We start from the raw sequence: 144,179 nt of genomic DNA, 5'->3' as shown, positions 1-144,179 counted from the left end.
TAAGTATCTCATAGTAAAATATGTTACAGTAATATTATAGTTACATCAGTCACAAAGACATGTTTGTGGGGGGTCTAAAACCAACAATCCTATGCTCCATGCTCCAAGGTGCTTCTGCCTGCTCCTCGGTATCTTCCTGGCAGCAGCAGCAGCCAGGAAGATACCGGGGAGCGTGCAGAAGCACCAGGGAGTGTGGACCGGTATGTATATTTGGCTGCATGGACATGACGATCTAGCAGGTCGGCGCTCATTTATATTGCTGATCGGTCCGTGTAACATGGCCCTTTGTCAACTAAGCCCATCTATCATCATGACTGATGCCTTTAAGACACTTACTCCGGTACACAGTAGGGATACTTTCCAACATCACCTTGAATATGTTAAAAAAATGTCCATTGGTTTAATATAAGAAAAGTAAAAAGACTTTTTTTAAAGGTGCACTCACATATTGTAGGTTAAACATTGTTTAACCAAGATTTTACGCAAATTTTTCAAATATTCCAACCCAAATGCCCAGTGCTAAGAGTGCATTTATAGTCAGATCATCTGGTTTAATAAATCTGGGCAGTGGATTTCCAATTTACCAGTTTCTATAAAACCTCCCCCAATATGCAGCACTAACATTTCCTTCATAAAATATGCAATTTTTTTTTTATCATGAAATAGGTGGAAGATGAAGATCATCGATGCCCCATGGATGTTCAGGTAATAACACTACATCAAAAAATAGCAATGATATAAATTAAATCATTATTATCATGTTTTTTTTTTTTACTTGCTTCACCCCATATGTGGCCTAGAATGCACCGGAAAAAAAAAAAAAACATCAGCTTTTCACACTAAAATATTTTAGCACCCCAAGTCCTCTGCAAATTGATATGAGGCCTACATAATATCCTAAATAAAAGGGGGGCCCCTAAATCCACTAGGTGCTCCTTGGTGTCTAAGACTTATGTGTGAGACATGTGGATCTGTAGGGCCGCTATTAACAGGTTTCTCAAACTTCAGAATCAGGGAATTAATATGGAGTTGCAGTTCTCTGCCAACACCGGCTGCTATGTGACAGACAGAAAGAAAAAGCAATTAAAATAGAAAATGAGAAAAAAAAAATGAAAATTTTAAATTCTAACTTAAAGATTGATTATAAAATTTTTGCCAACATAAGGTAACTATCTAGTAAATTATAAATAATAATTAATTTATCAGGCAAATAGAGAATTTCAATTAAAATCCTATATGTCCAAGAAACTTTAGAACTTTTATTTAGAAAAAAAAAAAATTCTCTTGATGTGTAATGGAACACAATGTCAGAATCACTTAGAGTCATAAAAAAGTTACTGCCATAAAAAGTTATTCATGTCAAATTTGAAAAATAGGGCAATGGTATTAAGGAGACAACTGGCAGTGACGATAAGGGGTTAATAAATATCAGTGATAGAATTCATGTTCTTATTGAGACGTCACAATAAATAACATTTTCTGAAAGTTTCAAATGGGACAAAGTAACAATCATCCTAACCAAACATATGTTCTCTGTTACAGGAAGGGCCGGTTTCCGCTACGGACTTGGCACCCTAACCTGCAGACCATCATGTAAGTATGAAGAAGAGATAAAATCATCTACATTATATGGGTTGACAGTATGAGTCCATGGAAATCAGAGTTCCCCATCCAATACTCTGTGTAGTCAAATATCCCCAAAAACTATGGGGCAGATTTACTAATGTGCGCCCTTCGGCATACACCGGTCTTAATAGATATATATGTATAAATATAAGCTGGTTTATCTTCTATATTCAGTGAAGTTGATGAAGACGTGGACGAGGCGACGGACATCCCCAGGTGAGGGCTCAAAGCTTATAGTAATATGAATACATGTTTATTTTTTCGCCATTCAGGTTAGAAAGAGGAGCTGCGGGAGGACAGGATAGGGGGCGCTCTAGTTAGACATAGCATCATATTTTTCCATTTGTTTTAACAGCATTTATTTACATTCCAAACTGCTGACACTGTGAGATAGCCATTTCATACTTTAGTTGGCCGTACCATACATATATAGTACCACTGTGGTCAATACATAGAGCAATGTACAATCCATGACCTTTGCAGTCACTTTCTTTACAATAAACTATATAATCTGTAATAGAATAATATATTTATATATATGAGATGGTTTACATTCTATACACAGAGAAGAAGAGGAAGAAGAGGAGGACGAGGCAACCACCAAGGAGATCCCAAGGTAATAAAACAAAGCTTATAATATTGTGAATACATTTTTTTTAGCCCGTAGCGACATTACCTTTGCAATCACTTTCTTTACAATAAATTATATAATATGTAATATAATAATACATTCTATACACAGAGAAGTAGAGGAAGAAGAGGAGGACAAGGCGACGACGGAGGAGATCCCCAGGTAATGAAACAAAACTGATAACATTGTGAATATAAGAAACTGTTATTTACCATCCTGTATAGAGAGAGGACAGGGGGAGCTCTATTTGAAAGTGGAATCTAATTTCTATTGTGGGTAATGGTGAATATTATATTACTGCAGGAGTGAATAGAGCTCGTAATAAATGCTGGAAGGATAGAACTAGACCTGACTATATAATACATGTAGCTGCAGGAGCTGGTGGCCCAGCTATAAGAATACATTTCCTTTATATTGTTTCTATATAATGTGCTCAGCAATTCTGGTTTCCTTACACTAACCATTGATTTTCCTCCATTTCTTGGTCATTTCTTCTTGGCAGAAGCAGCAGCAGAAGGAGATCCATCTTATCCAGGTAAATATATGGGATGATACACTTACATGATAACACACCTCTATAGCTGCACTGTATATCCTCATGTCATCACTATATATTATATTATCAGTCACATATAATAACCACAAAAGGCCTCATGTACATAATACAGACATACAAGTTACATGGTGCCGCCTCTATCTCACCCACTAGGATAGCACTGAGTCCCTTCTCTCCATTGTAATGTCTATTCCCCATCACTGCTGTGTCCCAAGAAGACGGGGCTGATCTCAGGAAAGTCATGCAGGTTTTTCTCTTTCCCTTATAGACTGCGGGCGCTGTTCTGCTGCTGCTGCGCCACCAAGGAGGAGTAAAGGTGAGTAACCAAAATCTCATTACACTTCAGATCACTTTTATCCTGACTGTATTTTCATATGGAGCCTATATATATATATATATATATATATATATATAAAATATATAATATATATATATATGTAACCTATGATGATTAATAATGTTCATCATGTTTTTATTCTGTTAACACATTGCTTGTTATATATCCTATCTAGGTAACACCGCGCCGCCAGTGTGAGGAGAAGACACCCGACCATCTGGAGCTGTCTGGAGGAGGAGGCGTCCGGAACATCAAGGGGTAAATGAGGCGCCAATAACAACAGGAGGAAACATTTACCTCACATGGGGGAAGGAGGAGCCCCCATTTTCCATCAGAAATAGGAGGAATACACTCTGTTAACACCTAGAGGGTCTGGAGGAGGTGCCCTTAAAGGGGTTATCCAGGTAACTAAAAAGGCATATCCTTCCGTTTCCAGCATCTCACTTCTGGTTTGGTCTCCTCTCACAACAGCACCTTCTTACCTGGCAAAACGGAGGCGGCCTGAGACAGTGGGGCAGGTACTTTGTTGTGACTGTCGCATGCGGGTGAAAGCAGTGGGGGTCAATGTACAAACAATGTTGCCGCTGTCATCACAGCATTGTGTGTACACTGACCACTGCTGGCGGTGAGTTTCACCCACATGTGATGATCACACCATAGTACCTGATCTACTGTCTCAGACCTTTGCCAGGTCAGAAGATGTTGGAATGAGATGAGTCCGAACTGGAAGTGAGATGCTGGTGATGATGGAAAGGAGATGTCTTTTCAGCTTCCTAGATAACCCCTTTTTAACATCAAAAGGCAAATTAGGGGCCAATAACATCAGGGGGATTTATTTGCCTCATATGGGGGAAGGAGGAGCCCCCATTACCATCAGAAATAGGAGGAATACACTCTGTTAACACCTAGAGAGTCTGGAGGAGGTGCCCTTAAAGGGGTTATCCAGGTAACTAAAAAGGCATTTCCTCCCTAGCCGCCATCTCACTTCTGGTTTGGTCTCCTCTCACACCAGCACCTTCTTACCTGGCAAAACGGAGGCGGCCTGAGACAGTGGGCCAGGTACTTTGTTGTGACTGTCCCATGCGGGTGAAACCAGTGGCGATCAATGTACAAACAATTTTGCCGATGTCATCACCACATTGTGTGTACACTGACCACTGCTGGCGGTGAGTTTCACCCACATGTGGTGATCACACCATAGCACCTGATCTACTGTCTCAGACCTTTGTTAGGTCAGAAGTTGTTGGGATGAGATGTGATCGAACTGGAAGTGAGATGCTGGTAATAGTGGAAAGGAAATGTCTTTTCAGCTCCCTAGATAACCCCTTTTAATATTTAGAGGCAAATTAGGGCCCATAACATCAGGAGGATTAATTTGCCTCATATGGGGGAAGGAGGAGCCCCCATTACCATCAACAATAGGAGGAATACACTCTCTTAACACCTAGAGAGTCTGGAGGAGGTGCCCTTACAGGGGTTATCCAGGTAACTAAAAAGGCATTGCCTCCCTTACCGATGTCTCATTTCTGGTTTGGTCTCCTCTCACACCAGCACCTTCTTACCTGGCAAAACGGAGGCGGCCTGAGACAGTGGGGCAGTTACTTTGTTGTGACTGTCGCATGCGGGTGAAACCAGTGGCGGCCAATGTACAAACAATGTTGCCGCTGTCATCACAGCATTGTGTGTACACTGACCACTGCTGGCGGTGAGTTTCACCCACATGTGATGATCACACCATAGTACCTGATCTACTGTCTCAGACCTTTGCCAGGTCAGAAGATGTTGGAATGAGATGAGTCCGAACTGGAAGTGAGATGCTGGTGATGATGGAAAGGAGATGTCTTTTCAGCTCCCTAGATGACCCTTTTTAACATCAAAAGGCAAATTAGGGGCCAATAACATCAGGGGGATTTATTTGCCTCATATGGGTGAAGGAGGAGCCCCCATTACCATCAGAAATAGGAGGAATACACTCTGTTAACACCTAGAGAGTCTGGAGGAGGTGCCCTTAAAGGGGTTATCCAGGTAACTAAAAAGGCATTTCCTCCCTAGCCGCCATCTCACTTCTGGTTTGGTCTCCTCTCACACCAGCACCTTCTTACCTGGCAAAACGGAGGCGGCCTGAGACAGTGGGCCAGGTACTTTGTTGTGACTGTCCCATGCGGGTGAAACCAGTGGCGGTCAATGTACACACAATATTGCTGATGTCATCACAGCATTGTGAGTACACTGACCACTGCTGGCGGTGAGTTTCACCCACATGTGATGATCACACCATTGTACCTGATCTACTGTCTCAGACCTTTGCCAGGTCAGAAGATGTTGAAATGAGATGAGTCCGAACTGGAAGTGAGATGCTGGTAATGGTGGAAAGGAAATGTCTTTTCAGCTTCCCAGATAACCCCTTTTAATATCTATAGGCAACTTAGGGGCCCATAACAGCAGGAGGATTTATTTGCCTCATATGTGGGGGAGAAAAGCCCCCCTTTAAGATCAGTAACTAGAGGAAGAGACTCCCTTAACACCTAGAGAGAGAGACAAGAGTCTGCAGGAGGCAGCAATAACATCTAGAAGCAAGTGAGGTGAATTTATCATCAAGATTCATTTGTGTCAGATGGGACAAGAGTGATAGAGCTACTCACCCATCTATGCTGTCAGTGGTAGAGTTGGTATTAGCACCTGATCAACCTGAACCAGTGGTGAGGCCCTCTTCTCCAGGTTATGCTGTCCTTATCAGATTCTGAAACTATGTTTAATTAGTGTTACCCTCTAAGCCCAGAGGAGGGGCAACTCTCCAGCCATGGCTCCCTCGAGGTTTCCCCCACAGGGGGTTTTTCCTCGCCTGAGTGCTGGAGGGTGACTCATTATGAGTCGGGGGTCTTTTTTGGTGTCATATAATTTAAAATAAAATTATGATCATTTGACACCTAATTACAATGTGTCATGTCTTTATTTTGCTGCTTTGGTGTCACTTATTTTGCTCTGGACTTATATGTTTATCACATATTGCAAAGTCATAATACCACACATCTGCCCGCCAAAGAAACACCATCATTTTATTTCATCAGGATCAATACTTAGAGACCATTCACTTTAATACCCTTGTGGACAATGCCCCATGGAGGAGACTGCTTAGCACACATGATACCTTTATCTATATGTGTGTATGTACGTTATATAGTATTAATTCAACTATTAGTTTACACTAATTATAGCAGCCAATGCAGGACTACAGGAAGTCTAACCCTACTTTCCCAGGTGACTGAAAATCCAAAATTGCCTATGTGGCCAGGAGGGATATTTAATAGACAATCTAGTCAAATAGGACATAGATAATGGGTTCCAAGTCTTACGGAGCTATACACACTATAGATAGATAGATAGATTCACTGAATCTACAGTACAGGGAAAGTCGAACTGGAGTGAACTTAAAAGGAAAGTCACATGAAAATAAAAAAGCAAGGCGGGCAGGGGTGCGGGAACTTAATAAACGGTGTATACTTACCAGTTTCCGTGCTCTGTCTCACTGACGACCACCGGCTGTTATTTTCTCCTGGAATCCAAGCAAGTCAAGTACCTGGAACTTCCAGCTGCAGCCTGACGGTTAGGCTGAGTGGTGTTTTACCCCAGTCACTGACTTGCTGAGGGGAAATCGCACAGCCGGGAACGCGACATTGTAACTGGAAGAGCTGAAAGAGCCCAGTGGCTGTTAGATGGTCCCAGGGACCCTATGGGGGACTAGGGTAAGTATAGTTGGTTTATTATGTTTCCGCAACCCCCCACCCCTCTGTTTTTTTTTTTAATGTCCTTGGACTTCACCTTTAATGAATGGGTCTGGATGACAACCTTCAGTGCTGTCTGCGGGCGGGAGATAGCCCGGGACCTGTCTGCGAGTAGGAAGAGGAAAGGTTCTTTATGTGGACAAGTGTAATGGAGGCAGAGCCAGCGCTGTGGTAGGGCTGCCGGATTCACCGTATAAGAATTGTGGGCTAAAACAGGGCAAAGTGTGTTAATGCAGAAGCTCTGTGTGCCATCACACACAACACAGTGTCAGCGCATCATGTGCGATGGTGCCTGTAGCTGAGAGAGACATTAGTGGATGATATCGGCTGGACTATTAAACCAATAGGCATCGGCTAAATACAAAGTAATATTTCCGGGCAGTGGTGCAGCATGGGTTGTCAGCACCCAGGGCAAAGCAATGTATTGTGCTCCCCAACCTGGGCCTGTGAATATAAGAGAGTAACAATGCAGACAGTGTGAGCATTGAGCGTTTTTGCAAAAAAATGATAAAAAATGGATGAAAACAACGGATGCAATTGTGTGCATTCGGTTTGATCCGTTTTTCATTGACTTCCATTATATATATATATAAAAAAAAAATTTGTTTTTTTAATGGACACAAAAATGAGGTTAACGGATCAGTTTTTTTTTTTAGAATAGAAGTTAAAGGGGTATTCCCCCCCAAATTATTTTTGCATTAATACGTTGCCCATCCATAGCTTTCCAATATTAAGATATTATGGATTTTGCATAGTTTTGCTGTTATCTAGATGCATTCATCCCCACCAAATGCATAGAATCATCAACTCTCAATCCAACCCGACACGCTCCCTGCTCCTGGCCCCCACCCTCGGAGTCGGCATCACATGTCCTCCCTCTCTTCAATGGGCCGGGTTAGCGCTTCTAACCCGTCTCACTGAAGTGAAGGAGGACACAGAGACAGTGACAGCTGCTGCTGCTGTTCACTGTCTCCCTCTCTGAAAGCAGCCCCCCCCCCCCACACACACACATCACCTGCTGGACGATGGCGGCATCACCCGCGGCATCCACCCCCCGCACATCACCTGCTGGACGGCGGTGGCATCACCCGCAGCATCCATCACCTGCTGGATGGCGGCGGCATCACCCTTGGCATACCACCCCCCGCACATCCCCTGCTGGACGGCAGCGTCATCACACGCGGCATCCACCCCCGAATCCGGCACTCCCCCGCGGCCCGCAGCCCCCCCCCTTGACTCACTGAATGGCCCGCGGCTATCACCCGCCCTGCAGGGAGCAGGTATATAGGTGAGGAGATAGATTGGGCAGGGAGCAGGTATATAGGTGAGGAAATGTATTGGGAAGGCAGGGAGCAGGTATATAGGTGAGATGTATTGGGCAGACAGGGAGCAGGTATATAGGTGAGGGGGAGGTATATGGCAGGCAGGGAGCGGGTATATAGGTTAGAAGGAGGTATATGGCAGGCAGGGAGTAGGTATATAGGTTCGGGGGGTATATGGCAGGCAGGGAGCAGGTATATAGGTTAGGGGGAGGTATATGGCAGACAGAGAGCAGGTATATAGGTTAGGGGGAGGTATATGGCAGGCAGGAAGCGGGTATATAGGTTAAGAGGAGGTATATGGCAGGCAGGGAGCAGGTATATAGGTTCGGGGGGGTATATGGCAGGCAGGGAGCAGGTATAAAGGTTAGGGGGAGGTATATGGCAGGCAGGGAGCAGGTATATAGGTTAGGGGGAGGTATATGGCAGGCAGGGAGCAGGTATATAGGTTAGGGGGAGGTATATGGCAGGCAGGGAGCAGGTATATAGGTTAGGGGGAGGTAAATGGAAGGCAGGGAGCTGCACTATATCTGCAGACATTACCGTCCTCCCTTACTGTTCTGTTCCAACAGGAAGCAGGAGGTCTGTCAGAGCGGGAGGGGGGAGGGGAGAGAAAAGTGTCGGGGAGGGGGGATTCCTTAAGGAGGACCGTCATTTAAGGTGGACCAGGTACGGGGAACAATCGGCCCTGGTCCCCCCCCCCCCCTTCAGCTCAGCCATAAGGAGATAGCAGGACTTACATAGACGCTGTCTTCTATCCAGCCGGATCGGGGGGGAGACGCTGTCACTCCTGCTGCTGGATGTGTGTGCAGGGCAGGAGAAAGTTATCAGAGCAGCCGTGGCGCATCCGGAAGCCTCTGTTGCTCTGCTAACAGCTCAGCTACAGAACTGCAGCTTAACGGAGCCTGAGTCTGAGGGGCCCCCAGCTACCCAGGGCCCCTGTGCAGTGGAACTGGCTGCACAAGCGATAGGTCCGCCACTGGGTGCGTGTGTGTGCAGTGAACTACCCGCTCACCCAGTCAGTGACTACAGCTGTGTCCCGCCTCACTCACTGATTGGCTGAGTGGGCATTTCTGAGTAGGGCCGTGACATCAAGTTCGGGAGCCCGGACTTCTTTATTATAATTCCATCATGTATGTGAGAAAGGGTTTTTCTGGTTTTAATAAATAAGGGGCTTAGATTGATAGAACATAACATATATTAATGAGGAACATTTAAAAAATTAATATGAAAATTCAATTATAACATTTTTAAAGATTTTTTTTAAAGCTGGAGTTGGAGACGGTACATTTAACAACAATGGACGTAAATGTACGCTATGAAAGTCATGGCGCAGATGGCACGCGGCATACATTTACATCATGGTCTGTAGGGGTAATATAAAGCGAGCTCAGCAGCTGGGTCCTCACTGTAAATATTGGGCCGCCGCGAACCCGCGCCGCCCGCCATTAACCCTTACAATGCCACAATCACAGCATTTAAATCTCAGTGACAGATCCTACGGTCCTGGAAAGCAGGAGGAGGTTCCAACAGCACCAGATAGACCCAAGTCTTACGCGTAGGGGATGCACGCTGGTAGCCGGTAGCCGGTAAACAGAGTTCAAAAAAGGCAAAGTCCGGCAACATCCACACAGGTTCAGTAAGCTTCACAAATTTATTGAAGCATCCAGGCAAGATACAACGTTTTGACTCCCTGTGGAGTCTTTGTCAAGTATACAAAACCAGTGACACGGTGCTAGTATATATATCTGTGCAGACATAATACAATCACCAATCAAACACTAGGGGGGGAGGGGAAAGGGGCCCAGTGTCATGAGAGTAAAAAGTAAAACACGGTAAACCTATGTAGGCAGGGCCGATTTAACCTGGGTGCATATGGTGCACGTGCACCGGGACCCCTGGTTCAGATCACGTGACAGGGGCCCCCCGGCTGAGTGGCCACAAATTTTCACCCCCGCTGAGGAGAGCAGTGAAGGGGAAGGAGCTGAAGACACAAGTGTCGGCGCTCTGTGACACCTGTGGCAGTGCGGGGCTGGTGGTGGTCGGGAAGGAGGAGGACTGTAGCTGATTCCTGTGAGACCCTGTGAGTGACGGGGTCTTAAAGGAAACAGCTACAGCTACAGGCTGAACTACATGCTCTGCTGGCCCTGTCTGCGGGGGAGCCCAGGAGGCAGTGCGACTTCACAAGCATCCAGCCTCTCCCCAGGCAGAGTGTGTGGAGGCTGGGGAGCAGCACCTGCACAATGGATGTAAGTAGTAGCGAGGTGGGGGTGTGTGGAGGGGGGGAAGCTGAGGGCCCACTGAGACAGGATTTGCCCACCGGACCTGTCCGGAGTATGTCCCGATAAGCCCCGCCCCCCTGGTCTCAAACCCCGCCCCTGGTCTCAAGCCCCACCCCTGGCACAGACCGCGGGTGGTATTTTAACACTCTTACTGCCATTCAGAAGTCACCCAGCTTTCCTGCATCTTATATTGTTGTATGACTGAGGTCACCCAGCTTTCCCAGGATCTTAGTCTTAGTATGATGGGGGTCACAAGATCTTACAGACTAGGAGGACTGAGTCTGTAAGCTTCTATGTCCCCCAGTCCTCCTCCTAGTCTGTAAGCTCCTGTGCGCCAATCCTCCTCCTAGTCTGTAAGATCCTGTGTCCCCCCCAGTCCTCCTCCTAGTCTGTAAGCTCCTGTGTCCCCCCCAGTCCTCCTCCTAGTCTGCAAGCTCCTGTGCCCCCCCAGTCCTCCTCCTAGTCTGTAAGCTCCTGTGTCCTCCTCCTAGTCTGTAAGCTCCTATGTCCCCCAGTCTACCTATTAGTCTGTAAGCTCCTGTGCCCTCAGTCCTCCTAGTCTGTAAGCTCCTGTGTCCCCAGTCCTCCTAGTCTGTAAACTCCTTTGTCCCCCCCCAGTCCTCCTAGTCTGTAAGCTCCTATGTCCCCTCAGTCCTCCTAGTCTGTAAGTTCCTGTGTCCCCCAGTCCTCCTCCTAGTCTGTAAGCTCCTGTGTCCCCCCAGTCCTCCTCCTAGTCTGTAAGCTCCTATGTCCCCCCAGTCCTCCTAGTCTGTAAGCTCCTATGTCCCCCCAGTCCTCCTAGTCTGTAAGTTCCTGTGTCCCCCAGTCCTCCTCCTAGTCTGTAAGCTCCCATGTCCCCCAGTCCTCCTCCTAGTCTGTAAACTCCTGTGTCCCCCAGTCCTCCTCCTAGTCTGTAAGCTCCTGTGTCCCCCCAGTCCTCCTCCTAGTCTGTAAGCTCCTGTGTCCCCCAGTCCTCCTCCTAGTCTGTAAGCGCCTATGCCCCCCTCAGTCCTCCTCCTAGTCTGTAAGCTCCTATGTCCCCCAGTTCTCCTCCTAGTCTGTAAACTCCTATGTCCCCCAGTCCTCCTATTAGTCTGTAAGCTCCTGTGCCCTCAGTCCTCCTAGTCTGTAAGCTCCTATGTCCCCCAGTCCTCCTAGTCTGTAAGCTCCTATGTCCCCTCAGTCCTCCTAGTCTGTAAGTTCCTGTGTCCCCCAGTCCTCCTCCTAGTCTGTAAGCTCCTGTGTCCCCCCAGTCCTCCTCCTAGTCTGTAAGCTCCTGTGTCCCCCCAGTCCTCCTAGTCTGTAAGCTCCTGTGTCCCCCCAGTCCTCCTAGTCTGTAAGCTCCTGTGCCCTCAGTCCTCCTAGTCTGTAAACTCCTGTGTCCCCCAGTCCTCCTCCTAGTCTGTAAGCTCCTGTGTCCCCCAGTCCTCCTCCTAGTCTGTAAGCACCTATGCCCCCCTCAGTCCTCCTCCTAGTCTGTAAGCTCCTATGTCCCCCAGTCCTCCTAGTCTGTAAGCTCCTGTGCCCTCAGTCCTCCTAGTCTGTAAGCTCCTATGTCCCCCAGTCCTCCTAGTCTGTAAGCTCCTATGTCCCCCCAGTCCTCCTAGTCTGTAAGCTCCTATGTCCCCCAGTCCTCCTATTAGTCTGTAAGCTCCTGTGCCCTCAGTCCTCCTAGTCTGTAAGCTCCTATGTCCCCCAGTCCTCCTCCTAGTCTGTAAGCTCCTGTGTCCCCCCAGTCCTCCTCCTAGTCTGTAAGCTCCTTTGTCCCCCCCCAGTCCTCCTAGTCTGTAAGCTCCTATGTCCCCCCAGTCCTCCTAGTCTGTAAATTCCTGTGTCCCCCAGTCCTCCTCCTAGTCTGTAAGCTCCCATGTCCCCCAGTCCTCCTCCTAGTCTGTAAACTCCTGTGTCCCCCAGTCCTCCTCCTAGTCTGTAAGCTCCTGTGTCCCCCCAGTCCTCCTAGTCTGTAAGCTCCTGTGTCCCCCCAGTCCTCCTAGTCTGTAAGCTCCTGTGCCCTCAGTCCTCCTAGTCTGTAAACTCCTGTGTCCCCCAGTCCTCCTCCTAGTCTGTAAGCTCCTGTGTCCCCCAGTCCTCCTCCTAGTCTGTAAGCGCCTATGCCCCCCTCAGTCCTCCTCCTAGTCTGTAAGCTCCTATGTCCCCCAGTTCTCCTCCTAGTCTGTAAACTCCTATGTCCCCCAGTCCTCCTATTAGTCTGCAAGCTCCTGTGCCCTCAGTCCTCCTAGTCTGTAAGCTCCTATGTCCCCCAGTCCTCCTAGTCTGTAAGCTCCTGTGTCCCCCCAGTCCTCCTAGTCTGTAAGCTCCTATGTCCCCCCAGTCCTCCTAGTCTGTAAGTTCCTGTGTCCCCCAGTCCTCCTCCTAGTCTGTAAGCTCCTATGTCCCCCCAGTCCTCCTCCTAGTCTGTAAGCTCCTGTGTCCCCCAGTCCTCCTGCTAGTCTGTAAGCTCCTGTTTCCCCCCAGTCCTCCTAGTCTGTAAGCTCCTATGTCCCCCAGTCCTCCTCCTAGTCTGTAAACTCCTGTGTCCCCCAGTCCTCCTAGTCTGTAAGCTCCTGTGTCCCCCCAGTCCTCCTAGTCTTTAAGCTCCTATGTCCCCCCCAGTCCTCCTCCTAGTCTGTAAACTCCTGTGTCCCCAGTCCTCATAGTCTGTAAGCTCCTATGTCCCCCAGCTTTCCTAGTCTGTAAGCTCCTGTTTCCCCCAGTCCTCCTAGTCTGTAAGCTCCTATGTACCCCCAGTACTCCTCCTAGTCTGTAAGTTCCTGCGTCCCCCCAGTCTTCCTCGTCTGTAAACTCCTGTGTCCCCCCAGTCCTCCTCCTAGTCTGTAAGCTCCTGTGTCCCCCCCCCAGTCCTCCTCCTAGTCTGTAAGCTCCTATGTCCCCCCAGTCCTCCTAGTCTGTATGCTCCTGCCCCCCCCCAGTCTTCCTAGTCTGTAAGCTCATGTTCCCCCCCCCCCCCCAGTCCTCCTAGTCTGTAAAATCCTGTGTCCACCCAGTCCTCCTCCTAGTCTGTAAGTTCCTGTGTCCCCCCCAGTCCTTCTAGTCTGTAAGCTCCTGTGTCCCTCAGTCCTCCTCCTAGTCTGAAAGCTCCTGTGTCCCCCCAGTCCTCCTCTTAGTCTGTAAGTTCCTGTGTCCCCCAGTCCTCCTCCTAGTCTGTAAACTCCTGTGCCCCCCCCAGTCCTCCTCCTAGTCTGTAAGCTCCTGTGTCCCCCCAGTCCTCCTAGTCTGTAAACTCCTGTGTCCCCCCAGTCCTCCTAGTCTGTAAGCTCCTATGTCCCCCAGCTCTCCTAGTCTGTAAGGTCCTGTGTCCCCCAGTCCTCCAAGTCTGTAAGCTCCTATGTACCCCCAGTCCTCCTCCTAGTCAATAAGCTCCTGTGTCCCCCCCAGTCCTCCTCCTAGTCTGTAAGCTCCTGTGTCCCCCCAGTCCTCCTAGTCTGTAAGCTCCTGTGTTCCCCCAGTCCTCCTCCTAGTCTGTAAGCTCCTGTGTCCCCCCAGTCCTCCTCCTAGTCTGTAAGCTCCTATGTCCCCCCCAGTCCTCCTCCTAGTCTGTAAGCTCCTGTGTCCCCCCAGTCCTTCTAGTCTGTAAACTCCTGCCCCCCTCCAGTCTTCCTAGTCTGTAAACTCATGTTTCCCCCCCCAGTCCTCCTAGTCTATAAAATCCTGTGTCCCCCCAGTCCTCCTCCTAGTCTGTAAACTCCTGTGTCCCCCCACTCCTCCTCCTAGTCTGTAAGCTCCTGTGCCCCCCCCAGTCCTCCTCCTAGTCTGTAAGCTCTTGTGTCCCCCCAGTCCTCCTCCTAGTCTGTAAGCTCCTGTGCCCCCCAGTCCTCCTAGTCTGTAAGCTCCTGTGTCCCCCAGTCCTCCTCCTAGTCTGAAAGCTCCTTTGTCCCCCCAGTCCTTCTCTTAGTCTGTAAGCTCCTGTGTCCCCCCAGTCCTCCTAGTTTTTAAGATCCTGTGTCCCCCAGTCCTCCTCCTAGCCTGTAAGCTCCTATGCCCCCCCCAGTCCTCCTCCTAGTCTGTAAGCAACTATGTCCCCCCCAGTCCTCCTCCTAGTCTGTAAACTCCTGTGACCTCAGTACTCCTAGTCTGTAAACTCCTATGTCCCCCAGTCCTCCTCCTAGTCTGTAAGCTCCTTTGTCCCCAGTCCTCCTAGTCTGTAAGCTCCTGTGCCCTCAGTCCTCCTAGTCTGTAAACTCCTGTGCCCCCCAGTCCTCCTAGTCTGTAAGCTCCTGTGTCCCCCAGTCCTCTTAGTCTGTAAGATCCTATGTCCCTCAGTACTCCTAGTCTGTAAGCTCCTGTGTCCCCCAGTCCTCCTCCTAGTCTGTAAGCTCCTATGTCCCCCCAGTCCTCCTCCTAGTCTGTAAGCTCCTGTGTCCCCTAGTCCTCCTAGTCTGTAAGCTCCTGTGTCCCGCCAGTCCTCCTAGTCTGTAAGCTCCTATGTCCCCCCAGTCCTCCTAGTCTGTAAGCTCCTGTGTCCCCCAGTCCTCCTCCTAGTCTGTAAGCTCCTATGTCCCCCAGTCTTCCTAGTCTGTAAGCTCCTATGTCCCCCCAGTCCTCCTAGTCTGTTAGCTCCTGTGTCCCCCAGTCCTCCTAGTCTGTAAGCTCCTGTGTCCCCCCAGTCCTCCTCCTAGTCTGTAAGCTCCTGTGTCCCCCAGTCCTCCTAGTCTGTAAGCTCCTATGTACCCCAGTCCTTCTCCTAGTCTGTAAGCTCCTGTGTCCCCCAGTCCTCCTCCTAGTCTGTAAGATCCTGTGCCCCCCCAGTCCTCCTCCTAGTCTGTAAGCTCCTGTGTCCCCCAGTCCTCCTCCTAGTCTGTAAGCTCCTATGTACCCCCAGTCCTCCTAGTCTGTAAGATCCTGTGTCCCCCCCCAGTCCTCCTAGTCTGTAAGCTCCTATACCCCCCAGTCCTCCTAGTCTGTAAACTCCTATGTCCCCCAGTTCTCCTCCTAGTCTGTAAGCTCCTGGGCCCCCAGTCCTCCTAGTCTGGAAGCTCCTGTGTCCCCCAGTCCTCCTCCTAGTCTGTAAGCTCCTATGTCCCCCCAGTCCTCCTAGTCTGTAAGCTCCTGTGTCCCCCAGTCCTCCTAGTCTGTAAGCTCCTATGTCCCCCCAGTCCTCCTAGTCTGTAAACTCCTGTGCCCCCCAGTCCTCCTAGTCTGTAAGCTCCTATGTCCCCCCAGTCCTCCTCCTAGTCTGTTAGCTCCTGTGTCCCCCCAGTCCTCATTATAGTCTGTAAGCTCCTGTGTCCCCCCAGTCCTCCTAGTCTGTAAGCTCCTATGTCCCCCCCCCAGTCGTCCTAGTCTGTAAACTCCTATGTCCCCCCCCAGTCCTCCTAGTCTGTAAACTCCTATACCCCCCCCAGTCCTCCTAGTCTGTAAGCTCCTATGTCCCCCCAGTCCTCCTCCTAGTCTGTAAAATCCTATGTCCCCCCCCCCCGTCCTCCTCCTAGTCTGTAAACTCCTATGTACCACAGTCCTCCTCCTAGTCTGTAAGCTCCTATGTCCCCCCAGTCTTCCTAGTCTATAAGCTCCTATGTCCCCCCAGTCCTCCTAGTCTGTAAGCTCCTGTGTCCCCCCAGTCCTCCTCCTAGTCTGTAAGCTCCTGTGTCCCCCAGTCCTCCTAGTCTGTAAACTCCTGTGCCCCCCAGTCCACCTAGTCTGTAAGCTCCTATGTGCCCCCCAGTCCTCCTAGTCTGTAAGCTCCTATACCCCCCAGACCTCCTAGTCTGTAAGCTCCTATGTCCCCCCCAGTCCTCCTAGTCTGTAAACTCCTATACCCCCCCCCAGTCCTCCTAGTCTGTAAACTCCTATGCCCTCCCAGTCCTCCTAGTCTGTAAGCTCCTGTGTCCCCCAGTCCTCCTCCTAGTCTGTAAGCTCCTATGTCCCCCAGTCCTCCTCCTAGTCTGTAAACTCCTGTGTCCCCCCAGTCCTCCTAGTCTGTAAGATCCTATGTCCCCCCCCAGTCCTCCTCCTGGTCTGTAAGCTCCTGTGTCCCCCAGTCCTCCTCCTAGTCTGTAAGCTCCTGTGTCCCCCCAGTCCTCCTCCTAGTCTGTAAGCTCCTGTGCCCCAAGTCCTCCTAGTCTGTAAGCTCCTGTGCCCCACAGTCCTCCTAGTCTATAAGCTCCTGTGCCCCCCAGTCCTTCTAGTCTGTAAGCTCCTGTGCCCCCCAGTCCTCCTCCTAGTCTGTAAACTCTTGTGTCCCCCAGTCCTCCTCCTAGTCTGGAAGCTTCTGTGTACCCCAGTCCTCCTCCTAGTCTTTCAGCTAGTTTGTCCCCCCAGTCCTCCTTCTATTCTGTAAGCTCCTGTGCCCCCAGTCCTCCTAGTCTGTAAGCTCCTGTGTCCCCCAGTCCTCCTCCTAGTCTGTAAACTCCTATGTCCCCCCCAGTCCTCCTCCTAGTCTGTAAACTCCTATGTCCCCCCCAGTCCTCCTCCTAGTCTGTAAGCTCCTGTGCCCCCAGTCCTCCTTCTAGCCTGTAAGCTCCTATGCCCCCCCCCAGTCCTCCTCCTAGTCTGTAAGCAACTATGTCCCCCCAGTCCTCCTCCTAGTCTGTAAGCTCCTGTGTCCCCCAGTCCTCCTCCTAGTCTGTAAGCTCCTATACCCCCCCAGTCCTTCTAGTATGTAAGCTCCTATGTCTTCCCCAGTCCTCCTCCTAGTCTGTAAGCGCCTATGCCCCCCCCAGTCCTCCTCCTAGTCTGTAAGCTCCTGTGCCCCCCCAGTCCTCCTCCTAGTCTGTGAGCTCCTGTGTCCTCTAGTCCTCCTTCTAGTCTGTAAGCTCCTGTGTCCCCCAGTCCTCCTAGTCTGTAAGCTCCTGTGCCCCCCCAGTCCTCCTCCTAGTCTGTAAGCTCCTGTGCCCCCCCAGTCCTCCTCCTAGTCTGTGAGCTCCTGTGTCCTCTAGTCCTCCTTCTAGTCTGTAAGCTCCTATGTCCCCCCGTCCTCCTAGTCTGTAAGCTCCTATACCCCCCCCCCCCAGTCCTCCTAATCTGTAAACTCCTATGTCCCCCCCCAGTCCTCCTCCTAGTCTGTAAATTCTTATGTCCCCCAGTCCTCCTCCTAGTCTGTAAGCTCTTGTGTCCCCCAGTCCTCCTAATAGTCTGTAAACTCTTGTGTCCTCCAGTCCTCCTCCTAGTCTGTAAGCTCCTATGTCCCCCCAGTCCTCCTAGTCTTTCAGATCCTTTGTCCTCCCAGTCCTCCTTCTAGTCTGTAAGGTCCTGTGCCCCCAGGGCCGCCATCAGGGCAGTATTGGCGGTACAGTTGTCAGGGGCCCGGGCTCAGACTAAGCTCAGAGGGGCCCGGCCACCTGACAGCTGTACCGCACACAGTTTCCTCCTGCCTGTCTGTGTCTATACACTATAGACAGACAGGAAGGTTTCTACACAGACAGGGCCCCCTCCTCCCTATCCCGGGGCCCTCCCCCGCCCTCCATTACCTTTACTGGCTACTTCCTCCTCTCTTCTAAAGTCCCGACAAAGAGGAGGGGGAGGGGCCAGAGCCGCCTGTGAGGAGGAGAAGACAGGAAGCTGAGGACTCCAGAGCATGGCCCCCTGTGCTTCCCTGCACACAGAGTAAGAGAGAGAGAGAGAGAGAGTGTGTGTGTGTGTACAAGTATATATGTGTGTGTGTGTACACAAGTATATATCCTGTGTGTGTGTGTACAAGTATATATCCTGTGTGTGTACAAGTATATATCCTGTGTGTGTGTGTGTGTGTGTACACAAGTATATATCGTGTGTGTGTGTGTACAAGTATATATCCTGTGTGTGTACAAGTATATATCCTGTGTGTGTGTACAAGTATATAGTGTGTGTGTGTGTGTGTACAAGTATATATCCTGTGTGTGTACAAGTATATATCCTGTGTGTGTACAAGTATATATCCTGTGTGTGTACAAGTATATATCCTGTGTGTGTGTGTACAAGTATATAGTGTGTGTGTGTGTGTGTGTGTGTGTGTGTGTGTACAAGTATATATCCTGTGTGTGTACAAGTATATATCCTGTGTGTGTACAAGTATATATCCTGTGTGTGTGACCGTATGTAATGTATACAAGTATGTCTGGTTTGCATATGATGTATGGTGTGTAAAGTGCACATGTGTGTATGTGTGTGTACAAGTATATATCATGTGTGTGTGACTGGCAATATGTTTAGGATTCTGTAGATTAGCTACTGCAGCCTGACTATGAAATATGTCTCCTGGATTATTAAACATTGGGGCTTACATACTTACCTAGGACTTCTTGTATGCCAGTATTAGGAAGCTTTATTCTCTTATACCTCGTGTTCTGCTCCTGCTCTGTTATTCCTCCTGGACTAAATTTAAAGTGTGACCGTATGTAATGTATATAGGTATGTCTGTTATGTGTATCTGATAGATATATACGGTATATACGGTATGTAAAGAGCCCATGTTCATGTGTGTGTGTACAAGTATATAACCTGTGTGTATGACTGTAGGATTTGGTATATGTAGGATTCTGTAGTGTAGATGAAGCTCAGCAAGTTCCATATGACCGTCCTGCTGATCTATCACTGTAGCCGCCTCGCTCCTCGCTTATTTTTCTAGGTTCTGCTGTTTTGAAGCCAAAATAAATCCAAAATAAAAATGCAAATGAGTTCCTTTAATGCACTGGGGAAGTTCCTCGGCCCCTCAGTACACTGTCCCACCTGCATGCTGGTTGTAAAGTGCACACTTACTTAGGCCCTCTTCATATGTCCGGAAAATCTCGATTTTTGGACCCATCGACAGATTTTTCCGGAACCGGTCCTATTTTTGTCTGGAATTCCGTCCCAAATGCCCCCATAGGTGTCTATGGGAGCCTTGAAGTCCTGGGCGCTTTCCTGATGCACATCAGGAAAGCATCCGGAGTTCCACTCACCCGAACCTCACGAGTCGGCTCCCCCAGGCCTCCTTCTGCCGCTGCTCCCGGTGTGTCCCGGACTCCTGCTGCCTCCTCCCCTCCCTGGACCTGAGCAGCGCCACCCGATCTGCAAATCCAGCGCTGGAACAACTGATATACTGTCCTGCTGACAGGTCATGATGGGAGTTGTGCTTCTGCAGCCTGTGGCCATCCAGGCTGCAGAAGTACAACTCCCATCATGACCTGTCATCCAAGCATGATGAGAGTTGTAGTTCTGCAAGCTGTGACCATACAGTTTGCAGAACTACATCTCACATCGTGTCCTATTTTTTCTTATGATCAGGAAATCCTGAAGGTAAAAACTGATTATTGTCAGGAAATCCTGATACTTTCCTGATGCCATTTGAGGCCTCCTGATCAGGATTTCCTGACAGTACAAACTGACACGGACGTGTGAATGGGGCCTTATACATACTCAGTTATCCATAAGCAGACACGTCTTGTCCCTGCGCCATCCAGAGTACGCAGTTTGAACAGCTCATGTGTGAGAATGAGACGTGTCTGCTTTTGCATAATTGCGTATGTGTAAGTAAGTGTGCACTTCACAACCAGCGTGCAGGTGGGACGGTGCACTGAGGGGCCGAGAAACTTCCCCAGTGCATTAAAGGAACTCATTTGCATTTAAAAAAAATTTATTTTGGCTTCAAAACAGCAGAACCTAGAAAAATAAGGAGACTGCGCCGGAATGAGGAGCGAGGCGGCTACAGTGATAGATCAGCAGGACGGTCATATGGATGAACCTGCTGATAGTTTTCCTTTAAAAGTCACAGTTTTATTGTAGATCTATAATACAAGACATTATTGCGGTCACGTTGAGGCTGGTGACACACCGTAGTTTTTGTTCCAAAGCGAAATGTGGATTAGAGAGGAATGAGGAATATAAAGGAAGGACGTGTACTTCTGCTTCTTGCTGGATCCACTTCTGGCCGTGGCTCAAAAACTGCCATGTAGTCTAATGGTTTTCTGCTTTATGGATTTACAATAAGAGTACGGTCACACAGGCGAATCCTGTTTACAAGCGCATATACTAGCAGAGATGGCTAGGACAGTGGGGAAGTACGTTCACAAAGTGCTGAAAGTTCACAGTTTTTAACAAACACAATGTGGGAACGCAGCCGCTTCCCACTCCTCTTTGTATGGCATCTTCCTCTGCACCGCAATCTCAAGTGATCATGTGACGGTTACTAAAGACTGCAGTATAGCCAAAGACAAAGCTAGGAGCAGTAAGGAATAGGTGCAGTAAGTTATTTTGACAGGTGTTCTGCTCTGTTATAGTAAGCAGTGATCTGTCACTGCGTCCACTCCCACAGCAAATCCATACTTTGTGTGGCTCTCTGATTCCCAAGCAACCAGTCCAGGCGACATCAGGGTTGAGCATCAGGGCAAGAGGGAAACAATCCGCCAATGAAAAGGCAGGAATACTGGGCCAATCAGGCTGTTTTGGATGCTCTATTTAAACAGACAGCTGCTGACCATAGCCGCCTGTGATTGGTCCCTCTTTAGCCATCACTAGTGTTTTTAAGTACTCAGCTTTTCCTTGATTCTGACTGTTTGCCCTGTTCCCTTTGCCTGCTGTTGTGGACGTCACTTTACTCTCCTGGCTTGACCTTGGCTTGTTGTGTGTACTTCTCTCTGGTTCTGACTCGGCTTGTACCTCAGACTATTGTGCGGTTTCTGATTTTGTCCCTGTCCTGCCTTTTCTGTTCCCGGTCTGTGTGATGTTTCGTAAAGCGTAAGCCTAATGCACTAAGCCCCTATTAAAAGGCCCGATCTTCACAGCAAGCGAGCGCCGACCTGCATGTCTGCATGCCACTTCAATTTATGGGATTATTGCTTTTGCTTATGGGGGGCCCTGACATTTTGGCTGTATGGGGCCCCGGAATTTCTGATGGCGGCCCTGTGTGCCCCCAGTCCACCTCCTAGTCTGTAAACTCCTATGTCCCCCCAGTCCTCCTAGTCTGTAAGCTCCTATACCCCCCCCAGTCCTCCTAGTCTGTAAACTCCTATGTCCCCCTCAGTCCTCCTCCTAGTCTGTAAGCTCCTATGTCCCCCAGTCCTCCTCATAGTCTGTAAGCTCCTGTGTCCCCCCAGTCCTCCTAGTCTGTAAGCTCCTGTTTCCCCCCAGTCCTCCTAGTCTGTAAGCTCCTGTGCCCCCAGTCATCCTCCTAGTCTGTAAGCTCCTATGTCCCCCCAGTCCTCCTCCTAGTCTGTAAGCTCCTTTGTCCCCCCAGTCCTCCTAGTCTGTAAGCTCCTATACCCCCCCCAGTCCTCCTAGTCTGTAAGCTCCTATGCCCCCCCCAGACCTCCTAGTCGGTAAGCTCCTATATCCCCCCCCCCAGTCCTCCTCCTAGTCTGTAAGCTTCTGTGTCCCCCAGTCCTCCTCCTAGTCTGTAAGCTCCTGTGTCCCCCAGTCCTCCTCCTAGTCTGTAAACTCCTATGTCCCCCCAGTCCTCCTAGTCTTTAAGCACCTGTGTCCCCCCCAGTCCTCCTCCTAGTCTGTAAACTCCTATGTCCCCCAGTCCTCCTCCTAGTCTGTAAGCTCCTGTGCCCCCAGTCCTCCTAGTCTGTTAGCTCCTGTGTCCCCCCAGTCCTCCTCCTAGTCTGTAAGCTCCTATGTCCCCCCAGTCCTCCTAGTCTGTAAGCTCCTATGTCCCCCAGTCTTCCTAGTCTGTAAGCTCCTATGTCCCCCCAGTCCTCCTCCTAGTCTGTAAGCTCCTGTGCCCTCCAGTCCTCCTAGTCAGTAAGCTCTTATGTGCCCCCCAGTCCTCCTAGTCTGTAAGCTCCTATACCCCCCAGTCCTCCTAGTCTGTAAACTCCTATGTCCCCCAGTCCCCCTCCTAGTCTGTAAGCTCCTATGTCCCCCAGTCCTCCTCCTAGTCTGTAAACTCCTATGTCCCCCTCAGTCCTCCTCCTAGTCTGTAAGCTCCTATGCCCCCCCAGTCCTCCTAGTCTGTAAGCTCCTATGTCCCCCAGTCCTCCTCCTAGTCTGTAAGCTCCTATGTCCCCCCAGTCCTCATCCTAGTCTGTTAACTCCTGTGTCCCCCCAGTCCTCCTAGTCTGTAAACTCCTATGTCCCTCCCAGTCCTCCTCCTGGTCTGTAAGATCCTGTGTCCCCCAGTCCTCCTCCTAGTCTGTAAGCTCCTGTGTCCCCCCAGTCCTTCTCCTAGTCTGTAAACTCCTGTGCCCCCAGTCCTCCTAGTCTGTAAGCTCCTGTGCCCCCCAGTCCTCCTAGTCTATAAGCTCCTGTGCCCCCCAATCCTCCTCATAGTCTGTAAGCTCCTGTGCTCCCCAGTCCTCCTCCTAGTCTGTAAACTCCTGTGCCCCCAGTCCTCCTCCTAGTCTGTAATCTCCTGTGTCCCCCAGTCCTCCTCCTAGTCTGTAAGCTTCTGTGTCCCCCAGTCCTCCTCCTAATCTTTCAGCTAGTTTGTCCCCCCAGTCCTCCTCCTAGTCTGTAAGCTCTTGTGTCCCCCAGTCCTCCTCCTAGTCTGTAAGCTTCTGTGTCCCCCAGTCCTCCTCCTAGTCTGTAAGCTAGTTTGTCCCCCCAGTCCTCCTCCTAGTCTGTAAGCTCCTGTGCCCCCAGTCCTCCTAGTCTGTAAGCTCCTGTGGCCCCCAGTCCTTCTAGTCTGTAAGCTCCTGTGCCCCCCAGTCCTCCTCCTAGTCTGTAAACTCCTGTGTCCCCCCAGTCCTCCTCCTAGTCTGTAAGCTTCCGTGCCCCCAGTCCTCCTAGTCTGTAAGCTTCTGTGCCCCCCAGTCCTCCTAGTCTATAAGCTCCTGTGCCCCCCAGTCCTCCTAGTCTGTAAGCTCCTGTGCCCCCCAGTCCTCCTCCTAGTCTGTAATCTCCTGTGTCCACCAGTCCTCCTAGTCTGTAAGCTCCTATGTCCCCCCCAGTCCTCCTCCTAGTCTGTAAGCTCCTGTGCCCCCAGTCCTCCTCCTAGTCTGTAAGCTCCTGTGCCCCCCAGTCCTCCTCCTAGTCTGTGAGCTCCTGTGTCCCCTAGTCCTCCTTCTAGTCTGTAAGCTCCTATGTCCCCCCGTCCTCCTAGTCTGTAAACTCCTATACCCCCCCAGTCCTCCTAATCTGTAAACTCCTATGTCCCCCCCAGTCCTCCTCCTAGTCTGTAAGCTCCTGTGTCCCCCAGTCCTCCTCCTAGTCTGTAAGCTCCTGTGTCCTCCAGTCCTCCTCCTAGTCTGTAAGCTCCTGTGCCCCCAGTCCTCCTAGTCTGTAAGCTCCTGTGCCCCCAGTCATCCTCCTAGTCTGTAAACTGCTGTGCCCCCCGGTCCTCCTAGTCTGTAAGCTCCTGTGTCCCCCAGTCCTCCTCCTAGTCTGTAAGCTCCTATGTCCCCCCAGTTCTCCTAGTCTTTAAGCTCCTATACCCCCCCCCCCATTCCTCCTAGTCTGTAAACTCCTTTGTCCCCCCCAGTCCTCCTCCTAGTCTGTAAGCTCCTATGTCCCCCCCAGTCCTGCTCCTAGTCTGTAAGCTTCTATGTCCCCCAGTCCTCCTCCTAGTCTGTAAGCTCCTGTGTCCCCCAGTCCTCCTAGTCTGTAAGCTCCTAAGTCCCCCCAGTCCTCCTCCTTGTCTGTAAGCTCCTGTGTCCCCAGTCCTCCTCCTAGTCTGTAAACTCCTGTGCCCCCTGTCCTCCTCCTAGTCTGTAAGCTCCTGTGTCCCCCAGTCCTCCTAGTCTGTAAGCTCCTATGTCTCCCAGTCCTCCTCCTAGTCTGTAAGCTCCTGTGCCCCCAGTCCTCCTAGTCTGTAAACTCCTAAATCCCCCCAGTCCTCCTCCTAGTCTGTAAGCTCCTGTGTCCCCCAGTCCTCCTCCTAGTCTGTAAGCTCCTGTGCCCCCAGTCCTCCTAGTCTGTAAGCTCCTGTCTCCCCCAGTCCTCCTAGTCTGTAAGCTCCTCTCCCCCCCAGTCCTCCTCCTAGTCTGTAAGCTCCTGTGCCCCCCAGTCCTCCTCCTAGTCTGTAAGCTCCTGTCCCCCCAGTCCTCCTAGTCTGTAAGCTCCTGTGCCCCCAGTCCTCCTAGTCTGTAAGCTCCTGTGCCCCCAGTCCTCCTCCTAGTCTGTAACCTCCTGTGCCCCCCGGTCCTCCTAGTCTGTAAACTCCTGTGTCCCCCAGTCCTCCTAGTCTGTAAGATCCTGTGTCCCCCAGTCCTCCTCCTAGTCTGTAAGCTCCTATGTCCCCCCAGTCCTCCTATTCTGTAAGCTCCTATACCCCCCAGTCCTCCTAGTCTGTAAACTCCTATGTCCCCCCCAGTCCTCCTCCTAGTCTGTAAGCTCCTAAGTCCCCCCCAGTCCTCCTCCTAGTCTGTAAGCTCCAGTGCCCCCTGTCCTCCTCCTAGTCTGTAAGCTCCTGTGTGCCTCAGTCCTCCTAGTCTGTAAACTCCTATTTTCCCCCCAGTCCTCCTCCTAGTCTATAAGCTCCTATGTCCCCCCCAGTCCTCCTCCTAGTCTGTAAATTCTTATGTCCCCCAGTCCTCCTCCTAGTCTGTAAGCTCCTGTGTCCCCCCCAGTCCTCCTCCTAGTCTGTAAATTCTTATGTCCCCCAGTCCTCCTCCTAGTCTATAAGCTCTTGTGTCCCCCAGTCCTCCTAATAGTCTGTAAACTCTTGTGTCCTCCAGTCCTCCTCCTAGTCTGTAAGCTCCTATGTCCCCCCAGTCCTCCTAGTCTTTCAGATCCTTTGTCCCCCCAGTCCTCCTTCTAGTCTGTAAGCTCCTGTGCCCCCAGTCTTCCTCCTAGTCTGTAAACTGCTATGTCCCCCCAGTCCTCCTAGTCTGTAAGCTCCTGTGTCCCCCCAGTCTTCCTAGTCTGTAAGCTCCTATGTCCCCCCAGTCCTCCTAGTCTGTAAGCTCCTGTGTCCCACAGTCCTCCTAGTCTGTAAGCTCCTGTGTCCCCCAGTCCTCCTCCTAGTCTGTAAGCTCCTTTGTCCCCCCAGTCCTCCTAGTCTGTAAGCTCCTATACCCCCCCAGTCCTCCTAGTCTGTAAACTCCTATGTCCCCCTCAGTCCTCCTCCTAGTCTGTAAGCTCCTATGTCCCCCAGTCCTCCTCCTAGTCTGTAAGCTCCTATGTCCCCCAGTCCTCCTCCTAGTTTTTAAGCTCCTTTGCCCCCAGTCCTCCTAGTCTGTAAGCTCCTATGTCCCCCCAGTCCTCCTCCTAGTCTGTAAGCTCCTGTGCCCCCAGTCCTCCTAGTCTGTAAGCTCCTGTCTCCCCCAGTCCTCCAAGTCTGTAAGCTCCTGTCCTCCTCAGTCCTCCTCCTAGTCTGTAAGCTCCTGTGCCCCCCAGTCCTCCTCCTAGTCTGTAAGCTCCTGTGCCCCCAGTCCTCCTCCTAGTCTGTAAACTCCTGTGCCCCCCAGTCCTCCTAGTCTGTAAGCTCCTGTGCCCCCCAGTCCTCCTAGTCTGTAAGCTCCTGTGTCCCCCAGTCCACCTCCTAGTCTGTAAGCTCCTATGTCCCCCCAGTCCTCCTAGTCTATAAGCTCCTATAGCCCCCCAGTCCTCCTAGTCTGTAAGCTCCTATGTCCCCCCCAGTCCTCCTCCTAGTCTGTAAGCTCCTATGTCCCCCCAGTCCTCATAGTCTGTAAGCTCCTGTGTCCCCCCAGTCCTCTTAGTGTGTAAGCTCGTGTTCCCCCCAGTCCTCCTCCTAGTCTGTAAGCTCCTGTGTCCCCCCAGTCTGTAAGATCCTGCGCCCCCCCCCCAGTCCTCCTAGTCTGTAAGCTCCTGTCCTCCCCAGTCCTCCCAGTCTGTAAGCTCCTATGTCCCCCGAGTCCTCCTCCTAGTCTGTAAGCTCCTGTGTCCCCCTACTCCTCCTAGTCTGTAAGCTCCTATACCCCCCCAGTCCTCCTAGTCTGTAAGCTTCTATGTCCCCCTAGTCTGTAAACTCCTGTGTCCCCCCAGTCCTCCTCCTAGTCTGTAAGCTCTTGTGTCCCCCCAGTCCTCCTAGTCTGTAGGCTCCTGTGTCCCCCCAGTCCTCCTAGTCTGTAAACTCCTGCATCCCCCCAGTCCTCCTAGTCTGTAAGTCTCTGTGTCCCCCCAGTCCTCCTAGTCTGTAAGCTCCTGTCCCCCAGTCCTCCTCCTAGTCTGTAAGCTCCTATGTCCCCCAGTCCTCCTAGTCTGTAAGATCCTATGTCCCCCCCAGTCCTCTTCCTAGTCTGTAAGCTCCTATGTCCCCCCAGTCCTCCTCCTAGTCTGTAAGCTCCTGTGCCCCCAGTCCTCCTAGTCTGTAAGCTCCTATGTCCCCCCAGTCCTCCTCCTAGTCTGTAAGCTTCTGTGCCCCCAGTCCTCCTCCTAGTCTGTAAGCTCTTGTGTCCCCCCAGTCCTCCTAGTCTGTAGGCTCCTGTGTCCCCCCAGTCTTCCTAGTCTGTAAGCTCCTGTGTCTCCCCAGTCCTCCTAGTCTGTAAATCTCTGTGTCCCCCCAGTCCTCCTAGTCTGTAAGCTCCTGTCCCCCAGTCCTCCTCCTAGTCTGTAAGCTCCTGTCCCCCAGTCCTCCTCCTAGTCTGTAAGCTCCTATGTCCCCCAGTCCTCCTCCTAGTCTGTAAGCTCCTATGTCCCCCCAGTCCTCCTAGTCTGTAAACTCCTATGTTCCCCCAGTCCTCCTCCTAGTCTGTAAGCTCCTGTGCCCCCAGTCCTCCTAGTCTGTTAGCTCCTATGTCCCCCCAGTCCTCCTCCTAGTCTGTAAGCTTCTGTGCTCCCAGTCCTCCTAGTCTGTAAACTCCTGTGCCCCCCAGTCCTCCTAGTCTTTAAGCTCTTGTGCCCCCAGTCCTCCTCCTAGTGTGTAAGCTCCTATTCCCCCCCAGTCCTCCTAGTCTGTAAGCTCCTATGTCCCCCCAGTCCTCCTCCTAGTCTGTAAGCTCCTGTGCCCCCAGTCCTCCTAGTCTGTTAGCTCCTATGTCCCCCCAGTCCTCCTCCTAGTCTGTAAGCTTCTGTGCTCCCAGTCCTCCTAGTCTGTAAACTCCTTTGTCCCCCAGTCCTCCTCCTAGTCTGTAAGCTCCTGTGTCCCCCAGTCCTCCTAGTCTGTAAGCTTCTTTGTCCCCCCAGTCCTCCTTCTAGTCTGTAAGCTCCTGTGTCCCCCCAGTCCTCCTAGTGTGTAAGCTCCTGTGTCCCCCCCAGTCCTCCTCCTAGTCCATAAGCTCCTATGTCCCCCCCAGTCCTCCTCCTAGTCTGTAAGCTCCTGTGCCCCCAGTCCTCCTAGTCTGTAAGCTCCTGTGCCCCCAGTCCTCCTAGTCTGTAAGCTCCTGTGCCCCCAGTCCTCCCAGTCTGTAAGCTACTGTGCCCCCAGTCCTCCTCCTACAGACTAGGAGGAGGACTGGGGGGACACAAGAGCTTACACACCCACACTCCCAGGGGGTGGGGGGGAGGGGTTCCCTATTAGTTCACCAATCCCTACAGTGGGAACCTGTTATAGCCAGAAACTGTTCCAGTGGTGATATTAGGTCTGTACGTGCCCCCACTAGCTTCACTCTCCATTATTCATAAAGATTTAGGGGTATTGTACCTGACATAGGAATGCTCCCCGACCATACTCCCTTTTTATAACTTGTGATAAGACCTGATGCACTGGGTATAATGCCCCAGTGAGTGATAATACCCGATAAATATGATTCAGTTAAGCTTTATAAGTAGAGGGGGCCCACTCTTGAGGTCTGTGCACTGGGCCCACCAGTGTATTAAAACGGCCCTGTATAGTGCAGCACACACAGGAACAGTAGTGGTTGTAAATGACTCAAAGAGAACGATAGTACCTTATGGGGGAAACTGCATAGCCAGTCCCAGCGCAGGATCCCCAGATGACCTCTAATAAAGACCAAGGGACCATAGGGAAATGAACATCGGGTCAGGCATAAACCGATGGTGGTTCAGGGATGGGGCAGCATGAAGAGGGTGCGATGCCCTGGCCCCTGGGGGCAACTTCGGCATTGCTGGTGTTATGAGCGAGCAATGACCGGGGCAGCTGCAGGGGTTATACTTGTCACGGTATAGGCCTGAGGGCGGCACAGCTGTAGGGCCGGTCTGTGGAATCTGCGGGTGATGATGGGCATGTGATTCTTCGCTGCACCTAGTCAGGGCACCAGTTAGTGGACACCAATGCCAGGGTTCAGTAACAGCGGTTTTATTATAGATGAGGTAACTAGTAGCAACAGTTCTGTCCGGATGCAACCGGGTATATAGCAGGCTTTGACAAATAAAGCAGGAGTGGTGCTGCATTGGCTGTGAGAATACGTGCCGGATGATGGGAGTAGGAGTATGAGAGAAATAGCGTTGCTGGGTGGATTAGCTTGAGAATAATACTTGCTGTGAATCCTTGTAGCGATGATGAGAGATAACGGTATGACACCCAGATGAGAGAGAAGACTCCGGACACTTGAGCAGGCAGGTACAGCCGAAGACTTGAATATAGCAGAGAACCTGATCCACACTTCTAGTGGTGAAGTGGGAGCTGCAAAATGTCCAACTCCTCTGAGGTAGGAGAAGGATGACACACACCCTCCTTGCTTGGAAGCAGGGGGAAGACTAACTTGTTAGGAGGAAGTGGGAGGTCACATGGTTGCTCCTGGCCAGAGCTAGTCGGCCATTGGAGGAACCATGGTTACAGGGCACTGGCACGGTCACGTGATCAACAGCCTTGCATACCACTGTACAATGTAATACTACACAGGAATACATGAGAATACACATGAGAATGCACATTACCAGGGAATACTAGGGGAAAACCAGCAGCAGTTGCAGTGCAAACACTTACCAGAACAGGCATTGACACAGCAATAGAAATGGCCATAATAGGAGTAGTAGTCTGCATGTTCTGGGACACTGCAAGGGTGTCATGGCATGACTTCATCAGGTCAAACACGGGGACGCTAGAGGGTCAGAACATGCAATGCAATCAGAGGCAGCTTTACCCTGGACCCAGAGAACAGCCACACTCCAAGTACGGTGTGCCAGCTGTTGGAACAGATCAGGGACCCAAACCACCTGTGCCAGTCATTAGTGGTACTCAAGGGGGTGATCCCACTGGCTCACCCACTACCAAGCATCAGTCCGGTGGAAACACAGTGGTATGCTGTGGCACACTGTGTCCACCCAGTAAATATACACACAACCCTCAGTACAGCTACAATTAAGTGAGTTTATTGATATAAGCAAAACATAGCAATAACCCGCAGGAATGATAGGGATAATGAAAAGCGAGGTCCCAGGGTGTTAGAGGATGATCTGTGGGGTCAAGCACAGTGGCGCGTACAGGTCCAAGTATAGAAAGATGAGAGGAGGAAAGGCGAATCTTGGAAGGCCGGTGACAGGGTTTCCACTGCAATAATGGTCACACTGATCCTCTCGTCCTATAGGGCACAAGGAGAGCATAAAATGGTAAGTATAAGGACATCACAAGTGTGGTATGGGGGCTGAGGGCTGAAGGCAGGGTAGCGGGGGTAAACAGGTGGAAGGAGGGTGGGGGTAGGAGGGATGGAAGGGAAGGGAACGGGGAATAGGACAGTCACAGGAACCTGATGTGGGGGTTCCAATTTTTTTTCTGTCTGCTGGAGGTCTCTTACCTTCCTCATGGCAAGTAAAAAGAGAAGAAAAAAGAGGGCCCGGCGCCTCGTGTAATACTATCAAACAAGGGATAATTATTGAAGAATAATAGGCTGCTCACTTTTTGCCCCTTGGGCTTTATGCGTATAACCCCTCACTGTCCGTGGGGGTACCAGTATTACGGTGGTCCGTGGAGTGGCAGGAGGTTTCCAGTGGCTAGGATGCAGGAGGGCTGCTAAAGCTAATTGTACCACAAATGGGATGCTCCCAGATACGGGGCCCGTGGAAGACAAATAGTGAAAAAAATAAAGTAAAAAACGGGGTACTTCTTACTCAGCGCTGCCCAAGGAAGACATCCAAGAGTTGCCAGATAGAATAAAGATGCAATTTATTCATAAAAAGCACAGAAATTGATGCGTTTCGGGAACAAGCAGGTCCCCTTTCTCAAAATAAGGTGCATCTTATTTTGAGAAAGGGGACCTGCTTGTTCCCGAAACGCGTCAATTTCTGTGCTTTTTATGAATAAATTGCATCTTTATTCTATCTGGCAACTCTTAAATGTCTTCCTTGGGCAGCGCTGAGTAAGAAGTACCCTGTTTTTTATTTTATTTTTTTCACTATTTGTCTTCCTCCTGGAAGTCAGGCAGGCTCTATGCAAAGATCGCAGAGAACACTGATCAATGCTATGCTATGGCATAGCAATGATCAGTGTTAGTAAATGTAATACATGCATGTTATAGTCCCCTAAATGAACTTAAAAAGTGTAAAAAAAAAGAAAAAAGTTTTAAAAAATATGTCAAAGCCGCTCCCCCCAAAAAACTTTAAATAACCCCCCTTTCTCTGTAAGTGAAAAATAAAAGCGCTATAAGAGTCACAATAGGGCTATTTTAAATATACCTTTTTGCAAACAAAAAAAAAAGTTTTACTGTTAATAAAAATAGTAAAATATTAGAAAAGTTACGTAAACATGCAATGAAGATAAAATGTCAGTTTTACTTTAAAGTGCATTACGCCATCACGCAAACCCCCAAAATATGCAGAATTGCATTTTCTATCCCAATTTCACCATATAAATGATATTTTGGGGGTTCCATAAATACATTTTATGGTAGATTTAAAGGCACCATTACAAAGTACACCTGTTCCTGAAAAAAACAATTCCTTACATGGCCCTGTAGATAGAAAAATAAAAGTTAGACTAATTTCTAATGTACACTAATTATGGGAAATGTACACATACTGCTATTACCCTCAGTTTAGTAGATCAGGCAGGCTTCAAAAACGTGACGTCACAACCCGGGTGTATGTACTTGAAGTGTTCAGCAGGGGGTGCAGTCTATGTAGAAGTCTAGAAGTAGAAGTCTATTCAGAAAGTATATGTAGCAGAATCATCTCTGCCCCCTGTGCTTCCCGATACCGGTGCATCTCCCTCCCTCCCCATGCTGCCCGGTGCTCATTCATCTAACCTCCCTCCCTGTGCTGCCCGGTGCCCATGCATCTAACCTCCCTTCCTGTGCTACCTGGTGCCCTTGCATCTCCCTCCCTCCCCGTGCTGCCCAGTGCCCTTGCATCTACCTCCCTCTCGGCTCGTGCTGCTCGGTACTATGTAGCGGGCTACATATCTAATACTGGCCTTACCCAAGAGATTTAAAGCTTAACTGTCATTTCAGTATCATTTTTCAGAAAACAATAAATATCAATAGTACAAGCGATTTTAAGAAACTCTGTAATAGGTTTTATTTAGCAAAAGAGTTTCCTTCTGTACTTAAAAAACACCTCCCCCTCACTTCAGAAGAAGCAGGATTTCTGTGTGTATTATGTGCCTATGGAGTGGGGAGGGGCTGAGAGGAGTGAGTGAGCACGGAGCAGTCCTGCACAGCTCAACATCCTGCAATCTTCTCTCAGCAAGTTCCTAGATAAGCACTGACCTTTCTGACCTATGAATCCAGCGTTTAAGGTGCCCAGACAGTCTACAAACAGCTGACCTTCTCCTCTTCCTGCTCACTCATCTCCCTTGGCCCCTACCCCCTCCAGAGGAAATGATGGACAGCAGACCCCGTCTTCATTTGCTTCTCTGTAATGAAGACAGGTTTGCCTGATAATGAACAGACAAGAAGTGAGGAGGGGGGGGGGGGGCTGGGAAATTGCTTTTTGAGTACAGAAAGAGGCTTTTTTTTGCCTAATACAACCTATTACACAGTTTATTAAAATCGCTTGTACTATTGACTTGTGTAAAAAAACAAAAACTAAGAAAAACATGACAGTTACACCGTAAATCTGCCCTGACCTGTCAATCTTATATGTATGGGGAAAGCTAGTCCTCTGGTGTGATACCCTCAGATAAGTTGCTGTATTTACCTCTCCTATGTAACACACAGCACTAGGCTATTGTGTATTTAGTGTGTGGTGTTGGGTTTGAGCACAGGTAGTTTATTCGTTGTGTGAGACAATACCAGCAGCCCAGGGGTTTAGTATATGTGATGTTGGGTATTGTGCACAGATGAGGTTAGGAGGATTATTAGTGTGGTTGTGGTTTGCACATGTGGCTGTTATTACACTGATGGGTTTGGGGGGGAATAAGAATGAGCAGCTAATACCTGAATAGATCTGTATATACTGTATAGATTCTCTACAGGTATATGGTATTTATATTATTGTTGTTATTATCTATATCATAAAAATCAAAGTCTGTCTGTCTGTCTGTCCTTCTGTCTGTCCTCTATAGACTTCCAAACGCCTGAACCGTTTGACCCCAAATTTGGCACACAGATACATTGGGTGCCCGGGAAGGTTATTGCGAAGGTCCCGTCCCCGCCAGATGTACAGGAGGGGAGGGGGAGGGGAAAGAGAGGCGCCCCATAGAGATGAATGGGAAAATCTCCTCACTGCAAACACAGGTGATATAATTAGCTGCAGCAGACACGGCAGTTGGAGCCTTAGCAACCAATAGGATTACTGCTTTCATTTTCACAGGGAGCAATGGTTGCTAGGGAAGCTGCCTCACAACATCCACAGTAATAACTGGTAGACCCCCTACTCCATCTATACAGTACATGTATATACAGGACCCCCTACTCCATCTATACAGTACATGTATATACAGGACCCCCTACTCCATCTATACAGTACATGTATATACAGGGCCCCCTACTCCATCTATACAGGACATGTATATACAGGACCCCCTACTCCATCTATACAGTACATGTATATACAGGACCCCCTACTCCATCTATACAGTACATGTATATACAGGGCACTACAAGTATACCAAACTGTAACTGGGTAACATTGCCACACCAGACCTGACCAATACCGCCATACTGTGCTGGATAACACTGTCATACCAGACCTGACCAATACTGCCATACTGTGACTGGATAACACTGTCATATCAGACCTGACCAATACCGCCATACTGTGAATGGATAACACCGCCACACCAGACCTGACCAATACTGCTATACTGTGACTGGATAACACTGTCATACCAGACCTGACCAATACCGCCATACTGTGACTGGATAACACTGCCATACCAGACCTGACCAATACCGCCATACTGTGCTGGATAACACTGTCATACCAGATCTGACCAATACCGCCATACTGTGACTGGATAACACTGCCATACCAGACCTGACCAATACCGGCAAACTGTGACTGGGTAACACCGCCACACCAGACCTGACCAATACCGCCATACTGTGACTGGATAACACCGCCACAGCAGACCTGACCAATACCGCCATACTGTGACTGGATAACACCATCATATCAGACCTGACCAATACTGCCATACTGTGACTGGATAACACCGCTATACCAGACCTGACCAATACCACCATACCGTGACTGGATAACACCGCCACACCAGACCTGACCAATACCACCATACTGTGACTGGATAACACCGCCATACCAGACATGACCAATACCGACACACTGTGACTGAATAACACTGCCATACGGGTAAATACAACCCTGCAGGTATACAGGACACTACAGGTATTCAGGACCCCAAAACTATACACTACAGGTGCATGGGACCTCCACAAAACTATATGCTACAGGTATACAGGACCCCAAACTTTACACTACAGGTATAAAGGACCCCAAAATTATACACTACAGGTATACAGGACCTCCACCAACTATATACTTCAGGTATACAGGACCTCCACCGACTATATACTACAGGTATACAGGACCCCAAGCTATACACTACAGGTATACAGGACCCCAAAACTATACACTACAGGTATACAGGAACTCCACCAACTATATACTACAGGTATATAGGACCTCAAACTATACACTACAGGTATACAGGACCTCAAAACTATACACTACAGGTATACAGGACCTACACCAACTCTATAATACAGGTATACAGCACCTTCACCAACTCTATACTACAAGTATACAGGACCCCAAATATACTACAGGTATTCAGGAACTCCACCAGCTATATGCTACAGGTATATAGGACTATACAAACTATACACTACAGGTATACAGGACCTCCACCAACTCTATACTATAGTTATACAGGACCCTCAGACTATTCACTACAGGTATACAGGACCCCTGAACTATATAAAACAGGTATACAAGACTTTCACCAATTATACACTACAGGTATCCAGGACCCTCAAACTATAAACTACAGGTATACAAGACCTCCACCAACTATACATTACAGGTATACATACTACAGGTATATAGGACCCAACTATACAGCTCCAACTATACTACAGGTATATAGGACCCCAAACTATACACTACAAGTATACAGGACCTACACCAACTCTATAATACAGGTATACAGCACCTTCACCAACTCTATACTACAAGTATACAGGACCCCAAATATACTACAGGTATTCAGGAACTCCACCAGCTATATACTACAGGTATATAGGATTCCAAACTATACACTACAGGTATACAGGACCTCCACCAACTCTATACTATAGTTATACAGGACCCTGAAACTATTCACTACAGGTATACAAGACCTCCATTAATTATACACTACAGGTATCCAGGACCCTCAAACTATAAACTACAGGTATACAAGACTTCCACCAACTATACATTACAGGTATACAGCACCAACTATATACTACAGGTATACAGGACCCCCGAACTATACAGTACAGGTATACAGGACCTTCACCAACTGCACACTGCAGATATACAGGACCTCCCTCAACTATACACTACAGGTATACAGCCCCCCCAACTACACACTACAGGTATACAGGACCCCCCCCCCAAATATACACTATAGGTATACAGCCCCCCCAACTATGCACTACAGATATGCGAGACCCCTAAAAACTATACATTGTGGGTATACAGAACCCCTCTAGCTATGCACTACAGGTATAAACTAATTCCACTGATTAACTCAGATGAAACAATACCTTTAGCTTGGCCTCCTGGGCACCTTAGAACAAATCTAATTAACACACTGACACTTTATACCCGGGCAGCGCCGGGTACATTTTCTAGTTATTATTATTATTGTGATAATTTATGTTTGTGAGTAAAAGATTTACAGAAACACACAGCACAGCGCCCCCATCATTGTGTATATATGAAGAGGGGATCAGTAAGAACATTCTCTGTAATATGGGATAAATTGACAGAATGAAAAAAAAAATCCACTTTTTTACCACTTTATATAAAACTTCTAACAAAAATGCTGGGTTTCTATTTTTTTAACAACTAAACAAAATACATGAGAACAGCCGGTGACGAAATTCTATTATCCTATTTCCGATATATGTATATATATATATATATATATATATATATATATATATATATATATATATACTGTATGCCAGACACAGGATGGCGGTGAGGCTAGAGTGACCCAGGTAAAATCGGTAGCAGGTGAGCCTCCCAACAATTATGCAAGACAGTGATGATGTCACCAGCTGCACTGAAGACCTACTCTGACAACACACTAGCGGCAGGGCAGCCCAGCACCTCCAAGTCAAATTCAAAATCAAATCAGCGGTGGGGAGAAGTGGTGAGTCACATTCAAGCTCACTGCTAATTTCCCTGTACAAGAGGGTGGCATATACTATATAGCTGCAGCTGCCCACAGATTTTATACGACAACCTCCAAAAACTAGTGTGACCTGTATATTTTCTTAGTTCTTTATTTCTTACTGCCGTTACATCCAAGCGTACTGCTAATTGCCCTGTGTAAGAGGGTGGCATATACCAAATATCTGCAGTTACCCACAGATTGTATACGTTGGTATGGTCAGCAAGGTACTCCCTCACCATCTTTCTGAATATAGACTCTGTATAGACTGGGGACAGGTGACATAGTCTTGCTGGGGTGCCATGAAATTGTTAAAGGCCTTGGAGAGTGTTCCCCTGCCCCTTATAAAGCTGCCTACTCCACCCCTTCTCTCCCCCGCTTTTTGGCCCACAGAACTACGTCCTCTGGCGCTAGTGGTGTCAGATTGGAAGTAAATTTTCAGCTTCTGCACCAGGGCCTGTTGATATTGAGTCACTCTCATACTGTGTTCCCCGGCAGAAATGAGAGTGGAAAAGTTATGCTTGTACTGAGGGTCCAGGAGGGTAAACACCCAGTAATCTGTGTTGTCAAAAAAAATTTTAACCCGAGGGTCACAGGAAAGACAGCCTAACATAAAGTCAGCCATACGCACCAGGGTCCCAACACTCAAGCGTTCCCTCTCCTAAATAGGCTGACTCTCAATTTCATCCTCCTCCACCAATTCCTCCTCTTCAGGTCATACACGCTCAACAGCTAAGGATTGAGCATGGGTACCCTCTTCAGTCGTGGCAGCAGTCTGCTCCTCTTCCTCCTCCTCTACTTCGTGCTGAGAAACAGATGTGAGGGTGGACTGGCTATCTAGCGGCGGATGTTCTTCCCCCGTCTCCTGAGATGAAAGCAAAGGCTGAGCAGGGAGGTTTGAAGCAGACACAGCAGCGGGATGGTGAGGCTGATGATGGCGGCAACACCGCTGATCATCTGTGTTGACTCCTCAAAGGGGCCCAGTACCTGACAGATTGCAGACATCCACGTCCACTCTGGCATCTGGCATTCCACAATGGCTCTGTGTTGCTGGTAAACCCTGGCTACCATCTAGAGGGTGGAATTCCACCTCGTGGGCACGTGAACCACCCCAAAATATAGCCAGACACAGCATGGCAGTGAGAACACAAGGAACCATTAAAACACAGGTAGCATATGAACCACCCAAAAACTTAGCCCGACACCACGGAGATACAATAGATAAACAGACAGCACTGCAAAATAGTCGAATTTGACTTCAACTATTAGTCGAATTGAAGTTGATTTGATTTGAAAATTTAAATTGAAGATTAAAAAAAAAAAGGCCATGAAGTGGCCTTTAACGAGCAGCTGACTACTGCCTTTGAAACAGCTAAAAAAATGAAAGGACCACAAAGATCACCTGCAAGTTGACATCCACAGATTGGTTCAAAATGGAAGCTGACTGCTCCCCTCCTCCACCCTTTAATAACTTGTCTTTTTAATTACTAGACTGACCAGTAGCTGACTACTGCTTTTATAACAGCTAAAAAATGAAAGGACTGCAGAGAACATCCGCAAGTTGACATCCACAGATAATATGGTTTGAAATGGATAACACAAGGATGGTAAATTAGGATCCACCATTTTTACTGTCTGTTCCTTTGAACGGTGGCGTGTATCTTGGAGATACAATAGATGACCTGACAGCCCTGCAAAATAGCACTTGAATTGAAGTACAGTGGTACCTTGGTTTAAGAGTAACTTGGTTTAAGAGCGTTTTGGTTTAAGAGCTCACAGTTTTTCAAAATTGTGACTTGATTTAAGAGCATTGCTTTGGTTTAAGAGCTCCATGTTCTGGGTGGGAGCGTGAGTGTAGGAGGGGCATGGTCTGCATAGCCGGGTCTACAGCACTGTACTCTGACCCAGGAAGTCTCCCTCACCTTCCAAATCATAGCAGATCCACTTCAAGCTGGGGCTTACATCAGGGGACAGGACTGTGGGGGAAATCTCTCCATAGCTGTAACCCCTCTCTCCCCGGACAGAGAGCTCTGCATGTATGTGCCCACACATGCCCTGCTCATTCATGCTCCCTGCAGTCTCTCTCAGCTCTTGTGTTTCCCATCCTCTCCATTACTGTACAGTAGTTTATGATATCACATATTCTGCTGTTTCTTAATCTTTGTTTCATCTGTTTTACATGTAATTCAGAAAAATAAATCATTATTTTTGGGGTGTGGAACCAATTGTCTGCACTTCTATGATTTCTTATGGGAAAATTTGCTTTGGTTTAAGAGCAGATTTGGATTACAAGCACGGTACTGGAAAGAATTATGCTCGTAATCCAAGGCACTACTGTAGATCTGATTTGAAAATTTTAATTGAAGATTTAAAAAAAAAAAAAAAAAGACCATAAAGTAGCCTTTACCGGCCTTTAAATGAGGCAGGCGTGGAACCTCATAAAAATTAGACATGACACAGTAGAGTACCAAGGGGCAGCAACCACCATGAGGTTCCTAAAAGCCTCTGTCTCTACCAGCCGATAGGGCAGCATCTCCAGGCTCAGCAGTTTTAGGTCTTGTGCGAGTTGCAGTGTATTTGCGCTTCCGTTCAAAGGTCTGTTGTAGGGACAGTAAAACGCTGTGCTTGGACACCTTGCTGGAGGGTGTGGAGCATAGTGGAAGTGAAGGGGTGGGTGCAGGGTGGGAGGCGTTCGTGCCTTGGGCCTGGGCGGGAAGACTGACAGAGCCAGCACGTGACACAGGGGAAGGAGCAAAGGTGTGACTTGCAGTGACTTACCAATTGCCCCCACTGATGTTTTGAGTTTGAATTTGACTTTGAATTTGACTGTAGCAGTTGGGGTAACTTTCCCTAGTTGACTTGCGGAAATGAACACAGATGTGCTGCACCTTGGTGAGCAAGTCAGACAAATTGGGGTAGGTTTTAAGGAACTGCAGCAACACTAGGTTGGGCCAGTCATGGTACATGTATGAGGCTGCCAAGTTGCAGAGCCACCACCAGCTTCCGCCCGTTGTTGGATATGGCTGCACTAAGATATAAAGAAATAAGAAAATATACTGGTCACACTAGTTTTTTGGAGGCTGTTGAGGTGGGAGGCCCTCGTGCCTGGGGCTTGGGCGGGGGGACTGACAGAGCCAGCACGTGACACAGGGGAACGAGCAGGGGTGTGACTTGCAGTCAGTGAACGGCCTTGGTTCCACTGAGTGGGGTGTTTATCACTCATATGCCTGCCCATGCTGGTAGTGGTTAGTAGTGATGAGCGGACCGTCAGACTTTTGGTCCAACAGCATCGGCGCTCTCTCTGCATGCCTTTGATCCCGGCCGCATAGTTGTGATCCCGCGAATATGCGGCCAGGATATTCCAGGGAATTCAACAGGGATTCCCTGGAATATCCTGGCCACATATTCCCGTGAGCGCAAGTATGCGGCCGGGATCAAAGGCATGATGAGAGAGCGAACTGCTTTCGGACCAAAAGTCCGAGCAGTTCGCTCATCTCTAGTGGTTATTCTGGTAGTGGTGGCTCCTGCTGATCCTGGTGTGGCACAGGTTGCTTACTACAGTCCGCACTTTCTTGAAAGAAGCTCCAGACTTGCAAACATCTAGGCCTGGCCACGGGAGTTTGAATCTGTAAAACAGTTGCTGAATCTGTTCTACTTGCTCTGCCCCTGCTTCTCCCTCTGCCCACCCCTCTTCCTCTTCCAACCGGTCCTGTGACTGAACTTGCCTCCCCTCAGAAGCACTGTCTTCACTAGGCTTATCCACCCAGCTCGGGTCAGTTACCTCGTGCTCATCCACCAGCTCTTCCTCCAATTCCTCACTCACAACACACAACAACCTCACTGTCTGAGGTCTCATCGTCATCATCAAGTGTGCAAGTCCCAACTCTCATCACCCACTGACTGCGTGAGCTGCATAGTTTGGGCATTGGGACAGATCGACTGCTCCAGTTGCTCAGACTCAAGGGTCCAGAAAACAGTTCCTAGGAGCATGGTGGTGGATCTGAATCCCTTCTTTCCCTGGAGGGGCCAGGCTGTGGGGAAGGAGGCTGAGCTGCTGGAGCAAGGGTTCAACTGCGCTGTGCCACTGCTCCCTCCTCAATGGGTGCTGCTGTGTCACCCTGCCCTGAACCACGGCCTCTGCCCACTGCATCACTTGGAACCCCACGCCCATGCCCTCGTCCTCGACTGTTACCTCCGGGGTTCACCATTTTATGGACAATGCACAGTCAAGACTGAGAAAGCTGCACTAAAGATCACAGCAAGCCAAGAAAATATATTACTCAGACTACTTTTGGAGGTAGTTGTATAGAGTCTGGGTGTGTAAGTGTAGGTATATAGTGGATGCCACCCTTCTACACAGGGCAATTAGCAGTGAGCTTGGATATGGCAGCACTAAGAAATAAGAACATATACTGGTCATACTAGTTTTTTGGAGGTTGTGGTATACAATCTGTTGGTAAATTGAGGTATATAGTGGATGCCACCCTCTTACACAGGGCAATTAGCAGTGAGATTGGATATGGCAGCACTAAGAAATAAGAACATATACTAGTCATACTAGTTTTTTGGAGGCTGTCGTATAGTCTGTGTATATGTGGTGGTGGTATATGGTCTATGCCACCTGTTACACAGAACAATGAGCAGTGAGGTTCTATGCAGCTGTACTACAAATCACAGCAATATAATGTACAACAGCAGCAGCACCAGGCACAAAAAATATAATAGTACTGAGGACTTCTTAGGGGTCTGTATGCACCACCTGCTGTCTCCTTTCTGCCAGCAGCCGATCACCCCAGTGTGCTGCTGAAATCGTAGTAGCTGCACTGAAAATCCCAGCCAGCAGTCTGGAGTAATACAAAAAAAATAACAATTTGAACCCCTTACAAGGGCTGTTTGGTTCTTTGTCTAGTATTCCCTGCCTACTGGAACGTTAATTCCCTCCCTAACGCTCTCCCTGACTAGCAGCAGCTCTGTCCTTAATCTCTCCCAGCATGCATGTGAGCCGAGCCTCCGCGACCGAGATTTTTATATGGCAGGGTCATCTGATCTGGCCAACCAATCGCTGCTATCGACATGTATGGGTCCCACGTGAATGCAGGATGTACCAAAGAGTCTTCTGCATGTTGATTGGCTGAGAAATTGTGCCAAAACTTACAGGAAACGGATGATGAGATTTTCTCGAGTATCGCAAGATGCTCGTCCGAGTAACGAGTACCATTGAGTACCCTAATACTCGAACGAGTACCAAGCTCGGAAAAGCATGTTCGCTCATCTCTAGAAATAAGTCATATATTCCTTGTGGTGAGCCAAACTTTATATTCTGGATATTTTTTAGGCCAGGGTCATGTTTGTTTGTAGGCTTGCTTGCTGTGCAGCATGAATGATATACCTGGCTTTGGCTTCCAGCACTGAGCTTTATACATCAATCATGCAGGGCTGGAAGGAAGGAGTTGTGCATGCTGCTGCAGTTAAGCTCTATGACTCTTAAAGTGGAACTATTAACAGGTTAGACAAACCTAACCAGCTGATAGTCCCCTATTGCGCAGACATCACAGAGGGGGAAACTATGTCTGTTACCTTCCTCCTCTGCATTGTTCCTGTGCTGTTAGCAGTGTTATCCTCAGTTCGGAGCACTGTTAGGAGGATTGCCCCACCCCCTTGCGTGAGCTCGAGAAGCCCGCTATGGCCGCTGCCTTGCTGAGTGCGTCCCGTCCCAGGTCCCCACTCTGACCCAGAACCGTCCGGGACTGGAGGACTACAGCTGCGGCATACCAGCACTAGAGCGGGGAAGGTGAGAGCATGTTACTGCTTTCATTCTCCCTCTCCCCAGCACTTTGCCAAAAATCACCCCAGCCTGGAGTTCTCCTTTAAGCTTAAAAAGTAAAACATGACTTTATAACTATGCAATGTGGCTCTTTTCACACAATATTTGTATATGCAATGGGAAATTTCTTGGCACATACTCAAAATAATTTTTTGGCAAATTAACCTAAATACTGTGCTTGCTCACAAGTGGTTGAAAATAAGTGGAGTTTAAAAAAGGAGTTGTTGGTGATTCTGTGGGTTTGGAGTGACTGATATATTGTTGTTTTTGTGCAATTGTGTGGTGTGCATTGCTGCAGTGCATAGATAGCTAGTGCCATAGTTGATTAGTTAAACAGGTCCAAACAGTTTTTTTTTTTCCTCTGGTCTGCTCTGCACCTGGGGGTGGGGTTAATTGATCTCAGGTGCTTAAATCAAGGCTCAGCACTCACTGTGTGTGCTTGCTCACAAGTGGTTGAAAATAAGTGGAGTTTAAAAAAGGAGTTAAAAGAAGGAGTTTCAGGTTCTGGTAAGTGCTGAATCTCTTTCTTTTTCACTGTTTTTGTTGCACTGAGGATGATGGCTAGCGAGATGGAAGGATTCATTCAGTGCGCAGTCTGCCGCATGTACGCACAACTGGAGCAGGAGTTCCAGGGTGAGTACCGCTGTGACAGATGTGAGCATGTTGCCCATCTAGAAGCTCGAGTTAGAGATCTGGAGAAGCATATTGCAACACTGAGGGAACTTGGCCACCTTGAGAGGGAACTTCGGCTCACTGAGCAGGAAGTTAGTGGGTTAGAGATGGAGGGTGGTGATATAGATCAGGAGGCCCAAGTAAGTAGCTGGGTTAATGTAGTTAGAGGGACCAGTAAGGGATCCAAGAAAAGGAAGGCCACTTCTCCTACTATATGCCCAAGCAAAATTGCCAAGTTAGGTGATGATGCGAGGGCATCCGTGTCAGAAATGGCAGCTCTAGTGGAACCTGTTCTCCCTAACAGCGGGGGAACAGTCCAACTAGTAGTGGGCGGGATGGTATTGTAGGTAGGCCTAGACAGCTAGTGGTTGTAGGGGATTCTAGAATCAGGAAGACGGATAGAATAATTTGTCGCCAAGACCGCCTCAACCGAATGGTTTGCTGTCTCCCTGGTGCCAGGGTTCGGCATGTGGTGGAAAGGGTGGATAAATTAATTAGGGGGGCTGGGGATGACCCAGCTGTCGTGGTCCATGTGGGAACCAATGACAGGATACAAGGTAGGTGGAGATCTATTAAAAATAATTTTAGAGAACTAGGTGCTAAGTTGAAGGGAAGGACCTCCAAGGTGGTATTCTCTGGAATACTGCCTGTGCCATGCGCATCGCAGGAAAGACAGCGGGAGCTTAGGGAGTTAAATGCATGGCTCAAGTCGTGGTGTAGAGGAGAAGGGTTTGGGTTTTTAGAGCACTGGGATGACTTTTCATTGGGGTACAATCTGTTTTCCGCAGATAATTTGCACCTTAATGGAAGGGGGTCCGCTGTGCTGGGGGAGAGAATCCTAGAAGGGGTGGAGGGGTTTTTAAACTAGGGATGTGGAGGGAGGACAATGTAGTATGTAATGTAGTGGCAGATAGGTTAGAGAGGGGACAGAACAATGAGGAGGGAGGAGAAGGGTCCTGTGGGGGGAGGATAAGAGCAGTGCATAGGGAGATCCATATGTTGCGGATGAACAGTGAGGATGATTGTAGCCACAGCACAGTAATAAATCCCATTTCTTATAATGAAGCGGTTAAACTCGATGGTAATATAAAGTGTATGGTTACTAATGCTAGAAGTCTAGCCAGCAAGATGGGGGAGCTAGAGGCCTTGGTTCTGGAGGAGTCCATTGATGTGGTTGGTGTGACTGAGACATGGCTGGACTCAGAAGGGACCGGGTGGGCAGAAGGGGAGGAGGAGTATGTCTGTATGTCAGAAATGATATTAAAGTGAGTGTAAAAGATGCAATAGTGGGCGATGACTGTGATGATGTGGAAGCATTATGGGTAGAACTACAGAAGGAGGTAAAGAGTGAAAAAATTATTCTTGGTGTAATCTATAGACCCCCCAACATTACTGAGGAGATAGATGGCCAGTTGAATAGACAAATAGAGCAGGCTGCCCTGGAGGGAACAGTAGTGATAATGGGGGACCTCAACTACCCAGATATAGATTGGGGTCACGGTTCAGCTAAAACCACAAAGGGGAGGGAATTTCTTAACCTACTGCAGGATAATTTTCTGGGCCAGTTTGTGGAGGAGCCAACTAGAAGTGATGCCTTGTTGGATCTGGTTATTTCTAACAACGCTGAGCTGGTTGGGGATGTCACTGTCCATGAACACCTGGGTAATAGTGACCACAATATAGTGACTTTTAGCTTAAAGTGTAGAAAAGAAAAACATGTTGGGAGGGCAAAAACTCTTAATTTTAAAAGGGCCAATTTTCCTGGGTTAAGGGCTGAACTTCAGGGCATAGACTGGGAGCGGCTGCTGTCACATACGGATACAGCTAATAAATGGGAGATCTTCAAATCCACATTAAATAACTGTGCTGCCAAATATATTCCTATGGGTAACAAATATAAACGGTTAAAATCCAATCCCACATGGCTTACAACCGAGGTTAGAAGGGCTATAAATGAGAAAAAAGGGGCATTCAAAAAATATAAATCAGAGGGGTCAGCTGTAGCATTTAAACATTACAAAGAAGTCAACAAAACCTGTAAAAATGTAATAAAAGCAGCAAAAATTCACAATGAAAGGCAGGTAGCTATAGAAAGCAAAAGAAACCCCAAAAAATTCTTCAAATATATTAATGCAAAAAAACCAAGGTCAGAGCATGTAGGACCCCTAAATAATGGTGAAGGGGAATTAATAACTGGGGATCAGGAGAAAGCTGAGTTACTTAATGGGTTCTTCAGTTCTGTATATACAAAAGAGGATGGAGCTGTGGTGGGTGGGGCCAGTACTGAGGTGGGTGGGGCCAGTGCTGCTAACACATGTAATGTACTGAACTGGTTTACTATAGATATGGTCCAAGATAAATTAAACAAACTCAATGTAACCAAAGCTCCAGGGCCTGATGGACTGCACCCCAGAGTTCTTAGGGAACTCAGTTCTGTAATTTTTCTACCCTTGTATGAAATATTCCGTGATTCTTTGCTTACTGGTATTGTGCCGAGGGACTGGCGTAAGGCAAATGTAATGCCGATCTTCAAAAAGGGCTCTCGAACTTCCCCAGGTAACTATAGACCCGTAAGCTTAACGTCCATTGTGGGGAAACTATTTGAGGGGCTTATAAGGGACTACATCCAGGAATATGTAGTGGCTAATAGTATTATAAGTGATAACCAGCATGGTTTTACTAAGGACAGAAGCTGTCAAACCAACCTAATATGTTTCTATGAAGAGGTAAGTAGAAGCCTGGATGGCGGCGTGGCTGTGGATATCGTGTACCTGGATTTTGCAAAAGCGTTTGACACAGTTCCTCATGGACGTCTGATGGGTAAGTTAAAGTCTATCGGTTTGGAAAATTTAATGTGTAACTGGATTGAAAACTGGCTTAATAATCGTACCCAGAGAGTGGTGGTCAATGATTCCTACTCCGAATGGTCCCCGGTAATAAGTGGTGTACCCCAAGGGTCAGTACTGGGCCCTCTTCTGTTTAACTTGTTTATTAATGATATTGAGAATGGAATTAACAGCAATGTTTCTATCTTTGCAGATGACACCAAGCTTTGTAGTACAGTACAGTCTATGGAGGATGTGCAGATGTTACAGGATGACTTAGACACACTGAGTGTTTGGGCGTCCACTTGGCAAATGAGGTTCAATGTGGATAAATGTAAAGTTAGCACCTGGGTACTAATAACCCGCATGCATCATATGTCCTAGGGGGAGTTACTCTGGGAGAGTCACTGATGGAGAAGGATCTGGGTATACTTGTAGATAATAGACTACAGAACAGCACACAATGTCAGTCAGCTGCTTCTAAGGCCAGCAGGATATTGTCATGCATTAAAACAGGCATGGACTCATGGGACAGGGATATGATATTACCGCTTTATAAAGCTTTGGTGCGGCCCCATCTGGAGTATGCCGTCCAGTTTTGGAACCCGATTCATAAAAAGGATGTTCTAGAGCTGGAGAGGGTACAAAGACGGGCAACTAAACTAATAAGGGGAATGGAGCATCTTAGTTATGAGGAGAGATTAAAAGAATTACATTTGTTTAGTCTGGAGAAGAGACGTTTAAGGGGAGATATGATTAACTTATTTAACCCCTTAAGGACCGGGCCTAAAATGGCCTTAAGGACCGGAGCAAATTTTATGAATATGACCTGTGTCACTTTATTCATTAATAACTTCAGGATGCTTTTACCTATCCGGCTGATTCTGAGATTGTTTTCTCGTGACATATTGTACTTCACATTTCTTGTAAATTGGAGTTGATACTTATAACGAATCTTTATGAAAAAAAAACAAAATAACGTGAAAAATTGTAAAAAACTGCATTTTTCTAACTTTAAACCTTTTCTGCTTATACAGAAAATGGTTATGCCACATAAATTATATATTAAATAGCATTAGCAACATGTCTACTTTATGTTGGCAGCATTTATTAAACTATATTTCATTTTTTTTTAGACAATAGAAAGCGTAAAACATTAGCAGCAAATTTCCAAATTTTCAGTAAAATTTCAAAATCAGATATTTTTAGGGACCTGTTCAGGTTTAAAGTGTATTTGAGGGGCCTGTATGTTAGAAAGCCCCACAAAGCACCCCATTTCAGAAACTGCACCCCCCAAACTCTGCAAAAGCAGATCCAGAAAGTTTTTTAACCCTTTAGGGGAGTCACAGAAATAAAAGCTAAGTGTGTAAGAAATTTGAAAATTTTAATTTTCTGTGCAGAGATTTTATTGTAATCCAATATTTTTCATAATTATAAACTTATTACCAGAGAAATGCACCCCAATATTTATTGCCCCGTTTCTGCAGTTTATAGAAATACCCCATATGTGGCCCTATTGCGCTATTTGACGCAACCACAAGCCTCAGATATAAGGGAGCGCCTAGTGCATTTCAATGGCTCCGTTATATTTGGTCATTTCTGACTGTATCACTTCAGCTTGGCAGAGGCTCTGGGGTGCCAAAACCTAAAAAACACCACTAAAGGGACACCATTCAGAAAACTACACCCCTCAAGAAATGTAACAAGGGGTGCGGTGAGCATCTGGACCCCACAGGTGCTTCACAGATTTTCCCAACAATATGGCGTGAAAAAAGACAAAAGTATTTTTTACACTAAAACATTGTCCTAGACTTCAATTTTTCATTTTCACAAAGGGATAAAAGGAAAAAAAAACACAAAACATGTAGCGCAGTTTATCCCGAGTACGGAAATACCCCACATGTGGACATAAAGTGCCAAGCGGGCGCAGGACGAGCCTCCAAAGGGAAGGAGTGCCAATTGGCTTTTGGAAGCTGGATTTCACTGGAATGGATTTCAAGGGCCACGTCGCATTTACAGAGCCCTCGTGCTGCCAAAACACTGGAAACCCCCCACAAGTGACCCCATTCTGGAAACTACACCCCTCAAGGAATCTAACAAGGGGTGCAGTGAGCATATGGACCCTACTGGTGACGGGCACAAATGTGGAACAATGTGACGTGAAAGTGAAAAATTTCATTTTTTCACTTTCACGGCAAAAATGTGCCCGTCATCAAGGGGTCCATATCCTCATTGCACCCCTTGTTAGATTCCTTGAGGGGTGTAGTTTCCAGAATGGGGTCACTTGTGGGGGGTTTCCACTGTCTTGGCAGCACAAGGGCTCTATAAATGCGACATGGCGTTCATCATCCATTCTAGCCAAATCCAACCTCCAAAATCCAAATGGCGCTCCTTCCCTTGGGAGGCTTGCCCTGCGCCCACATGGCGCTTTATGTCCACATGTGGGGTATTTACGGACTCGGGGGAAATTGCTCTAAACATTTTGTGTGTTTTTTTCTCTTTTAACCCCTTGTGAAAATAATAAATTCAAGGCTTGACCAACATTATAGTGTAAAAAATTTAATATTTCATTTTTACGCCACATTGTTCCATATTTGTGCCCGTCACCAGTGGGGTCCATATGCTCACTACACCCCTTGTTACATTCCCTGAGGGGTGTAGTTTCCATAATGGGGTCACTTGTGGGGGGTTTCAACTGTCTTGGCAACACAGGGGCCTTTTAAATGCAACATGGCCCCTCGAAATTCATTCCAGCCAAATCCAGCCTCAAAAATCCAAATGGCGCTCCTTCCCTTTGGAGGCTTACCCTGCACCCGCATGGCGCTTTATGTCCACATGTGGGGTATTTCCGTACTCAGGGGAAATTGCTCTACAAATTTTGGGTTTGTTTTTTTTTTTAGCCCCTTGTGAAAATGAAAAAATCAAGACAAGATTAATGATTTAGAGTAAAAATTTAAAACAAATTACACCAAATGTTGGTCTAGCCTTGATTTTTTTCCATTTCCACAAGGGGTTAAAAAAGAAAATAAACGCAAAGCGTATAGGGTAATTTCCCCGGAGTACGAAAATACCCCACATGTGGGCATAATATGCCATATGGGCACAGGGCAAGCCACCAAAGGGACAGAGCGCCATTTAGAGGCTGGAATGGAGGATGGAGGCCATGTCGCAATTACAAAGCTCCTGTGCTGCCAGGACAGTAGAAACCCCCCACAAGTGACCCCATTCTGGAAACTACACCCCATAAGGAATCTAACAAGGGGTGCAGTGAGCATATGGACCCCACTGGTAACAGGCACATATGTAGAACATGTGCCGTGAAAATAAAAAATACAATTTTTTTCATTTTCACGTCCCAAATGTGGCCGTCACCAGGGGGCCATATCCCCGCTGCCCCACTTGTTAGATTCCTTATGGGGTGTAGTTTCCAGAATGGGGTCACTTGTGGGGGGTTTCTACTGTCCTGGCCGCACAGAGGCTCTGTAATTGCATCATGGCATCCTCTAATGGGAATGGCGGCCATACCTACTTAGCTGGGAAAAGGGACAATTCTAATTTATTTGGGGGTATTAGGCCAATTATTAGTTTATAAGGTTGAAAATGACAGGTGTCCATCAAATTCAACCTGTGTTGATCCAGAGGAAGGCAAAAAACCCTCGTAAGGCAGACGACAGTAGCCTCATCACAGGGAAAAAATTCCTTCCCGACTCCATAATGGCGATCAGAATAATCCCTGGATCAACGTGACCCCTGAAATAGGAATAAGGGACAGAATTTAGATAATGTAGAACCCCAGTGACGTGTGGTGCGCCTTGAAGCGATCCAGTATGCAGAGGCCGGGGTGATCAGGACAGGTGTCACACTGGAAAATGGCATCCTTCCTGATCCCCCTGTTACGCCACACTCTGCACTTCTTCTGGGGTCTCCTGTTTTCCAGTGTGGGGGACGTCACCTGGAAAATGTTGTCCTGGTGCGATACGGGGTCCTTTATATCCAGAAGCGCTGGGTCCGCTCCATGGCTGCTAAATATTAGGGCGCTATTACTACTTCTGATATGTTCGGATCGTGCCGCAAGCTACAGGGCAGCGAGGGACCGGAAGAGGGGGTGCTGGTATAAAAGTTATCCCCGTACAGGTGGTAACCTTTATCCAGCAGTGGGAAGATCTCCCCACTAACTCCGAGGATGGGGGGGGGAAGGGGGCATCTGGGGGCATCTTGAGGTTGGATTTGGGTGTCCCTTCCTTCATACACTCTAAGTGCACGTGCACACTGCGGAATGGCGAAGGATAACCCTTTGTGCATTCCGCAGCTGGCACCCACCGGCAGACTGATGTGGGCGCGCGTCTCCACCCGTGTCATAGACTCCATTCTATGCACGGGCGGATTCCGCTCTCCGTCAAATGTGTTCATTCTTTGGACAGACGATGGAATCCGCCCAAGCATAACATGGAGTCTATGACACGGGTGGAGACGCGCGCCTGCATCAGTCCGCCGGCGGGTGCCAGCTGCGGAATGCACAAAGGGTTATCCTTCTCCATTCCGCAGTGTGCACGTACCCTAAATCTGTAAGTGTACCCTGAGGTACTCTCACAGAGTTTGTAGAATTTCACGCCATACCGTCATCTCTTATTGGGACGGTACTGGCGGAAAAGATGTGTCTGGGGGGCAGCGTACGCTACACTACCCCCAGATACGTCATTGGATGATGAGGTTGAGGATGAATGGAGGAACAAAGGACCCCCCCCATTCATCCTCACTGGCTGTTTCGGTGTCGGAGGCAATAATAGCGTATGCGTCCGACACCGAAAACACCCTGGGGGTCATCTTTATACGGGGATTGGTATATGGGGTATGTAGTGGTGTAGTGTCAAACTTTATTCCGTGTAGTGTAATGGTGTTTTTTACATGTTTTTTTAACATGAAGTATAAAAAAAAAAAAAACTACGCCAAGAAAAGAGTTGCTGATAAATGCCGCACTTATGTGCGGCACTTATAAGCAGACCGTGGCTGTAGGATATAGGAAAAAAACACTCTACGCCAAAAAGGAGGAGTTGCTGATCAGCGGCGCACTTACGTGCGATGCTGATCAGCACTCAGCGGCGATAGGGTGCGGAAAATAGAAGTAAAAAAAATTGGGGAAAAAAAAAAAAAAATCTTTCTTCAACCCTATAGCTACTGATATGTGTATTATATACACTTATCAGCCGCTAGGGGGCAGTAGAACGCCAATTCCGGAAAAAGCCGAAGTTTGACGACGCTGGAGCCGATGATTACCGATGGGGACCGCCGGAAAAAGACGAAGACGCCGACAAAGACGATGACGCGTTCGGAACCTGGAAGTCGCGTTCGGAACCCGGAAGACGCGGTCGGGACGCTGGATTCGGTGAGTATGGGTCAATACCTTCTCTGGACACCTCAACTACCTAGCTGAGGTGTCCACAGCAGGTATTTAACCCTTTCATGGGGTACTTATATCGCCGTGATCGGCCGGCCGCTCCTGGCCGGCCGGTCCCGGCGATCGGGACGTGGCACCGTGGCCACCGTTACTTTTAACAGTAATGGCGGTCGGTGTCGTCCTCGGACAGCACCGACCGCCATTGCTTTCCGGGCCATCGGGTCACCGGTGACCCGGAAAGCTGCAGATCGCCGCCATATGCTGATCTGAATTGATCAGCCAATAGCGGCGATCGTCAGCACGGGAGGGGTTAATCACCCCCCGTGCCGACAAGCAGGGATGGCCTGCTATACATTATAGCAGGCCATCTTCCCCGATCGCTGCGTGTGTACACGCAGCGATCGGGGAAACCGCGGGCGTAAATGTACGCCCGTTTGCGTTAAGGCACGGGTTTTGGGGGCGTACACTTACGCCCGCAGTCGTTAAGGGGTTAAATATATAAATGGCCCCTACAAGAGATATGGGGAAAAGATGTTCCAGGTAAAACCCCCTCAAAGGACAAGAGGGCATTGCCTCCGCCTGGAGAAAAAAAGGTTCAATCTCCGGAGGCGACAAGTCTTCTTTACCATGAGAACTGTGAATCTGTGGAACAGTCTACCACAGGATCTGGTCACAGCAAAAACAGTAGAGGGCTTGAAAACAGGGCTAGACAAGTTCTTAGACCAAAATAATATAAATGCATATGTATAGAACCTATCACCCCTCCCCCTTCCCTGTATCCATCCCCTCCTTGGTTGAACTTGATGGACATGTGTCTTTTTTCAACCGTATTAACTATGTAACTATGTAACCCCATTCACCCAACAGGAGCCAGAAAAGTGCCATTTTGATCTCAGTTTGGGAATAGTCCAGAGATCATAAAGCAGGATACTGTAAAAAATAAAGTTATAACGTGGGGTATACATTTTTTAACATGGAAGTCTATGCATGATGGATGCCACAAAGTGACATAGCTATTCAGATGAAGTTTACATCAGGAATAACTAGACAGACACCACAAAAAGACCCTAGAAGGAAGGTAGAGCTAACATATCCCCTTTAGGGAAAAATCTTAATTATCTTTAAAGGGGTACTCCAGAGATTTTTTTTAATTAACTGGTATCAAAAGGTTTTACAGATTTGTAAATGACTTATGTTAAGTACTGGAAGACTGGAGATTTTTTTTAATCAGCTGCTGTATGCCTTACAGGAAGTGGAGTTTTCTTTCTAGTCTGTAACAGTTTTTTTGTGAACTACCCGTTTAAAGGTTGTTGTTTTTTGCAAATCAAATGAACTGTTATCAGAGAGTTATATAGACTGACACAGTGGCTGATGTAGCACATGTATATCAGAACTTGGGGCTGACTATAATTGACTGTGGGCAGTGGGAAGTGAGTGTCCCATAACTAATTCTAATGGGGGCAGTCCAGGCTATTGGTTACTCTGAATCCCAGGGCAGGCGCACAGATTGCCCTATTTACAATTGTACTTGCCAGTAAAAGGTTCAAAGGAATATTCTCATATGGACCCAGAGGATATGTCAAAAATAACTGATGAATGTGGGCCCAACCTCTGGAAGCCACACCATTCTCAAGATAAAAGGAAAAAGCATAGTCATTGGCACTGTTCTGTTTATGCAACTCCTATTAACCTTTATGTTTGTTTGTTTTTTGCTTTTTTAACACCACGAGTGGCTGCAACCAAGCCAGAGGGGCCAATCTTGGGGGCCAAGTACAGGTCCAAGAATTGTCGTCCCCCTGAGTATTTTGAGCAATCTCCCGTCTTTCTAGCTACTGCCATTCCTACAAGTTACAAGTTTTTCTAAAAGCTGATCTATAACCAAGATAGGAAACAACATTTTCCATCATGCATTTCCCTGATTGGTCCATTTGTGTACACGTCCCCTTAGCTTTCTTTTTCTGCCCCGCTGTCATTACTATTGCACAGTAAACACAGGACTGTTTTTTTCACAGATTTTGCATGACATCACACCAATATCTATTCCATACTAGCTGATGATGTAGCCGAGTTGACGCACGCATTGTGTGGCTATGTGCTGCATAACGGGCATCTGTTTACCGGGGGTGGGGGTGTAGTGTAGGTTTCGATTTCTGCTTGCTGACTGTGAATGAAAACATTCTAGTTCCATTCATCTTTAAGAACATCTATAACCCAATATGCAGAGCTGAGACACAAAGACATGTACATATACCTGCATTCGCTGACAGCAAGCAGAGATAGCACTATAGCTTTTCATAGTACAGAAACCTAGGCTCAAGGACACATGTAAGTCTTTAGAAGCAGCACAGGTGCATATACATGTATACTACACACAGGGTGGTATCGGGAAGCGAGATTGTTTAGTCCCCTTTAATAAGGTCGAAAAAAGACAAGAGTCTGTTGATTCAGAGGAAGGCAAAAACCCTTATGAGGCAGATGCCAAGTGCCCCATCAAGGGAAGAAGCATCTATCCTGCTGATATGTCCCTAAAGCGCATGGGGCCTTGAGGATAGGGAGTTTTTGTACCTTTACTTTGTACTCAGGGCTGTATTTAACACTAGGCATCCGTGGTCCAGTGCCTATGGCAGCACCTTGCAGGGGGGAAGCACCAGGCAGCAGGGGGGAAGGAAAAAAAGCTTTTTTTTTTATTTTTATAGTCTCTCACATCCCTTTCAGACTTGCCAGTAAATCTGGTGTCTTTTCGAAAGGGTGTGTGTGGGGGAAGGGGGGGGGGGGTGTATGGTGGTATTAGTCAGGTCTTGTATGGCAATGATGCCTGGTGCTATTACTTACCAATTTATCAATCCTGTGGTGAGAATTCGCTTAGACAATATTCAGACTGCTCTAATCATTGATTACCAGGATTATTGACAATACCCCCAAGAAAATCCTGATGCTAATTGGTGAGTGAATATGGGGTGTCTTTAGGTTCAGTGCCTAGGGCAGCAGCAGCTGTTAATACAGCCCTGTTTGTACTTTCTTTATTTCTGTTTCTGTACTATCTTTATGATAATGAGGTGGTAGTCCTGCACCCGGGTCACCAATCTGGCCCGGCCAGCCCACCCTTTCTAATGAATATTCATCTGGTGCTCTGCAGTGATGGGCAGCCAGAGTGACATCACTGCAGACCACCGCCCCAGTATTCATTAAAGGGGCAGGCTATGGGGGTGGCAGTAGTCCCACCATCAGTGCCCCAAACTGCCTAACATTTCTCTGGCCACCAATTTTTGCCTGCCCGGCAGGAAGTGGAAGGTTTTTCCAGTCTGGCATAGTGCTCTTTGCAGCCACTTGCTGCTCAGGGACTGCCCAGGGCAGGAAAGGTTTCGAAACGTGCTGTGTCTTGTATAATATTTTAATATTCGCTATCTTGTCCTGGCTACCTAAACCGGCGCCCGGCATCCTATTGTTGGAGTGGAGGAGTTTGTCTCTTGTCTACAAGAGACCTACAAAACAAACACTTCAGGTCAAACAACAGGAAACTCCTATTTATTTTCCAAAAAATATGGATAGGGTCAGAAACAAAATCATAAATCCCCTTTAGAATAAATTGATAAACCAAATGATAATATTTTGCTCTAAACATCTAGAACTAAAATCTCCCCAGCCAGGAAAGAGTTTAGGTCCCTCCATAGGTTTCCAGTGAGTAGAATAGATATAACAATCTTTGTCGCCCTCTTGTGTCCATTATATAGAATACACCTCTGACAGAAGACAGCGTTGTACACCACTTTATATACATATATCATATGTAACCAGTTCATGTTAAAAAAAAAAAAAAGAGATGTCTATCACACAAAAAAAATTTAATAGATTTTTATAGACTTTTATAGAAAAGTGTAATTGACTTTTCTTTTCTATGGAGGTAATGAAAGGAATTAAGCACTATCAGTACTATTTGTACATGTACTAGGACATGTTCATCTGTGAGATGAGTTTCTGGGAGTGATAACATCTCAAAGATTGGCATATGGTTGATAGTTGTGATCAAAAGTCAAAGCTTCATGTGAAGGGAAGAAGAACACTGAGTTGAGATGTAGCCAAAAGACACAGAATTACTGCCCCCTCAAATTACTGTGGAGTGTAAGTTCATAGGCAGCAGCATCAGTAAGAAGATATATGTTTGAGCTCCAGTAGACAGACCTTTGTGGGCACCATGAAACGTCAAACAGTGTGGAGGCATGGAAATGTGCAATGTGGTATGGTAAGTCCAGTTTCACTGTTTATCCTACTACTTGTGATGTGTATATCTGGAGATCATTAGATGAAGACTACAATATTGACTGCCTCAAAGTGAATGCTTTACTAGATAAATCACTCTGTAACATGAATAAACCAGCGCTGGCGCAGGGATGCCGTTTTTTTGTTAACCTCCGCCTGTTTTCCATGCACGGCGCTGGTGTATTCCCGAGCACCGGCCCAGCCCCAGAGTGATGATCCCCCCTCCCCTCTGTGATGTGGTTCCATTGATTCTAATGGAGCCGCGTCACAGTGGGGAGGGGGTTTCATCACACTGGGGGCTGGAAGGCGCGCCCCAGTGCTTCATGCCTGGCCAATGCGAAGGAACCTGGCGTCGGTTCAAAAAAGGGACCGCGGTATCTGCATTCCCACGCCGGAGCAAGTCTGTTCATGTAAAAAACACAAAGCGATCTATAGAACCTAGTGGTACGTTTACTTTAAAGGGGTTATTAAGGATTAGAAAACATTATTTCTTTCTTCCAGAAACACCAGCACTCTTGCCATCAGTTTGTGTGTGAGATATCAGCTTTCTTCTATTGAAGTGAATGGAGCCAAGTTGTACAGCCTCAAGTGTGACGCAATTTTTGGAAAAAAGCAGCAATGTTTTTTTTATTCCTGGATAACCCCTTTAAACCCACTGTCAAGCATGTTCTTTGGGGTGCAGTGCAGCGGTAGCCAGACGAAGATGAAGTAGCCACGCAATAAATGGTCACTGCAGGCCAAAGAGGAAAACTTGGGTCTGGGCTTGGACTTAGGAGTGAGGAGTGCTGAATATTTTACCTCCTCTACAGGAAGCAGTGATGCGCTATGCATTGCTGCTTACTAGAGATGAGCGAACCTTGAGCATGCTCGAGTCGATCCGAACCCGAACTTTCGGCATTTGATTAGCGGTGGCTGCTGGACTTGGATAAAGCCCTAAGGCTATGTGGAAAACATGGATATAGTCATTGGCTGTATCCATGTTTTCCAAACAACCTTAGGGCTTTATTCAAGTTCAGCAGCCCCAGCTAATCCAATACTGAACGTTCGGGTTCGGATCGACTCGAACCCGAACCCGGTTCACTCATTTCTTCTGCTTACTATTCTAATCAGATGGTAAGAGGTGATGCTATGTGACTTTTAATACATTGGTGGGCCCGGTGCACAGCCCTCAAGAGTGAACCCCCATCCAGTCGACAATGCCCCCCCCCACCCCTATAAAGTAGTTACACCCCTCTGTACCCCTATAAAGTAGTTACACCCCTCTGTGCCGCCATATTTTTAAGGTGTCCCTGGGGTATATAGACCCCGTGTGCTCCCCTAGTTATATACAGCCCTCCTGTGCGTTCCCCTAGTAGTATATAGCTCCCTGTGCACTCTCCCCCAGTAGTATATAGCCCTCCTGTGCGCTCCCCCAGTAGTATATTGCCCCCCTGTGCTCTCTCTCCAGTAGTATATAGCCCCCCTGTGTGGTCCCCAGTCGTATATAGCCCCCCCTGTGCACTCCCCAGTAGTATATAGCCCCTCTGTGCACTCCCCCAGTAGTATATAGCCCCCCTGTGTGCTCCCCAATAATATATAGCCCCCTGTGCGCTCCCCCAGAAGTATATAGCCCCCCCTGTGCACACCCCAATAATATATAGCCCCCTGTGCACTTCCTAATAATATATAGCCCCTCTGTGCACTCCCCAATAATACATAGCCCCCCTGTGCGCTCGCCCAGTAGTATATAGCCCCCCTGTGCTCCCCCAATAGTATATACCGTAGCTACCATGTGCACTTTCCAATAATATATAGCCCCCCCGTGCGCTCCCCAGAAGTATATAGCTACCCTGTGCACTCCCCAGTAGTATATAGCCCCCCTATGTACTACCCCAATAGTATATAGCCCCCTGTGCATTCCCTCAATAGTATATAGTCCCCCTGTGCGCTCCCCCAATAGTATATAGACTTCCTGTGCTCCCCCAGTAGTATTTAGCCCCCCTGTGTGTTCCTCCAATAGTATATAGCCCCCCTGTGTGTTCCCCTATAAGTATATAGACCCCCTGTACTCCCCAATAGAATATAGCCCCCCTGTGTGCCCCCAAGTATATAGCACCCCCCTGTATTCTCCCCCTCCAATATAACATAAAAAAAAACAGTTAAACTCACCTGGGTCCACGCGTTCCACTTCTCTTCCTCTTGTGGCCGCACTGCAGCGGTCACAAGAGGTCGCACTCCCATTACCCTGGTGCCAGCGCCCAGTGACGTCACTTGGCGCAGACACCAGAGGGACAGTGCAGCCTCTTGTGTGGCCACAAGATTGACTGACAGGAAGGGAGCCAATGGCTCTCTCTCTGTCAGTGCTGCTGAAGGTAGCTATGAGCGCTCGTTACGAGCCCTTATAGCTACAATGTACAGCGGGGTGGGGGGGGTGGGGGGTCCGTGCATCCCTGCAGGGGGCGCCATGGATGGGTAAGTAGATTACCCATCCATGGCGCTCCCCCCTGACAGGCTGGTGGCTGGAGCCCTGTGCGACCGCACTGGTCGCACATAGCAACAGCTGGCCTGCTCGGGGGGGCCCCTTTAACCAGTGCACCATGTGCCCTCTGGTTAAAGCAGCCCTGTATAGTAGATACTCTTTTAATTTTAACAGGAGTCCCTGCTTTTCTATAGTAATCATTAATGCATATGCATTGTTGCTTAGGCCAGGGTCACACTGCGTTTTTGCAGTTTAACATATCCATATTATGGGGGGGGGGGGAGTATGCAAAAACATTATATATTTTTTTTAATGGACCAAAACAAGTCCTTTTTTAAAAGCATACACAAAAATGTGGATCTGTTAAATGGACAGCAAAAACGCAGTGTGAGCCTAGCCTTACTGTATGACACTCTGCATCTGACCGATAGAGTGTAGGACCACATACGAATCAGCGTTGATGGTCGATTTGTGGAACCTTCCCAAAACGGCACATTAGAGGATGCTGAGACCCACAAAGAACATACAGTGACCTCTGAAACTCTGGGCTAAAGTTTGCCTGTGTACCATTGCAGTTTTAATGCATTAATTGGCATGGCTTATTTTTAGTAGGAGTTTGTTTTTCTTGACACCATTTTGGAATAAGTATAATTTATTCAGTTACTATATATTTCATACTGCACTGTGAACACAGTAAAAAGGAAAGTAAAATAGCATAACTGTCTTTCCAAAAACTGGATTAGAGTGATCCCCCCAAAAAAAATAAATAAATAAATAAGACAAGCAGTTTTTAAAGCATTTTTATTGTGCAAAAGTTAGAAAACACCATAAACCATATGTCTGGTATTTTCTCAATAAAGAAAATAAAGTTATCTTTTTGCTCTAAGTATAATGTTCTCTGTTTTTCTCTTTGTTTTCTGTGTAGGATTTGATGAACATGCATAAAAAGTTACAAATCTATGAAAACAATACAAAAAAACTTTTTGGGATGCAAAACGTTTTAAAACACAAAAAAATGTGTGTGAATAAGACTTAAGTAGAGTTCTGTGAGCTGGCGCATAGCATGTTATATTTTAAAAACCTGCAGACAGCTTGGGTGTTGCATTCCTTTTTACATTCCCTTGAGAGTTCTCTAAACTTCTCTGTGACAAGGTAACAGATGGCCAAAGACATTGAAATTTCATTGTTAAACCATCTCCGATTGAGACAATACCCTATAGGCCTTCAGCCTATGTTGCCCTATGGCAGGACTTGTATGGGATTCTGTGCCCTTGTTGCTGATAAAGTTCATCACACTTAGAAACAGATGCATATAACAGACCTAATTACTTACATGGGGTTACAAGTCCAGTTCTATTCATAGATGATGCATACATAAAGTAATAGATGGTGGTGATCTTTCAAGGAGCCCATGGCCTTAGTAAAATAATATATATATGAAAGCTGTCTTACAATGGAGGATCAATCAGTTATCCACATTCTATCAGCATCTACAATCACCTATAAATAATATATTCTCAGCCTACACCATCTGCACGTGTTTTTTAGCCTGCGCTGTTGGTGTAAAACCCATCGAGCTTCATTTATTAAAACTGACTAAAATATCACAACACAGATTTCATTATATTTTTTTGCTTTTGAAAAATGAAAGCTAAAGTCTAAATGGTTTCTATGGATAACAAAGACCTGCTTAGCATTTGACAGTTGTGATAAATCTGCTTAATTGGGCTAGATTTACTAAAAGATTCTTGGACAATGCAAACTTGAACAGACTTCAAATGCACCGAATGTATTACACAGTGATATTGACAAATTTGGTGCTTTCGAACTCTGTCTAATTTGAAGCATCACTGTCATTATAAAAAACTTTTGACATGTCAGAGAGACGTGAAAAGTTTTTATCGGTCCAGGTCTGAGTGTTCAGATACTTACCAGTCTTAAAAACAAGTGAGTCAGTGAAAAGTGTCAGGCTCATAGACTTTCATTATAAGTTCAAGTCATCAGTTGACACAGAGCCAGGAGAGAACTACGCGGAGCACGGACTTGTCCCAGCTCATTCTCACGATCAGTAAGGGTCTGAGCGATCTGACCCGGACCGATCAAAACCTTTTCAAAAGTTTTTTATAACAACAGTGACACTTTCAGTTTAGATCAACTATTAATTGGCTTAAAGGGGTACTTGGGGCTAGCAGTACTTTTGGACTATGGCTGGGGAGAGGGTGGATATAGAAGGCGCCGGTCACTTACCTCCCTGAATCCAGCGCTGGGTCCCGGATCGCGCCACCCCGTTCCTACGTCCTGCAGCTGCTTCCCGGTCTGAGCTTCCTGGTCTGAGCACAGACATTCAGCGGCCGAAGCTGGACCCCGCTAGGACTGCTGGATGGCTGAGCTGTCTTGAGAAGCCGCAGCTCAGACCAGGAAACGCCCGCGGGATGGGACCCGACACTGGAACTGGGGAGGTAAGTTACCGGTGCCTTCTAAATCCACCCCCTCCCCGGCCACAGACCAAAAGAACTGCCGGGAGTAAACCTTTAAAGGAGCATTGGCATTTTTATAACTATATTTAAAAGATTAGGTAATTAAAAGTTGAAAAAGTTTGCAATTGGTGGTTATTACCTTTTTAGTCCTGGCTCCCTGCTAGGCCCTTTTTCATGTCTGATATGTTGACAGCTGCTTGTCTAGGTTCCCGACCACTGTTATCAGGAGTGGCCTGGCCGGGCTGATGACTTATTTCCTTGCTGGAGTAAGCATTAGTGCAGCCACGTTATCTGCAGTAATCCATAACTGCAGCTCCGTGGAGCTGTCAGAGTTGGCATAGCTGAGCTCTGCAAGAAAAACTCAAAGATCCAACAATTCAGGAACGCACAAATGTTCAGTTTATTGACGGAACATTACCGTGTACATAACCTTTCTGTCCTCAGATAACGCTGGCATATTTTGGGTGCGGTTTTATTGAGCACCCATAGGGCCCTATTACACCAACAGATTATCTGACAGATTTTTTTGAGCCAAAGCCAGGAATAGACTATAAACAGAGAACAGGTAACAAAGGAAAGACTGAGATTTCTCCTCTTTTCAAATCCATTCCTGGCTTTGATTTAAAAAAAAAAAAATATGTCAGGTAATCTGTTGGTGCAATAGAGTGCTTACTCTTACAACTATAGCTGAGCTCAGACCAGCAGAGCTCAGCACAGAACAGCAGAGAACTGGCCATCAGCCATGGTGCCAGCCCTAGTACCGCTGGTGAAGAGGACCAATCACAGAGAGCAAGCTTACCCACAGAGGAAAACTAGGAAGTGGAGCAATCTTCAAGAAATGTGCAAGGTAGAAAGGGGGGGTGGGGATAAACTTTTAAACATGCACCAGACACTGGCACACTTAAAGCCACACACAGCCATCCTCACTTTACGCAGGAACAATCCTATGTTCTCTATGGAGAGGAAATGGTTAAGCCATTGCCAGAGAGCTTTGATTGCGGCTTATCTCTCAACCTCTATCACAACCAACACCATCTGTGGGTGGTCATTTGAGAGAACCTCATATAACTTAGATCGATGGCTGAGCTGTACAGCCAACGAAAGGGGGCCCTTTAGTTCTAGCAGAGTACTCAAAGATTTCAGGTAATGTCCTAGTAGCCCCTCTACTGTTTCTTTAGAAAGTAAAGTAAATTACCAAGATAAGAACTAAAGCCCCTATTACATGGAGCGACTAAGAGGAGCAAACAAGCAAACAATGTCAACGCTCGTTTGCTCCTTGTTTCCTGCTCGCTGGCAGTGCTATTACACTCGAGTGAGTGAGTGCAGGGGGGGCCGCTGGGAATTGCAGGGGGGCTGCCAGGGTGATCGGTAGATCGGTAGCCCATACAGGATAGCGGCAGTCTGCTGCTGCTGCTCCTATTCCACGGAGAGACGGCAGCAGATTGTTGCTATATTAGTCGTTTGTCTAAACTACTGCAACGATCAGCTGACATTGTTCATGTCGGCTGACCGTTGCTTTCTAATACACAAGATGATTATCAGCCTTAAGTGCTGAAAATCGTTTTGTGTAATGGGGCCGCTTCCTGGTCCATCATTTAATATGGGACCCCTGACAGAAGCAGCTCAATTGTTATTTTAAAGTGCACTATTTCTGGGGGGCACTATTGTTGTATAGGGAGACACTAAGAACACTACTATGTGTGTGTGTTTTGGGGAAAGAGCTAAATAGACGGAGGGCACAATGAAAATGAGTGTAGCACAAAGGGGCACTATTACTGTATGAAGGATGTCAAACTCAGACCCTCCAGCTGTTGCACAACTACAAGTCCCATCATGCCTGGACAGCCAAAGCTTTAGCTTTGGCTGTCCAGGCATGATGGGAATTGTAGTTTTAAAACAGCTGGAGGGCCTGAGTTTTACACGTCTGGTCTAGTGGCACTAATACAATAGAAGTGCAATAAGCAGTCACTATTGGTATATGGGATGAGTATTAGTGTGTGTAGTACACTTATAGGGCTTTGCTGCTGTTTCAGACATAAAAGAAGATGAGTCATGGTCAGGAGTTTTCTTTGGGATCTGGGTCAAATAGAGAGGGGGGAGGGAAAGATGCTGACTCCAGAAATGTCACATGTGAAGCACAGGATTTATGTCACTGTAATTTCCAAAAACATAGCATTAATCAATAGTACAAGGGAGTATAACAAAACAACAGGCATCTTCTACATCCATACACAATGACCTCTGCACTGGTCCCTTGCATGCCCAGTCTGTACTGTACAGTACAGTTGTACTGTATTCACAGTATGATTACCGCAGAGTTGTCTTATCGCTATACTGTGTTCAATACATGTATACATATGATTTTAGGTTTGTGCTCCTTAACTTTTAACTCTTTGAGGATCAAGCCCAACATGACCCAGTGGCCCGCACCAATTTTTATTTTTGCATTTTCGTTTTCTCCTCCTCCCCTTCTAAGAGCTCTAGCGCTTTCATTTTTCTATCTACAGGGCCATGTAGAGCTTGTATTTTACAGGAATAGGTGTACTATGTAATGGTGCCTTTCATTCTACCATAAGATGTATGACAAAACAGCCAAAATATTACTTCTGAAAATACAAATTGGTGAAAATGGAAAAAAGAATGCAATATGGTAACTTTTTTTTTTTTTTTTTTTTTGGTGTGTGTGTGTCTATACGGGAAAAGTGACATGATGCCATTGTTCTATAGGTCAGTCCAAACACAACCATATGCAGGTTAACACAAATTCTCTAATGTTGTTTTTTTTTTGTTTGTTTTTTTGTGAAATCCTTTTTTTTTTGCAATTAAGTATTAAAGTGGTTATCCAGTGCTTCAAAAACATGGCTACTTTTGCATTACTCTTGTCTCCAGTAAATGGAGCTTAATTGCAAACCACGCCTGACCTGAAGACAAGAGAAGGGGCAAAAGTGGCCATGTTTTTGAAGCACTGGATAACCATAAGCAATAGGGATAAATGGCCCTATTGTGACCCTTCTAATGGTTTTAGGTTTTCACCTACGCGGCTTTATGGGGTGTCATTTTTTGCTCCGTGTTCTCTAGTTTTTATTAACATCATATTTGTGTAGATCTGACGTTTTGATCACTTTTTATTAATTTTTTTTTCTATATATAATGTAACAAAATATCAGTAATCCTGGCGCTTTTTTCCTTCTTTTCATTTATGCCGTTTGCCGAGCAGGATGAGGATTGTCATATTTTAATAGATCGGACAATTACGCATGCCACTATATATAATATGTTCATTTGTTTTTGAATGTTTCATTTATAATATGGTATGGGGGGGGTTATTTGAATTTTTATTGAGGAAGGGGCTTTGGGGTATTTTGAAAAAAACTTTTACTTTTTTTTTTTTTTTTTTTTGTACACATTTTAAGTCCCCCTGGGGAACTTTTCCATGCAATCTTTCGATTGCATACACTGTACAATGCTATGCCATAGGCAGTGCTTAGGTGTTAATGACAGGCTGCAGCGTGATTGGTGCAGCCTATCATTAACAGTGAGGGTCCGTCTGCTGACTGCAGCCGGCTGCCACCTGCTATGAAGCAGGTTCTTCTCTGGAGAGAGATTCATAGCACATCAGGGGCACATCAGTGACCCATACATCCTAGGTCGTCTAAGCATTAATACCCTAGCGACACCCCAGGATGTGCCTCATCGGCTGTTAGGACTATGTGACCCCATGTTGAAATATACTGGTTAAAGGGGCTTTTCCAGAGAGCAAAAAAGGTCCTACCTGTTCTGCTATATGGCGATGCACTTCGTTCCTCCGGTCTTCTCAGATGATAACTTCCGAGACGAGATAGGGACAGGAGAATATTGCGGGTGATGTTCAATAGCTTCCCGATGTTACAGATATTACAGCGACATTGGAAAGCTATTAGACATTGCATGTAGGCTTGGTTTGTGTACACACAATGCTCACAATATGCATCCCCCCTCTGCTCTTGGAATAAGCTGCTAAGATGGCCAGAGAAAGGAAGTGCAGCGCCTGAAAGCAGAAAAAGGTAGGACCCCTTTAAGGAAGAAGGAGTGGTGTCGGTGTGTAGGTTTCTTTTACACAAGACAATTATCAGCAGGCAGGAACATTCATTGCTCATAATGCCCCTGTGATAAAGGCTCACCAATGTGAAATCTTTCCTTTGTAGGTAATGGCACATTTTGTTTAGCACTGTTAGGAGCACTGCCTTGCCCAAGGATGGAGTGGGCTGGATGACAATGTGGGGGCCGGGCAGTCCTCCTAACTGTGTTCCTAGTCGAAGATTATGCTGACTAACAAGGCGAGATGCAGAGGAGGAAGGTAAGACACAGACCTTCCTCCTCAGCCCCTGGGCACTATAGTTGGCTATCAGCAGGTTAGATTCATCTAACCTGCCAATAGTTTCCCTTTAAGTATAAGCCAAATAAGGTAGTACAAGGTAGCACAGTTTCTTCTACATACATGATATAATACAGTATATAACAGCATTTTCCTATATCATAGACTTGGAAGTAACATTGCAATAACTTTGCACTTTACAATGCAGTTTAATGTCATTGAAAAACCTACCTACAGTAGTTACAGTACAATAGGAAGAAGGATCTGTCATAATGTCTGGTTTTCTATTTGAGTTCAGCACTATGAATGGACAAGGGTTATAAATGAGGATGCTTGTAGGGCGGTCTGGCTGCAGACATGTGTCCACACTCACTTGTGTCTTGTCTATTCAGCTGAAGAGACACAATATGCAGAAGTCAAGAAGGCTACTGGCCCTGCTCCTTCTATCTACTATCTTATCCAGCAGGGGACTGTGGTGTATGGCAGGAGACTTCTGTAGCTGGAAGGGGAGGTATGTACAAAGCTACATAGACAAATCATTTAATTTTTATTGCACCTAAATTGCATATGTGAAATCTTACAAAGTATACTGTACGCGTGAAATTCTTCCTTGCTTTTGCTTGTCAAGTATGCATAGTGTCCACATAAGCCCATGTGCCACAAATAGGTTTGTAAGTAAGCTAAGTATTATTTAACCTATTGGGTAGTTTTGCATTTTACAAAATATAATGTCATGTATGGTCCATTATATGGTAAAGGTACTGTAGACTCTAAACTTATCTTGCTTAGACTTTAGAGGTCAAATCTCAAATTCTTAACCTGAACCATCTGTCTAACAACAACAATTTGTTATATAACATTTCCTGTAATTACATTGTCCTAGGTGTCCTGTATTCTGGTGATAAGATAGTACTCTGTACACCCTGATAAGTATTATGCTGACTGGCAGAATGTTATCACTCTTTGAAAAGTTTACCCTGGTGTCATAGCAAATGTTACTTTGTCCTACATCAAAATTAGGCAAAATCTGTAATGTAATAAACATTTTAAACTAGAGAGTATTATTAAGAGTTTTAGAAATACAAGGCCAAATCTTAGTGTGCTACCAACTGCAATGGGAAATATCCTACATTGGGGTATCTTTAGGATATTTAAGAAAAAATCTCCCCATACAGACCAATATAGCAGGCACTACAAATTCTGCAAATGACTATATAGACACCATAGCAGATCTGTGGAATGGTGATTCCAGAGTATGCAATAATGCAAGCAGCTGTTTATTGTAGTTTATGGATATAGGAAGCATATCTGCTAAATGTGGAGAAAAAAGCCAGTGCTATTTTTATGTTTTAAGTCATTTTACTGTATTTTCAGTCATTATAGTATGTATAATTTATTTTACAGTGGTCTCAGTTGGGACGCACGCTCCCGAGCTGTGGAACAAGTTCATCTCCGCTGTACAGAAGGTTCACTAGAATGGATGTATCCAGTTAGAGCCTTGCGTGTTATTCTTGAACCCAACCTTATAAACAGCAAGCATACTACTGTCTGCATTAAGCCGTATCCACAGTTTCAGGGTGCTAACCTTTATGTGGAGAGGAGAAGAGAACTTCACCTTCTAGTTAGTGAAGTAGATGGAGTAAGGAAGGTGCATTGTTTTGGCATGGACAGTTCCCATAGAGTAGCTCTGTTCTTACAGGCCAGCCCACAAAAGAATCTAAGCAGGAGGACAGCTGGGTTTCAGTACGAGCTACTTAACAACCAAACTTCAGGATCTGTATTCCAAAAGTTTGCAATAGTGGATGGTAAGACTCTATTAGTCCTTCTGTTTGAGAGGGGCATTTATTTTTGTATTCTATTAGTCTTGTATTCTATATTATTGTATGTATGCTAGTTTGCTTCCATTGACTTGTTTCCTTTATCCACGCTGTGTCATCTGAACTAATTATACTTACCTGGTCTCATGTAATAATCTGCTCAGTATGAGACACTGTTTGTGTCAGTCATTACACACTAGTTGCAACACCTATAAATGGGTCAATGGAGATTATATTACGTCCATATTTTTGGTTGATGCAATTGTGTTGTGATGTCAGACAGCACTGTACACAATATTAATATCTTTAAATTACCTATATTTAGAATTTAGTGCCTAAATACCTTACCGTAGACCAATTGACCCTGCACCCTGCTGATCAGAAAGGATGAGCAAACCGGCCGAGGTTCGGGTTCGTATGAACCTGAAATATCGGCTTCTGATTCCCGCTGTCTGCCCGCTCAATGGAGAGGGTGGATACAGCCTGAGGACCTCCTGGAAAACTGGAATACAGCTTATGGCTATACAGGCTATGGCTGTATCCCAGTTTTCCATGCGGTCCTCTGGCTGTATCCACCCTCTCCACGGAGCGGGCAGACAGCGGGAATCAGAAGCCGATAGTTCAGGTTCATACGAACCCGAACCTCGGCCAGTTCACTCATCTCTACTGATCATAACTGTGCATTAAGAGATGGAGCTTCCTGCTCCATCTCCATAGCACCTGTGTCCGTCACACTTTTTTTCTTTAAGATGATAGTAAAGCTTTAAAATATTGATACATAATTCCATGTTGGGGATAATAAAACAAATAGAATTGCAGAAACATGTGCATGAGCTCGTTATGATTTCTTATTTTGTTTATGCATCAATAAATAAAAATTTTTGTCTAGATGCATGTCGTCCTTGTGACAATGAAGACCTTCTCATGGCTGTTTGCACTAGTGACTTTGGTAAGTGTCATAGAGTTTTTAACCATGCTTTTCAAATTACAGTGTAATTAACCTTCAATCCCATCAATGTATGGCCATGAACATGGGGAAATTAGAAATAGCCCTTTAAACGGTAAATCAAAATCATAATGCAACCTCCATCTCTCCAGTGGGGAGAGGATGTGGGGGAGGGAAGGGGTATAGAAATGTTTAAAATAACAGCTGTATACTTTTACATAGATAACACTTCTGTCGAAATAGGAAGTAACAGATTTCTTAAATATAATATAAGTTCCTAAAATACTTCCCATTGAGGTTGAAATTTCAGTCTTTACTCACCATTAGTTGTGCGACTGAGCACTGCAGACAAGGCACATCTTTCAGAATATTTCCAACCTAATGAATGGCGGTACTACCATTTAAATAAAGCTTTTTAAATTCCTTATGAGAAATCTTAAAAACAAGATTTGCTTGCCTAGCAAAGATTTAGTACACATAGCACATCGCTTCCACAAATCACTTAAATGACCAGAAACTGAATTAGCCCCCACAAGCCCCACAGTGGGTAAAAACAAGGTCTTTGTTAAGAAATGAAGATTAATTCAGTGCAGTCAACGGAAGAAATTAGTATTAACTTCACTTAATCAAACTAATATATAGCATTATGTATCCGAAGGGTGAAAAAGATCTCAAGCTTTTGGAACAAAAACAGTCTACTCTATTGAAATGAATTCCTAATCCATAAATTTATTTTGAAGCTTTAGGTTTTCTGAGTAAAAAAAATGAAATGGGTTATATGTGACATGAAGATGCTAAATATTTTTTGGTACTGTTTATATCAATCATCTGTTAAGCCATGTTCACACAACGTATATTTTCGTAAAAGTACGTCCATTGTTGACAATTGCAACAACGGCCATGATTATTAAGAAAACGTCAAAATGCTGTCTATGGAATACCGGCTAGAGCGTATACACATGTCAGTTTTCTGCGGCCACTATTCATTGAATAGCGGACGCAGAGAACCTGTCAGTGCACATAATGAAGCGCGCGGCTACAGCTACACGCTCCATTGTGTGCAGTGGGGAGTTCTGATGCGGGCGCACACTGATGCGCCCACATCAAAACTTAGCGCTACAAAACATACTGCAGTACCGGCCGGGATAACCTTATCTGACATCGGCTGTTCTGTGACCCGCCCAGGTTACGGAACGGCCAGTGTCATACAATGTGTGAACATAGCCTTAAACAAGTAAATAAATACATAAGTTAAACAATATTTGTGTGAGTGTGACTATTTCCATATGGGGACTATTTGGTGGCACTTGTAGAAATCCTTCCTCCATTGTTTCAGTAGTGTAGAGTAGGGTAATTTGGATAGCATGTATCCCGGGTGTTGGTAGTCAGGAGGCTACCAACATGTCACTCTGATTTAGCTTTAGATTTGGGTATGTAGATATAGACCTATGGCGTTTTTTGACCCTGGCTAGAAGCCTGGCTATGGCTCTGATGTAGGACATAGTTGTTGTCCTGGCTAGGCAGGACTTAAAGTGATACTGTCCCTCCTTTTACTCTATGTGCAGTTCTCCGTACCAACCACAAGCTTAGATGCTGCACATTCATTATATACCTGTATAACACTGTACAAAATCCCTTCATTTCATCATTGGACAGTGTCACCTAGTAAGGGAATGATGGTATCACTTTAACACTACTGATCCTGAATTAATATATGAAAAAATTATTCTGTCTCTGGTGACTGAATTGTACTAGGGTTGGAATCAGTATTACAGTATGTCCTTTACCAGTTAATGGCCTTGTTTTTATTATGTTTTTTTTTTTATTCCTTTAGTGGTAAGGGGCTCCATTATACGAGTTACCCATGATGTGGAGACACAGATTTCTCAAGTTGACATCAATGCTTTGAGAGTTCACAGACAAACAAACAGTATTTTCCAGGCAGACGTCCGGACTGGTACCTGGACTGGACCCATCAGAACTTTATTGCAATGCAAAGTCAAAAAAGGAGATGGTGACTTCCTTTTTACTGGCAGTGAACATTTCGGAGATGCCTGGTTAGGGTGTGCCCCTCGATATAAGGACTTCCTAGAGATTTACCAAAATGCCCAAAAACTGAAAAGTAATCCTTGTGATTTCCAGATATAAACTTCGTTCTCTGTGTAATAATTCCAATATCTAGTTCCTTTGCTGTTTTCATACTTGAATTGACTATTTATATTGTCCCAATGTATCGGATGTTAAGGTCTGTATAATGGTTATGATTCAAACTTAATGGATTCATTTACTATATAGTTTATATGGGTCACATCATTATAGCACATTTATACTTGAATGATCAAAATATTTAACAGTATTACAGATAGGGCGTCATGCATGATGTGATGAGACAGTACAGGAGGCAGAACAGTGGCACACAAAGCTGGGTATTACAAAGCTATAGGCACTCAGCATATGGATTCTGGCATGGCACCAGATTTTGGATGTAGTCACAATATTCCAACCTATGGAGTATGCACAAGCCCTAACATCCATTACAATCTTAATATTAAAAGAATTGCCTGTACAGATTTATTTTTAGTGTGTTAGAAGATGCAGGATATATAGGGGAGATTTATCAAACATGGTGTAAAGTGAAACTGGCCCAGTTGCCCCTAGCAACCAATCAGATTCCACTTTTCATTCCTCACAGACTCTTTGGAAAATGAAAGGTGGAATCTGATTGGTTGCTAGGGGCAACTGAGCCAGTTTCACTTTACACCATGTTTAATTAATCTCCCCCATAGTACCTATATAATGGAACTGACTCATAGAAGTCAATGTTATCATTACATGAAGACTACAATGGTTTGGCTACATGGGTGATGTTTATACAGTGAGAATTGTATTATATTTGTGTTGATGGGTGAATAGTTACTATGATTGTGCTGACAGGCGGAGGATAAATGGTAAATAACATGTTACATGAAGCACATTGTTTCTTCTCTGCTTTGCTTTTTTGGCCACGTAACGTTTTACCATAAACTTCATCATATGCTAACTGATATGTTAGGAGATAAATAAAATAACTGGCAAGAAGGGCCACTGGGACATGGCTGGAAGAACGGGCACCCTGGTTGTTTAGGCCTCTCATGAAGAGCGACCAGACTGCCCAAACCTTGTCCATGTCTCCTGTGCTATGTGTAATTTCTAGTGAGAGATGTTGTCATCTGGATTAACTTGGTAAACACATCTGGAGGCATCCTTTACATAAATATTGTCCTTTGCTCACATTTGCTCCAAGCCATTTTAAAGATGTTTTGTACGTAGGCTCTGTTCACACTAACGTCTAAACTTCTATGGATTCTGCTTCCATCATCCAAACTCATTTACATCATGAATTGCGTTTTACTGTACCATTGTAAGAGCAGAAAACAGAAATTAAGCAGTGAAGAATATGTCACCAGAAATACAACAGGGATACTTCACAGACCTCATAGAAGTACAAATGCTGCGCTATCCTTCCCATAAAATCTAACAGAATCTTTTATATCTGTGATTGGCGCCAAAGAAATGTGAATTAGAACAGAGCCTAAAATAATCTGGGAGCAAATACAATAAGAAACAAAATAGATAATCTCCAGATTTTTGTTATCTATCTATCTATCTATCTATCTATCTATCTATCTATCTATCTCTCTCTCTATCTATCTATCTATCTATCTATCTATCTATCTATCTCCTATCTATCTATCTATCTCTCTATCTATCTATCTATCTATCTATCTATCTATCTATCTATCTATTAATTTGTAACAGATAGATAGATAGATAGATAGATAGATAGACACTGCAACCTGTAGTGTGAACAGAGGCATATATGTGCTGCCATTTTTTTTCATTTTTTTTCTTTAAATAGATAGATACTGTAGATTAGATAGATAGATAGATAGATAGATAGAAAGATATCTGGCTATCAAAGAGATGCATAGTTATTAAATTATATCAATAAAGTATCTATCTATCTATCTATCTATCTATCTTGAGAAAAGACCACTGTTGTGGTCAGAAACGTTGCTGTGTTCTTTTTTGGGATGTGAATAAATTTTCCACTTTTTTTGCCACAACCGGAGTACCGCTGCTTTTCTTGGACTTTATTCAGTTGCTTGGAGTCTCCCCGGCACGCATGCTGGCACACACCTGCTATTGATTTACTTGTGCTGCGAGCTTTAATTTTTTTTTTATACACAGATAGATAGATAGATAGATAGATAGATAGATAGATAGATAGACACTGCAACCTGCAGTGTGAACAGAGGCATATATGTGCTGCCATGTTTCCCTTTTTTTTTTTTTGATAGATAGATAGATAGATAGATAGATAGATAGATAGATACTTTATTGATATAATTTAATAAGTATGCATCTCTTTGATAGCCAGATAGACAAGAAAGTGGTAAGCAATGTACTCAGAGACGCAAGTCTGTTAAGTCTGGAAGATGTTAATAAAACAATGCAATGTCTTGGCCTCTTAATAGCTTAGGATATTGATGGTGGACAGCAGAGTGTGACATGGCCATCTTGCCTTTGTTGCAGTAGGTATTAGAATGCAATAAAAGAGTAAGAATTACCATCTCTACATGGCTTTGTGTGGTGCTAGCTTGTGCAGTTCACCTAAAGGATAATTGATATTCATGGCCAATTAGGCACGCATTGACTACTATTGTAACAGAAGAGGGAAGACAAATGGCTCCTAGGGTGTCAGAGTTTCTAGTGAATTTCAGAGTATCAGGGCTTAAGACTGTGAAGGCAGAGGCTCTCTGCCATTTACTTTCTCAGTCTCATTCCCTTTTCATTTTGGATATGCTGAACTCGCAATAGAGTGAAACTGATGTCTTGAGAGTAATTGTGTCCTCCTAACTCTGAATGGTATCTGTCACCTGAACACTCCCCACATCTGCTCCATCCCATCTCCATAATAGTCTTCCTTTAAGCCACTAAAGATTTCATTAGCAGAGTGGTTTCCGCCCAATTCATTTCACTAGAAATAACTTTTAAAAGGCTGAATCATGTGAAATTCATAGACCAAAAAGATGCCCCCTGCTGTCTGAGGCAGATGTAAGCTACTATGTCACTAGGTGCAGAAAATATTCCACTTACTGGTATTGCCACCACTGGTTGTGTACTCTTGTGGGAGGATTGTTCAACCCTCAGTAGAAAATTATATAGTCTTTTTATAATATTATCATTTAACATCATTTAAAGTCCTTATAAAAGTCAGAACCAGATGCTGAAAACCAAGGGAATGAGCCAGGAATCAGTAAACCGCAGATCCAATAGGAAAAGAAACCACATGAGAAGCACTAAAGGAACAATCCCAGGCAACTGTGGACAGTGGCTGCTTGTTTAAAAGGGTTATCCAGGCTTAGAAAAACAAAGCCTCTTTCTTCTAGAAACAGCAACGCTATTGTCTTCAGTTTGGGTGTGGTTTTACAGCTCAAATGAATTGTAATACCCCACACATCCTGAGGACAGGGGCAGTGCTGTTTTTGTCAGCGGAAACAAAATTCAACTCCAATTTGAAAGTTTTTTTTTGCAACACCACGTTCTGTGCACACAGTGCGGTAGGCCCTGCAATGGCATTTGTTAAGGGCATAGATCGTGGTGTCGCAAATAAAGCTCTCAAATTGGATGAGAGAATGCTGGACTCTTGTTTCTGCTGACACATACTTTTGCACAGACTGGAGTGTGAGTCCATGCAGTGAAGTCTTGGATGGAGTGGTAAGCTGGCTTTTCTTTTCTCATCTGTTGCAGTGCTGTTTTTGTAAGAAAGTAGCTGTGCTTTTTGTAATCCTGAATGAGCCCTTTAAATTTGGTGCTGTCAGGCAGCATGGGACCCCAGCACTGAGTTTGATTGGCTTAGTCTTCCCGCACCCTGATTAAGGTTAAGCAGCCCCAGTGACTAAGCTAGAGAATGCTGCCACCTGCACCGCGAGGAGGAGGAGGAGGAGACCAGGAATACCACAGGAACATTGCAGGGTGAGTATATGACAATAAATAAAAGTGAAAGCATGTACAAGTAGCTTATCATCTAAGTTGCAAATATCTATGTAAATCGTGTCAGAGACAAGCGAACCTCGAGCATGCTTTTGTTTGTCCAAACCCAAATGCTCTGTAGTTGACTTCTAGTGGCTGAAGAAGTTTAAAGGGGTTGTCCAGCGAAAATCTTTTTCTTTCAAATCAAATGATTTCAGAAAGTTATATAGATTTGTAATTCACTTCTATTAAAAACAAATATTAAGTCTTCCCATACTTATTAGCTACTGTATGTCCTGCAGGAAATATTGTTTTATTTTCAGTCTGACACAGCTCTCTGCTGCCATCTCTGGCCAGGAACTCTGTCTCGGTTTTCTATGAATCCCCATAGAAAACCTCTCTTGCTCTGGACAGTTCCTGTCTCGGCCAGAGATATCAGCAGAGAGCACTATGTCAGACTGAAAATCGAACAACATTTCCTGCATGACGTTTAGTAGCTAACAAGTATGGGAAGACTGGAGATTTTTTAATAGAAGTAAATTACAAATCTATATAACTTTTTGACACCAGTTGATGTGAAAGGAAAGGATTTTCGCAGGACAACCCCTTTTATGCAATACTAAGGCTGCCCGGAAACATAGTATGAAAATCTAAGCTTTCACCATATGCTTGTATGTGTTTTCCAAAACTCCTTAGGGCTGCATCCAACTTCCTCAGCCACTGGCGATCAAATGCAGAGCATTCAGGTTTGGATGGAAAAAAAAAGTGTGCTTGAGGTTTGCTCATCTCTAGTGTCAGTCTTACCAAAGTTCTGGTATTTTTCATTCGTGGGATATTTGCTGGTAAAGGGCATACATTGCAAGATTTCTGCAAAGGGAAACGATTATTTTGTATAGATTTCAGCCCAGATTCATTAAAGGGTGTAAAATAGAAACGGCCATCTGTCAGCTCTGGTAAAGTGAAAGCTGAGCTGTGATTGGCTGCTGTGGGCAGTTTACACCAGTGTCTATTTTACACCCGTTAATAAATCTGGGCCTCTATCTTTAAATCCTCAGTAAATCTGCATTTCCAGGAAGAAACCTATGTCATGTAGGTCATGCAGCATAAGCTCAAATCCCATGCATGTTTTGATGTTTTCTGTACCATGTGAATAGGGTGTTGCAAAAGAGAATTAACTAACACTGTACTATACATTGTAGTGACAGCGTCTATCTAAAAATAACACTGCCAGCAGGAACCAATGTCACAGTCTTCTATACAAACCATCATACACCAAATGAGATCATATATAATAAATTAACCAATTCTACTCCATTACTCTATTGCGGTTCTGCTTGCTCACTCACACTTCAAGTCAAGGTTAGCTCATTCACTATGGATATAGCAGTTTATGCTAAATTTACATATATTTTCAGTTTAATGAATTGTTAAATATAAGAGTATACTAAAAGGCTATCTATGAAAACATGGCATGTAATGTAATGTAAGCTCAATCCCATTCCAGAGACAAAAGTAAGCTTTACAACGTATCCCTCTTTATTCTATTTTTATTTTAAAATATAGATGGATGAGGGGGATTTATTATTCTGTTTACGCGACCAGTTCTTTGTGCAAAGTGTGTGCAGAAAATTGTGATTTTCTCAGAGGTTTACACTTTAATAAAAAGGGGGCTGGGCTTAGCAGAAAAGAGGATGGGCTTTACTAACTGTAAACTATAGGTAAAATCTATGCATCTATACATGTATAAACATGTAACTCATGGACAGCAGCTGCAGTGGTAGATTCATTACAAAGTACTAAAGACGGATGTGTAAATCGCCAGTCTTAGTAAATTCCCACCATAAATTGCACGTCTTAAAATAGGTCATGCTAACACTTTGTAAACCTTAAGCGGTTCTTAAGGTTTGACCGGAATTAGCACTATATTCTCTTTAAACCTCACATGGTATACCACAAAAAACACTGTAGTAGAGATTTATCAAGCAGTCTTATAGTAAGGATGTCCCTTCCTGCCTATACCAACCAATCACAGCTCAGCTGTCAAATATTAGAGTGCTCTGCTAAGTGATTGCTATGGGCAATAAATAACATTCTTACTATAAGACTTGGTAAATCTCCCCAGTGTGTTTCGCCTGCCCTTGGCATAAAACCATAGTAAATTGTGTCGGGTTTAGTCGTAAGGTTTTCCGCAGACATAATGTGGAGGAAATTTATCCAGACTGGTCTTTTATAAAGCTCGCCCCATGCACCCTGCCAAAGAGGCACACCAAGGCAGGTGTATATTTCTGCCATGATTTACGTACGTCAGAGAAAATTTTTGCGCAGATCACCTGCACCTTTTCCCTGGTTTATGTCGGGGCACCCAATGATAGATTACCTCCAGTGTGTATAGCTTATATACTTAAAGGAGAAGTCCGGTGAAAATTCTTTTGAAAGTATTGTATTGCCCCACAAAAGTTATACAAATCACCAAATGCACATAAAGTGCTTTTTTTCCCCTGCACTTACTTTTGCATCGAGGCTTCACTTCCTGGATAAAATGGTGATGTCACGACCCGACTCCCAGAGCTGTGTGGGCTGTGGCTGCTGAAGAGGATGATGGCAGGGGATGCTCAGTGTCCCTCCAGTGCCCTGTGTCTCTCATTGTCCCCATGCCATCATCCTCCCCAGCAGCCACAGCCCGCACAGCTCTGGGAGTCGGGTCGTGACATCACCATTTTATCCAAGATGTGAAGCCTTGATGCAGTAGTAAGTGCAGGGAAAAAGCACTTTATAAGCATTTCCTGTAATAAGTGTATATTGGTAATTTGTATAACTTTTGGGGTGCAATACAATACTTTAATAAAATTTTTCACCGGACTTCTCCTTTAACCCTTTCAGGACCAGGCCCAAAATGACCCAGTGGACCGCGCAAATTTTGATCTTAGTGTTTTCGTTTTCCCCTCCTCCCCTTCTAAGAGCTCTAGCACTTTCAGTTTTCTATCTACAAGCCATGTAAGTGCTTGTTTTTTACAGGAATAGTTGTACTTTGTAATGGCGTCTTTCATTTTACCATAACATGTATGACAGAATTCCGAATATATTATTTATGAAGATATAAATTGGTGAAATCGTAAAAAAGAATGCAATATGGTAACGTTTGGGGGGTTCCTGTGTCTACCTAATGCACTATATGGTAAAAACGACATGATACAATTATTCTATAGGTCAGTCTGAACACAACCATATGCAGGTTACACAGATTCTCTAATATATATATTTTTAAATGAAATCCTTTTTTTTGGCAATTAATTATAAATAAAATGGGCCTATTGTGACGCTTATAACAGTTTTATTTTTTCACCTATGAGGCTGTATGGGGTGTCATTTTTTCCGCCATGATCTCTAGTTTTTATTAATATCATATTTGTAAAGATCGGACGTTTTGATCACTTTTTATTATTTTTTTTTATATACAATGTAACATTAAATCGGTAATCCGCAAACTTTTTCCCCTATTTTCGTGTACGCCGTTCTCCGTTCGCAATGACGCTTGTTATATTTTAATAGATCGGACAATTACGCACGCTACGGTATATTATATGTTTATTTGTTTATTTATTTTTATATGTTTTATTTATATAATGGGAAAGGGGGTGATTTCAACTTTTATTGGGGGAGGGTTTTGGGGTAGTGTGTTAGTGTTTTTAACTTTTTTTTACACATTTGAAGTCCCTTTGGGGGACTTTTACATACACTAGTGTGATTACACACACTGATCATTGCTATGCCATAGGCATAGCATTGATCAGTGTTATCGGCGCTCTGCTCATTGAGCCTGCCTGTGCAGGCTCAGTGCAGCAGATCGCCGATCAGACCGCACGGAGGAAGGTGAGAGACCTCCGGCGGTCCGTTTTACCGATCGGGACCCCCGCAGTCACACTGCGGGGGTCCCAATTGGTAAGTGACAGGGGACTCCCCCTGTCACTTACACTTAAACGCCAGCGTGTCATTACCGGTGAGGTCCCGGCTGCTGATTGCAGCCGACCCCCACCTGCTATGAAGTGCGCTCCGCTCCGGAGCACGCTTCATAGCGGGAGAACCACCCAGGACGTACAGTTACACCCTAGGTCGTCTGGGGACAGACTTCCATGGCGTAACTATACGCCCTGGGTCGTCTAAGGGTTAACCAATGTTGTGCTTCATCATTAGATTTCATCCTTTAAAAAAAAAACAAATGAACAGAATTCTCAGTAAACTATGTCTGTACCATAATATTGATATAAAAATTTATTGTACTTTGTAAAACACCAAAGATGATTATGTGCACACAACACAAAAAGTCCAGAACACATAGAATGAAAAAGGAGTCCGGTTTGCCTAAAATCCCCATAATATCTTACAGTATCGACAGCGATGAACTGGTAGTAAAACCTTTCCAGGAGATTACCAGATTATTAAGGAAATGTCATCACCATACTCCATTAAATAAGCCAAATGAATTACAGTATTTTATCAGTCGACTCTGATACAGAAAACCGTTTTAAGATATTCTGGTTTCCACACATTCCGGGTAATATGAATCTTAAGAAGCCGTGAGTTCTAGATGAAAAACAAGGAGTTTTTTTTCTTGCTTTTGAGAGAAACACATACTGCAGACGGTCGATGCAATATTTTCATATTTTCCTATTACATTATGTGGCATTTCTTCATTTTACTCGTTGATCTATGCACCTATAATTTGAACTGCATTCCATGGTTGCTAATATTAAACAGTGTGCAACCACCTTTCTTCATAAATGCAGAGTCAGGACACAACTAATAATAATAATTTTCTACACATTTCTGGCACATGGTGGGTATACTCCTCTGTATGTGAACACATTTCATACACATGACAGTCATTCTGTATTAGCAGAAAAACTCATTAGGCTGGCCTTCTGGCTTTGGTATTGCTTCGGAGTCTACACTGGACCGAGCAGACAGCAGCCTGTTTGATTCATCCAGATTATGCCGAGTCAAATATTCTCCTTCATTCCCCTTTGCTTTCGAGCTGGTTGCAAGACTTTCAAATGTCACATAGGAGTCTTGTATGTCTTTAGATTTCCGACCCAGGCCCTTTTTGCATCTCCTTTTTAATGCCCCGCAGCAGACCACCAAGGTTAAAGGGACAGCTATGACACAGGCCACACTGATCACCACTACATTAATGAGTTTTTGTGTCCCTCCAGCACTAGCAGCTTCATCCGTGGAAAAAATGATGCATTGTTCCTTCTTCGGTACAAGACCTTTCACACAAACACATGCAATATATTTAGTTTTGGGTATTAGACCATCAATGGTGATTTTTGTCTTGCCAGGCTCCACATTAATCCTTCGCATGTCTCGCTCTCCAAAAATTGCATATAGAACACTGAAAACGGTAACATTTTTGGCAAGAGGAGCTTTCCAGGCAAGAGACACACTGTGGTCAGTGTCACCTATAACTTTAACCCCTCTGACCATCCTCTCTGTCTCCGGCTGTTTTGTCGGGGAGCTGAGCATGATATTGCCTGGATCCTTGATGTCTTGTTTTAGAACAGAGTTAGGATTAATATTCTGTAGCTCGCTGTCCTGAAGTCTATTACCACTGATCCGAAATTTTTGCAATCCAATGTTTTCCTCTGTAGATTGATATTTTCCTAAAAAAGATAATAAAAGAGAGATATAACAATGCAAATCACAACACAAAAGTTATTATTCAAGTTCTCCACCAATAGGTTTAATTTATATATATATTAAAAAAACATATATGGTTAACATAGAAGTATAAGATAGAGAATCAATGTGCACAATTTTAGCAATTTGTTTGCCCATGAGCAGATTGACCTCCATTATGTTATCCATTTTGATACACAGTGCACCCGCAAGTAACAATATAAATTGGTTCCAGGATGAAATGTGATGTTGAATATATTGTAACTTAAGACCTCTATAGAAAACTGGTAATTAGTTCTAAAGCTTCCAAAATGTCAAAGTAAGGAAAATAAGCAGATAGCTAATATGGATAAAGTAAGTCCTTGCATACAACAGTTAGAAAGAGCGACTGGAAACTGTAAATTATTTTCTATGCAGAGGGCAGGGTCCCGGGATAATAAAATGATGCCGCCCTCACCTGGTGCCCAAGAGGCAAAGAGCAATACAGGACATGTAGTATCACACAGTAGTATCATAGACTTATGTATTACTGGGGTTTTACCAGTAAAATGGTCATTTGAATTGGTCACTCATCTAACTATTCATATATTCTGGAGTCCTGGACTGTCTGTAGCATTGTATGTTGAGTCTGATCTTAAGTTACGATGGTCCAGAAAGGAACATTGTATGTTAAAAAAAAATATTGTAACCTGAGGCCATTGTAATTTGAGGGGGACAGTTTGGTGGAGTTTCGGAGCCTTATTTATTGATTTGTCACTATTTTTGCTGTTTGAATCAGGTATTGGGTAACAGGAAACACTTGCTTTTTCCACATAGACGATATAGGTTTTGGACAACTTTGTACCTGATTTATGATTTAGCTGTGCTGTTTGAATGTAGGGCTACTTACCACCATCATTTGGCTCATCAGTTGTGTTGGAGTCAGTAACCAGCACAGAAATGAAGGCTTCTGCCATTCCCATGTTATTTCTAGCTTTACAGATATACTCGCCAGAATCTTTGTAGTTAACAGTAGGCAAGTTTAGCATGGACCAACTCATACCATCACTTGAAATTTCTTGGTGCACTAAAAAAAGAAAAAAAAGAAATGTATCAATTTTAAAATGTTATTTATTATGAACACTGTGAGGGGGGGGGGGGGGCGCATAAGAACTCTATAGCTGGATCTCTTACAATATACCAAGTTTTTCTCCTCTACAGAACAAAATCATAAACAAATGTGTATAATTGTTACACTAAAACCATGCCTCCTTTTTATCACTAGTAGCCACGCAATGTTGCTAGGATTATTAGGCAACTTCCCACGGATATTGATGATGAAATGGGGCTGTGGCTTTGCAAATGTAAAAATACAGTCTTAGGCTATGTTTACATTTAGTATAACACCGTCTGTTGCATAGGAACGGATATCATATATATACACAAGTCATACACTAAAGTGCTATTGCCCAATATAAACCAAAGTGTAACAAACACAATAACATGAATAATATATCCCAAGGAAGAAAAAGGTAGTAAGATTGAATATCACATAATGAAATTGTCCCCCAGGACCCTGTAGGCTACTCCGGACCAAACCCAACCCGTATCGTTACCCCCAAATGGTGACTTCTTCAGAGACTGTTCCTAAGAATGGACGTTAAAATAATGAACATGCCTATTATTTCCGGATGCTGTTCACCAAACAGCGTCCGGAAAGAATAGCTGTTCACATCCGGTGGTACTGTACTTTACATTGCACTTGATAATATTGTTGGTAATATTACTGTATGTGTATGCTCTCTTTGCAAAAACATTATGAGAGAAAATACAATAGAATGATGATATCATAGCCAAATTTTTATGTTAATAGCTAGTTTCATATAACTTAGAAATGAGGGTTGCAATGTCATTGTTCTAGAAATTTAGGGGATCATAGCTACAATAACAACATTAGTGGTTGGTTATAGCTAGAAACTTCTTCTTAGAGCTAGAGTCTTCTAATTCATGAACTGTATGTTTTATTGTAAGGTATTTTTCTATACAGTAGACTTTTACTTTGCACAAAGCTAAAGATTGGTGCAGAAGTATTTAAATTGTTCTAGTAAAAGTCAAAAGCACCATGAAACAAGTAACAGCAGGGGGGGGGGGGGGGGGTTAGTGTTCTTACCTGATCCATTAATTTGGTTCCCATCAGATCTTCTCCAGCTCAGTTCGGGGATTGGGATGCCTATGGTGCCACATCTCAGTAAGACTGTGCTGCCAATCATTGTCTTGAGTTTTGCCACAGAGGTGTGAATGACTGGACTCTGACATTTCCTTAACTCCACTTGATTGAACTGTACTCCTGCAAGGCTGCGTGGTGAATAGCACTTTAGGCGTGGCTCTATGAATGCTACAGACGGAGATGGGAAGTTGAGGAAATGAACCATTTCATACAGGCTGCAATCACATAACCAAGGGTTATCCTGCAGACCTAAAAAAAAAGCACACTTTTATTTGTAGTATTTGTATTTATATGTAGTCTTTACAAATAAACTGTTCAGGTAAATTAACTGTATCTTTCTCTTCAGATTGCATGGCTGGCCTATGGCAACCAGGCTCCGACAAGAACAGGTCCACTTTAATAAATCCCTGCCTCCTCAAACATTGTTGTGCACACTCTAGATTTAATTTTGCATCTGCACCACCACAAGTACTCTAGGTCAAGGATAGATATTAAAAAAAATGTTCACTGGCCACCCCATTCAAGATTGCTGTGCTGATACATTTGTTATAACATATTTATATACGTTTTGTTGGAACAGGTTCTCTCAGTTCTCCTGGGCTGTATTTTTCTGAAAATTTCTATTTTTCCAATGGAATAACAATATGGCATTGTCTTTAACAGAACTGCGCTGCATTATGCCATTCTTCAGTTTTTCCCCTTTGGGAATGTAGCATTACATTTCCATTCACTAGGTTGTGTGCCTACAATAAGCACATGTTTCATTAAGGAAGTTTTAACCTAGCTTATAAATTGAAGGAGACTAGATTGTCTATATTACATTAGGTTTCTGCTCCCCTGTATGTACAGGGCCTTGTTGTCACAGGATGTGACTCCCATAAACTCTTCTATTATTATGTCCACTTGCATTGCCTAACATCAGTCTTTCTTGTCTGATGCTAAACAAAATGCTAGATTGTTAATAGTAGAATTCAATGTAACAGCCATACAGGAGCATTATTAATCAAGTACCATACACAAAATAGTCATTTCCTTTATAACTAGATCAAAGGTTCCTATACAAATAACACAAATCTCATTAGAACCAGCTGAGCTTGGCTGGATCTATTGACATTCTAATGGGAATGGGGCATTGTGGTTCTTTTCCATTAGAGACCGGGATAGAGAGATCGACATGTTGGATTTAAGCTCAAACTTACAGGGAATGTGTCATCTGAAAAATGACCCTTGTTTAAATCAAGTTTTTATGTTAAACATGTCTTTTCAGGAATTTTTGGTAATTAAGTTTATTCTAATTTTCATCTTTTTATTGCAGTTTTCATTTTCACTACTGGGGATAAAGCTAAGCTAAGACTTTTGCATCTGTGGTGATAACAGGAGGCTGCAGTAAAGTGATGTGAAGTGATGTAAAGTAACGTGTGACACCAGTAGATGGAGAAGACAATAGCAGCTCCCCCTGGAATGACCTTTTCAATGGTCACAGAGTATGCTCAGTAAAACGGTTCAGGGAAGAAAAAGAGCGCTGCACCTCACATCTATGACTGAGACTAGTGCCCCTAGGCTAAATAAAAAAAAAAAAACATTAAAATATTGTGTATGAATTGATCAAGCCATACTGCCCCATGTACCATCGTGCAGGTATCTGATACACATGGGTCCCTACACTAAGTGCACACTGTGCCAGTCAGCGACCACCAACCACGCAGGCGTGCACAGTCAGGGAATGGGGGCCATGGGACGGCCCTGCGACCCCCATGCCACAGGACCAGACCCAAAAACACCACACCAGAACCCGGCCAGCACCCCCGGTGGAGAAGGTCGCCCCCAAACAGCACAAGTCTGGATGAGGTATTGCGCTCACCATAGCTGCTGCAGACAGAATGGGAAAAGACAGGAGGGATTAAAACCATGTGCACTCAGGTGTCTCCTGCTAATTGCGGTCATGTGGGTCTCACCAGGAGGAATGCAAAACACGGAGAAAAGAGAGAAACAAAATACAGTTCAGGGAAGAAAAAGAGCGCTGCACCTCACACCTATGGCTGATACTAGTGCCCCTAGGCTAAATAATAAAAAAAAAAACCATCAGAATATTGTGTATGAATTGATCAAGCCATACTGCCCCATGTACCAAAGTGCAGGTTTTTCTTCCCTGAACCGTATGCTCAGTAATGTTTCACATTTATCTCAAGGGGACAGATTCTGTCTATTGTCGTCTATGTTCATAAGGATTGCGGTAAAGCATGTCACTAAATGCTATTAAAAACAGCTTAGGCAAGATGGCAGCCCCTACAATGATGTAAAAAAGATTAATTAAAAAAATATAATCAGAAAATGGAAACAGAATAGAAAAAAAGAGCATGTGGATCTCTGTGATTGACAGACATTTGTTTATAGCATCCACGGAGCTCCTTTAATCGTAGAACCATGTGGCACTTAACATGACCAATGTCAGTTGCACAACCCCTGTTTATAAGGAGTGATGTGCAGTGATTTGCAGTGGCCTACGGGGTGACGTGCAACCAATATCAACAATCTTATTGGTTGCACAAAAGATCAACACCAAGATCAAGACCAACAGACAAAAGAGAATTTTGTGTTCATTAAATTCATTGAGAAATGTTCATTCATTGAGAAATGTATTGAAATAAACAGGCACCATGGACCTAGATAAGTGTTTAAAGTTTTTTACAGAAATAAGAGCAGACTGTTTTCTCAATCATCGCTGCCATATAGCAGCCTCAGGCTTTCATTTTAGAATTTGAAGCAATCAAAAATGCATAGGAAACGTTCAATGAAAAATAAAACATGTTTGTTATATATTCTGTTTATCCATGCATATTAGTACTCTAAAGTTTTTATGTGACAAATTTTCTTTTGCATTTTCAGAAAATCTTATTACTAATACCTACCAAGGATCAAAGTGGAATGATCATTCGAAAAATATGATGCAGAATGAAGGTTTAGCCAGGAGGCAATGAGTTCTTGAGGAAGTGTCAGAAGTTTATTGCTAGATAAATCCAAGTAAGTTATGTTTTTCATATATCGAGCTGCATCTTTAGGTATAGAGGACAACTCATTATTGTGCAAGTCAAGCAGCCTTAGTCGGGGTGTACTGGCCAGAGATTCCCAAGGAAAGGATGTGAGGTCATTTCCATCCAATCTGAGTTCTTGAAGTTTACGGAGTCCTCGTAATGTCACCACACTCAAGCTCAGTATTGAATTATAGGGCATCCAGAGAAATTCAAGGTTGGAGAGTAGGTGGAAAGCTTCCCCTTGAACACGTCTGATAGATGTCTTTTCTAGACGAAGTTTAAATGTGTCCGTTGGAATGTTCACCGGTGTTAAGGTCATCTCAGGGTCGTTACAAAGTACCTCCCTACAGAGCGAAACAATAAAAATAATATTCAATGCACAAGCAACAATACAATTATTGTATTTTACTGAGAACAATATCAAATCATTTTGTGAAGTCCAGAAGACAACACTCTAGCAGACTTATCAAAGCGACTCTGTACCCACAATCTGACCCCCCCAAACCGCTTGTACCTTCGGATAGCTGATTTTAATCCAAGATCTGTCCTGGGGTCCGTTCGGCAGGTGATGCATTTATTGTCCTAAAAAACCACTTTAAAACTTGCAGCCCTATGTCAAATTGGCGTGGTCTAGAGAACCCATGCTCTAGGATTTCAACACCCATCCGTCCCTCCTCCCAACCCTCCTAATCATTAGAATGCCTCTAGAACAATTTCTCCTATTCCTCACCTGTGTGAACACTGCACATGGGCTGGATCATTTAGGCACTTGTGCAGGTGAGGAATAGGAAAAATGTTCTAGAGGCATTCCTAACGATGAAGCGGCAGGGAGGAGGGATGGAGGGGTTTCGCTATTCTATTGCACACACACTCTAGGCCATGCAAATTTGACACAGGGCTGCAAGATTAAAAGTTCTTTTTTAGGACAATAACTGCATCCCCTGCCAAACGGAACCCAGGACAGATCTTGGATTAGAAGCAGCTATCCGAAAGTACAATTGGTTTTTGGGGGTCATATTGTGGATACAGAGTCACTTTAAGATCCAGCTCGGCCACATGGGTGTAACTATAGATGTTTGCTATTATTTCTTTACATTTTTCCTGAGGAACACACATGAATTAAGCAATTCATTCCACCAAAGATCAAAACTAGTACTTACTAGTATATGCAATAATCTCACAAACAGACTAATGCCCTCTAGGTAGGCCTCCAAGACCAAGAAGTTAGTCTATATACAATAAAAAATAAATGGGATGGGGTATCCAATGTTGTTTCAGACTTTTTCTTATTCAGCCAATGTTTATTGATTAAAAAAATTTAATAATAAGGGAAACAATATAAATCATGCAGGACTGGCAGTAATACACAAGTAAAGAAGACATCAATGATAACAATGTGCTTTCTTCCTCCATTTCATCCCAACCCTAGTGCTGATATCCAGGATATGATGGTTGCAAGATACAATTCATAAAGTAAGAGGAAATAGTTTTCTAATGTATTATGGGTACACAGAGCACGTTATATAGGGGATATATTTCTCTAGATGAGAGTATCATTCTGTGGTCAAAGAATGGGGTGTGGGGGCGCTTCTTTAGACCTAGGAAACCTTATGCAAAGCAGAAAACATGTAATAGACAAGGAAAACAAGAATAAAAAAAAGTATTGTAGGATAGTTTTGTGTGCTCAGATGCTACACAAGGGTTTAAATATGCAATCTAGAAAGTTATCTGAACAACCCCTGAATAATGCCCAGGGTTAGCAAGTCATCGGGAAGTTTGTGTCGTCTCAAGAGGTTTCAGCAGACAATCCCTGTATTAAAGGTTGGATATCTTCTGCTGCCACTCCTTCATTATGGGTATAAGTGTAGGACTCCAATGACATGGCATATCTCACATACTGAATTAAAACACTATATAGGATGTATATCATGTGCAAAACAGAGTCCAATACAAAGAACCCTTAAAGGGTGTGGGAGTAAACTGGAGCATTGTTCTCCGTTAATGCAAATAAAGAATCAAAGTTGTATGTATTTGAGCCAAGAAAGTCTGAACAAAAGTGTGTTACATGTTCAATTCTTAGAATATAGGGAGATACCAGCCTTTCTTGGCTAGGTATGGGTGGAATGGAATGCATTGTTGGAGTCTAAGCATAAGAGCGGGGTATAATTTCTGGATATAATGCTCTGTTTACTAATGTTTCCCATGTCTTTAACCGGTATTCCAGAGAAATGTTTTATTTTAAATAACTGGTGTCAGACAGTTATGCAGATATAAGCAGAAGCAAAGCCCCAGAGCAAACCTCTGCTCTGGACAGTTCCAAAGATGGACAGAGGAGGCAGCAGAGAGCACCATGGAAGACACAACTTCCTCCAGGGTAATACAGCATATAATACTGGAGGGCTTGAATTTTTTTAAACAGAGGTCATTCACACACCATTTGATTTAACAACAATGTTCACACAGTACCTAAAATGCGGTGGAGTTGATGCTGCATTTTTCAGCTATTTGTTTATATTGGCTAAATTCACAGCAAAAAATCGGTCCTATCAAATCCACAGCATTAAATTCACAGCACATAGAGTAAGTTGTGTGAAAATATCACTTTAAGTAAAGAACCAAATTATAAAAAACATTTCTATTAAGTAATAAAAGGCAAATTTCTGGTATAGGACTATAGACACTGATTGTAATATTACCTGCCTTATCCCAATCAGTTGCACTATTTTGGAGATAAAAATAATAAAATGTAAATTAGTTGACTTAGTACACTGGAAGTATTGCCTGGCCCTTTCAATGCACCAGTCTGCCCCACAACCCCCTGCCCCCCTCCCGCCCCTGGAACTACACCTATTAATAAATATTAATTTGTGTCCACATTTCTTACATAGTAACATCTTGTAGCCAGATTACAAGCTTGGGCAGTAACACTGCCCTGGGATCTGGGAATGAGATGCTGCTACGTCACAGCAGTGGATGACTATTTCTAATAGAGGTTGTCGGGCATGCGGACAGAACACTTAGGGACCAGGGCAGGCCTACAAAAGGCTTGGTCATATAGCAAACTTTTGAATAAGGTCCCCCCTCTGTCTAACCACCTAGAAGGCACAATCATTAATGAATGTGGCATCTAGTGGGTAAAGCAGCAGTGCCATCAGATATATCAGACATACTGTATAATGCATTTTATGTATGCATGACACAAAGCCTGTGAAGAAAAGAGGGGGACATGCATGTATGTATTGGGGCACATGAGTGTTTATACATAATAAAATGTTACCTTATTATATATAATATTAAGTAATGTGTGTGAACTCACAAGTGCCAAAACACATGCTTGGCCCCCCCCCCCCAACACCACCACCACCATAGGCAGTGCATCATAAATGGAGTGTAAAATATCGATAGCATTAGGTTAGGCCACAGGCTGTAGGTGTAGAGCACTCTGACTTTCCTTAACTCCAACCACTCCATCCTACTCCACTGCCTTGAACTTTAATCACCTATCACCTCAAAAAAGTTATAGAGTTGGCAGTACTGCAATATAGATTGTAATAAAAGCCTTTAATCCTTTAATGCCAGCATAGTGTCAAAAAGGCATGACCTAGGGTGCCCTGCACCCTAGGACCACATTGTCTCTTTGATCCATATGCCCACCCTCCTGCAGTGTCAGCTCACAATATCGGCTTAAAGCGTAACTGTCATGTTTTTTTTTATTGCAGAAATCAGTAGTATAAGCGATTTTAAGAAACTCTGTAGCCAAACTCATCAGCCAAAAAAGCCTCTTCTGTACTCAAGAAGCAATCTCCCAGCCTCCCCCCCTGACTTCTTATCTGTGCATTATCAGGCGAACACGTCTTCATTACAGAGAAGCCAGTGAAGACGGGCTCTGCTCTCTCCATTGTAAGCCTATGAAGGGGGGAGGGGCTGGAGGAGATGAGGGAGCAGGAAGAGGTGACATGAAGGTCAGCTGTTTGTAGACTCTCTGGGCACCTAAACCGCAGGATTCTGGGGTGAGAAAGGTCAGTGCTTATCTATGAACTTACTGAGAGAAGATTGCAGGGTGTTGTGCTTTGCAGGACTGCTCCGTGCTCAGTCACTCCTAACAGCCCCTCCCCTCTCCATAGCCACATAATGGACACAGAAATCCTGCTGCTTCTGAAGTGAGGGGGGAGGCTGGTAGATTGCTTTTTCAGTACAGAAGGAAACTCTTTTAGTACATAAAACCTATTACAGAGTTTCTTAAAATCGCTTGTACTGTTGATATTTAATGTTTTCAGAAAAATTACCCTGAAATGACAGTTACGCTTTAAGTCCACATACTCACTGCCCCTGCACCCACAGAATGATAGCATTAAGAACGCTTTCTGTCTCTCTGTCCCCAATAGGTAGGTAAGTCCCCCCATTTTTATTAACATTTTCCACACCCATATTACTCAGTTTCTAATGCTAGATGCATTAAAGAAGTAGAAGTAGATCTCACCAAGTTAATACATTTTTCAAATACACTTCACTTAGCAAACTTGCCTCCATCTCCTGATATCCTGCTCTTTCCCTCCCATTGTTGACAGCTTGTTGTCTAGGTTGTTAACTCATTAATGAATTGCCAAATACAATTTTCAATATAACTACCCTTTAACCTTCATATCTAAAGTACTAGTATTACCAGGTGTATCACAGTTTTAGGTTCAGCTTCTGATCATACATAAAAATCTCTCAATTCGGGATCAGAGCTTTTTTTTTTTTTTTTTTAACAGAGCCTTCTGGCTGCTCACCTGTAACATCTAACCTGTATGAAGATAAACAGCATGGGACCTATAGAAAAGTGAGTATAAAGTAGGATGGGGGATTGCAGCCAGCCAGTATTTATGGATGGTGCCTTATCTTTAAACTCATGTTGGGACATTATGGCTTACGCTGCTGTAAGGGGAGCAAGGTGACCATCTTGTTAGGGGCACTGTGATTTAATACATTTTACTAGGATTGCTTTAGACAAGTAAATTATTTTCATGCAGATTAGATTTTCCAATTTTGCTTATAAACGTATCTATTATTTTCGGTTTCAGTAAATTTTTTCCATAATCTTAACTATCCATGTCAACATACTTAATACTTTAAAGTGGTAGTGCTTTGGATCACTGAACAAGTGAAAAACCTGTAAGAAATCCTGTTGCAGGCCCATGTGCTTAACAGATGGACCTAATCCAATTTGGTCACCTGCATGCGTAACTAAATTGACCGAAGGTCCTGTGACTTAGCGTTCATGCTGAGCCCTATAATGGGAATGAGGTGTTTTTCAAAGCGCTTGCCAACTGTCATTTTAATACTAGCTACAGTATTATGCCTACAAACCTATGAGTATTTCAACGATGAAACCAAATCATGATTCCCCAATCTCCATTACTATAACTAGTCTATTAAAGGTTATTACTTTTCATATTCAAAAATGTTCATGAGTGAGCACTGTACACAAAAAGGCATGTTAGTGACCGACATGAACATTACTCTACAGGGTATCGGAGAACAGTGGTTTGGTAACACACCCTTTACACGTGGGGACATTCTGCTAATACAGTAGGGATTTGTGTGAAAATCAGGGTCATTGTGGCTTCCCTGCCAAATGTCAGCAGACTATGGGCTTTTTATGGCAATGCGTATTTCTAGCAGCCCCGCAAAGGTCCTAGTTTATTATAATATTATTACATTATATAATAATTAATATATTATTATAAGTCTTAGTTTTTCTAGTTATTGTCTTTCTTTTAGTGAACAATATAGTTGGGCAATTTTCACTGTTAACATGAGGTTACTAAGATCACTTATAACTATAAAATTACATCAGGAACTCAAAATCAAGAAAGAAAGACAATATCGATATCGATAATACGAAATAAGAACTCAATCAAGAGGTCTAATTCATTGTTATCGATATAAATAATAGATAAAATATAAATAAAAGAATAAATTATAGCGGCCGCACAAGCCTGAAAGGTCACACAATGGAGAGTGTGGCTCTGGTTGCACTCTCCATTGTGATCAATGGTGAATTGGGATGCGGGCGCATCCATGTACGCCCGCATCTCAATTCAGTACAAATGAAGATCTTCACTAACACCGGCCGTTCTGTGACCTGGCGGGGTCACAAAATGGCCAGTGTTTCACAGTGTGTAAACATGGTCTAACTCTGTATCTGGCCGACCCAGCAGAACTGATAAATGATAGTTCAAGTAATAATTAGCTCAAAATCACATAAACGTAATGCAGAAATTTATATATAAGCAGAAGTAAGGAATAAGGTGCAATTATCTATTTCTATCACCAAAACCTGAAGGCCCTCAACAAACATGTTACCATTGCCCGGCAAAAAAATTGTGTTGGTTCTAAATTTATAATTTTGTAATATATTGTTACTAGAGATGAGCAATTCGAACAGTGGCTGCTGAACTTGGATAAAGCCCTAAGGCTATCTGTAAAACATGGATATAGTCATTGGCTGTATCCATGTTTTCCAGACAACCTTAGAGCTTTATCCAAGTTCTGCAGCCCCAGCTAATCCGGTTCGCTCATCTCTTATTGTTACTAAAATAAAAAGAATACAAGCCTCTCTGGACTTTATTGGCTTTGAATCCCCACCTATAATTTCAAAAGTCAAGTAAGCTTCAACACACTGTCAGTGCTCCACCCCCCACCCCCCAAACCTTGTTCAGGTGTTAGAAAGCTGAAAAATAAAAAAGGTTAAGCTTACTTTTTGCTGACACTTAAAACTGCTCCCCATGACCTGCCTTGTGACCTCTCTTGAGAAGCAGCAAGAGTATTTCCAATATTACTAAACTACTGAGCCTTAAGCCAGGGATCCACAGTTCTGTAGAGTTGTTCATAGACATAGGCATAACTTTAATTTAATAAGTATCACAGGAACCCACAAAAGGGATTATCTAGGATTTCAATATTGATGGTCTATTCACAGAAGAGTCAGTATATATAACTCAGTAAATCAGCAGTCTGAAGCCACCATTGTGCTTCAGCAAGCTACAGTGGTTTCATTGTTTACATTTGCTTATCCTTATACTGAATATGCTTATATCTTATATCTGTACCCCATTAACTAGCAGGTGTCACAATACCATGAATAGCACACAAGTGAAATACTTAGTACGGCCCCTATGAAAAGCATGACATGTACAACTACAAACAGACCAAAAAACCAATGAGGATACACCAAGCACCATAAACAAACAGCTGATGGGCCTCACCAGTCTAAGGCTTTGTTCATACTACGTGAACAACGGCCGTACGGCAACAACGGGCGTACTTTTGGCGCGGTGGAACAATGCCTTACTTTCAATGGGATCCCAGCCGGAGCGTATACACATAGTATGCACTCCGGCCGGGATAAATTGCGACCATAGGAAACCCTGTCAGTGCACACTATGAAGCGAGCGGCTCCGGACGCTCGCTCCATAGTGTGCAGGGGGAAGCTCTGATGCGGGCGTGCGCTGACGGAACCGCCAGTTGTTCACGTTGTGTCAACATAGCCTAAAACTGATGACATATACTGAGGATATCATTTTAGGCTATGTTCACACGCTGTAAACATCCGGACGTTCACGGAATGGCCGGTCTCTGTCCCGGATGATCTTTCCGTCAGCAGAGCTCTGATGCGGGCTTCTCATAGCACACAGTGAAGCGAGTGGCCGGAGCCGCTCGCTTCACTGTGTGAACTGACAGGGTTTCTTACGGCCGCAATTCATTGAATTGCGGCCGCAGAAAACTGACATGTCAGTTATTTGCGGCGCCGCATGAGATTCCGGCCGGAGGGTATACGATGTTAAAAGACTAGGCTACTAAGTGTAGCTAAAGACTCATGGCCCCCTCATTGCGTTTCCCCTATAGGCAACTTCTTTTTACAGTCACCGTCTATGGCCTGGTTGTAACACTCTGCCTCATTCATAGCAGTAATGGTAATGGTAAAGTTAGGGACCTGGGCACTGTTCTCTCTAAGCCCAGGTTCATCTAGTAGATGGAGATCAGTAGGACCTCAGGTAGTCTTGCAGCAGCAGGAGATCAGCGAGGTGGGTATTATTTTTAGCTACACAAATGTCCACAACAAATCTAAAGATATGTGAAGACATAATCATAATATCCTAACGTATAACTTGTAAGAATCAGAATGGCATTGTCCTTTAGTCTGATCCATTAGGAATGAATGCTAGGATATTAAACACTCATTTATTACCCTACATGTTCCTTTATGTCTGTATAATTTCTGTCGAAATAAGAAGTGAAGAAGAATTTTAATAGAAGCAGGCCAAGGTAAAGGGTTTCCTGCACCCTTCTCAATGCACTGCTTCTAAGAGAAAAGAGAAGGATTGTGTTGTCATAAGGAGATTTTGTAATATGATGGAAAACCTTCTTGCATTGCCGACACTTTCTGTTTATCAAACACAATCATCCTATCCTACACATGCAGGCTCTAGGCAAGAAAAACATATTGGGTCATATGGCCCATAAGTTGCCATCTCTAGCAGGAATCAAATAAAATAATAATACATTTAATAAATATGATATAATATTTATCCCTTATTACATATAGATATATGTATACAACATCTGTCTGTATACATTATTTTCTATACCATTTACCAATTACAATCTAAAGCTTAACATGCTACTGGGCTCTGGGCCAGAACAGCCACAGATGGCTGAATTCATGGTTGTGATATGATATAGATACTGACAAACCTAATAACACTGGGATTGCGTAGAGTCCTTCGGCAAATCATGCATTCACTTATCATACTACTTATCAGATGAACCACCTTCCCTAAGGTCATACAATCTATGATGTTATCATGAAAATAGTCTCTGCAAAGATAGGTGACCCACAAATCAAATAAAGTAACATTCAATTAATATTAGTCCCAAAAACCTCAGACCAGTTCTCTTGTTCATGCACTGGGCCTACCAAACTCCTAAAAATAGGAACAAAAACATTTTATTTTAGGATCCTACAATCTATACAAGAAATTCAGATTTTACCTGTATTATTTATAGTGGGTTAAGTCCTTAATGATCTTTGTGGTTGGACACTTCTACAGCATATTATGGTTCAGCACAACTTGTATGGTGCCGTAGAAAGGAACTTCTAGATCTTTATAGGCCTCTACCATGCCATTGTGTCCTGATACTGTCATATGGCAGCATGCATAGCATATTCCATTGGATACTGTTAATGTCTGAGGCCACTAAGCAAAACAAACCAGTTCCCTTATTTCCATTATTAGACAACTAAAACTCGGACTCCTCTGCACAGTAAATGTGCTCCAAACTTTAACTTCCATTCTACAGTCAAGCAATATGTATTGAAAGAGATTTCTGTGACATTGATGTTGGTGCCTATTTGTAGGATTAGGCCCTCAATATCAGATAAATGGAGGTCCAACCTTCGGGCCCCCACTAATCATCTGATTAAAGAGGCCTCGGCCACTAAGAATTTACCATCAATATTAAAGTCCAAGCAAATCTCTTTTGCATGGTGCATAAACATAATTGTAAGCACTAGTTGTATACAGTATATACTGCTGTGACAGCTCTGTGTGCACTAGATGTATATATACTGCTGTGACAGCCCTGTGTGCACTAGGTGTATATATACTGCTGTGACAGCCCTGTGTGCACTAGTTGTATACAGTATATACTGCTGTGACAGCCCTGTGTGCACTAGGTGTATATATAATGCTGAGACAGCCCTGTGTGCACTAGTTGTATACAGTATATACTGCTGTGACAGCCCTGTGTGCACTAGGTGTATATATAATGCTGAGACAGCCCTGTGTGCACTAGGTGTATATATATTGCTGTGACAGCCCTGTGTGCACTAGGTGTATATATACTGCTGTGACAGCCCTGTGTGCACTAGGTGTATATATAATGCTGAGACATCACTGTGTGCACTAGGTGTATATATACTGCTGTGACAGCCCTGTGTGCACTAGTTGTATACAGTATATACTGCTGTGACAGCCCTGTGTGCACTAGATGTATATATAATGCTGAGACATCCCTGTGTGCACTAGGTGTATATATACTGCTGTGACAGCCCTGTGTGCACTAGTTGTATACAGTATATAGACTGCTGTGACAGCCCTGTGTGCACTAGGTGTATATATAATGCTGAGACATCCCTGTGTGCACAAGTTGTATATATACTGCTGTGACAGCTCTGTGGTGTGGACACTAGTTGTATTTGCTCTTTGGAATTAAGGGTGCTTTATAAATTAACAATAATAATAATAATAATAATAATAATATACTGTTTTGACAGCCCTATGTGCACAAATAATACCAAAGACCTTAAATTTTATCAACACAGGTGCTCAAACAGTTTACCATCATAATCTGCACAGCTTTGAAGTCTGCCTCTTATGCTTCGCAAAACATTTTTGCACAAGTCTCTATGCGTATTCATTTATTGAAATGCATCTTTTATGTAACTTTTAAATCACCAACACTTTTTGGTTTTTGACTATAAACTTTGTCCTTGAGCATTCCCCAAAAGAAGAAATGCATTGGGGTCACGTTTGATGAACGTGCCAGCCAATCAAGTGGGCCTCTTCGGCCAATCCATTTATTAGGGATTGTTTCATGAAGATATTTGTGGACTACTCTTGTATAATGTGGAGGGGCCCCATCTTGTTGGAAATAAAGATCATTTTATTTACATATATTTCACTTTACACTATGTTTGATAAACCTCCCCCTTTATAAACTTATTACACATACTGTGCACTGGTAACATATATATATACTGCTGTGACAGCTCTGTGTGTACTAGTTATATATAGACTGCTGTGACAGCCCTGTGTGCACTAGTTGTATATATACTGCTGTGACAGCCCTGTGGGCGTTAGGTATATACAGGGCCGTAGCTAGGGGGGGCAAGGGGGGCAGCTGCCCCGGGCGCCGAGACCAGGGGGGCACCATCACAGGGAGCAGAGAGAGAAGGGTCACAGTGGATGAGGCAGCCTGGAAGTCTCCTGCCCTCTGTCAGGCAGGGGACGATTTTTACTTCATCAAAAGAGGTATTTCCCATACTGTACTGTCTCCTGGCTGCTGTTTAGCTATAAATTGCGCAAAATCACTGCGTTTTTACCGCGCTTTTGCGCAAATTAGGGCTAAACAGCAGTCAGGAGACAGTACAGCAAAGTTACTGTGTAGATGGTGAAGGACCAGGACATGTGATGTCACCGCAGGTCCTGTATGTACACTGCACTATGGAGGAGGAAGAAAGAAGATACAGGGGTGTGGGAAGGGGAGGACAATCAGGTGCACAGTGTGGGGAGGGGGGCAGGGGGGTACGGGGTGACACTTGTCTGGGATGGGGGGGGGCACACAAGAGAGTGTCCAGTGTCTATTTAGGGGTCTGGCTGTACATTATTCTATACTTAACCCCTTAATAACTGCCCTATCCAAATATATATCACATTTATATAAACCTTATCTACTATCTGCAGGGGTAGGGAACCTTGGCTCTCCAGCTGTTGCAGAACTACAACTACCATTATGTCTGGACAGCCAAAGTTTTAGCTGTGACTGTCCATGTATGATGGGAGTTGTAGTTCTGCAACAGCTGGAGAGCCAACGTTCCCTACGCCGATCTATAAAGCACCTGTACCTGTCATTTTTCTAACATTTCTATTTTAAATTTGGTGATGGCATACCTTACTGGAGGTATTGCTGCTGTTGTCTCAGCTGCTGAGTGGAGTTGATTGAATCTAGGGAAATCCTAGGTTCTATAGAACTCGAACATTCATGAACCTGCTGCATTAGATTGCTGATGCCTTCCCGGTCCGTGGGGAAGGAGGAGAGTGCCCGGGTACCGACTGGAATTCCGGGATTCAGCCTAGGTAATAGCCGGGCAGTTTCCTCCTTCCCCATGGACCAGGAAGGTATCAGCAATCTAATGCGGAAGGTTTGTGAATGTTCGAGTTCAATCGAACCTAGGATTTCCCGAATTTTGATCAACTCTACTGCTGAGCGTACCTGTGCATTAGGAGATGGCCCCATATAATGACATTACACTGGGTGTCACACTGGAGATAGATCAGGAAGCTTTGCCTCCTAATTCACAGGTACAGACAGCAGGGAGCGGAGACAACTGCACCTCCACAGATACAGACAGCAGGGAGTGGAGACAACGGCGCCTCCTCAGGTACAGACAGCAGGGAGCAAAGACAACGCCGCCTCCTCAGGTACAGACAGCAGGGAGCGGAGACGACAGCGTCTCCTCAGGAACAGACAGCAGGGAGGGGAGACAACGCCAACTCCTAATTCACAGGTACTGACAGCAGGGAGAGGAGACAACAGCGCCTCCTCAGGTACAGACAGCAGGGAGCAGAGACAACGGCGCCTACTCAGGTACAGACAGCAGGGAGCGGAGACAACAGCGCCTCCTCAGGTACAGACAGCAGGGAGCGGAGACAACTGCAGCTCCTCAGGTACAGACAGCCGGGAGCAGAGACAACGGCGCCTCCTCAGGTACAGACAGCAGGGAGCGGAGACAACAGCGCCTCCTCAGGTACAGGCAGCAGGGAGCGGAGACAACGGCACCTCCTAAGGTACAGACAGCAGGGAGGGGAGACAACAGTGCCTCCTCAGGTACAGACAGCAGGGAGCAGAGACAACGGCGCCTCCATTAAGGTACTTAGGGACCAAGGGGGCACCAAATTGATCTTTGCCCCGGGTGCAGGAGAGCCTAGCTACACCTCTGGGTATATATATATATATATATATATATATATATACTGCTGTGACAGCCCTATGTGCACTAGTTGTATATATATACTGCTGTGACAGCCCTGTGTGCACTAGTTGTATATATATATTGCTAAGACAGCTCTGTGGGCACTAGTAGTAAATATACTGCTGTGACAGCTCTGTGAGCACTACGTATATATACTGCTGTGACAGCTCTGTGTCCGCTAGTTGTATATATACTGTTGTGACAGCTCTGTGGGCACTAGGTATATATATACTGCTGTGACAGCTCTGTGTCGACTAGTTGTATATATACTGCTGTGACAGCCCTGTGTGCACTAGTTGTATATACACTGCTGTGACAGCCCTGATTGCACTGGTTATATATAGACTGCTGTGACAGCTCTGTGGGCACTAGTTGTATATAGGCTGCTGTGACAGCCCTGTGGGCACTAGGTATATATAGACTGCTGTGACAGCCCTGTGTGCACTAGTCGTATATATACTGCTGTGACAGCTCCGTGTGCACTGGTTCTCTCTCTCTCTATATAGATATATATATATATATATATATATATATATATATATATATATATACTACTGTGACAGCTGACAGCTCTGTGGGCACTAGTTTTATTTTATTTCAGCTTGCTGTCTGTGAGTAGTGAATACTGCAAATTATTCCTTATTATCTTATTAAATAAAGTGTAAAGTGATAGAACCCCAATTCAGAATTGTAATTTTCTACTGCTCAGTGTCAGCGCAAGCAATGTTTATAGGACACAATAAGAATATAAGCGCTCAGAGACACGGCCATATTAGGGCTCTGTTTTGTCATAATAGGGCTCCCATAGAGGTGCATGGGTACCTCTTTAGTTTTATAAAAAAAATTTCCATAGAAATCCAACTATAAATTGGGATATGCTATCAAACACCTTTATATGTATACATTCCATACACGTATAAACATAAGGGGAGAGTATATCTATACAAACAGCACCCAACAGAGCCTATATGTTTGTGCGTCAAAGCTATGAGGTTCCACAGGTTGTGGCTGCGTACATGAGACCTAAACATCATGGTTGAGACAGCAAAGAATATGTACAGAAATAGAAAAAAGAATGAATGTATGTAATATAGTATAATATATATGTAATAAATCATATAAACCTGCTAAATGAATACATTGTTTCTGAGAAATGGTTAACAAGGTATTTCATTAGCTATACCATAACTATACTAATAGTGGCTGCTTTTTCTGATATTTACGTTATATAAATACAGAAGGTACAGAAGGCATTCGGTGCTTTCTTTGAAATCAGATTACAGACTGCTCAGAAGTTAATCCTTTGGCCACAGGAAGTGGAAGCACAAATTGAATGAGAAAAATAATCAATTGCAAATAAGCAATAACCACGTAGGGCAGAAGGGACTGGATCCATGTCTGGATATAGCAGGCGTGGGTCACATACCTTGATTTAGATCCATCGCTGAGTGAGTGGAATGTACAGCTGCACTGAGATGGGCATGATAAGCAAAAGAAAGGAAGGCTTCCAAACGCCAGGCAACCAAGGATGACAAAAGAGACACACATGGTGAACTAACCATGAGTAGCACCTTTGGGAACCTGGAGATAGTCACAGGCTGCACCTGGTCACATCTTGTTAAGTGTCTTCCACTTCCACTCGCAGACTGATGCTTTAGCTGCAGCTCAGTCCATCAGATAAAATAGGATAGGGGATTAGTGAGAGGACTTGGTTATTTTCCTGTCACTGCCTATTGCTTCCTGGAATGTCATAGGGAAGCGTCTATCTAAGCTGCTACGAAGGAAGCCATGGTGTTACACACTATAAATTACAAACCGCCAATAACCATCCCAAATAAATAGGCTGTTAAGTTGCAGCATTTGGATGTTTTAGGGACATCACTAGTTTATATTTCATCTCTTAATGTATCAAATTTATAGAAATGTGTATCATTTTGTTTTTAGTCATGGGGAATCGATTTCACCAGGTTCCGGATGAGCTGTGGATTCTGTAAAAAGACTCATCTGTAATCTGTTCAGTTCACCCTCTTCACTAGCAAGGGCTGAATGCTTCCTATTTTTCTATGTGTTCTATTTATATTATGTACTATATAAATATAATAAAAATACATGAAAAACGATTCCCTATTCAAACAAAATAGTGTTAAAAAAAATCAGGCATCCTTGAATATTATTGAAAATATTAAAGTAAAAGAGTGCAGGGCCTGAGGGGGAGGTGTATTTAAATGCTTGGATCATGCACCACCCACTCATGCCCGTGCCCTGTATGTGTCCTCCTCTGACTCCGACACTTAGATACAAGTTATTGTGTGGGCATTAACAATGTGCCCATAGACCACAGTTTTAGTATGTAGCCATATTCCAGCAGCAGTTATTAGGACTGGATAGACCTCTATGTCTGACAGTTGAAGTGCATCTCAAGAGCTGATGTCCCACATGTTCTGCATAGAGTTTGTCATGGAGAGAGGCAACTCTGGGCAAGTTGAGTAGGGAGTCCTGTTGAGCAGAATCATATTGTATGGTTGCCTCTCGAACCTGACCACCCAGCGTGAGCTGCGTCTCTCCATGCCAAACTTTGCCTAACGTGTGGCACAAGTAACTCTGGATGTACATTTGTAAGGGGTGCATGGAACTTTGGTCACATGATCTATCCTCAGACCAGCTTCTACTAGAAGAGTGTTCTAAGGGAGGAATCTCCCCGATATTCTTAAAATCAACCCCTTAGAACAATCACCACAAAAAAATGTATTTATCTCCCCCCATTCTAGTCAGAGTCTTGGTTAGACAGGGGAAGGACTCTGTCCCAGTAGGTCACATAAAAAAAATGTTTAGGTTTTGTCCAGTTTTCCCATTTCCAGCAAGCTCCTACAAACAAGTAACCAACCTCTGGAGTCCTAGTCATCTCTAGAGTCCTGTTCCTGCTCCCACAGGGATAATCATTTAGTCAGAGGAGGGAATGAGCTGTGCGAGAACTCTTCCGCCAACAACTTTGTTGGTTTCCATCCATAGTTAGTGCTGCATGGCTTACACAATAGTTTTTAGCATACACCCTGTGATAGGACCATGCATACATCTCCAGTTCTACTAATGTGTGAAAAGACTTTTGTCAGTAAAACTATTTACAAAGGAACGGTGACTAATTTTTACAGCATTAATCTATATATGTCATAAGAATAATTTATTGTCTGGATCAGCACAGTGTTTATCCTGTGTGTCTCCTCTGTACACACTATCGTGTATACTCCCCAGACACTTAACCGCGTGCCCCAGGGTTAATGTCTTCCAACAATTGTGCAGTTATAAAATTAGCATTGGTCAACAGGGGGACATACAGGGTTATCCAGCTACAAAGTCATCTGTGACCAAACTAGAGGGCTAAACAGGACGTTATTCCAAATATTTACTCAGTTGTAAGCATTTATGCTAATAACATATAACTTTTATTAAATATCTTTAAAATGAATAACTGAATATATATTCTGAATATTACGGGTAATTAAAAATCCAGAACTATAGTGTCCTAAAGTATTGGTGACTGAGCAGTAACCTCTACCATAGATAGCAATGATTACATATAAGTGTAAATAGGCTGGCCTCTCTGCAGAAATCAATGTGGTCATCATTGACAGATAGCAGTAAATTCTAAGGATGTTTCATGGCCCTTTATCTTATGATATTCTATGCTTTTCTGTGTTTAACCTGTAGGTGATATAGACATACCTATCAGATAATATACATCCCTCACAGACTGTAATCATTTTAGGCTTAAAAAACATGCCCAGTATATTTATCTGAGCAGCTGCAGTCCCCCATTCAAAGACATTATGGTAAGTGCAAATAAAACATCATTGCACTGCCTACCGACAGGTTTCACTGCTCCACATTGGTGTCATTAAGGATTTGCTTATCTTTGATAAAACAGGGCAGCAGAAAAACATCAGAGCGATTTAGATTTCTGTTACAACATGCTGATAGGAAGGTCAGAAGGACAGTATGACTGTCAGAAATATGCAAGTCCAACAGTGGCCTAGCGTGTAATGGCAAAGCTGGCCCATGCAAAAGGATGCATGGAATTTGTATAAAAGGATTGTACTGTTGTCAACACATCTGTACTCATTTATTATTAGCAACATTTATTGTGCCGTTTAGATGTAATGCCAGGTATTGGCATATACTGTATTGTGCTCTGCATTTTATTTATTTTTACACTCTGGGAGACATTTAGCAAATGTGCGTACACCATGGAAAGGGGGCAGGTTCTTGCCTTCTTCCTGGCATACACTAGCAGTATCCCCTGCTTGCCTTATGGGTGGGCAGAGGTGGCACAGCTAGGTGGGAAGAAGGTGTGGAGTGCTCTTGCTCTTCATTTATCAAGGTTTACATCTGGAAACAGGCGTAAACCAAGCAAAAATTGACATCTGCTTCGGAGTAGGTGTTGATGCAGGTGTAAATTTTTGCACAGTTCCTGAACCAAACATAGGTTCAACTCTTAGTGAAGACAGCGGGGTAATTGGGGCAGGGCCTAATTTAGGACTGGCATACGAGTACAATGGTCTTAATAAATGTCACCCTCTATTTATAACGCATTTATCAAGTGGAAAAAAAGTGACTAAAATATGACTATATTGTATGTCTACCACTTTTATAAGTGGACTATCACAATTTTAGGCATCCTCATTTAGTCACTGAAAACTGGATTGGAGTAACGAAACAGAGAAACCGAAGAAAATCCAATGGGCCCAAGTTGTGATATAATACCCCTAATGTAGAGCCTAAAGATCTAGCAAAGACAACCTTATTTTGAGTTGACTTAAAAACTGGCCACCAGATATCCTATTAATTCCTGGGTGTGCAGATATTACTTTAAAGCGAAGGGTGAGGCCTGGAAAAAAATTACCCTGCTGGGCCCAAGTAGCTCCAGTCCAACACTGTCTGTAAAAATACACCAAATTTATCAGGAGACGTGGGTACCAAGCAGAGGTGGGCACAGGATAAAATATCAGATAGGCTCATACAATATTTTATTAAACCTGTTTCATTTATTTTGAAAGAGATAGCGTTCTATCAGTTCTGCAGCCGTATTCCTACTGTTTGAATATAGGGCTCCTGTAGAGAACTATTATTTCAATGAAAGTGCATGTTATTACATCAAAGAAATAGCAGGTCAAGGCCCAGAGACTTCTGCATGCAGCTATTGTAAACCAGATATGTCTATGACAGCTATTTCATTAGACTGTAGATATATTCCTTTCACACAATGCTACATAGACTTTTGTGGGAATGGAAAATACATTCCTTTATAACAAAAACCTTGAAACACAATTCAGAGATTGCATACAAATGGTATGAAAGCAGTGTTATTTGAAAATGCACCACCATACTGACATAATGGATGAAATAGATCATAAAAAAGGTAAATATTGTCAGCCTTTAAGGGGTATTCCCATCTCAACTCACATGGGTACACTTGTAGGAAACGTTAAAGTGTTACTGTTGTTAATTTTTTTTTTTTTTTTCAGAAATCAATAGTACAGGCGATTTTAAGAAACTTTGTAGTTGGGTTTATTAGCCGAAAAATGAATTTTTATCATGAAAAAGCAGTTTGAAGCTTTCCCCCTGTCCTCATGGTTTTCATATGGAAAGAGGGAGATGAGGCACCAAAACAGGACAACAAAGAGTTAATTTACAGCTACATCACCAGGCTCTCTCCTCTGATGTCACCACTGACCTCTCTGACCTCTGAATAGTTTCCTCCCCCCCCCCTCCCCTCTCCATAGCACAGACAGGATCAAACTGTAAAACAGCAGAGATTTCCTCACTCTGAGCAGTGGATGACAGAAAAGAGAGGGGGGGGGGACCAGGGAAAAGGCTTTTTAAACCCTTAAGGACGGGGCCAATTTTCGTTTTTGCGTTTTAGTTTTTTCCTCCTTGTGTTTAAAAGGCCATAGCACTTGCATTTTCCCACCTAGAAACCCACATGAGCCCTTATTTTTATGCAGCACTAATTGTACTTTGCAATGACAGGCTGAATTTTTGCATAAAGCACACTGCGAAACCAGGAAAAAATTCAATGTGTGGTGAAATTAAACAAAAAAAAACGCATTTCTTTTATTTGGGGGATATTTGTTATTACGCCATTCGCCCTGGGTTAAAACTGACTTGTTATGCATGTTCCTCAAGTCGTTACAATTACAACGATTTATAACATGTATAACTTTTATATTATCTGATGGCCTGTAAAAAATTCAAAACATTGTTAACAAATATACGTTCCTTAAAATCGCTCCATTCCCAGGCTTATAACACTTTTATCCTTTGGTCTATGGGGCTGTGTGTAGTGTCATTTTTTGTGCCATGATGTGTTCTTTAAATCGGTACCTTGATTGCGCATATACAACTTTTTGATCACTTTTTATTAAATTTTTTCTGGATTTGATGCGACCAAAAATGCGCAATTTTGCACTTGGGGATTTTTTTGCGCTTATGCCGTTTACAGTGCGAGATCAGGAATGTGATTAATTAATAGTTCGGGCGATTCTGCACACGGCAATACCAAACATGTTTATTTATTTATTTTTTATTTATAACATGGGGAAAGGGGGGTGATTCAAACTTTTATTAGGGGAGGGGGCTTTTTATTAACAATTTTTTTTTTTTACTCATATTTTAGAAGCCCCCCCCTATATGCACTCTGATCTCCTATTGATCTATGCTGTATATAGTTATACAGCATAGATCGATGAGATCGGCACTTGATTGCTTTCGGCTGCTGCAGCCGAAGATAACCAAGTGCCGAGCCGGGGTCAGCGCCATTTTGGCGAAGACCTCGTCGGGTAATAGAAAAGGAGATACATACATAGCCATAGGAGTATGTACATAGCTATAGTATAAATATTTATATATCCACTTATTTGTGTATCTATTTATGTACACTAATAACCCTGATAGAGAAGTCACGTCTCATGCGGCAGCTCTGACCAGGAAGCTGTCGTGGGACGGGAGTACCGGGCGGCGGGATCCGGGCACCAGTGCTGGAACGGGGGAGGTAAGTGACCTCCAGCTTCAATTTCCACCCTTATCTTGGTATTCCTCCAAAATACCCCTCCCCCCCCCGGCCCAGAGTACCTCTTTAAATATGTAGGGGGACATTTATTTAGTCCGGCATTTTCTGCGCCGGACTTAAAAATGTCCCCACGGCTCTGGCACTACGGAGAGTTATGTAGCGGCAGACTGCCTCTACATAAATCCTCTGTGCGCCGGTGCTCAGAGCTGGAGTAGGTTTCCTGACTATGTTTCTGCCAACAAAATGCTGAATAGCGCGGACTCTAAAGCCTGGGCGGCCCCCATGGCCTGTCACTCTGGCCAAGCCCACAAAACATCTTCACGGTCTGCCAGATTCTTAGTCCGGGCATGGTCCACAGATAGTAGAAGAGTATAAAAATAAAAGTTGATGTTATAACATTATTAAAATATATATATAGATATATATATATCATACAATAAAAAAATCTTGATACACTGCCATAGTCAGGCTCGGACTGGGCCACCGGGGAGCCGGGGGATCCCCCGGTGGGCCCCGCCTCCTCCCCCCTCCTTTCTCCTTGCTGGGCCCTGTCCCTGAGCCAGAGAGGGGCCTACCATTTGATAGGGAGCGCAAGGGGGCCCCTGCTTGTTCCCACACTGCTGAAAAGAACAGGCGGCATCAGGGCCCGTTCTTAATGTAAACTAATCATGGGCCCTCCCTCCCCCTGCACTCAGTGTGTCCCCGCTCCCAGCCTCGGCCCTGCTCTCTTCCTACCTGTCACGAGGAAGATGCGGAGAGCAGCAGCAGCAGCAGCAGCAGGGCCCTCCATCCCCCCTCCCCTCTGCAGTCACGTGACTCTCCTGTTGCTATGTGTGCAGTCGGTGCACAGGAGAAGGGGGAGAGGCTGCAGGCTGCCCGGCCTGGCTGGGAGAAGAGGAGGGAAAGATGGAGACTCCATGGAGCTTCCTGCCCTGCTGAACATGTGAGTTTGTTACCTGTATATTTGTCTGTCTTTGTAATCTGTGTGTGTTTGTACATCTGTGTCATGTGTTTATGCATGCGTGTGTGTGTGCGCGCGCGCGCGTGTGTGTGTGTGTGTGTGTGTGTGTGTGCATCTATCATGTATATAGTGTATATTATGTAATGTAGTACTATAGATATTTTACTGTATATATATATATAATCTGCATGCTTTTGTATCTGTGTATATATGTTTGTGTGTCTGTCGTGTGTCTATTTGTGTGTGTGTTAGTATGCTTAGATGTAGGTATATATGTAAGGTGTGTTGTGCATATTTGTGTATGTCTGCAGTATGTCATTTTGTGTGTATATATTTGTATGTGATGATAAAAAGTTTGCACCCTGGGGGTCCAGTTGTGCAGGAGATCCCTGAGGCTTAGGGGCTGATCGGCTAATTCAGTATTATAGGAGTGATGGTAGGATGATAGGAGTAGTAGTAGACATAACAGTAAGACTTTCATCAATGGATGAGGCGTTTTGAGGGGAACCCTCTTTGTCAGATCTATTGAGGGTTTTCTACAAAAAATGTCATCCATTGATTAAAGTCTTACTGTTACTTCTACTACAACTCCTATCATCTTTGATGTGAGAATCCTGAATCAGCTGATCAGCGCCTAAGCCTCACAGATCTGCTGCACAACTGGGACCTCCAGAGTGCAAACTTCTTCTCAATTATTGCACCAACTCAAAAAATAAAGATATAAGCAGCAGCATCAGACATGGGTAGTATAATGCCCCCCTCATCTGACTGCACCCCCTCCAGACACAGGTAGTATAATGCCCCCCTCATCTGACTGCACCCCCTCCAGACACAGGTACTATAATGCCCCCCTCATCTGACTGCACCCCCTCCAGACACAGGTAGTATAATGCCCCCTCATCTGACTGCACCCCCTCCAGACACAGGTAGTATAATGCCCCCCTCATCTGACTGCACCCCCTCCAGACACAGTTAGTATAATGCCCCCTCATCTGACTGCACCCCCTCCAGACACAGGTAGTATAATGCCCCCTCATCTGACTGCCCCCCTCCAGACACAGGTAGTATAATGCCCCCTCATCTGACTGCACCCCCTCCAGACACAGGTAGTATAATGCCCCCCTCATCTGACTGCACCCCCTCCAGACACAGGTAGTATAATGCCCCCCTCATCTGACTGCACCCCCTCCAGACACAGGTAGTATAATGCCCCCTCATCTGACTGCACCCCCTCCAGACACAAGTAGTATAATGCCCCCCTCATCTGACTGCACCCCCTCCAGACACAAGTAGTATAATGCCCCCTCATCTGACTGCACCCCCTCCAGACACAGGTAGTATAATGCCCCCCTCATCTGACTGCACCCCCTCCAGACACGGGTAGTATAATGCCCCCTCATCTGACTGCACCCCTCCAGACACAGGTAGTATAATGACCCCCTCATCTGACTGCCCCCCCTCCAGACACAGGTAGTATAATGCCCCCCTCATCTGACTGCACCCCCTCCAGACACAGGTAGTATAATGCCCCCCTCATCTTACTGCACCCCCTCCAGACACAGCTAGTATAATGCCCCCCTCATCTTACTGCACCCCCTCCAGACACAGCTAGTATAATGCCCCCCTCATCTGACTGCACCCCCTCCAGACACAGGTAGTATAATGCCCCCCTCATCTGACTGCACCCCCTCCAGACACAGGTAGTATAATGCCCCCCCTCATCTGACTGCACCCCCTCCAGACACAGGTAGTATAATGCCCCCCTCATCTGACTGCACCCCCTCCAGACACAGGTAGTATAATGCCCCCCCTCATCTGACTGCACCCCCTCCAGACACAGTTAGTATAATGCCCCCCTCATCTGACTGCACCCCCTCCAGACACAGTTAGTATAATGCCCCCCTCATCTGACTGCACCCCCTCCAGACACAGGTAGTATAATGCCCCCCTCATCTGACTGCACCCCCTCCAGACACAGGTAGTATAATGCCCCCCCCTCATCTGACTGCACCCCCTCCAGACACAGGTAGTATAATGCCCCCTCATCTGACTGCACCCCCTCCAGACACAGGTAGTATAATGCCCCCTCATCTGACTGCACCCCCTCCAGACACAGGTAGTATAATGCCCCCTCATCTGACTGCACCCCCTCCAGACACAGGTAGTACAATGCCCCCCTCATCTGACTGCACCCCCTCCAGACACAGGTAGTATAATGCCCCCTCATCTGACTGCACCCCCTCCAGACACAGGTAGTATAATGCCCCCCTCATCTGACTGCACCCCCTCCAGACACAGGTAGTATAATGCCCCCCTCATCTCACTGCACCCCCTCCAGACACAGGTAGTATAATGCCCCCTCATCTGACTGCACCCCCTCCAGACACAGGTAGTATAATGCCCCCCTCATCTCACTGCACCCCCTCCAGACACAGGTAGTATAATGCCCCCTCATCTGACTGCACCCCCTCCAGACACAGGTAGTATAATGCCCCCTCATCTGACTGCACCCCCTCCAGACACAGGTAGTATAATGCCCCCCTCATCTGACTGCACCCCCTCCAGACACAGGTAGTATAATGCCCCCTCATCTGACTGCACCCCCTCCAGACACAGGTAGTATAATGCCCCCCTCATCTGACTGCACCCCCTCCAGACACGGGTAGTATAATGCCCCCTCATCTGACTGCACCCCCTCCAGACACAGGTAGTATAATGCCCCCCTCATCTGACTGCACCCCCTCCAGACACAGGTAGTATAATGCCCCCCTCATCTGACTGCACCCCCTCTAGACACAGGTAGTATAATGCCCCCTCATCTGACTGCACCCCCTCCAGACACAGGTAGTATAATGCCCCCCTCATCTGACTGCACCCCCTCCAGACACAGGTAGTATAATGCCCCCAACATCTGACTGCACCCCCTCCAGACACAGTTAGTATAATGCCCCCTCATCTGACTGCACCCCCTCCAAACACAGGTAGTATAATGCCCCCCCTCATCTGACTGCACCCCCTCCAGACACAGGTAGTATAATGCCCCCCTCATCTGACTGCACCCCCTCCAGACACAGGTAGTATAATGCCCCCCTCATCTTACTGCACCCCCTCCAGACACAGGTAGTATAATGCCCCCCTCATCTGACTGCACCCCCTCCAGACACAGGTAGTATAATGCCCCCCTCATCTGACTGCACCCCCTCCAGACACAGGTAGTATAATGCCCCCTCATCTGACTGCACCCCCTCCAGACACAGGTAGTATAATGCCCCCCTCATCTGACTGCACCCCCTCCAGACACAGGTAGTATAATGCCCCCCTCATCTGACTGCACCCCCTCCAGACACAGGTAGTATAATGCCCCCCTCATCTGACTGCACCCCCTCCAGACACAGGTAGTATAATGCCCCCCTCATCTGACTGCCCCCCCTCCAGACACAGGTAGTATAATGCCCCCTCATCTGACTGCACCCCCTCCAGACACAGGTAGTATAATGCCCCCCTCATCTGACTACACCCCCTCCAGACACAGGTAGTATAATGCCCCCCTCATCTTACTGCACCCCCTCCAGACACAGGTAGTATAATGCCCCCTCATCTGACTGCACCCCCTCCAGACACAGGTAGTATAATGCCCCCCTCATCTTACTGCACCCCTCCAGACACAGGTAGTATAATGCCCCCCCTCATAATATAATGCTCCGGATGCACACTCCATTGTGTGCATCTGGGAATTCAGATGCGGGTGCACACGGGTGTGCCTGAATCACAATTCAACAGAGATGAAGACCATCCGGCTGGGATATTCTGGTAAAAGGGGTATTCTGGTGAAAAATTTTTTTTTCAAATTAACTGGTGTGAGGAAGTTATAGGAATTCGTAAATTACTTCTAATTAAAAATCTACAGTCTTCCAATACTTATCAGCTGCTGTATGTCTTGCAGGAAGTGGTGTATTCTCTCCAGTCTGACACAGTGCTCTCTGCTGGCACCTCTGTCCATGTCAGGAACTGTCCAGAGCAGGAGAGGTTTTCTTTGGGGATTTGCTGCTGCTCTGGACAGTTCCTGACATGGACAGAGGTGGCAGCAGAGAGCACTGTATCAGACTGGAGAGAATACACCACTTCCTGCAGGACATACAGCAGCTGATAAGTACTGGAAGACAAAGTAATTTACTGATCTGTAACTTCTGACAGATTTGAAAAAAATTATTATTTACCTGAGTACCCCTTTAACGCTTTAATGACCACTGATATGCCTTTCATGAAGGTCCTTAAAAGTCTTATTCTAGCCCAACACCTTGTGGTGAGGCTAGAATAAACCATTATTGGTCTCCTCTGCTGGAGATTGTAATATAAGAATAGACTAGATGGACATTTTCTCCTTCATCGTTTATGTTTCTAAGTCTGTGTTCACACATGACATTTTTCATGTGTTTTTGCAGCAATATTAAAGAGAACCTGTCACCTCCCGTGCCGGGTCAGAGCCCGGCCGACTTCCGCTAGAGCCCCTTAAAGTCACCTCAATCCCGAAGTCCCGCTTCTTCAGCCGGTGCGGGGATGGAGATATCACCGTGGGAAGCCCGGAGCGCGCGCTGCTGAGATGAGAATGACTGCTCCATTCATTCTCTATGAGCGTCGGACTCATCTCAGCTTCCCACGGTGATATCTCCGTCCCTGCATCGGCTGAAGAAGCGGGACTTCGGGAATGAGGTGACTATAAGGGGCTCTAGCGGGGGTCGGCCCAGCTCTGACCCGGCACGGGAGGTGACAGGTTCTCTTTAAGTTTCTACCTAAATGGTGCAGTTTTACCACAACTGCATCAATCAGTAACAACTGTATAAGTGACTGGCAGTGCACTAGTATTGCTGCTCACATACACAGCTCTATGCAAAATCGCTGTACTAACGTGAAAGGTTTGGTGCTGATTATGTCTTTATATGTTGGGTGGGCCCCAAGAATCAATTTTCCTGGTGGGCCCAAGGTACCCCAGTCCGACACTGGCCATAGTTACCTAGAATATACCACTAGAGTACATTATAAGACCAGAAGAATGAAGCAGGGGCTCCTCCTCTTACCCCAATGTATGTTTTGCTTTCCCGACTCCCTAAGACGTATTCAACCTACAAGTATGGGTTTATTGGTAAAATATTGGAGTAAAGGGTAATACAATAACCACAGTTGACACTGTGGTTCCCAATGTCACTGAGCGCTGGCAGTGGGAATGCGGAGTGTTTCTAAACAAGGTTGCCTCTATTAATGAATCTATGTCTTTCCCAATTAGACAGTGCACAGAGGATCCTGGTTTCCTAGCCTCTTGTTTCATGTTCTGATAATTCTGTTGTACTTCACAAGGCAGTTTTCATAATCATGCATTCACAAACCCCTTGTTCTCGGTGCTATGAATGCAGCCTTTTTATCATGGCATGCAAATACGATTTAGGAAAAGTGGAATGGGGGGGCACTGCAAAGTGAGGGATCCTGCCTCCACTCACATCATTAGGGAATTCTTCTGGGGATTGGGATGTTTCAGACCTAACTACTAAGAAAAAAAAAAAAGATTTTACATAATGACTTGCATGATGCTTCACCACAAACAGACCCTTTAAAAGGAAGCCTTTCTTGTGTGCGGCTGTGTGAAGGGAAAGCAGCAGACAGTTCAGCAGGGTGTTAGCACAATTTTGCAAACATGGTTACGTCTTACCCGCTTCCTGAGGGCTTCTCCGAGATTGAAGTATTTGGCATTGGCACAGCTCTTTTGGTTGAAGGTAAGATTCATTTTGATGGTCTGTATTCTCCATGCTGCCAGAGAAATGAAGAGAATCATATTTCTAGGATTATTTCTCTGCTTCCAAGACATTGTAGTGCAGAGCAAAGGAACACACCAAGTAACATATTATTTGTATCCTATGGCTTTATTCTGCTTCAACTATTATATGATAGATTGTATTACATTGCTGTTTTATCAGAAAACATTTACTTTAATAGGTCTCCATGAATACAATCATTGTTTCTCACCAGCAACAGGTGATGTAAGGCTGCAAATGGAATCCATACAGAGCAATAACCTATGATACATGGTATACATCATCACATAAGAATGAATGCATGCTATTAATACAGCACAGTACACACTATTATTAGTATACACCAGAGACAAAGATCAACCACTGTATGTTTTCCTTCCTGAATATATTTTGATGTCACCATGATCACTGCTGTCACTACTGTCAATGTCCCACCTGCCATTTATTACACTGACTGGATATGAATGAGACCCCCAGACCAGATATTGCCATTCTCCACCTACACTACATACATGTTGCTGCACTAGTTAATGAGGAGACTCCCATCAGGAAACCTTTAAGAGGTGATGATAATGGGAAGACCAGGGATTAGAGTTGATCAATATATCAATGCCTTTAATTAGGGAAGGTGGGGGCCTAATAAGTACAGGCTTTACTCTTTGTCTGCGATAACATTATGATTGCTGGTATAGATTGGTTAGATTATTATTCCTATGTTACTTTTAGTGACAGTGGCTGATTTGTTTCTTGCAGCTCTGCTTGGGTTCATTTTAAATGGCCTGACCATCCTTTCTTTCTACAAAATCCGAGAGCTCAGGACACCTAACAACCTGCTTATAATAAGCCTGGCATTGGCAGACACTGGACTCTGTATGAATGCCTTTGTAGCTGCCTTTTCCAGCTTCTTAAGGTAATATATTCACCATTAATGTGATTCATTCATAGGTTTCAGGCAAGGAACATGTATGTAGGTAATAAAACTAATTGTTACCTAGCATGTAATTTACATGGAACATTGTTAATGTTATTAAATGGAATATTATCCATGTTGTTTTGTGGCAAACATGTTATCAGACAAGAATTTCTGATATAGAGTAGGTTTACACCTAGGCCACTCGATTTGCAGATGGTCAGCTTGAGAAGATAAGTCAATGCTTGTTGCTATTTAAAGGAGAAGTTCGGCTAAAATATTTTAAATTAAGTATTGTATTGCCCCCTAAAAGTTATACAAATCTCCAATATACACTTATTATGGGAAATGCACATAAAGTGCTTTTTCCCTGCCCTTATTACTGCATCAAGGCTTCACTTCCTGGATAAAATGGTGATGTCACTACCCGACTCCCAGATCTGTGCGGGCTATGGCTGCTGGAGAGGATGATGGCAGGGGGATGCTCAGTGTCCTTCCAGTGCCCTGTGTCCCTCAGTGTCCCCCTGCCATCATTCTCTCCAGCAGCCACAGCCCGCACAGCTCTGGGAGTCGGGTCGTGACATCACCATTTTATCCAGGAAGTGAAGCCTTGATGCAGTAGTAAGTGCAGGGAAAAAAACACTTTATAAGCATTTCCCGTAATACGTGTATATTGGTGATTTGTATAACTTTTGGGGGGCAATACAATACTTAAATAAAAAATTTTTTGCTGGACTTCTCCTTTAATACCAATCAGATCCAACAAGGTCTATCCATTCACTGAGTTCCTAGAACCCCCCCAATGCCCCCAATTATTTTTTAATATGTTATTACTTATGGAAAATTAGACAAATTCCTAATGTACATTAATTATGGGAAATGCACATATAGTGCACTGTATTGTGTCTATGGATGTCTATGTAAAGTAATGTAATGTAATGTACACTATGCTTTATTAATTAAATACATTTATGGAATACTTTGGGGAGAAAGTGTCCTTGCTCCCCAAAGTATTCCCTAAATGTATTAAATCAATTCATTTGGAGGGCACCGAGCAGGGAGAGAGAGAGGTGCCTATGCATCTAACTACCTCCCCCCTCCCTTCCTGCTCGGTGCTGTGGGACACATATACACTGTACTACTCCTTCCATCATTTGCACATAGTATGAACAGATGATGGGGGAGTAGTACCTGGGTCATCCCCATCAACAACCCCCCCCCCCGGCACCACATATGCACTGTACTACTACTCCCATCATCTGCTCATAGTATCATCCGAGCTCTGCAGTCCCCAGCAGGGGATGTGAACTGCAGTGCATCAGCGGTATCAGCAGCATTAGCGGCGGCAGCAGGGATGTGCTGGTGATGGTGATAGCCCCGGTACTACTCCCCCATCATCTGCTCATACTATGAGCAGATAATGGGAGGAGTAGTACAGTGCATATAAGTTGGGGCCGGGGGGGGGTCTGTGATGGGGATGGTCCTGGTACTACACCCCCTCATCTGTTCATACTATGAGCAGATGATGGAAGGAGTAGTACAGTGTATGTGTGTCCCACAGCACCAAGGGGGGAGGGAGGGGGAGGTAGTTAGATGCACAGGCACCTCTCTCCCTCCCTGCTTGGTGCCCTCCAAATGTATTGTTTGAATACATTTATGGAATACTTTGGGGAGCAAGGACACTTGCTCTCCAAAGTATTCCATAAATGTATTCAATCAATAAAGCATAGTGTACATTACATTACATTACTTTACTTTACATAGATATCCATAGAAACAATACAGTGCCATAGACTTCTACATATAGTGCTCCCCTGCTGGACACTCCATGAATTACAACTGATTTGTGACGTCACAGTTTTTTACAGAATCTGAACCCTGCCTGATCTACTAAATTAAGGGAAATAGCAGTATATGTGCATTTCACATAATAAATGTACATTAGGAATTTGTCTAACTTTCCATAAGTAATAACATATTAAAAAATAAATTTTGGCTGTAGTTGTCCTTTAATGTCATATTAATCCCTTACTGTATGGCAACACTGTGCAGTGTGGGCTTCTAGGGGCCAATAAGAACTGTATGGAGTTGTATGTATACAGTACAGTGATATAGATCTCTATGCACATATTACAAATCCTTAAGGCCCTATTCCACGGAACGATTATCGTTCGTATTCGGCCGATATCGGCCGCTACGGACGATAATCGTCCGGTGGAATAGAGTGCAACGATCAGCTGACATCGTTGCAGTCGGCTGATCGTTGCAGTCGCTTGTTTTTCAACATGTTGAAAAACAAGCGACTGCTATAGCAGCGATCTGCTGCCGTCGCTCCGTTGAATAGGAGCATCGGCAGCAGACACTGCTATATCCTATGGGCTGCCCGGACGATCAGCGATCCCCCGGGCAGCAACCCCCCCCCCCCCCCCGCCCTCTCCCGCACTCAGCCGCTCGCTGCCGCCGCGTTGAATAGTGGCGGCAGCGAGCGGGGAACGAGGAGCAAACGAGCGCTGAGAGCGCTCGTTTGCTCCTCTAAACGACCTGTGGAATAGGGGCATTAGAACAAATATGAGCACTGTAAAGATTTTATCTTTAAACGATGTATGGTTCATTGGACAAAGGACAAACCTGATATCCATGTGTCTTATTTCAACGTATACTACTATAAAGCTATTTAACTGGGACATAGAGGTTTTTTTAGCTGTTTTGCACAGTAAAATGTCTTCTTGGTAGGGGATTTCTTAGTTCCATTGAAACTATGACTTTCATCCGTAAACTTTGGGTGGGTTTATTGAGAAGCACAAGGACATTTCTCCAGTACAGAATAACCCCCACTGCTACATGACATCTAAAACCAGAGATCTTACTGTAGTCCATAAACATGTCAGGTGCTAGGCTAGCTCAAAACATCAGGACATCTCTCCATTAGTTTCTCTCATAAAAAGGTCTGTTGTAGAATGTGTCTGGTATTGCAGCCCCTGGGCAAAAGAATCAGGCGCTTCTTGATGCCATGCTATTTACATATGTTTATTGTGGGACAAATAATACAGATGTCATAATGTCTTGGGCCTAGGGGCCTTTTAAACATATTGATTTGTTGGCCATGAAGGACACAAACAAGAGGCAATTCGAGGTGCACAGGCCGCAAGACGATCCTAGTATCATATGTACATCGGATGGGGGAGATTTATCAAACATGGGGTAAAGTAGCAACCAATCAGATTACACTTTTCATTCCTCACAGATTCTTTAAAAAATGAAAGGTGGAATCTGATTGGTTGCTAGGGGCAACTGAGCCAGTTTCACTGTACATCAGTTGGATAAATCTCCCCTGATATGTGTGTGTATTAGGGCTGGGCGGTATACCGCAAAAATACCGATACCGTCACTGGAGTCGGTTAACCGACCTCAACTTAGCCAGGACGGTATCTGCGGTATTTTTGTACTTCCATCTTCCTTTCAGAGTGCCCTCTCCCCTCTCCTGTCCCGTCAGAGTGCTCCCGCACACACGCGCACTGCCCGGCATTAGCGGTGCACGTTATGTGCAGGGACGCCGGCATCAGAGCGGGAGGTGGGGGAGGAGGAGGAGGAGGAGGAGCAGCAGAAGCAGAAGCAGGGTCCAGGTGAGAATGCCCGCCCCCGCCACAAGTCCCGTCCGAGCGCCCGATCTCCCCACCCGTCTGGTCCCACCTCACCCGTCCGAGGCCCTCACCCCACTGGTCCGGTCCCGTCCGAGGCCTCCCCACCTTACCTCACCCGTCCGAGGCCCCCCACCGGTCTGGTCTCATCTGAGCGCCCCCCACATCCGGCCGGCAAGTGCTGCACATGTGTGTGTGCAGGGACGCCGGCATTTCAGAGCTGGAGCAGCAGCTGACCTGTAGTCCTCTCAGTAAACAGTACAAGGCTAGGAGGAATGGATGGACTGCAGCAGACAGGATGTCACACACAGCAATGTCTCCTACAGCTTATCCTGCCTGCTGCAGCCCATCCATTCCTCCTAATTTACAGCCTTGTACTGTTACTGAGGGAACTACAGTCATACATACACGTCTATCCACCCCCTGTATAGTAGCACATCCCTGTCCCCCCGTACAGTCATAGACCCCTGTCCACCCTCCCCCTGTATAGTCATACACCCCTGTCCGCCCCCCCTGTATAGTCATACACCCCTGTCCGCCCCCCCTGTATAGTCATACACCCCTGTCCCTCCCCCCTGTATAGTCATACACCCCTGTCCGCCCCCCCCTGTATAGTCATACACCCCTGTCCGCCCCCCCTGTATAGTCATACACCCCTGTCCGCCCCCCCTGTATAGTCATACACCCCTGTCCGCCCCCCCTGTATAGTCATACACCCCTGTCCGCCCCCCCTGTATAGTCATACACCCCTGTTGGCCCCCCCTGTATAGTCATACACCCCTGTTGGCCCCCTGTATAGTCATACACCCCTGTCCGCCCCCCCTGTATAGTCATACACCCCTGTCCGCCCCCCTGTATAGTCATACACCCCTGTCCGCCCCCCCTGTATAGTCATACACCCCTGTCCGCCCCCCCTGTATAGTCATACACCCCTGTCCGCCCCCCCTGTATAGTCATACACCCCTGTCCGCCCCCCCTGTATAGTCATACACCCCTGTCCGCCCCCCCTGTATAGTCATACACCCCTGTCCGCCCCCCCTGTATAGTCATACACCCCTGTCCGCCCCCCCTGTATAGTCATACACCCCTGTCCGCCCCCCCTGTATAGTCATACACCCCTGTCCGCCCCCCCTGTATAGTCATACACCCCTGTCGGCCCCCCTGTATAGTCATACACCCCTGTCGGCCCCCCTGTATAGTCATACACCCCTGTCGGCCCCCCTGTATAGTCATACACCCCTGTCGGCCCCCTTGTATAGTCATACACCCCTTTCCGCCCCCCCCCTGTAAGTCATACACCCCTTTCCGCCCCCCCTGTATAGTCATACACCCCTGTACAGTCATACACCCCTGTCGGCCCCCCCTGTGTAGTCATACACCCCCTAATAATGACAAATGATAATAATAATAATGATGATGATGATAGACTAACCACGGCTTGCTGCTCAGTGAGCTTTTTTACTTTTTTGATATTAAGTATGGCAAGTGGGTGTGGTTTGCATAGCAAGTAGGTGTGGTTTGCAAAAAGGGGCGTGCCATAATTATCGTTCAGTTATCGTTACCGCCGCTACATGTGCGATAAACCGCGATATTGATTTAGGCCCATATCGCCCAGCCCTAGTGTGTGTATATATATATATATATATATATATACACAATATATATATTTATATATATATATATATATATATATATATACACTGTCAGTTTAAAGATCACAAGCCGCAGTCTATACTTACAGTATATCCTTTAGGCTTGTACATTTGACAACATTTATTGACTAAGATCTCTGCGTTTAACGCTCATGGAATCAGTCCGAGGGTTGAGCAGTTCAGTGCTTGAGAAATTTATTGTGCTTCTTAATATACCCAATAAACAAGCCCAAAACCATGTTACCAAGTTCCCATAAGATATGCCCTACCAAAGAGTATGATTTCTAATGTATCTATGGTTTTTTTTTAGTGTATCATTATTTACAGCACACTGCATAGTACCTTTATCTTCTTTGACAGTGTACAATAACAGATAGAAGATTTTGTCCTTTATGGCCTTACTGATACAGGGTGGCTTCTCAGTGGTCATGTTCACTCTAATGATGAAGCTTGGTCCCTGACCTTGGATGCCTCCATTTATACATGGCTGCCTATGGAGGAGTATGTGACAATACACATTACTGTGCTGCCTCCATAGCAGTGCACTGGGCACAAGCATAGAGAGGGCACAGTGACATGTATCATCAGTACCATGTGCACATGCTGCCATACCATGCTCTGGTGGGTGCCATATGTGCAGAAGTATACATATAGCAGAGAATACTTCTGTACATATGGAATGTTCTATTTTAAACCAAATCACTCCAAAACCCACAAAGGTACAGTATGGTAAAGACTAGAGATGAGTGAACCCCAAGCATGTTTGGGGTCAGATAAACCTGAACGTGCTTGAGGTTCGCTCATCACTATGTATCTTGTATGAGTGCAGCATTACATCTCTGTACAACTTGAATGGTTGTACGGACCAGTAATACAGCTGTAAGGTTGAGGCCTCATTTTAACGTAGTATTTCAAGATTCAACAACTTTATCAATTATATTCATAGTATTTTTCTGGTAAATGCTACATATGTGTGTGGCTATATCTAAACAATGACAACATAACAAGATACAAAAATAGACCTTTTCTTATAACACTGCCAAAGGCAATAATAGCCATTCCTGGATTGCTACTTTTTTTTTAATTTACAGGTATTGGCCCTATGGGTCAGAAGGTTGCCAAATTCACGGATTCCAAGGTTTTGTTGTTGCTTTGTCAAGTATCAGCTCCTGCGCAGCAATAGCATGGGATCGCTATCACCAGTACTGCACTCGTGAGTTTGGGGGCTTATGGCCAATCACGTAGTTACAGTCAATATGTGCTGCATGTATTTTATTACAAATATATCAATAGAACATCAAATGTTATGTGCTGATATGTGTGAATGCCATAATGTATAACTCAGTATAAACCTTGCAGGTAGCAAGCTTCATTGGAGCACATCAATATCTGTGGTGTTGTTTGCCTGGGGATTTGCTACATTCTGGTCTATGATGCCACTCTTTGGATGGGGTGAATATGACTATGAACCTTTGAGAACATGCTGCACACTAGATTACTCTAAAGCTGACAGGTAAAACTCTTTTGTCATTTTAAAGCATATCTGCATTGTTCTAAAACCTAAAGTGTATTTAGGCTGATCCTCTGAGGCTGGACCGCCAAAAAGGAAAGTGGCAAAGGGTTGGAGCAGTTTTGGAAAATAGATAGGGAGATAAATCTTAAAATATTGATACAGCTTAAAAGGCAAAGCTGGAGGGAGGTACTTAACCTATGTGACGTAAGAAGGGGGAACTGAATGAGGTAGAGGAGAAATAACCCATCCTAGAAGACGGAATTGTATGTACTTTAAGTTAATGAACCCACAGCTCCAAACAGGCACCTGGCCTGTCTATAAGTTCAGTAAGGGACATCAGGGAGGGTACATTATCTGTAGGGTATATGATAGCATCATGTGCATAGAGGGGATTTTTTTTTCCAATATTGCCCCAAGCAATACCCTGAATGTTATCTAGTAGCCACAGCAAGAGACTTATTTGTAAGGGTAAAAAGCAAAGGTGAAAGCAGGCAAAGGTTCGGAGACCTCCAGATTTGTTCTGACCCTAACACAGGGCTCTATTTAAAGGAGCTAGATCTGAGAAAGAAATATGGATCCAATTGAAATGGACAGAACAAGCCCAGTCTGAAGACCAGTGGCACCAGTATCAATAATAAGGAGAGATCTACAATTACTTTCAATATGGTGTTTAACAAGGATTTTATTATCAGACTTCAGGAGGGAGATGGGGAGGTAGTTGTCAGGAAGAGATGTGTACTTCAATGGTTTCAGAATCACTACCACTAACACTTATGGAAGGAGGGAGTATATGAGTTTATACCTATAAACTATTAGACCTAGGGTTTTCCCTGAAATCAGGTAACCTAGAAGAACAGTTTTCCACATAATAATTCCAAAAGCAAGACTGATGATAGTGGATCCATGGTTTCTATTGCTCTGAATAATGTAGGTACGCTCATGATGAATTGGCTGCATCTTTGGAGAGAAGACAAATTAAAGAGTACTGGTCATTAAAAATAACTTTTGACATGTCATCAGGCAGGTCAAAAGTTATTGATCACAGCTAGTCTCACTGTTGACACCCCTGTGATCAGGAGATACAGCCAGAGAGAGAGTGCAGCAACAGCCTTATAGACTTACATTGTCAGAATTAGCCAATCAAGAGATACAGCCGGGGAGTATCCAACATGCTTTCTTTCTCACAGTGGTCACAGTAGTCTCAGTAGTCATCTTTTGACATGCCTGATGACATATCAAATGTTACTTTTAATGACAGGCACTCTTTAAATATAAAAGATCTCTCAGGAAATGTACTGTCATTGAATGCCCCTATGTTCTAAATCTCACAGATCACGTCTTCATCACTAGTGACATAGGTCATTTATTCTTGAAAACCCAGCAGCGTTGATCACAAAGACTACACATAAAATGATGCAAAACAATATAAAGTAAGAAACTCCTCTAACATAGAACATCATAGTAACTAGTAATATGTATGTAAACCTAGGCATGTAGTCATGACAAGGGGGCATCATTTATACTTATATCTAGGGGAAAACAAGGTTTGACCATGATCACAGATGGGGATTCATTACTATAAGAGCAGAGAAGCTATGGAACTTTCTGTCATGGCTAATTTATTAAGCAAGTTCAAGACGGGCCTAAATGTCTTTCCTTAATAACATAACATTACAAGCTATGGGTACTAGATTTCTGGAAGTGAGATGTTGGGGATATATCCATTGGCGTTGTATGAGGCAAGTGGCATCTGCCTCATAAGTTTTTGCCTTTGTTTGGGTTATAGGTTGATCTTGATGGACACACAATAATTATAACAACTGGGACACTTATTGTTAGGTTTTCTATGCTTGACAATATGAGTTACATATATAATACTATCATCTATTGAGATTAGGAATAAAAGTCCATGATAATACTAATTATATGGAAAGTTTACATGTATCTGTTACTATATACTCCTTGTTCTCCCCCTGTAGAATGTATTATGTTGGGGCACTTGCCTGTGCCTTCATGGTGTGCTATACAAATTTTAGGAATTCAAATAATATATTACATTAAATATTAAATTAATTATAAATTTAGTCCATGTCTTTGTGGACAGATGACGCAGCAGGAATGCTGAAGTGTATAGAGCTATGCTTTTTTCTCACATTCACTTAAATGCTGTAAAAATAATAACACAATAAGTATACATAAATAATAACTTAAAATAAGAATCGGCTATTCTTCAGTCAGTTCACCTCAGGCTGTCTGGGTATGCTTTTCACTTGCTGAAGACATAACTGAAAACAGAAAGACTTGCAGACAAGCAGCATTTCATAGGAGGAAACTCCGCCTTTGGTGATGTCAAGTTGTAGACACTGATTGCAGAGTATTTGTATCCAAGTATTAAAAATAACCAGCGTTTGATCTATCATGCTTTATACTTGCTAGCAAGTTGAAATCATGGAGATAATCTACACCTGCTCCATGGGTCGGCTGCTGCTGCCCTAGGCACTAAACTTGAAGACGCCCCACCACAGGATTGGTAGGTAATAGCTCCAGGCCCCACAACCACCACAACACCGAACACAAAAGACAACGTTTTTACTGGCAAGTTGGAAAGGAAGGACTTGCCGTGAACTATAGGATTACACCATTACCTTTTAAATCCTTCCTGACATCTTTCAGATAGCTCCCATTTCCCAGACAAGATCTGTCTTCCTTCATCTCCTGTATATCCCCCAAACATAGAGTGCTACTGACAATATAATTTTTGCCCTGAAATATCAGTCTAGCAGTGATATAGAAGTGAGCTCATACACTGATTAACTCCATAGTTATAAAACTCCTTTGCCTCTCACTACCTGCCTATGCTATTTGTTGGGTAGTATGGGTAGATTCTCTAGAATGGCCTATTAGATGCACCTTTGCATTACTTCCCCTTGCTTGTAAAAGCGGGCAGAGAGAGAAAGGCTGTAGAAGCATCTAATAGGAATACACTGAGACTCTGCAGTGTGAGATAGGGAACAGAAGTTCTACGTCACTTTACATAGAACTCAGAGTAGAGACTCCACTCATTCTGTCTGTGGAAAGCTAGAAGCATCATGGGACATGTAGGCAGTATTAGAAAAGCAATATCAAAGAGATAAAAGGAATCTTTATGACACACAACCCATACCTAGTGCATCAACCAAAGCACAAGAAATCCATAAAAGCCTTTGCGTCATTCTCTAATTATAGTCTATGCTTTCCCATGTTACCAAAAACCAAATTGCCAGAGTGCTTCTCTAAAATGGAAAGTCTACATTTTTATAGTTGCGTATCAAGTCCTTTGTGGTGGTATGTCGGGGGTAAATTATGAAAATTGCATCACCGTCTACATACCACTGGACTGGTATCATGCTTTTGCACATGCTTTGTCTGCTTGTACAGAAATGAAGGGGCTGTCATTTTTCATTGGTGCAATTTAATATCTGCTGTTTTCACATTTTAGATTTACACTTTTTTTTTTATAAATGTCGTACAAAATAAATACTGTGCACACTGAAAAGCAGTAGAAAAAAAATGCAAAGAAAGTGTACCAATAATAAAATCCCTCCTATGCATTACAACAGCAGAAGGATAAGAGTTGACTAAATCAGGTGACTCCTTTAAATATCTTGGGTCTAAAGAGTGCTAATAAGCTTACTGAAGGATCTTTCTATTGGAAAGAATAACTCAAGAGCAGAAAGCAAGATGTGACTACTGAAAGGGTATATTCAAACTTACATGGAAACTTTACAACCACTTTAGTAATTTTTTTTTAAAGTAGTCATGTTTAAATCTGGGCATGAATATAAGAACATAGTTCCATATTCCTCTGCTCCCTACTGCTCATAACTCTACAGTAGGAGTCTGCATTTTCTGCTTGGTCTCTTAGATCACTGAAGACAGCTGGAGACCCAGTGTAATGTGATTCTATGTCACAGGAAGCTCAGCCTCCTATTGCAGAGTTATGACCGTGCTCTGTTTAGGTATTATGCAGCAATATGAATATGACAATGATTTAGAAAGAGGACTATAGTGCATAGTGCTGTACTATATGTATTTTTCATGTAAACTTTGTAGGTATACTTTATCATAAAATTTTGACAAATTTGTATCTCAATTATCTTGTACAAAACCTGAATTACATCTTGGATTATAGCCCAGTGCTTCATTTATAATTCTGTAAGGGCTGAAATCCCCCAGTGTTTCTTGTCTTTTTATTGTCTGCCAAAAGATTACTCTAAGGGAATACATTAAGGCTAAGTTCACACAACGTCCTAAAAAGGAAAAAGGCGTTTAAAAAGACGTCCGTTATTGCATCATTTTAATATGCTTGGCTAAAATGCATTGAAGTCTATGGAATAACAGACGCCTTTTTCACACATTGTATTGAATGCGTCCGCCTCAAAAGATATCCGTTATTCAATACAATGTGTGAAAAAGACGTTCATTATTCCATAGACTTCAATGCATTTTAGCCAAGCATATTAAAATGATGCAATAACGGTTGTCTTTTTAAACGCAAAAAGCGGACGCCTTTTTCCTTTTTAGGACGTTGTGTGAACATAGCCTAAGGGAGATGTAGTCTTTACAACAGAAACTATATGTGAACACTATGGGAATTGCCCTCTAAGAAAATGTAAAAAGTCCCGTTGGGTGCTCCAGTTTCTTTACTTGCACTAGTCCTGATAAACCTACCTCTTAATCACCCATACAGAAAATGTATATAAGGCCATTTTTACATGGCCGTTTATGTACCTGTGATGCAGGCAAAAATTGTTGTCACCATTGGACTGATCATGTTAACAGTTTCAGAAGGACCTATGATGCTTTTAGTCTGGGTGATCACACATGGGGTTGTAAGGGTTTTGTGGATATATAACGTTTGTGTAGAGTTGGTCTAATGGTAATAGACGCCAAATTAAGATGGATGAAAGGATATGGATGACAAAGTGCTAAAAAAATATATGTATATAAAGGTGCAGAATTGACAATGAAAAGTTACAATTGGGCCTAAAATGTAACAATTTTAACAATAACTATTTTTTTAAAACATTGATTTCTTTTGACAGAAACTTCATCTCTTTCCTTTTCCCCTTGGCCTTCTTTGAGTATTTAATCCCTTTCTTTATCATGATGACTGCCTACCAGTCCATATACCAGAAGCTACGGAAAACTGGCCAAGTCAAGGTAATGTGGTCTCCCACCCTGAGCCCCTGCATTCTTGGAGCAGCTCATAATAAGCTTGTTAGGAAATTAAAGGATAATCCCTACTCTGTATTTAGTGAATACAATGAGCTGTTTTAATACGTTTTTAGCAGTTGAATTTATGCTGATGTAATAGCTGGAACATTTATGTAACTTGTTCTTTTGGATTTTGCTTTCAATGTGGCTATTAATACCTCCTGGCTGCCCACAATGAACTTACATTGAGGTTTGCCCAAAATTCAACTAACTGGCTTGGTGATTGAGGAAAACAAAGAGGAGGATAGCATGAAGATCAGAAAAGTAACTCATTCACTGCAAATGGCAATGAATATGAAAAGAATAATTGTCCCTGAATGTCATCACTATTGTGTGGAGAAGCTACTTAACAGCTAAACAAGGGTCTGTCCCCGCCCCTTACGTGCCTGTTTTAGTGAATATATGTATTCCCCATTACATTGTGTTATTCCTCCTGAATATCTGTGAAAGGAACCATTGTTTTGTCAAAAAGGTGTGTGTTAGACTGGGAAATTATCCCAAACAACACACAACTAAATCCTGGCACGGACTCAAAAAACGAGAAAAAAAAAAAAATTGCCAGTAAGTAAAAAAACAAATTAAAAGCAAATTAAAGCATAACAAAAAATGTTATGCCAGAAAATTTCTGCCCCGCACATCAGGTGCTGGCCAGTCCTGCTTATATTAGCCTAATGTATGTATGTTGTGAATTTAGGTATACATATCTAAGTGATATCTGAGCAGATTTGTAGTATTTACTAAAATAGAAATTCACTTTAAGAAAGTAAAAATGTTTATTCTTTTTCTTGGGCTTTTAATTTCATGAGAAATAAAGCAAAGTTTAATCTATTATATGTATTTGATACCCTTAGATGAACACCAGCATGCCTGTAAAATCACTGCTCATCTGTTGGGGACCCTATTCACTGTTATGTTTTTATGCTATAATTCAGGATGCAACCGTCCTATCTCCAAAACTACGCATGGTAAGTTACCAGCTGTACCTCTTTTGTACCTTGTAGTGGATGCAGCAGGAAGGAGGATAGGGCTTTTCTTTCCCATACCTTTTACATCTATTCCTGGTTTTGGCTTAAACACATCATCTATGCTATTGTTACCATTAGTAATACATGGCCTCCTAAGAGCATTTCGGACTATTTATTGTTAACTGAGTGGGCAGGCATGTAGAGCGTCCCAGTGAATGTGTGCAGTGTGTGAATGTTCCTCGTATTGGAATAAATGTCAGTTAATAGCTAATATCTGTTAACACATATACAGAATGACATAATTTTCTAGTAGTGATCAGATTTATATACACTTATCTCTTGTCAGATGCCTGCTCTATTGGCTAAGATGTCTCCCGCAGTGAATGCTTATGTTTATGGACTTGGAAATGAGAACTACAGAGGAGGTATATGGCAGTTTCTTACGGGACAAAAAATTGAAAAATCAGAAACTGATAACAAATCCAATTAATTTACAATGGATAACATGCCCTGTTTCAGCCACTAGTGGACAGTAAGAAGCGATTTTGGCTCAGGCAACATTGAGTCACTCTGTAGTGTACAGTGCTTCCAAAAACATCTTGTAAAAGTGACAAGCCACTTATGTGTAATATAACACAAACGTGCTGTATCAGTAAAATCCAGCAGGTACAATAAAAAGGGGTATCTGTGTTTTGTCTTGTACTGTTTACAGTAATAAAGTATCTATGTGATGTATAATTTACTGATAAATCTGTAGAAATCTGCCATTTAGAAACCACAGCAGTTTTTTTGTTTAATTTCCACACTTTTACCTTTTCACACAAAATTTTAATACAAAGACATTATTTAAAAAAAAAAGAAAAAGAAAAAGCTTTACGTTATATTTTGGCAACACTTTTCATGTACAGTGTTTTTCCGAAAAGAAGACAGTTTCTTATATAAATTTCTGCTCTCATAGATGCACTAGGTCTAATTTTCAGGAGATTTTTCCATGAAGAAGAGTTCACACATCACATTCACAGCAGGGACAGAACTAAGGCTTGGCGGCTTCCTACACCAAGGGGAGCTCACCACAGAACACTCGTACAGCACAGTAGGGACAGTGTAAGGTATGTGGCAGGCAACAGGATAGCGACAGACTGTGTGCAGCTCTACATCCAGCAGTAGGGGACAACAGGCATGGAGGAAAGCAACGGGCCTCTTGATGCCTTGCCTGCACATTTACAAATGACAGCCATGGAAAGGAACATCAGGACTGGCGGCAGGTGACAATTTTCAAGTCCTGCATGCAGCTGCTCTGCAATGGATGGTGAAGAAAGGGGACAATGGCGGTGGGTAAAAATAATTACAGCTGCATGTTCTGTTCTGCGGGCATGCTTCCAAACAAAAACTTTGCTAGGTATTACTTTAGGGGGAGGCCTTATATTTAGCAATCCACCAAATCCTGTACTGTGTTATTGTGTTATTTTCAGGGGATTTCTTATTTTCGGTGAAACAGGGTATGTACAATAGGCAGTAGGGGAGGGGGGGCATATTTATTAAGACTGGGGCACTTGTACGCCAATCCTAAATTAGGCTGTTCCCATTAACCCTCCTGGATTTACTAAGAGGCACACGCCTCTTAATAAATTCAGGGGGACCTTCACCTGCCAAGAACAAAATCTACACCTGCTCTGGAGGTATATGAGCTCTGTTCTCCTTTTTGACTTTTTAAGACATCTTAGATATTTTTTTTCTTCTCTCCCTTGAGGTGTGATCCAATTCTCCTTTTGATATAAAACACATATGGAGGTGGTGTGCCAGAGCTGTGTAGCAGCAATGCCACTCAGCAAAATTAACAATAAAATGTTTTTTCATTGTTTGTCATTCATCTTTCTTGTTCACCTGGCCAAATATCATACCTCTTAAGGATCTCTTCACATGTAGTGAATTTGCAGCAGATTTCACACTCCGAGCTTTGCTGCAAATCCGCCGCGATACTAAGTACCATTACAGTCTATGGCCCTACATTCTTGCAGCAGATTTTTATTCCGTTGCCAGAATGTACTGACCAGTGGCGGATTATAATGTGGGCAGCTTGGGTGGCCACTCGGGGCTCCTGTAGCCCATAGTAATTGAGCACTGATCTTATAGATCAATGCAGTACATATGTGCTGCACTGATCTCAATGAGGGATCAGTGCAGTTATAATAGAAGTTCCCCAGGGGGACTTCAAGTTAAACTACAAAAAAAGAGTTTTCTTTAATAAAAAATTCCATCATATGATAAAAGTTTAAATCAACATATTTGCTATCACCGCATGAGAAATCACCCTCATGCCGCAACGGCATAAGCGCCAAAACCGCAAAAGTCTAAAATATTTTAAAAAAGGGTTTAAAAAGTTGCATATACGCAAACAAGCTACTGATAGAACGTACGGATCAAGTCGCTATGCTATGGTCTTATAAACTCAAGGAGGAAAAAAACAAAAGTGCAAAAATAAAAATTAGCCTGGCCCTGAGGGGGTTAATTTATTTTCCTGTCCAGTGTGAATTTCTAGCAGCAGCTTTTTTCTGGCAAATAGACAAACCAGGTTGCAATTCAACATGCTGAATCACTTTTCTATATCTCATAGACTTTCCCTACAGATTCCTTTCTATATCCTAGTACAGTCATGTCAAACTCTGGCCCGCGGGCCAACTCTGGCCTGTGGTGCCATTATTTTTGGCCCGCCATGCTTTTCCATTGCTCTGTTAAATCTGGCCCCCTGATGTCACAGCGGATTATAATATACTGTAGGTGTTCACTCAGACCACCCATATTATAGTCTTGTAGGCCGCTGGCTACTATATAAGAGACTATTTTAGGGACTGGTTTCTACATAACAAACTATTGGGGAGGGTTGGCTACTGTATTAGAGACTATTTTAGGGACTGGCTTCTACATAAGAGACTATTGGGAGGGCTGGCTACTATATAAGACAATATTGGAAGGGCTGGTTACTATATAAGGGGCTATTGGGGAGGGCTGGCTACTATATAAGAGACTATGGGAGAGGGCTGGCTACTATATAAGACACTATTGGGAGGGCTGGCTACTATATAAGGGACTATTGGGGGGGGGCTGGCTACTATATAAGAGACTATGGGAGAGGGCTGGCTACTATATAAGACACTATTTGGAGGGCTGGCTACTATATTGGGCACTACTGGGAGGGCTGACTACTATGTAAGACACTTGAGAGGGGGACTACTATATAAGACACTATTTGGGGCTGTCTACTATATGGGACACTATTGGGAGGGCTGGCTACTATGTGGGGCTCTAATAGTGGGCCTGGCTAGTATGTGGGGCACTATTGGGAGGAGGGGCTACTACATGGGGCATAATTATGGGATTACCTACTGCTTGAGGGATATAATGACTAACTACCATGTGAGGACAATTACTTTAGGATAGGCAGTGCCAGAAATGACACATGCAATTTTCATTAAATATCATGGTTGGCCCGAGTTTGACACCCCTGTCCTAGTAAAATGTGCAACTGCAACACGTTAAAAACAGAATAAATAGAAAATACTAACCACTGTGTTTTGGCAAATAAAAAAAGGAATCGGTTAGTTATTGAAATCAATGTGAAAAAGAAGTTTTGATTCACTTATATGCATCCTATTAAGAAAGAAACCCTAAACCTTAATTTAACCCAGGATCTGTCACATGTAAATATTCTTAATGGATTAGTCTGAAACAGCTGACTGTCTGCTCTAACAGATGTTTATAGCCCAAATGTGGGTTAAATGCAGAAAAAGAAGGTCACCAGACACAACATCTGGAACTACAACATGTTCTAGGACAAAGCCTAAAAAAGAGGCTTCAAATACTCTGCACCAAAAAACCAATAAGGGACTACAATAAGCCACTAATATGACATCATGCTGCTGCCTTCACAACTTTGTACACAATTTTACCTTTTGTTTTTTTTCTATATGCCTGGAGATGGTTATTGAATTAATGTGTGTATAGCATACTGTATGTCAATAATGTTACTGGAGTGTACACTGCAGACTTGAAACATAATTTCCTACCACTGAAAATCAGTTTCATTCATCTAAATAGGAATGCTTAAGGGGCAAGCTTATTGATGTCTCCATATCCCATTCACATGGATGAGATGGTTACAGAAATTTCTGCAACATGGCTGCTACATGTAGATTCCCCAAGATACAGCCTGGTCTATGCTTACTTTACTAGATCTTAGTAAATCTGCCTCATTATGTTTTACAACTTTGTATCTAAAACATATTACTACAAGGCGTAGATACATTTAAGGAATAAACATCTTGATCCCAGTCTGCATCTGTACAAAACACAAGCCTGCCCAGGAGACGACATAGACTAAACATGATGCCAGGTCTGCATCAGCTGCCAAGAGCTTTGGTTCCCAGCCATTATTTATACGTAGACATATATGGAGGAGGGAAAACAGCTTTTGTTTTGCAGATTATTGAACACAATAAGCAGTGTTAGAACAAGGTATTTTTGTGCCCTTGAAAGATGAGCAAATTTTGTGACCTCGCTCCACCCAGTTAGTTCTAAATTCCCTTGAAGGGAAGGTGTCACCGTCACAAAATGATTGTGATTGTTTTGTGTTAAACATACTTAAGACATTTTGTTTTGTTTTCAAATTTTTGTATTGTACTATCTATATTATAAAATAACCCCTTGGCTGGGTCCTTCCCGGGGGATATCTGGCTAGTCCTGTGTTTCAGGACTCTTTGATGAGTCTTGAAACACATAATCCTGAAACATTGCTTCTTTAAGCCTAGACCTAATATTAAGCTGAGACTTCCTATGACATTAGTAGACAGATAAAACAATAATGTTCACAACTCAGCCTCCCCTCCCTAAAGAATGACCCCTGCACAAGGGTAAGAGTTTACAGAGCATGCTTAGAAATGTGTCCCCTACAAAAAATAGGGTCTGGAGATGTCCATCGTGTCTATGTCCATTGGGCTTGCATGCTAAAGCATTTTACTAAATGTGGTTAAACTCAGGCAAGTTGGCTGCCCAGTTTAAAAATAGAAACAGATTAGAGAAAAAGAAATCTAGGAGTAATTACACAGTTAAAACAAGTATTTTTAGTTAGGCACAGGTGTAAATTACCACTATACGGACACCAGAACAACCAATACTTTAAAGGGGTTGTCCAGCAAAAAAAAAATTTCCTTCAGATCAGCTGGTGTCAGAAAGTTAAATAGATTTGTAATTTGCTTCTATTTAAAAATCTCAAGTGTTCCCATACTTATACACTGTTGTGTGTCCTGCAGGAAGTGGTGTTTATTTAGATTCAGAAACAGTGCTCTCTACTGACATCTCTGGCGGAGTCAGGAACTGTCCTGAGCAGGAGAAGTTTTCTATGGGGACTTGCTGCTGCTCTGGACAGTTCCTGACTCCGCCAGAGATGTCAGTAGAGAGCACTGTTTCTGAATGTAAATAAACAACACTTCCTGCAGGACATACAGCATCTGATAAGTACTGGAAGACTTGAGATTTTTAAATAGAAGTAAATTACAAATCTATTTAACTTTCTGAAACCAGTTGATTTGAAAGAAAAAAAAAATTGCTGGAAAACCCCTTTAAGTACTATAGGTGCCTTTTCCATGGCATATGCCAAGGGCGCACATTGGTTAATGTGCCCTATTGTGTGGTCAAAGATGATGTTTTCATTGACGTTACAAAAAATGCAAGAACAAATGTTCCTACAAACACACATTTGCTTAATAATAATTCTGTGTTTAGTCAAATTTATGTAAATTGTCTAATAGCATAGTAAATGTGTGTTAAAAATAATGGTCTTTTAATTAGTCTAATAAATCCACCTGGTTCGGAGCAGATGTAGCGATGCGCCAATATATGCGACTTTTTTAAAAATTGCCCAGTTAAAAAAATTTAGCTAAAAAAGAATTATGGCGCACTTTCGATCTAATTAACAACAAAAAATAGAATTTAAAAAGTTGCATCTACTTTGGATAGTCTTGTCTAAAAAAGCTTCATAAATTCATATTAGATTTATTTTGAGTGCAAAATAGATATATTAGACTAAAAACAGGCACAATTAGTTTGATAAATGTCCCCCTAAGCTTTTATTTCTGTGACTCCCCTAAAGGGTTAAAAAACTTTCTGGATGTGCTTTTGCAGAGTGTGGGGGGTGCAGTTTCTGAAATGGGGTGCTTTGTGGGGCTTTCTAATATACAGTCCCCTCAAATACACTTTAAGGCTATGTTCACACTACGTAAGAGACCGGCCGTTCCGTGACCCCGGCTGGGTCACGGAACGGCCGGTCTCTGGCTGGATCATCTCGGCCGGTACTTAAGTACCGGCCAGATGATCCTTCTGCCCGCAGAGCTCTGATGCGGGCGCATCAGCGTGCGCCCGCATCAGAGCTTACCATAGCACACAGTGAAGCGAGCGGCCGGAGCCGCTCGCTTCACTGTGTGAACTGACAGGTCTTTCTGCGGCCGGAATTCACTGAATTCTGGCCGCAGAAAACTGACATGTCAGTTGTTTGTGGCGGCGTATTGGATCCCGGCCGGAGCGCACACGATGTGTGTACGCTCCCGCCAGGATCCTATAGAACAACAGCCATTGTTCCACCGCGGTAAAAGTATGGTCGTTGTTGCCATCAGCAAACACGGCTGTACTTTTACATAGTGTGAACATAGCCTAAACCTGAACAGGTCCCTAAAAAAATCTGATTTAGAAATTTTACTGAAAATTTTGAAATTTGCTGCTAATGTTTTAAGCTTTCTATTGTCTAAAAAAAAATGAAAGATAGTTTAATAAATGCTGCCAACATAAAGTGGACATGTTGCTAATGCTATTTAATATATAATTTATGTGGCATAACCATTTTCTGTATAAGCAGAAAAGTTTCAAAGCAATTTTTCACAATTTTTCATGTTATTTTGTTTTTTCCCCATAAATATTCGTTATAAGTATCGACTCCAATTTACCGGAAATGTAAAGTACAATATGTCACGAGAAAACAGTCTCAGAATCAGCCGGATAGGTAACAGCATTCCCAAGTTATTAATGAATAAAGTGACACAGGTCATATTCATAAAATTTGCCTCGGTCCTTAAGGCCATTTTAGGCCCGGTCCTAAAGGGGTTAAAATGAGGATGCTGGGACTGGGGGAAAATATATGCAAATGGATAGTAATATGCAAAGTAACTGGATGAGTGATAGGAGGGTGCTCATTGATGGCACATATTCAGATTGGGTTTTAATTACTAGTGGGGTACCACAGGGGTCAGTGTTGGGTCCACTTCTTTTTAATATGTTTATTAATGACCTTGTAGAGGGGCTACAGAGTAGAATTCCCATTTTTGCAGATGATACTAAACTAGGTAAAGTAATCACCACAGAGGAGGATAATATATTACAGAGGGATTTGGAGAAGCTGGAGGCTTGGAAATGGCAAATTAAGTTTAATGTGGATAAATGTAAGGTCATGCATTTGGGCCGTAGAAATAATAAGTACAGTTATATGCTAAATAATAAAACACTGGGTAAAACTGCTTCCGAAAGGACTTGGGGGTATTGGTGGACAGGAAACTCAACTATAGTGATCAGTGCCAGGCAGCAGCTGCCAAGGCTAATAAAATAATGGGATACATCAAAAAAGGCATAGATGCTAAAGATGAGAACATAGTTTTGCCTCTTTATAAATCACATAGGGAATACTGTGTACAGTTTTGGGCACTGGTATATACTGAACTGGAGCGGGTGCAGAGGAGGGCAACAAAAGTCACGGGAATGAGTGGGTTACAGTACCAAGACAGGTTATCAAGTTTGGGGTTATTTACACTAGAAAAAAGACGTCTTAGGGGCGATCTGATCACAATGTACAAATATATGAATGGACAGTACAGTGATCTTTGTAGCGATCTTTTTACTCCTAGGACTGTAACCATGACAAGGGGGCATCCTCTACATCTAGAGAAAAGAAGATTTCACCTTCAGCATTGACGCGGGTTCTTTACTGTACGAACAGTGAGACTATGGAACTCTCTGCCACATGATGTTGTTATGGCTGATTCATTAACCCCTTAACGACATCGGGCGTAAACTTACGCCCTCGCGCCCTGGTACTTGGCGCATCAGGGCGTAAATTTACGCCCGATGTTTCCCTGATCGCTGCGTGTTCACACACAGCGGTCGGGGAAGATGGCCTGCTATAAATCATAGCAGGCCATCTTAGCTTCACGGCACGGGGGGTGGTTAACACCCCCCGTGCTTACGATCGCCGCTATAGGCTGATCAATTCAGATCAGCCAATAGCGGCGATCGGAACCTTTCCGGGTCATCGGTGACCCGATGACCCGGAAAAAAATGGCGGTCGGTGCTGTCCGAGGACGGCACCGACCGCCATTACTGTAAAAAGTAATGGTGATCGCCGTGCCACCGGCCCGATCGCCGTGAACGGCCGGCCGGCCGTTCACGGCGATCGGGCTGGTGGCACGGCGATCAGAGTCCAGCAAAATAATAAATACCTGCCCTACCTAGCGGAGGGGTCCAGAGCAGGTATTTGTACATTACTCACCTGTCCCGGGCTCCTGATCGGCGTCTTCCGGGTTCGCGGCGTCCTCCGTCATTCCGTTCGGTCTTCGGGTCTTTCCGGCGGTCCCCGTCGTCTTCTTTCGGCTATTTTCGGCTCCAGCCTCGTCATTTTCCGGATTTTGCGCTCTGCTGCCCCCTAGCGGCTGATATGTGTAATACACTTATCAGCAGCTACAGGGATATTCAGAATATAGAAAAAGGGTTTTTTTTTTTTCCAAATTTTTTTTTCTTCTATTTTCCGCACCCTATCGCCGCTGAGTGTTGATCAGCATCGCACGAAAGTGCGCTGCTAATCAGCAACTCCTCCTTTTTGGCGTAGGGTGTTTTTTTTTCTATATTCTACTGCCACAGTCTGCTTATAAGTGCCGGACATAAGTGCGGCATTTATCAGCAACTCCTTTGTTGGCGTAGGTTTTTTTTTTTATACTTACTGTAAAAAAACACGTAAAAAACACTACATTACACCACACTACATTGAATAAAGTTTGACACTACACCACTACATACCCCATATACCAATCCCCGTATAATGATGGCCCCCAGGGTGTTTTCAGCGTCAGAGGGATACGTTATTATTGCCTCCGACACCGAAACAGCCAGTGAGGATGAATGGGGGGATCCTTCTTTCCTCCATTCATCCTCATCATTCTCATCATCCAGTGACGTGTCTGGGGGGTAGCGTAGCGTACGCTGCCCCCCAGACACGTCTTTTCCGCCAGTACCGTCCCAATAAGAGATCACGGTATGGTGTGAAATTCTACAAACTCTGTGAGAATACCTCTGGGTACACTTACAGATTTGGGGTACGTGCACACTGCGGAATGGCGAAGGATAACCCTTTGTGCATTCCGCAGCTGGCACCCACCGGCGGACTGATGGAGGCGCGTGTCTCTACCCGTGTCATAGACTCCATTCTATGCACGGGCGGAATCCGTCGTCCATCCAAAGAATGAACACATTGGACGGAGAGCTGAATCCGCCCGTGCATAGAAGTCTATGGAGTCTATGGAGTCTATGACACGGACGGAGACGTGCGCCCGCATCAGTCCGCCGGTGGGTGCCAGCTGTGGAATGCACGAAGGGTTATCTGTCGCGATTCCGCAGTGTGCATGTACCCTTAGAGTGTATGAAGGAAGGGACACCCGAATGCAGCCCCCAGATGCCCCCCCCCCCCCCCATCCTCGGAGTTAGTGGGAAGATCGTCCGGGAACTGATCTTCCCACTGCTGGATAAAGGTCACCACCTGTACGGGGATAACTCTTATACCAGCACCCCCTCTTCTGGTCCCTCGCTGCCCGAGCTACTGTAGCTTGCGGCACGATCCGAACATATCAGAAGTAGTAATAGAGCCCTAATATTTAGCAGCCATGGAGCGGACCCAGCGCTTCTGGATATGAAGGACCCCGTATCGCACCAGGACAACATTTTCCAGGTGACGTCCCCCACACTGGAGAAAGGGAGACCCCAGAAGAAGTGCAGTGTGGCGTAACAGGGGGATCAGGTAGGACACCATTTTCCTGTGTGACACCTGTCCTGATCCCCCCGGCCTCTGCATACTGGATCGCTCCAAGGCGCACCACACGTCACTGGGGTTCTACATTATCTAAATTCTGTCCCTTATTCCTATTTCGGGGATTCTGATCGCCATTATGGAGTCGGGAAGGAATTTTTCCCCTGTGATGAGGCTACTGTCGTCTGCCTTATGAGGTTTTTTTTTTGCCTTCCTCTGGATCAACACAGGTTGAATTTGATGGACACCTGTCATTTCCAACCTTATAAACTAATAATTGGCCTAATACCCCCAAAATAAATTAGAATGGTCCCTTTTCCCCAGCTAAATAGGTATGGCCGCCATTCCCATTAGAGGATGCCATGGTGCAATTACAAAGCCTCTGTGCGGCCAGGACAGTAGAAACCCCCCACAAGTGACCCCATTCTGGAAACTACACCCCATAAGGAATCTAACAAGTGGGGCAGCGGGGATATGGCCCCCTGGTGACGGCCACATTTGGGACGTGAAAATGAAAAAAATTGTATTTTTTATTTTCTTGGCACATGTTCTACGTAAGTGCCCGTCACCAGTGGGGTCCATATGCTCACTGCACCCCTTGTTAGATTCCTTATGGGGTGTAGTTTTCAGAATGGGGTCACTTGTCGGGGGTTTCTACTGTCCTGGCAGCACAGGAGCTTTGTAATTGCGACATGGCCTCTATCCTCCATTCCAGCCTCTAAATGGCGCTCTGTCCCTTTGGTGACTTGCCCTGTGCCCATATGGCACATTATGCCCACATGTGGGGTATTTTCGTACTCAGGGGAAACTACCCTACACGTTTTGTGTTCATTTTCTTTTTTAACCCCTTGTGGAAATGGAAAAAAATCAAGGCTAGACCAACATTTAGTGTAATTTTTGTAAAATTTTTACTCTAAATCATTAATCTTGTCATGTTTTTTCATTTTCACAAGGGGCTAAAAGATAAAAAAAACATTTAATGTGTAGAGCAATTTCCCCCGAGTCCGTAAATACCCCACATGTGGACATAAAGCACCATGCGGGTGCAGGGTAAGCCTCCGAAGGGAAGGAGCACCATTTCGTTTTTGAAGGCTGGATTTGGATGGAATGGATTTCGAGGGGCCATGTTGCATTCAAAAGGCCCCTGTGTTGCCAAGACAGTTGAAACCCCCCACAAGTGACCCCATTATGGAAACTACACCCCTCAAGGAATGTAACAAGGGGTGTAGTGAGCATATGGACCCCACTGGTGACGGGCACAAATGTGGAACAATGTGGCGTGAAAATGAAATATTACATTTTTTACACTATAATGTTGGTTTAGCCTTGAATTTATCATTTTCACAAGGGGTTAAAAGAGAAAAAAACACACAATATGTGTAGAGCAATTTTCCCCGAGTCCGTAAATACCCCACATGTGGACATAAAGCGCCATGTGGGCGCAGGGCAAGCCTCCGAAGGGAAGGAGCGCCATTTGGATTTTGGAGGTTGGATTTGGCTAGAATGGATGATGAACGCCATGTCGCATTTACAGAGCCCTCGTGCTGCCAAAACACTGGAAACCCCCCACAAGTGACCCCATTCTGGAAACTGCAGCCCTCAGGGAATCTAACAAGGGGTGCAGTGAGGATATGAACCCCTTGATGACGGGCACATTTGTGCCGTAAAAGTGAAAAAATTAAATTTTTCCCTTTCACGTCACATTATTCCACATTTGTGCCCGTCACCAGTGGGGTCCATATGCTCACTGCACCCCTTGTTAGATTCCTTGAGGGGTGTAGTTTCCAGAATGGAATCACTTGTGGGGGGTTTCCAGTGTCTTGGCAGCACGAGGGCTCTGTAAATGCGACATGGCCCTTGAAATCCTTTCCAGTGAAATTCAGCTTCCAAAAGCCAATTGGCGCTCCTTCCCTTTGGAGGCTCGTCCTGCGCCCGCTTGGCACTCTATCGCCACATGTGGGGTATTTCTGTACTCGGAGAAACTGCGCTACACATTTTTTGTCTTTTTTTGCCTCTTATCCCTTTAAGAAAATGAAAAATTGAAGGCTAGAACAACGTTTTAGTGTAAAAAATAAATTTTTCTTTTTTCACGCCATATTGTTCGGAAAATCTGTGAAGCACCTGTGGGGTCCAGATGCTCACCGCACCCCTTGTTACATTCCTTGAGGGGTGTAGTTTTCTAAATGGTGTCCCTTTAGGGGTGTTTTTTAGGTTTTGACACCCCAGAGCCTCTGCCAACCTGAAGTGGTACAGTCAAAAATGACCAAATATAACGGAGGCGTTGAAATTCACTAGGCGCTCCCTTATATCTGAGGCTTGTGGTTGCGTCAAGTAGCGCAATAGGGCCACATATGGGGTATTTCTATAAACTGCAGAAACGGGGCAATAATTATTGGGGTGCATTTCTCTGGTAATAGGTTTATAATTATGAAAAATATTGGATTACAATAAAATCTCTGCAGAGAAAATTAAAATTTTCAAATTCCTTACACACTTAGCTTTTATTTCTGTGACTCCCTTAAAGGGTTAAAACACTTTCTGGATGTGCTTTTGCAGAGTTTGGGGGGTGCAGTTTCTGAAATTGGGTGCTTTGTGGGGCTTTCTAACATACAGGCCCCTCAAATACACTTTAAACCTGAACAGGTCCCTAAAAATATCTGATTTTGAAATTTTACTGAAAATTTGGAAATTTGCTGCTAATGTTTTAAGCTTCCTATCGTCTAAAAAAAATGAAAGATAGTTTAATAAATGCCGCCAACATAAAGTAGACATGTTGCTAATGCTATTTAATATATAATTTATGTGGTATAACCACTTTCTGTATACGCAAAAAAGTTTCAAAGTTGGAAAAATGCATTTTTTCACATTTTTTCACATTATTTGGGTTTTTTTCATAAAGATTTGTTATGAGTATCGACTCCAATTTACCAAAAATGTAAAGTACAATATGTCACGAGAAAACAATCTCAGAATCAGCCGGATAGGTAAAAGCATCCCGAAGCTATTAATGAATAAAGTGACACTGGTCAACGCGTCGGCGCGATTTTAACCAGTTTTTAATTTCACCTTATATGTACCAATAAAGAATTTTATTAAAAGGAGCTGTGGAAAACCTTTTCTACGTTAGAGAATAAGATAGCGGGGCCGGGACGGCCCCCACCCCATCCCCCGAGCTACCGGAGGTAGCTGAGCGGTTGGGGCAGTGTGTGGGGTCCGTCCCGCCCCCCCCTGTACCGACGATCGCCGCTATTAACGTTATAGCGGCGGCCGTCGGTAAAGGGGATTACCGGTGAAATAAGTGTCCCCCAGACCTCAGATCAGCCCCCCCTAGTAGGGCGATCACTAACCCCCCCTCCCCCGGCGGCCATCATTTCCACGATGGCCACCGCCATCGCTGTGAACAGACTAATGTCTGTTCACAGCGATGGAAAAGTTAAAATGAATGAAAGCCCCATGCTCTCCGCCACCGGAGGTAGCGGAGAGCATGGGGCAGTGATCGGGGACCCCCTGTGGGGTCCCGGTACAAGCGATCAGCTTGTGCCACGTGCATCCCGGCACTTTTTATCCCCTGTCACCATAAATGATTGGTGACAGGGGATAAAAAGTGATGTGTCCTGTCCCCCAAGTCGCCCCCCACCCCCCCAGTCACCCCCCCCCCCCCTTCCCTATATACGTTACCTGATCCTGGAGCTCCTTCCTCCTCAGTGTCCTGGCTGGTTATGAAGTGCGCATGCGCTCCACAACCAGCCAACTCAGAAAATTTAAAGTGACAGAGACCAATTTGGTCTCTGTCACTAAACTATGATTACTGTGATAACAATAACAACCCATAACAACCGCACATTGCCCGTAACCACCGCACATTGCCCGTAACCACCGCACGTTGCCCGTAACCACCGCACGTTGCCCGTAACCACTGCACATTGCCCGTAACCACCGCACATTGCCTGTAACCACCCCATATTGCCAGTGACCCCCTCCAGATTGCCCGTAACCAAATTACATGTACCCACCCCAGATTACCTATAAGCACTTCAGTTTATCAGTAACAATCCCAGATTGTCTGTAACCCTTCCAGGTTGCACATAACCCGCCCAGGTTGCCCGTAATCACGCCAGATTACATGTAACCCCCCAGATTGCACGTAACCACCGCACGTTGCCTCTGACCACGCCACAATGCCTCTGACCACCGCACCTTGCCTCTGATCATCACACGTCGCCTCTGACCACCACACCTCGCCTCTGACCACCACACGTCGCCTCTGACCACGCCACGTCGCCTCTGACCACGCCACGGCGCCTCTGGTCACGCCACATTGCTTCTGACCACCCCAAATTGCCAATGACCCCCTCCAGATTGCGGTGCCCATGCCAGATTACAGGTACCCACCCCAGATTGCCTATAAGAATTTCAGTTTATCCGTAACCACCCCACATTGCCCGTAACCACCCCAGATTGTCTGTAAGCACTGCAGGTTGCCCGTAACCACCCCACGTTGCCCGTATCCACCCCAGATTGTCTGTAAGCACTGCAGGTTGCCCGTAACCACCCCAGATTGTCTGTAAGCACTGCAGGTTGCCCATAACCACCCCACGTTGCCCGTACCCACCCCAGATTGTCTGTAAGCACTGCAGGTTGCCCGTAACCACCCCACGTTGCCCGTAACCACCCCAGATTGTCTGTAAGCACAGCAGGTTGCCCGTTACCACCCCACGTTGCCTGTAACCACCCCACGTTGCCTGTAACCACCCCAGATTGCCGTAACCCCAGCAGGTTGCCCGTGACCACCGCACGTCGCCTCTGACCACCGCACGTCGCCTCTGACCACGGCACGTCGCCTCTGACCACGCCACGTCGCCTCTGACCACGCCACGTCGCCTCTGACCACCGCAGGTTGTCTCTGACCACAGCACGTTGCCTCTGACCACCCCAAATTGCCAATGACACCCTCCAGATTGCGGTAACCATGCCAGATTACAGGTACCCACCCGAGATTACCTATAAGCACTTCAGTTTATCCGTAACCACCCCACATTGCCCGTAACCACCCCAAGTTGCCCGTAACAACCCCAGATTGTCTGTAAGCACTGCAGGTTGCCCGTAACCACCACACGTTGCCCGTAACCACCACACATTGCCCGTAACCACCCCACGTTGCCCGTAACCACCCCAGGTTGCCGTAACCACATAAAATAAAAATATTGAAAAGTCACCCAAAATGGGGTGACTTTTGGGGGGAATCTATTCTGCTGACACTACAGGGGCTCTGCAAACGCACCTGGCGCTCAGAAACTTCTTCAGAAAAATCTGCACTGAAAATGCTAATTGGCGCTCCTTCCCTTCTAAGCCGAGCTGTGTGCTCATGCAGTGGTTTATGCCCACATATGGGGTAGCGTTCTACTCAAGAGAAACTGCGTTACATATATTGGGGTGACATTTCTCTCCTGTTCCTCGTGAAATTGAGAAATTTCAAACTAAAGGAACATACTATTGGAAAAATTCGAGTTTTTCATTTTTACTGTCTACTTTTGAATACTTTCCTCTAATACCTGTGGGGTCAAAATGCTCACCACACCCCAAAATGAATTCTTTGATGGGTGCACTTTTCAAAATGGGGTGACATATGGGGGGGGGTTCTCTCTGCTGACACTACAGGGACACTGCAAACGCACCTGGCACTCAGAAACTTCTTCAGCAAAATCTGCATTGGAAAAGCTAATTGGCGCTTCCTTCCTTCTGAGCCCGGCTGTGTGCCCATACAGTGGTTTACGCCCACATATGGGGTACCGTTGTACTCAAGAGAACCTGTGTTACAAATTTTGGGGTGCTTTTCCTCTGATGTTTATTTTGAAAATGAGAAACTTTAATCTAAACGTATATATTATTGGAAAATTTTAATTTTCCATTTTTTTACTGCCTAATTGTGAATACTTTCCTCCAGCCCCTGTAGGGTTAAAATGCTCATTATACACCTAGATTAATTCTTTAAGGTGTGTAGTTTCCAAAATGGGGTCACTTATGGGGGTTTTCAGGATACCAGACTTCTAAATCCATTTAAAAAAAGAACCGGTCCCTAAAAAAATCTATTTTGGAAACTTTCACGAAAATGTGATAATTTGCTGATAAATTTCTAAGCCTCATAACACCCTAAAAAAGTAAAATATGTTTACCAAATTATGCCTGAATAAAGAAGACATATTGGTAATGTGACTTAGTAACTAATTTATGTGCTACGACGTTCTTTTTTTAGAAGCAGAGAATTTCAAAGTTCATAAAATGCTAATTTTTTTTCATTTTTCATGATATTTTGATGTTTTTCAAAAAAAACACACAAAGTAGTGACCAAATTTTGCCACTAACATAAAGTGCCATATGTGACGAAAAAACAATCTCAGAATCGCTAGCATACGTTAAAGCATCACTGAGCTATAAGAGCATAAAGTGAGACAGGTCAGATTTTGAAAAATTAGCCTGGCCATTAAGGCCCAAACTAGCTGCAGCACGAAGGGGTTAAAATCTCTCTATTCCCAGGCTTATAGTGCTTTTATCCTTTGGTCTATGGGGCTGTGTGAGATGTCATTTTTTTGCCCCATGATATGTACTTTCCATTGGTACCTTGATTGCGCATATGCAACTTCTTGATCGCTTCTTATTACAATTTTTCTGGATTTGATGTGACCAAAAATCATCAATTTTGCACTTTGGCGGGTTTTTACGCTTACGTTGTTTACCGTGCGAGATCAGTAATGTGAAAATTTTATAGGTCAGGTGATTACGCACGTGGCAATACCAAATATGTATGTTTGTTCATTTATTTATTCTTATTTATAAAATATGAAAAGGGGGGTGATTCAAACTTTTATTAGGGGAGGAGATTTCTTATTGATATGCCATAGGCATAGCATTGATCAGTGTGATAAGTGCTCTGCTGATTAAGCCTGCCTGTGGCAGACTTAATCATCAGAGCGCTGATCGGACCGCATGGAGGAAAGTGGGAGACCTCCGGTGATCCGTTAAAACGATCAGGACCCCTGCAGTCACACTGCGGGGGTCCTGATCAGTAAGTATAGACAAAAAAGAAGGAGACAGCTCTCCATGGCGAGGATCAACCAGATAAAACGAAGGAGAGGAAAAACAAGGTAACCCTCACCTGGTAAGGTTGTGCTAGCTAGGAGGCACAACACTCAGAAGCACATGTGAGACAGACCGCAGCCACTCTTGAGAAAGGAAGACTCTTGAGAAAGGAACCGGAGCGGTTCTGAAATGCGTTGAGTCTTTTAATAAATGTCATACATAGTTTCTAGTTTTATTTTTTTGTTGGACCTGCGCCCTCACACCCGTGTGTTTGTGGTTGGAGGAATCGTTGCTCTACTGATCAGTAAGTGACAGGGGACTGCCCCTGTCACTTACACTTAAATGCAGCAGTCTCGCTGCAGCGTTTAAGGGGTTAGTGATGCGCTGCAGCGCAATCACTGTAGCCTGTCATTAATGGTGAGGGCCCGACTGCTCACTGCAGCAGGCCCCCACCTACTATGAAGCTCCTCTCCGAAGCGCGCTTCATAGCTCAGGACGTAATTTAAACTTCTTTTGCCATTTCCAAGCCTCTAGCTTCTCCAAATCCCTCTGTAATAACTTGGGAGTGCTGTTACCTATCCGGCTGATTCTGAGACTGTTTTCTCGTGACATATTGTACTTTACATTTCCGGTAAATTGGAGTCGATACTTATAACGAATATTTATGGGGGGAAAACAAAATAACATGAAAAATTGTGAAAAATTGCTTTGAAACTTCTCTGCTTATACAGAAAATGGTTATGCCATATAAATTATATATTAAATAGCATTAGCAATATGTCCACTTTATGTTGGCAGCATTTATTAAACTATCTTTCATTTTTTTAGACAATAGAAAGCTTAAAACATTAGCAGCAAATTTCTACATTTTCAGTAAAATTTCAAAATCAGATTTTTTAGGGACCTGTTCAGGTTTAGGCTATGTTCACACTACGTAAAAGTACGGCCGTTGTTGCTGATGGCAACAACGACCGTACTTTTACCGCGGTGGAACAATGCCTGTTGTTTTATGGGATCCCGGCCAGAGCGTACACACATCGTGTGCGGAAAGACCTGTCAGTTCACACAGTGAAGCGAGCGGCTCCGGCCGCTCGCTTCACTGAGTGCTGTGGTAAGCTCTGATGCGGGCGCACGATAATGCGCCCGCATCAGAGCTCTGCGGCCAGAAGGATCATCCGGCCGGTACTTAAGTCACGGAACGGCCGGTCTCTTACGTAGTGTGAACATAGCCTTAGGGTGCGTTCACACCTACAGGATCTGCAGCAGATCTGCAGCAGATTTGATGCTGTGTTCAGTTATTTAAATGAAATCTGCTGCAGAAAATCAGCTGCAGATCCTGTAGGTGTGAACGCACCATTAAAGTGTTTTTGAGGGGACTGTATATTAGAAAGCCCCACAAAGCACCCCATTTCAGAAACTGCACCCCCAACACTCTGCAAAAGCACATCCAGAAAGTTTTTTTAACCCTTTAGGGGAGTCACAGAAATAAAAGCTTAGGGGGACATTTATCAAACTAATTGTGCCTGTTTTTAGTCTAATATATTTATTTTGCACTCAAAATAAATCTAATATGAATTTATGAAGCTTGTTTAGACAAGACTATCCAAAGTAGATGCAACTTTTTGAATTCGATTTTTTTGTTGTTAATTAGATCGAAAGTGCGCCATAATTCTTTTTTAGCTAAATTTTGTAACTGGGCAATTTTTTAAAAAGTTGCATATATTGGCGCATCACTACATCTGCTCCGAACCAGGTGAATTTATTAGACTAATTAAAAGACCATTATTTTTAAGACACATTTACTATGCTATTAGACAATTTACATAAATTTGAGTAAACACATTAGATTGGAAATTATGCCAAAACATCTTTGACAAGATCGTGTTTTTAGATTTGTTAGTAAATATCCCCCTAAGTGTGTAAGAAATTTGAAAATTTAAATTTTCTGTGCAGAGATTTTATTGTAATCCAATATCTTCATAATTATAAACCTATTACCAGAGAAATGCACCCCAATATTTATTGCCCCATTTCTGCAGTTTATAGAAATACCCCATATGTGGCCCTATTGCATTGTTTGACGCAAGCACAAGCTTCAGATATATAGGAGCCCCTAGTGAATTTCAACGCCACTTCAGGTTGGCAGAGATTCTTGGGTGCCAAAACATAAAAAACACCCCTAAAGGGACACCATTTAGAAAACTACACCCCTCAAGGAATGTAACAAGGGGTGCGGTGAGCATCTGGACCCCACAGGTGCTTCACAGATTTTCAGAACAATGTGGCATGAAAAAAGAAAAATTTATTTTTTACACTAAAACGTTCTAGCCTTCAACTTTTCATTTTCACAAAGGGATAAAACCCCCAAAAAAGTGTAGTGCAGTTTCTCCTGAGTACATAAATACCCCACATGTGGACATAAAGTGCCAAGTGGGCGCAGGACGA

General features: G+C 44.4%; 4 protein-coding genes across 5 annotated transcripts in view; 3 read left to right on the top strand and 1 right to left on the bottom strand.

Annotated features, from left to right (window-relative positions):
- LOC138798680 (glutamic acid-rich protein-like) overlaps window positions 1–3,550 on the top strand; it is a 20,161-nt gene extending 16,611 nt beyond the window's left edge. The window contains exons 9-16 of the mRNA XM_069979220.1: window positions 667–705; window positions 1,543–1,593; window positions 1,801–1,842; window positions 2,192–2,242; window positions 2,369–2,419; window positions 2,760–2,792; window positions 3,082–3,129; window positions 3,326–3,550. Of these exons, the coding sequence (XP_069835321.1) occupies window positions 667–705; window positions 1,543–1,593; window positions 1,801–1,842; window positions 2,192–2,242; window positions 2,369–2,419; window positions 2,760–2,792; window positions 3,082–3,127 (313 nt within the window). The 3' untranslated portion in view covers window positions 3,128–3,129; window positions 3,326–3,550. The remainder of the gene's footprint in view (window positions 1–666; window positions 706–1,542; window positions 1,594–1,800; window positions 1,843–2,191; window positions 2,243–2,368; window positions 2,420–2,759; window positions 2,793–3,081; window positions 3,130–3,325) is intronic.
- Window positions 3,551–64,700: 61,150 nt separating this feature from the next.
- On the top strand, window positions 64,701–69,204 carry LOC138798679 (meteorin-like protein). The gene is made up of 4 exons (XM_069979218.1): window positions 64,701–64,804; window positions 65,698–66,098; window positions 67,000–67,059; window positions 68,891–69,204. The coding sequence occupies exons 1-4, from the start codon at window positions 64,701–64,703 to the stop codon at window positions 69,202–69,204; spliced, it is 879 nt and encodes a 292-aa protein (XP_069835319.1).
- Window positions 69,205–77,904: 8,700 nt separating this feature from the next.
- Window positions 77,905–98,332, bottom strand: LRIT1 (leucine rich repeat, Ig-like and transmembrane domains 1). Its single transcript, XM_069979215.1, has 5 exons — window positions 98,211–98,332; window positions 83,863–84,329; window positions 80,897–81,202; window positions 79,637–79,813; window positions 77,905–78,731 (listed from the first exon to the last, which is right to left on the bottom strand). Exons 1-5 carry the CDS (start codon window positions 98,330–98,332, stop codon window positions 77,962–77,964), a joined length of 1,842 nt encoding a protein of 613 aa, XP_069835316.1. The 3' UTR covers window positions 77,905–77,961.
- A 6,370-nt stretch (window positions 98,333–104,702) lies between these two features.
- On the top strand, window positions 104,703–125,306 carry RGR (retinal G protein coupled receptor). 2 transcript variants are annotated; one of them, XM_069979216.1, is made up of 8 exons: window positions 104,703–104,790; window positions 110,406–110,573; window positions 111,366–111,522; window positions 117,904–118,025; window positions 118,172–118,325; window positions 123,410–123,527; window positions 124,433–124,546; window positions 124,893–125,306. In XM_069979216.1, exons 2-8 carry the CDS (start codon window positions 110,495–110,497, stop codon window positions 125,034–125,036), a joined length of 888 nt encoding a protein of 295 aa, XP_069835317.1. In that variant the 5' UTR covers window positions 104,703–104,790; window positions 110,406–110,494; the 3' UTR covers window positions 125,037–125,306. The 2 variants fall into 2 exon arrangements, with proteins under 2 accessions (XP_069835317.1, XP_069835318.1); XM_069979217.1 differs by lacking the exons at window positions 104,703–104,790; window positions 110,406–110,573; window positions 111,366–111,522 and adding an exon at window positions 114,854–115,145.
- The last annotated feature ends 18,873 nt before the right edge of the window (window positions 125,307–144,179 follow it).

The sequence above is a fragment of the Dendropsophus ebraccatus genome, chromosome 8 (genome assembly GCF_027789765.1).
Source record: "Dendropsophus ebraccatus isolate aDenEbr1 chromosome 8, aDenEbr1.pat, whole genome shotgun sequence".
Classification (NCBI taxonomy): Eukaryota; Metazoa; Chordata; class Amphibia; order Anura; family Hylidae; genus Dendropsophus; species Dendropsophus ebraccatus.
The sequence above is the reverse complement of the archived record's forward strand: the minus strand, read 5'-3'. Positions and strand labels throughout refer to the sequence as shown.

Excerpts from the sequence above, each read along its gene's own strand:
- LOC138798679 (XM_069979218.1), top strand. The coding sequence starts at position 64,701 with ATGCAGAAGTCAAGAAGGCTACTGGCCCTGCTCCTTCTATCTACTATC. Across the intron at positions 66,099-66,999 it reads AAAGTTTGCAATAGTGGATG|ATGCATGTCGTCCTTGTGAC; the intron begins GTAAGACTCTAT and ends ATTTTTGTCTAG. Across the intron at positions 67,060-68,890 it reads TGTTTGCACTAGTGACTTTG|TGGTAAGGGGCTCCATTATA; the intron begins GTAAGTGTCATA and ends TTATTCCTTTAG.
- LRIT1 (XM_069979215.1), bottom strand. The coding sequence starts at position 98,332 with ATGTGTGTCTCTTTTGTCATCCTTGGTTGCCTGGCGTTTGGAAGCCTT. Across the intron at positions 81,203-83,862 it reads TCATTCCACTTTGATCCTTG|GTCTGCAGGATAACCCTTGG; the intron begins GTAGGTATTAGT and ends CTTTTTTTTTAG. Across the intron at positions 79,814-80,896 it reads GAACCAAATTAATGGATCAG|TGCACCAAGAAATTTCAAGT; the intron begins GTAAGAACACTA and ends TTCTTTTTTTAG.
- RGR (XM_069979216.1), top strand. The coding sequence starts at position 110,495 with ATGGTTACGTCTTACCCGCTTCCTGAGGGCTTCTCCGAGATTGAAGTA. Across the intron at positions 111,523-117,903 it reads GCCTTTTCCAGCTTCTTAAG|GTATTGGCCCTATGGGTCAG; the intron begins GTAATATATTCA and ends TTTAATTTACAG. Across the intron at positions 118,326-123,409 it reads GATTACTCTAAAGCTGACAG|AAACTTCATCTCTTTCCTTT; the intron begins GTAAAACTCTTT and ends TTCTTTTGACAG.